The following is a 110681-nucleotide window of genomic DNA, read 5'->3' as shown; positions in this document are numbered from 1 at the left end:
GTTGTAGAGAGTTCTACTTAGTCTACTTGACAATGGCCAACTTAAATTTACCCTTGGTTGCGCTGAGTTTATAGGCTAGTTTGGAGTTTCATCAAACGACTCATATTTTTTTTTAAAGGAATATCTACATGGATGAAACTAGGGTCGCTCATAGAGTGACAGAACTGGTTAGACAATTAGTAGAGTGAAAACACGGTTAGTTTGACTTGGGAAATAAAAGTATACCGTTTCTCTGTTTTATTTCCGCAGCGTGTCGTGAACTTTGACCTAAGGTTGACAACAACACACCTAATAATAAATGTAAAACTGTCTGAGGCTTAGAAGACAGATATAAAGTAAAAAAATATATATATTTATTTCAATATCTGCTCCGTAAGTCGTCCCACCCCCATTGCCACAAGGACCTACTCAAAGATTGGAGTAGGGTGGGGTGGGGAGAGCCCAAGCTACCATGCGACTGTAATAAGCTACACATCATTCTGATTGTTAATGAACACCACATCTTTCCCGTTGATTTAAACACTTTCCGTTTTTTTAGATAGTTGAAACAAACCCCCATTATTTAGATGGTTAAAACAACCCACCTCATTATAATTTAGATTGTTGAAATAACCCCAACCCCCAGCGATGGTTGAAACAAACCCCCATCATTTAGATGGTTGAGACCCCCCCATCATTTAGATGGTTGATTCTTCCCCCCCCCCCCCCCTGATTTTGATGGTTGAAACAAACCCTCTATCGTGATGATCGGAACAAGCGCCCCTTCAGACTCCATACAAAAATATGAACACACAGTTTTGTTGGGTCCAAAAAAAAATTGTTACAAATATTCCCCTAAAGATGGCCTAAAAATGTGTTCACCGTTTGGTGCGAGATTTGACGGGATTCCTGGCTCTGAAATTAACCTGAAACCACCTTGAGCCCTGAAGGCCGTGGCCTAATTTCATTTGCCTGATGGGCATTAGGCTTATGGGCAGCATATTGGGGGGGGGGGGCATAGGGGATGGGGGTGGTGACGTTAGGATAAGTGTTCGGTAATGCTGTTTTTTCGGTCCACTAAATGTGATTGAAGAATAGTAGGTGAAGTAGAGTATAAATAACTATGTAAAAATGAATACCATAGAATTCCGTATGTCACCTACTGGTTTATGGAATAAATTAAAGTTACTTTCACTCATTCATTAAGATATTTATAATTAACAGGGATGACGACATTGCAGAGAGATTTAAAAAGTTAAACTAAGAAAAATTTAGGCGAAGGTCACCAAGATCACACTGATGCTCAATGTCGTTGTTCGTGTGGGGTGCAGAGGATTAAACCTTACGTCCCCACGCCACTTTCATTAAGCTCAGTCAATCCAAAACTCACATCATCACCACAGCCCGACGCATCACCACCACAACCGTGCGAATAATACTCTACAACATTGTGTTCACTATTTTACTCTATGAAGATTTAATTCTGCATACCTTAATTCAAGTTAAAAAAAATTCTGTGACCCTATTCTGTAAAAAAAGTGACAAACAATTTTTAAGGTAGGCTTTTTAACGATTAAAAAAAAGTGTGAGTACTTAAATCATTACTGTTAAGTCATACATAGTCACTAGACAGAGAACTAAGTAGTGTGGACGATCACAATTTTAAATTGTTTTCAATAAGAAAAATTTCTTTGCCTCAGATTTGTAATTTACAAGGCCAGTTTGACTTGTTCCATTCTTCCCTTTAGGCTTTGCTATTATAGTATTCAATGTTGGCTTATGAGGACTGATACATATTTATTCTATTAACACTGACATGTACATTCATTCATTGTCAGTGGTTTATTTATAGGCCTACACAACACGAAACGTCAAATTTCATTTTTTTAGTGACGTTTCTCTCATGCGATCTTGTTCGCTTAGTATTTGAGGTGTCTAAGACCCTCAACATCAACATTTTTTGGTTGACTACGTCACACAATGGCACAAGGCACGCAACTTCCGCTCTAGCAGACGAGCAAACAAGGCCGGCAAATCAAATAGCTCACGGGAGCTAACAACCAACAGACGGTGCTATCTGTTTGCTGTCTGCGCATGTCCACCGGTTTGCTGGTGTGTATGTGTGTGTCCTGGGGTAACAGGGCGATGGGATAAACGCATGTCAAGTCGAATTTCGCGACAATTTCGCGACATTTCTCCTTCATAAATATATACATGTGTTAAGGGGAGAGCATATCACTGATTCAAGAAAACACGGCGGATCAACGCATGTAAATATACAATGACCCAAATTGTTATCAATTTGGGGTCGGCGTGGTCGAGTCGGTAAAGCTCATGGTTGCTAAACCGAAAAGTCTCGAGTTCGAACCCTCGGGCAGATGATGCTCGTTAGCTGGGGACAGCCACTCTTCTAGGAGAGACAACTCCAAAATTAAACAACTGCTGCCTTGTAGTTTGTTCTTGGTTGGACAAAGGCTATGGAAGCAAATCCAAAAAGAAAAGCAGGCTGAAATCGGAGTCAATGGCCCCAATGGCGCATAACCAGTTGACACGTAACGCTTAATTGTGTTGGAGGCGTGGTCGAGTCGGCAAAAAGCTCATGGTTGATAAATTCGAACAAAGTCTCGAGTTCAAACCCACTGGCAGATAAATCTCGATCCCCTTCAATACTAATAATTAAGAACGAAGAAGAAGAAGAAGAGTTATCAATTTTAACCAATCAACGATAATAAAAACGATGATGGTAATATTAAGGATGATGAAGCAAAAAACGAAAATGATAATTCATATAGACCTATTGGTACAAAAAAATAAAAATGCCGCACTAATAATTCTAAAATATAAATAAAAAGTAATTTAAATACAAATAAAACTAATACTAGTAATAATAAGAACAATAGTAGCGACAATGACAATGACGATGGTTGTAATGATGATGGTATAACTATAGTGAAGAACTAAACATGAATTCTTATGTACTTCGATGTTAAAGAAAATTCTCCCCAGATGGTATAGTGGCGAGTAGCTAATATACAACATCGAAAGTTTAATTTTTTTAAAATTTTGCACAACTTTTTTATTAACTCTTTTTGTTGGCTGTTGTTTTTTTTTAAACTCGTTTTGACCCCTCAGGTTAACATTTAAGGTTTATCGTTAACTTTTGCTGTTAACTATCTTACTCAAACACTTAAACAGCTATAGATATAACTTACTAATCGAAATTCTCAACATCAAATAATTGATAAAAAAATGTGCAATAACTATCTAATTTACCAGCTAACTATAAAGAATAACCCTGTTTTTTTAAAATTATTTACAAAAAAAAAAAAAAAAAAAAAAAAAAAAACCATCAGGCCGCATTTATATATAGAGGAAAGGGAGGTAAATTGCATGAGTTGTTGATAAAACCATGCTTAACTCCCGTTAAATCTTGCAGTGGTAAAATTGAAAAATATACAGCCGATGGCGATATGGTCATCCTTTTTAGACTACACAAAACCCGTTTCTAGATTTCAATCTAAAAGTAATTTGATTGTTTAATTAATCTATCCTCTCAACAATCTCTAACGAAATTGGTCTTGGAGTTTCATCAAGTTCCCCATAAAATTAATTGTGAGTCGAGTGGTTAGTAAGGCCAAAAACACTGTTAGAATATTTTTTTTTCATCCTTTCTCATCCTGGTGGTTATGTACTGGGTGATGCGCAGAGCTTATTCCAGTTCTGGGGAGAGGCATACAGTAAACACCCACGGGGAAACTAGAGGATCTCGGGTGTGGATGGTCTAGCCAGACTCACACGTCGAACTAAAGTTGATATCTCTGAGAGCCAACAGCGTGTAGGTCTTAAGGTCAAAGACGAAAGTTGGTTTACTTTTGTCTTTTTTGTATGGATCAGTTCAGGGCTAGTCTTGTTGTCTGGATCAGTCCAGGGCTAGTCTTGTTGTATGGATCAGTCCAGGGCTAGTCTTGTTGTATGGATCAGTCCAGGGGTAGTCTATGGATCAGTCCAGGATTAGTCTTGTTGTATGGATCAGTCCAGGGGTAGTCTATGGATCAGCCCAGGGGTAGTATATGGATCAGTCCAGGGGTAGTCTATGGATCAGTCCAGGATTAGTCTTGTTGTATGGATCAGTCCAGGGGTAGTCTATGGATCAGTCCAGGATTAGTCTTGTTGTATGGATCAGTCCAGGGGTAGTCTATGGATCAGTCCAGGGCTAGTCTTGTTGTATGGATCAATTCAGGGGTAGTCTATGGATCAGTCCAGGATTAGTCTTGTTGTATGGATCAGTCCAGGGGTAGTCTATGGATCAGTCCAGGGCTAGTCTTGTTGTATGGATCAGTCCAGGGGTAGTCTATGGATCAGTCCAGGGCTAGTCTTGTTGTATGGATCAATTCAGGGGCAGTCTATGGATCAGTCCAGGATTAGGTGGTTATGTACTGGGTGATGCGCAGAGCTTATTCCAGTTCTGAAATTTCCAGTTGTTGTATGGATCAGTCCAGGGGTAGTCTATGGATCAGTCCATGTGTAGTCTATGGATCAGCCCAGGGGTAGTCTTGTTGTATGGATCAGTCCAGGGGTAGTCTATGGATCAGCCCAGGGGTAGTATATGGATCAGTCCAGGGGTAGTCTATGGATCAGTCCAGGATTAGTCTTGTTGTATGGATCAGTCCAGGGGTAGTCTATGGATCAGTCCATGTGTAGTCTATGGATCAGCCCAGGGGTAGTCTTGTTGTATGGATCAGTCCAGGGGTAGTCTATGGATCAGTCCAGGGGTAGTCTATGGATCAGTCCAGGATTAGTCTTGTTGTATGGATCAGTCCAGGGGTAGTCTATGGATCAGTCCAGGATTAGTCTTGTTGTACGGATCAGCCCAGGGGTAGTCTTGTATGGATCAATCCAGGGGTAGTATATGGATCAGTCAAGGGGTAGTCTTATATGGATCAATCCAGGGGTAGTCTTGTATAGATCAATCCAGGGGTAGTCTTGTTGTATGGATCAGTCCATGGGTAGTCTTGTTGTATGGATCAGTCCAGGGGTAGTCTATGGATCAGTCCAGGGGTAGTCTTGTATGGATCAATCCAGGGGTAGTATATGGATCAGTCAAGGGGTAGTCTTATATGGATCAATCCAGGGGTAGTCTTGTATGGATCAGTCCAGTGGTAGTCTTGTTGTATGGATCAGTCAAGGGGTAGTCTTGTTGTATGGATCAGTCCAGGGGTAGTCTTGTTGAATGGATCAGTCCAGGGGTAGTCTTGTTGCATGGATCAGTCCAAGGGTAGTCTTGATGTATGGATCAGTCCAAGGGTAGTCTTGATGTATGGATCAGTCCAGGGGTAGTCTATGGATCAGTCCAGGGGTAGTCTTGTTGTATGGATCAGTCCAGGGGTAGTATTGTTGTATGGATCAATCCAGGGGTAGTCTATGGATCAGTCCAGGGGTAGTCTTGTTGTATGGATCAATCCAGGGGTAGTCTATGGATCAGTCCAGGGGTAGTCTTGTTGTATGGATCAGCCCAGGTGTAGTCTATGGATCAGTCCAGGTGTAGTCTTGTTGTATGGATCAGTCCAGGGGTAGTCTTGTTGTATGGATCAGTCCAGGTGTAGTCTTGTTGTATGGATCAGCAACACGGAGAGTCAACGACCAGAAGAAAAAGGGTACAGACTTGTATGAACATTAGTCCATGACAGATCATGGGATTGAGATCATGGATTGAGATCATGGCAACACAAAGTACGTAACTGTAACACAGACACATGGTAAAGGACAACGCAGGATCCGCAACGTTTTCGACTAAACTCGCCTAGCTTGTATAAACATGCAAAGGGAAACAACTCAATTAATAATTTCGGTAAAATTGACCTAGCGTGGTTATATACCCTGGGGTTAAGAAACAATACAGAAGTGTGTAATCGCACTTTCTAGCTACCTCCCCCCCCCACAGCGAAAGCACCTCCTTTTCCCTATCAGGAGTGGTGTGTGTGTATGAATGTAGGGGAGGGGGGGGGGGTGGTTCACTTGGACAAAATCAGCAAAAGAGATTTAATTTAGGTATACCCCTTACAAAAGGAAGAGAGCTCATATAAATTTGGGTGAAAAAAAATGAAAGGGGAGGGGGGGGGGGGGCTCTAGATGTATCGTTATTCCAGGAGCCAGACAGCTAGATTGTACACACATATAGATCTAGAGAATCTAGGAACACTCACTGAAACGCTGTGGTGTTCAGTCACTTTGATATATTTACTAAAGGGATAATTGTGCTTTAAGCAATAAAATCAGTATGAAACACGGTACTTAAAACAATTAGTAAACATTGAGGCCTAAAATTATTTCCTTGTCCTACTTTACCTACTTATAATTGAAATGTTTCAAAGAACTGTAACATCAATAATCAAGGACAGGTAACACTGATCAAACATGGGTTATATAAGGGACGTAATTCAACTATAATCTTGTGCTTGAGGTTGGGAAGAGTATAAATACAAGAACCATGAAAGTGAACCAAATTATTCTTGGCGAAATGGTTTGAAGTTTGTCAAATAACAATTAGTATCCTCATGGAGAAATCTTTTGATTAGTTATACTAACTTACATGTTGACAATAAAATACTCCATGGATGAGTTGCATATAACTGTTTCCATTTTTTTTTTCACCTGTCCATTATTATGTCTTGTGTTGTTTTACATTGAATTATGTTAATGTTAATGCAGTGGTTCTAAATCTATTAGGTGGTACCAAACCCCACAAGTTTCATTTGCCCATTCACCGAACCCTTCTTATGTAGATCTATCGTCAGCACTGTCAAAATCTGATGGTGAATCATGAAGTGTGTGTCTTGACCTCTGACAAACCCTGAGACTGACTCATTAAACCACTGGGGTTCCATAGAACCCAGGTTAAGAAGCACTGGTTTAGTGTACTTGTTAAATAACAGCCAAAAACCAAAATGAAATTTCAAAATGTATTCTGATATTATTTACATAACAAATTGGTAATTTCTAACATGGTGAATGAACAGTGATACAAAAACTAACCATTCCATTTGATGAAGAAATAAAAGGATAAAAATTAAAAATTGAACATTGCCAAAACAGTTAAAATATTCTTAAAAAGCAATCTACAAAGATTAATTAATAATAAAAAAAAAACATTTTAATTGCAACATGAAATCACACATTTTACAATTTCTATTGATTCACAAATTTTAAGACTGATATGCACTCCATATCTTCACAATTTTTTGTAAGCATTAAGGAGATGGGGAGTTATAGTATTTTTTACTATAGTCTTCTGGAATGCAGTCAATAAAGATTATCACAAACAGTCACCTTAAACTGTTGTTGCATTGTAGAATAAAACATCTGGAATTTTATTTAATGTAAATTCTGTTTCAGGATCTGTCTCAAAATTATTTTAGCTGAACTACTGTGAAAAAAACTAAAAATTCTCAGTCAAACAATGACAGTTACACATACAAACTACGAGTTTGTCACAAACTACGAGTTTGTAAATTCTTGAACATTCTCTCAGGGCTGACAAAAACTTGAGAGAAAATGAACAACCAATTACCTTTACGTATTACATGGGATCAGGGTTCAAACTTAAAATACAAAATTAAAAGGAATGTACCTCAACTAAACTTTACATTTGTACTCACATTAATACTAGCACAATCTCCTATCATATTGGTAAGAAGTTGCAAATAAATCATTGACTATTAAACAGTTTAAACTAAAAGATCATGCACTTACTATAGGACAAGTATGGGGGAGAGGGTGATTTATTTTATGATATGTTGGGTATGGGTGGAGTTAAACACCACTTTTGATTCTTTTTTTCTTCTTCTTCAACAAATTCAGCTTTTGAAATGTTTCCAACATAAGCAGAATTTAAATGTGTGACTTAACCAAAATGGTGCATTTATTGTTCGTCCTTAGGTTTAAACAGATAACCTCAAAGTTTTGCATTAAAGTAGAATATAAAACTTTAACGTAACCTAAATGAGGTTTTTTTTTGGCAAGCATAAAAGTATTTTGTAAGATGTAATAAAAAATGTCTATGCTTATGTCATATAATGTGTGTATAATCTGTGGTAAAGTAACATTAACCAAAAAAATGTCAATTTTTTTTTAGAATACGGGGAGCAATTATCACTAAACATTCAGTACATGTATAAAAAAAGTTTACATTAACATTTCATCACTACATTGTGAATCATCTGGTTTTATAATGACAGGTACACAATATAATAATATTGCTAAGAAAATATTTTTCATCAATAAATAATTATCAAATATTTGTCCTATATTTAGCTTAAAAAAAATTAGCTCTCTTAGGAAGCTAAACCAATTACTGAAGCAAATAGAAAGTCTGGGGGGGGGGAAAAAATCAGATTATTCCTGTTAATAAAATTATATTTCACAGAAGTAAATATATTTTTTGGCAGTACAAAAGAGTAAAGTGTATACAATTAGTTTTGTAAATTTTTAACAACGATTTTAAAAAAGTATTAATAATTAGTTACAGCAAAAGTCAAACAATCCAATCACTTCTAAAACAAAAAGCAATTTTTCCAAGTTAACAAAAAGTACCAGAAAAGAATTGTTAAAATATTTTTAAAATTAAGAAATTTGTATGCTTGGAATGAATTGAAAACGTTATACATATACAACTATCCTGTTAACTTAAATTTCAAAATTTGCAGGTCACACTTCCAATATTAAAGTAGGAAGCATATACAAGAACATTTTATACATAGAAAAACAAAAATTAAGTAAAAAATGAAAATGCAGAGAATTCAGAATGAGCATCAAATTGCTACACATAAATTTTTAAATGTATCTGTAGATTTTATTTGTTACTTATCTTACGACATGATGACTAGGAAACCAAATTTGGCATGGGTTGAAATTTTACTCTAGAGCTCTCTATCTAAAACTCGATTAAGATGAATTATAGGTGGTTTGGACAAAAATTTGTGACAGATTTTCTAACAATGAAAATATTTATTTAAATTGAAGGTGATTAAAAAATTTCCTGGAGTTTTCATTTTACATCACTTTTTAAAAAATTATGAAAAGTGTTATTAGAAGATAATTCAAGTAAATCTTTAACTGAACAACAGACATACAACCTCTGAGACAGTAAAAAATTAGACAAGGCTAATGAAGGCTGGGGGACTGAATGAAACCAATGAATGAAACTAGTGGTGACAAATCTATCTTCTCTACATAAGAGACAAATTTCAAGGGAGAGAAACAAAAACATATCTAGAGATGCATCACAGAGAAAGTCAGAACAAAGTGAAGAACCAACAAAATCAGATAGAGGTTGCCAGGTGATGCACCTTTCAAGGCAAGGTAGTAAGTATGTGAGATAAGTAGAGCATTTAACATCTACTACTGGCAAAAAAATGGATTTAACAAACTCAATAATAGGATGAAGCTGTTGAAGTTGTTCAATACAAACTTAACTTTTTTAAATCATATTTAAAATGAGAAGATGAAATTTAAAAAAAAAATTGTATAAAAAAAACTTTGATTACTATTCTTTCATTATTCAAGAACAAGCTATTCCAGCCAAACTCAATCCATATGATAAAGTTTACAGAACTTGATTCTGGCTAGTTCACATGCGTTATTAGCAGTACAGACAGTAGAAGCAGAGTAAAACAATCACAATAGCCTTTTCATGGTATCAACAAAAAACAAAAATAGCTACCATATTCATTTTTGCCATTACAAAGAAAAACAACTATAAATATGTGCAACTATTAACTTTTTCAATTTACAATAAAAAAATATCTATTTACTCAACACTAATTAATTTTAAAAGAGATAAATAAGGGATCAAAATGGTCCATAAAAACATTTGTAAGGATTTCTTCACCGATGCAGTTAATTTATACCCGTTTCTATATTGGAAGCTGCAGGATCTATCTTAGCATTACACAAACCTTTTCATTGTATGTGTTGTGATATGTCAACTAGATAATTTAAGCACTACAAAGTTTTTTTTTACTGGGACTATTAGGACTCAACTAAAAAAAAAAAGTCTTTTTGATAACCAGAACAGATGGAAAACAAAATCACAAATTTTACAATTACATGAAGCAGCAGCATTCTTCAACAAAATGAACAGCTGTTGAGCAAATTAAAATCATTATGCACACATGCTGTAGTTGAAAGAAAATTTCAATTTTCTGCTTAAACTTCTCAGTATAATTTAAGATGTATCAAAATATTTTAAATAGCACTCTGTTGTAGTTCTAATCAACTTTCCTCGCTTGTGCACACATAAAATGCATTTATCTCACACACATAAAATCACAGTTGATATTATTACACATTAGAGCCAGCAGTTTGTATGAAACATTCTACATTTGAAGCTACAATTCAATCATCATTTACACATGTGTTGTATTACATGAGCTTTATAAAAAAATTCATCCATAAATGAATAGGGTGAAAAAGAATAGACTTTTTGACTATGCAGCAAGTTCATTTCAAGTTTATCATAAAAAGTGTAATCAAAATAAAAAACCTACGTAACTAAAAATTAACAAATAAACTGAATGAACAGAATGTTGCATGTAAAAATAGTCTAAAAAATATATGAATGTTGTAAGTTCAACAGTATTGCAATGTTGTTCTCCTGTAGCTATACACAAAATGTAAGGCTTAATTCAATCACTGTGTGATCACAACTATTTGGTTTGAATAAATTAAACATAATCAATACACGTAATGTCAGACAGCACAAACATAACACCACAAGAAGCACGAAACTGTAGTAGGCTCATTTCAATCATCCAAAATAAACCAATCACAATACAAGATTTAAAACTGCAATGTATCTGGCATATGAAAGTTCCTCTCACTGTGGCGTGATCGTCGCAGTTCGTTTTGGAAATATTCAATTGTTTTATTGAGACCCACCATAAGAGGAACCTATTAGGTAGGAAGAAAAAAATTTTGAGCTATTTCTTCATGAAAAGTTGTTACAAATTTCATTTTAAAATTAAGACTAATTAAACAGAAGTGGGAAGAAGTTTCCATTCATCAATTTTCTGAAAGTGTGTCAAGTAAGATCGAAACTATTTAGTGTACTTGTAAAATAACAGTCAAAACCATAATAGTAGTTCAAATGTATTCTGATATTATTTACATGTACTTATATCACTTTTCAACTCATTTAGCTTAAAAGTAATAGTTGTGCATAAGATTAAATTCTAGTAAACAAAGTAGGTAATTAAATTTGATTTCCAAAACCAAGTGCATTTTGTAGTTTAAGATTAGCTGGTATTTTAAAACTAAGAATCAACTTGTTGCCACATATAATTTTGTAACATACTTCATATATATTCAATGTACAAACAAGTTAAAATTCTTTTAACTTGTGACAATTTTAAAAGAACATATAAGGTCCACGTCTTTTACAAAATGTTGGCAGAAATAAATAATATATCTTTCCTGATAAGACAACTGCTTTTTGAATATTTGAAAACAGACTCTTCAATTGTGGAAATGAAAAAAAGTTTGAAACCAAGCAACCAGACTCACCTTAGGACGCCAGCCCAGGAATTTCATAGCTCTAGTTATATCAGGCTTCCTTCTTTGTGGATCATCTTCCATTGCTGTTTTCTTTATAACTTTACTATCACCACCTATGTGTACAAAAACCAAATCACCACAAAATAAAATACAAGCGAACTGGAGTTGGACTGTAATGGCAAAAACCTGGCCAGTTTATAATTTTTTTTTAGCGCAAGTTGGAATTTTTTTTTAACTAGCGCTTTAAAAAAAACAACAGGGGTGTCACTGACCTACTAAAGACTGGATAATTCTAGCAAACTCCATGATGGTGTGTTCCTCTGGGTTGCCTAGATTGATTGGCAGAGAATAGTTGGAATTCATCAGCGCCATCAGGCCGTCCACAAGGTCACTCACATACTGAAATGACCTGGTTTGTTCACCCTCGCCATAAACCTGAGCAGGAAATCAATACACATACTTAACAGTTGGAGGAAATGGTTACAAAGACTACAGGGGAGGATATAACTGCATACAATGACTACAATTATGGGAGGAAATAGTTACATATTGACTAAATATTTTCTAACCATTAAAGCTGAAAACAATAATCATAAGAAATTAAGTCACAGGATAATCAACATTCAAATTGTCATTGTTTTAAGCCCAGCCAAGTTAATACACCTTAGTTATCAAAGACTTTGTTTCTAATCTTGAGAAACTGAAACACTATTTTCTGTCAGTAATGAGAACATTGTACAGATTCTGAAAAATTTGGCCCTTAGCCTCTCATTTAGTTTCTTGTATATGGTCTCCACTAATCAAAATGAAAGAACAGCTTACTGTAATAGACTCATTCTGCAGAGCTTGCAGGATAAAGTTGCTGACAACACGGCCGTCATTCATATGCATCCTGGGACCAAACGTGTTGAAGATTCGGGCCACTCTCACCTCAATGTTTTCCTAAAGTTAAATCCAGTAAAGCTTCATTATTACAGCTTTAACAGTCTCAAAGTTAACAGTCAAAACTTTATTATTACAGCTGTAACATTCTCAAAGTTAACAGTCAAAACTACATTATTACAGCTGTAACATTCTCAAAGTTAACAGTCAAAACTTCATTATTACAGCTGTAACATTCTCAAAGTTAACAGTCAAAACTACATTATTACAGCTGTAACATTCTCAAAGTTAACAGTCAAAACTTCATTATTACAGCTGTAACAAAGTCTCAAAGTTAACAATCAAAACTTCATTATTACAGCTGTAACACACAGTCTCAAAGTTAACAGTCAAAACTTCATTATTACAGCTGTAACAGTGTCAAAGTTAACAGTCAAAACTTCATTATTACAGCTGTAACACACAGTCTCAAAGTTAACAGTCAAAACTTCATTATTACAGCTGTAACAGTGTCAAAGTTAACAGTCAAAACTTCATTATTACAGCTGTAACACAAAGTCTCAAAGTTAACAGCCAAACCTTCATTATTACAGCTGTAACACAAAGTCTCAAAGTTAACAGTCAAAACTTCATTATTACAGCTGTAACAAAGTCTCAAACTTAACAATGTCAAAACTACATTATTACAGCTGTAACACAAAGTCTCAAAGTTAACAGTCAAAACTTCATTATTACAGCTGTAACAGTGTCAAAGTTAACAGTCAAAACTTCATTATTACAGCTGTAACACACAGTCTCAAAGTTAACAGTCAAAACTTCATTATTACAGCTGTAACAGTGTCAAAGTTAACAGTCAAAACTTCATTATTACAGCTGTAACACAAAGTCTCAAAGTTAACAGCCAAACCTTCATTATTACAGCTGTAACACAAAGTCTCAAAGTTAACAGTCAAAACTTCATTATTACAGCTGTAACAAAGTCTCAAACTTAACAATGTCAAAACTACATTATTACAACTGTAACACAAAGTCTCAAAGTTAACAATGTTAAATCTAATGTTTTGCTAGCCAAACAATCCATGGTAGACAAAAATAGGCTGATTGTCTCCCCTTCTTCCACAGACTTGTGACCTGACCTTTAAGGTTATGTCATTAAAGTGACATGCCAGAACTACACTAGGTAAACAACATGGATAAAAAGCAATGCATTGTGCCAGGTTGATTGGTAGATTAGCTATCATTCAAATAAAACCAGATGCAAAGCACAAGTATAATCTAAAATGTGTTTATTATCAGTGTCACTGAAGTTATCTTTTTTATTTATTTACTTATGAAACCAGGATTAAGCATATTAGTAGAGTTCCCTTTGGAACCTGACAGTCCATGGGGCAAGGGAAGTAGAGTTCAACTGTTTCTGTGACCTTAGCATATAAGGGGATAGTCTGGTCAGCACTATGCCAGCCTTTACCTTTCCCTAACATGAGACAGGTACCCATCAAAGCTGGGTGGACTCAGGATTTTTCTATGGGCTTGAACCTGGATTTGAACTTGAGACTTTAGGATTATGCTCTACCATTCAACCACGCCGTCCCATATTAAGCATATTACTCTAAAAATGACATTTTATTTTCTGTGGGTAGCATAGATAAGAGTTCTTACAAACAACAACATTGTTCAACAACAATACAAATTCCATCTGTGATCAGATCTTCAAGCATAAGATTTGCAGACTGTTCCTCAAATATTCTACCTACCTGTTTCTCATACGCATAACACATTGTTTCAGCAACTCTCTTGCCTTCATCATAGCAAGCCCGAGGGCCTATGGGATTGACATGCCCCCAGTAGTCCTCATTCTGTGGGTGGAGCTCTGGATCTGTCAACACAATTTTCTTCATGTCAAACAACTCAAACAAATAACAAAAACTTGGGCTAGGGAAACTAAAATTTAGGATCTTAAAGAATAAACTATTTCTGATGATGAAACAAAAAATTTTAAAGCAGAAACTTATTCAAACATGGAAACAAAATTTAATGATCATAAAGGATAAGCAAATTCAGATGCTCAGGAACATAACTGTATGGTAACAAACTCCTTACCACCATACACTTCAGAAGTTGATGCAAGCAGAAGTCTAGCTCTCACCCTCTTTGCTAAACCTAGAGATAGAAATTTAAAAAATCCATAACTACTAACTGAAATAAATATACATGTAATAAACTGACAGTTTATTTAAATTTTGCATTGAGAAGTACTTTTCTACTGTGAAAAAGAATTAATTAAGAATTACCTAACATGTTGATGGTTCCCAATGTATTGGTTTTTAAGGTCTTGATAGGGTTGTACATATAGTTGGGGGGTGAGGCTGGTGATGCTAAATGGTAAATCTGGTCCACTGAAAAAAAACATTTATTTTTATATAAAAAATATTTTTAAATGCATAATATAATTTCAAGAATCAAGTTTTACAATCTTAAACTTCCCTTCCCTCAAGATTTTATTCTGGACCTCCCCCCCCCCCCCACCCTATAAAAGTTAGACATCATTTACTGACAGCATCAATCAGTAGTTGAATAAATCTGCAGCAATATACCTTCAATATAAAGTGGGTTCACAATGTCATGATGGAGAAGTTCAAAATTTTCATGACCAATCCAATGCTCGACATTTCTCTTGCGCCCAGTGAAGAAGTTGTCCACCACCGTGACCTCATGACCCTGCATCATCAGACGGTCAACTAGGTGGGAGCCAACAAAACCAGCCCCTCCAGTTATCTGGGATATTTTTTAAAAATATAGCATGAAAAACATGATAAAATATAATAAAACATGAAGTCAATTTTTAAATTATAACTCTTTGACAAAAGGCATTGAGTTGTGTGAGGGGTGGGGGTGTAGGTGCTGTTGAGGTAGAGTGTTCTGGTGAGAGGGGTTTGGGTTGACGGGATGGCATAAGTTAAGAGAAGAAGGTGTTTATGTTCAGGGCTAGTAAAGGGGGATGGGGTGGGGAGGGTAAATTTGTTCTTTTATTTTCTGCCTACTCATTTTTTAGATACTGCAAGTTGAATACCATAACATCTAATGATACATCAAGGCTGTTTCATCCACACACAGAAAAAAATAGCTTAAAGTCTGAGAAGTCATAAATGTTTATCAAGAAGATCTGTTAGATTCCACACAATGAAACTAAATTGCATTTCTGTAACGCGAATGGCAACCAGATTCATCCTGTTGGGGAACTCTGCCCTACTTCTCAGGTAACTAGGAAGCAAAGTTTTAACCCCTTCTCCCATTGGTCCACACATTTGTTAAGGTTGATAAGGGGGAGATGGGGAGATAATCGTTGATGCTCCTTGCTCTCAAAACTGACAGGTTTTTCTACTGCTTAAGGACTAATTGAAATATTTGTACAAAAAAATAGCACGGAAAAGCTTGAATAAATGTATAGCTAATTATGCACAGACTTACCAAAATTCTTTTCCTATCTTTGTATGTAAGAAATTTGACCTCTGGATAAGTTTTTTTTCTAAGATAAAAAAATAAAAAATTCAAACTAAAAAAAATGTTTTAAAAGACATGAAATGTGTATCAAACAATTCAGTAATAAGGTTATAGGGTGTTTTTTTTTTGGTTGAACAGCATTCATGCTGTTTAAGGAAGCTCAAAATGATACACTGAGGCAGTAACAATAGCTTACCCAAGCTCCAGAGATCGGATCTTGCCTTCTAACTCTTTAAGTTTCTCTGTCTCCTGCTCATTATTCAAGCTGCTGGATATGACAAATACAGGCAAATAAAAACTTTAACTGAATAGTAAACATTTTAGGAAAACAATATTTATATTTAAAAAGCAGCTATCACTAAACTGACTAGGGAAAAAAGATTTTTCCTCACAGACCAAACAAAAAAGTATTTTTTCACGATAAACAAAGCAATTAAAAAAGTATAATCAAAATAATGTATGCTTTAGAATGTTTACCGTCCAAACCTGGTATTTGCTGCTGATGGCAAGGCCTGGTACACACCTGTATGATCAAAACAATTGCAGACATAAATACCACAATAGCAAACTACATGTGTATAAGGTTAGGTTTGGTTGTCGCCCCTCCTGGGACATAGGCAGCTAACAAGAACTGTGTATAAGCTAACAAACAAATGTAGAAACTATACCTTTTTAATAAATTATTTGCAGCTCACTTCACTAAAGAAAATTGCAATATTATTTAACCAATTAAAATTTAAGAATCCTACAACTTAAAGTATCCTTAGCTCATCCTATATTAAATACATACATATTTTTCTAATGGGATGCATTTTATACTAGCATGTGTAAACTAAACTGAATACTTACCAATCAAAATTAAAATCACTACAGCACATACGCCTAGCATTCTTCTTTTTAGTATCATACGAATAGGTATGCGAAAGGGCATTCCTTTTTAGGTCGACATTACATCTAAGGAAGAGAAATTAAACACCAGTATATAAAAAGAAACAAAATACATCAGTGAAGAGCTGATTAATAATGACAAATCATACAAAACAAATTATAAACTATAATAAAGATACCCAAACAAAACTGTATTGACACATGTAGAGAGTAAGTAACAGCTTGTGCATTATTTTCAGACAATATTAATGATAGAGATCTGGAGCATAGAGAACACAATGGGACTATAAATAAGTAGAAGAAGCCAAGTATTTATTTTCTGATTTATTTTGGCTTAGCTTGGAGAATGCATGCCTTCTCTTTAAAGAAAGGTGCTACATTCATTAAAATTAGTTTTAAACAAGTATTATAGATCAACCTAAAAGTGAGAAATATTACTTCAAAATAAAAAGTAAAACAAATTTTTGACCCAAAGGAAATGAAAAAAGCATAGTTTTATAAAGCCACATTATTATTTTCTGCCTAACTGGTAGCTGTGACTTAGAGAATAAAGGGTATGTTCTTTAGGGGAAAGAGGTATGGTTTAATTTTCAAGTATATATTTCAAAAATAAACAATGAATAAGAACAATATCGGCATAATATGTAAAATAATTTAAAATGCAGTGCCCTCCATTTATAATATAATCAGCAAGCCAAAACTAGAATATTTTATCAGCAAGAAATAAAATCCTAGCAGTAGGGATAGTTGATTTTGGCATTAATATGTGTACTTAAGATCATGGCAGCTCTATAACTGGTATAATCCTTCATTGTATACAGATATATGTAGGTTAATCCCACAACAATCCTTTTTCAAAATAATATGCACCATTCAATTTTTAAAATCCCATATTACGTTCATTCTTTTTTTTTAATTTAAAAGAATTTTTTTTATAATATTGTATTTCTTTCAATTACAGTAAGATTAGAGTAATAAATGCTCCAACTTAACTGCTACCACAAATGTGAGAATGAACTGTATTCCGTCATAAGCTAAATTATTTGTATGAAACTCTAAGTGTTACCAAAGTCTGTACTGATATGCACTGCATTGATAATACTTTACCACCTGTCTAGCTACAAACAAGGTCTATGGAAAAATTCCTTAATGTGCTGCATGACTAGGCATATGACAAATTCCCAATATACCTCTCATTTAAAAAAAAAATCCACTTAATATAGTAATACAATACGTCTGAAGAGCATTCTGTGTTCTTTTATCTCATTTACCTGGATTTTTTTTTTAAATCTCCAATTGTAACACTACAAAAAAATATCTATGAATAAAGGTTTATTGAACGTGTACGTCAAATATTCTGAACACAGCCTAGCCCACATACAGAAAGACATGTGCCAAACCAAATGACATGCAAGAGGTCTGCACATCAAAGGCTGGGTGCTGTATAACTCTAATAACACAATGTCAACAAGTACACTACCTGATTTAATCAAGTGGAAAAGATTACTTGAACCAAAAAAATATCTGTAAATATTAACAAAAAATACCTGTAGAATAAGAATTTAGATCAGCTTGGAGGCTATATAGCCAGTAAAATTTGTTTCCAAATGTAGGGTTAAAGTAGTTTTTTTTGGCTTTAAATATGTCAAATCCTGACCACATAATACAGTTGAATAGACATTTTTTGTGTGTATATATCTGAATTTCAATCGGCTACATCAAACTTTTTAAACACAGCCCATACCAGATTTACATTCACTTATCTGCACTTGGGATTGTGATACAAATGTCTAAGAAGAAAACAAACACTTCTATCAGGTTTCATGAAGGCTGAATAAGAAAGAAGAATACAGGTGAGAGGTTGTGAACCTTTCCGATTGAAGACCATGGTACTGGTAGATAAAATAAGTAGCAACAATTTCCTGCCCTCAATGGAATGTTTCCACATCTAGAAACAGATGCAGGTGATAAATTGGATTGGTACACCTGCTAAAGTACAACTTCTTTATTGGTTGTATTTGCTTTCAAGTCTACATTTTTGCAGAAGAATGAAACATCTGAGAAACAAATAGATACAACTGTATTAGCTAAATATGTAAGGCTTAAGCATTCACATCACTTGTCATTCTTTAGGTATGTAAAAAAAATGAAAATAAAATTTAAAAAAATCACAGATTCTTATTATTGTAAGTAATGTTTAAATATTAAAACTTACTTAATTCAGCATTTAAAGATCCTAAAATAGTAGTAACAAAATACTTAAATAACCATACCATTAATACCAAAAAATAATGTAGGTATTAATGTATGTATTTTGTACTTTTTTTAAGTTCAGTACAACAATGGTGATAGTATATTTTAAGATCCCTTACTAAAATAGAATATATTTATTTATTCTTCTTCACTAAAATTTCAGGACCACATTAGTTGTATCATACTTCAACAGCTCTTACATGAATTGTAAACAAATAATTCATGTGCTTGAGAAAAAAAGACTTCTTTGTTACGGTAGTCGACCCTTGGACCTATTCACCAGATGGTTTAGCCAGTACTTTGTCACACCCTTGGACCTATTCACCAAATGGTTTAGCCAGTACTTTGTCACACCCTTGGACCTATTCACCAGATGGTTTAGCCTGTACTTTGTCACACCCTTGGACCTATTCACCAGATGGTTTAGCCTGTACTTTGTCACACCCTTGGACCTATTCACCAGATGGTTTAGCCAGTACTTTGTCACACCCTTGGACCTATTCACCAGATGGTTTAGCCTGTACTTTGTCACACCCTTGGGCCTATTCATCAGATGGTTTAGCCTGTACTTTGTCACACCCTTGGGCCTATTCACCAGATGGTTTAGCCAGTACTTTGTCACACCCTTGGACCTATTCACCAGATGGTTTAGCCAGTACTTTGTCACACCCTTGGACCTATTCACCAGATGGTTTAGCCTGTACTTTGTCACACCCTTGGGCCTATTCACCAGATGGTTTAGCCAGTACTTTGTCACACCCTTGGACCTATTCACCAGATGGTTTAGCCTGTACTTTGTCACACCCTTGGACCTATTCACCAGATGGTTTAGCCTGTACTTTGTCACACCCTTGGACCTATTCACCAGATGGTTTAGCCAGTACTTTGTCACACCCTTGGACCTATTCACCAGATGGTTTAGCCTGTACTTTGTCACACCCTTGGACCTATTCACCAGATGGTTTAGCCAGTACTTTGTCACACCCTTGGGCCTATTCACCAGATGGTTTAGCCAGTACTTTGTCACACCCTTGGACCTATTCACCAGATGGTTTAGCCTGTACTTTGTCACACCCTTGGCCCTATTCACCAGATGGTTTAGCCTGTACTTTGTCACACCCTTGGCCCTATTCACCAGATGGTTTAGCCTGTACTTTGTCACACCCTTGGCCCTATTCACCAGATGGTTTAGCCTGTACTTTGTCACACCCTTGGCCCTATTCATCAGATGGTTTAGCCTGTACTTTGTCACACCCCTGTACCTATTCAACAGATCTAACCTTTCCAGGGGAATACTTGCCCAATTCCACAGGGGAGCCAACATTAACAATATCAGTTACCTGCTTGCATATTTGAATAGTACAGCTCTCTAAGGCAAGTTTATTTAAGAGGTTTCTCTGTTTGCTCTATATAGTATGACAAATGAACAAGGCGGCATAGCATTTACACATTATTTTACCCTATAATAACTATCGTAAAGTAACTGAAAATAAAGCTTCGTTCTTACACCAATTAGTGTGTACAATGTAGAATAATCAATTAAGAAAAATAACTTCATGCTAATTTATTTTTCATTTAAATACACTATATAATAAATTGCAATCTTGTGTTAAAATGGGATTAGTAAGAAGTTTTGATAACTTTTCTTTACATGGTCTATGTAACAACTGGTTGATACCTATGGCTTTCATTTAACTAATTAGTGAAGGTTAGATTAAAGATTAAGATTTATATAAGATGACAATCACAACTGCTAATAGTTGCCTTAAAATAAAACAGTACTAATACATTTGTATTCTTTACATAAATTCACATAAATATGTACATAACTGCAGAAGTAAATTGTCATTCATTACTGATACTTTTAAAAGCAGTAGTTGTTCAATACTTACAAATATTGTAAAATCAGATTAGTACTAATTGAATTCTTAAAGTTAAGTTTATATTAGACGGTATCCAGGAATATACTTTTTTTGTGTTACGCTTACTAAAAACGTTGTGAACACAAACAAAAGGCACTGCAGGTCCCATGGGGTTACCTCCCGCTGCATGAGGAATTTTAAAGAATTTTAGTACCCAGCAAAGACGAAATATAATGTGTCTTTGTTAAGGAGATACAGAATGTTACACTTGAGTGTGTGCATGAATCCCCAGCTTAGCTGAAGCAACAAGGCAATGTTGGATTAACAATGGTCCTGAACGCGGATAGCACAAAAAGTCTACTCATCCGTGACCGACAAAAAAAGCTATTATAAACGTAGAAGATATGTGCTTAACATTAATGTGGCAATAAATTTAGGACAAAGGTCATACCGAATTCTTTAAAATTATGACAAAGAAAAAAAAATATAACACTCATCCAACATGAAAATGTAGATAGACCAATTACAGTTCTAATTTAGTCTCATGTAAAATTGAAGAAGGAATGTCTGCTTTTTTTTTAACTAGTTGGACATGGGGGAAAATAATAGCTAAATGTATTAGGTATTTTTTTCCTGTCTTTTTAAAGCAAACACTGAGAAATAATTCCATAGAAATGTTTGAATACAATATACTTTTTACAAATTCAAAACACAACAGAAATCACTTCAACAAATTTGGAAGATGAAACAAGTGTTAGTGTAGATGTCTGAATTCAAACACAAGAGAAAAAAGTGGAACTCAATTTCTCATAGCCTGACACTGTGTTGAGAACTAACCTGGTTTTTTTTTTAATCTAACAAACAAAATACTAGTTAAGCTTTGACAAACAACAATCTGTGTATTCTGGTAATTGGCTACACATAAAAAACATGCTCTAAATACTTGCTACACGACACCGACTCTCTATAAATAGACAAATACTAGATTATGATCTAGTCACAACAGCTGTTTTAATACACTATACTATAGCTTAAAACAGCTTTTAATGAAGGATGAAATGAAATATGTTTAAAAATGTCTTCTATAAAAAGATGAAGAAACTAATTAAAATAATAATTAATAAAAAGAACTAAAAAAGGAAAATTCAATAAATGTGATAAAATAGGCCTAAAAAAAGTTCAAAACAATAAAGGTAGACTATATGACTATGTTTTTACGCTCTACTGTAAAAGAATACAAGATATACCTTCTGTTAATTGGGTTCACTCATGCCTTAAATTAAATAACTTTTTAATACATTAAAAACAGTCTCAAGATTTATTTATTTTCATTTTTGAATACAATTTTTACAAAAGCCTTCATAAAATTTTAAACTACTCAACTTTAAGAAGTCTAAAAAAAATATAGATTAAAAAGCTGAAAATCAACAATGAGTGTATAAAGTTTCTATCAATGGCTACCAGCATGCTTTTTCTAGAATGAGGTATTATCTACATTTCTCATCAAAGTTTTAAACAGCAACAACAAGTCTTCCTAAACTTGTATGCCACTTTTTAATTTCAGTACAAAACACATACAATTACTGCCAGATATATTAAAAAGTAATACCAACTTCACACTAAAAGACCTCTTTACAGATAATTTTTTACTCACAATGTTGCAAAGAGAAAAAAAAAGAATGACCACTGAAATTTAAAATTGTTTTTGACTGAAATCAAAAACTCACATGCAAGATTTAAAGCTAAAACAATCTCGACAAATAAAAGAGGTTTTCTTGCTTCACTTCCTTGACTTTTCAAATTGAGACAACAGCTGTGGCCAGACATCTGTTGCATTTGATTTCATTTTATTTACTGAGTCAAAACAAGAGAATTGATTTTGAAAACAAGAGGAATATGTAACCTCTCACTAGCTACATGTGTTACTACTCTCAGCTGTCACTTGATAACTGCAGCTAAATTTTAGTCTCAATCCAGAATAATGGGGGTGGCATGGTCAGATAGGGAGAGTAAATGGTTGCTTACAAGTCCAGAGATCAGACCCCCTGCAGCTTAAGAAACATTATCCAAGAGATGGCCCATACATGTTGACATGTAATTTTTAATAATTGTGTTAATGATATCTGTTCCAAAATTAAAATTAAAACTAAAACGGAGAAGAAGAAATCCAGAAAACTAAATTTAAAATACCTCATAAAGTATTTCAGACTAATATGCTGTATCAATTTTAGTTAGAACGACATGGAAAATTAATTAGAAAACAAAATTCACATTTTACTAGAACCATTTTATGCCAAAAATACTTCCTACATTTGTAAAAACAAGAGTGAAACAACAGTGGTGTTCTCCTCTGTCCCATGGGATACCTCACTGCAGATACATAAATAGCCCTTTGAACTACTGCGTGGGCGACAGATGTAGGGGTTGATCTGATTGCCAATACAATCTTGATAATGGTGGACACATCAATATCATCTGCTACACAAAGGCTACATTAAAATAATCAAGGTTTTCTTTTTACTGCTAGTAGGCTATGCAGAGGATGTTTTTCTAGATTAATATTTGGAAAATATTTACAAGTTAAATAAACAACCAAGGTCATGATTTTAAACATCATATGAGGATTATAAGATTTTACAGAAAGCATATCGACTGGTCTAAAAATACAAAAAAGCTAAGAGATCATGTCATATTATATACATAGAACATAGATTGGGGGTTTATTTTTAGATACAGCAGCTGTCAACGTAAGTTCATAAATACTCTGTTTATCCAATAAGTTGTGGTATGTCTGGTTTAAGAGGATTGTATTTAGAAAATTATTAGTTTATTTCTTTCTGACGCTGTTATCTAGATTAGGAGCCAATTATGTATATTGCCAATAACAAAATACTCCGCCTGGTTTTAGAGGACTGTATTAAGAAAAAATATTTCCTTCTGATCCTGTTATCTAGATTAGGAGCTAATTATTATCTATGTGTACCCATATTGCCAATTACAACATGCTAAACTGCAGTTTATGACACAAATTAAGATCACTTATGTAAAATAAATAGATGAATCCCATGCAAATGTAATCAGTCCATCTGCCTGGTTTGAGAGGATTGTATTTAGCAAAAAATTAGTTTTATTCTTTTTGATCCTGTTATCCAAGTTAGGAGCTGATTATCATCCTGGTACATATTATAATTGCTAATAGGAACATGCTCAGCTTATGAAGCAGCAGTTTAGGTTGAATGAAAATGTAATCAGCCCATCTGTAAATATAGTTTTAATGTACATCTAATACTTTCTTCTTCTACACATTAACTGTTTTATCCAAAAAAAAGTAGACAAGTATTGTATTATGCTAGAAAAAAAAAGAAAGAAGAGATTTCAAAAATAAAATATTTGGGAACTACTAACCAATATACTGACTTGAAAAACGAATATCTGACATTGTAAAAGCAACCATTATAAAAATGTAAGTGGTTATAGACATACTTATGATACTATAGTATATAAGAATGACATGAATGATGTGAATAACTGAGAGAGAAGATCTGGTGCTTTAACCGGTGAACAAACTATAATTATTATATTATATCAAATACCTTTCTACTGCAGATCATTAGATAGCAGTGTTACCCCATAAAGAGAGACCTAGACTACTATTATGCAATTTATGACCCTCTTGATCCAGCAGATGAAGAGATCAAACAAGAATTAATCAAACTGCTCCCTCTTCTAAATCTCTCAACTGCAGTAAACCATTATATGATCTTTTTTTCCAAATAGACTTAACTAAGGAAACGTCACTTTGTAATGAACAACAAGACTTTTTTAAGTATTGATTACTATAGGCCTACATTTAAACACCATTTTTATATTATAGTATAGCTGTTGTTAAAGAAGTTTTATTTAAGAGAATTTTTTTTACACTGTGATTGCCAAAATGTACATATTTATAATATATTGATTTTGTCTACTAGCTTGCATTTCTATTATGTTATTCCCAATGCCTTAAGTGTATTCTTTCTTATCATTGAAATTCTACACATGGGGAATAAAACCACACCCACCATCGTCAAAACTTCTGCTCCTTTTTAGGGACATAAGTATTTTTAAATATATATATATCAGCATATTATATGTTATATCATTTATGAACTTCATTGTGCAGTACGTACAACAGGGAAAACAATCTCTCTCATCAAAATTTTGCACTTCCTAACCTTAAACATTAAACCACTGTGATCACCATAAAACTTCTAATCCCTTAGTAGACAACATAGATATACTGCTCTGACTTTTAGATCTCAGTCAAGCGAGAGACCTTATGTTAGAGACCTTATGTAATTTATGGCCTTCATGATACAGGAAGATTAAAGAGGAATCAGTATTACCGCTCTCTCCTCAACTTTTGTCACCTACCTAACATTAACATTATGTCATTCATGGCTTTAATAAGTAAAATGTAAACAGAGGCAGATTAGTCAGAATCTAGTAAACTACCACCCTATTTTACATCCAAGAATAAAAACTCAGAACAGCTGTTCTTCCTGCTACAAACTAGCCCTAGATCTACCTATATGAGTATATGGTAATTCATTGTTCATTATACTATAATGCACAAGACTGTGAACTATACTATTTAATGGCGTAAATTGGGTCCAGTAAGACCCCGACAGTTGTTAAATGTGGCCTATTGGTGTAGACTGGGCCAAGTGAGACCTGAGACTCAGTGACAGCTGGTATGAGATAGACCTATTGGCTATAAGTTTGGACAGTGTACATCACATGATTGAACTATTGAGGATCGTAAAAAAGTATAGTTTCAAAAGTATAAAAAGTCTACCCCAGCTTACGCTTGGGGCCTAGAATCTAGAGAGGAGTCTGATTTAGAATCTAGATGATGGTAGATCTTGTCTAGAATCAAAATCTCTACAGGTTCTGCTGTTGTTTGAGTAATGATTGAAATATGAATGTTTGCAGTTTGAGACCGAGTTCAGTTAGTTTACTAAGTTTGCAAACTATACTATAGGCCTATCAGCCCTATGTAGATTTGGAATCTAGACTAGATAGATTCTATATCAAATATAGATCTAGTTTAGTAACTAGTAGTTGGTAATCTATCGTTCTGGGTACGTAAAATCGCCAGCGGCTATAAATGTACGAAAACATTACCTCATTGTCAAGGCTTTAACAGAAGTATATTTACTATATTGTGATATGTTTGTGTCAAATATTATAGATAAATGAATAATAAGCCTAAATCAATGGCTAAATATATCAATATAGGCCAGAAATTAACTTTAAACAGCCGTGTCTGCGAGCAAGATTTGCTATATAAACAGCAGCCATTTGTAAAAGAGTGGCTTCCCCCTGAATCTCGCGCTATAAGTTTATAAAAATAAAATTTTAACAAGATGGCTGCTATAGTCTATAGTAAATGAGCATGGTTGCATCTGTTGGAAACATCGCTAGTCTTCATTTATTGAATTGAATTGATTAAAAACAGGTACATAAATGAAACAAGGAAACATTTTTGTATTTTAAAAAACATAAATCCTCCTCAAATTGTGAAATAATTATTAAAATTTAAGGAGTTACCTGTTTTTCACATTACAAGTCGCGGGCGATTTTACGTACCTAAAACGATAGATTACCATTAAGTCTTAAAGTTACGTTAGAACTTAGATCTAGAAAATGAGGTGTACAGTCTAACACTCTAACACAGTTAGTGAGTAGGCCTAACAGAAGAGTCTAACTTACTTCACATACAAAATACTTCAAAATAGAATTTTAGAACCTCTGAGTAGTCTGAGTACTGTGAGTAGAGTTAGATCTGACTAGTCTAAGGCCTAAGGACTAAGGTGGTTTAGATCTAGAGTCTAGATCTAGATATCTAGTAGATTAGTAGTTAGATCTAGTAGGCCTATATCTAGATCTAGATTTTAGATCTAGAAGAATCTAGATCTAGTAGATTTAAGTTAAGTAGATGATTCGTAGAACTTAGAAATCTAGAATCTCGAAGTTTAGAATTTAGGTCTTTAGGAGAGACATTGACTCAATCACTCAACTCAATGATTTAAAAGTTAATTATTAATGGATAGGGAATCTAAAAGTACAAAGTCAATATTATTTTTAAAAAAGTACCTAATTTAGATTACAGATGATTTCCTCCAATATCACTTCAGATCTAATAAACTGTGATCAGTCCAGTCTAAGTGATTAAATTCCAGTGCGACGTGTAAAACTGTTTTCACCTGTTCAACCCAGTCGATATAAACTAGGCGATAGATAACAAAACGATATTTCCCCTAAGGGTCATATCCGGCTATTGGTATGGTGTAGTGCAGCGATCAATACCCGCGTCTGGGGAACCGTTTTAGTTTCTTTTAGAAATAGATTCTATTTTATCTGACATTAAAGCTCAAATGAAACCTTCTAGAATCAAGATTGAAACCTAAATACAAATCTATGCCTAAATATAATAGGCCTACAACTAAAGTGTAGGCATATTTAATTATTTTATATCCAATCCAGTGACTCATAAGTAGCTATTATATTAATATATAATTATAATTCCCTCACTTCACCACTTTAATATAAGCAAATTATTGTATTTATATTTCACTTCTGCTTTGTAAATAAAAAACCATTTTTTTTCCTTCCTCTGTCAAGACGATCCCACTCTCCCCCCCCCCCCCCCCCCCCGTTATTTTATAAAAGATTAGCATTGCTAGGTGTTATGCACAACTTTTAGTACTAGTTTAGAGCCCCATGAGTTGGTAGTGTGCTGGTTGTAGTTAGCTCCCTGCTGTATTATTTAACGTTACCTTAAGGTCGAATGTAGGTATAAAATTGGTGTTAATTATTGTTAGTAGAGTATAAGCTAGGTAGGGTTTTGTTAGCTCACCTTAAGGGAGGTTACTGTGAAGTGTGTATAAGATGGGGACAATTAAGGACTAAAACATCATGTAGTCTGTTCTTCATTGAGAAAAATGGACTTTAACACCAGGGTAATCTTTTGTACACTTTTTATGACAGCATTGGTCAGAAGAATTTGAATCAGGTTTTGGCTCTTGAACACTCCACTTACTTTTGTATGATTAAATAGCAGGTCTATGTCAGTACAAGAGAAGCTTGAAAGCAATAGCTCTGTCAAAAACTCATCATAATGTATCAGACAAGTGCAATTCAATAAGAAATTTGTGATGGTGTGCAAACTTGGAAGGGAATAATTTCAAAGTGGAATAAGTTTTTATTTTGTATTTATAATTATAAAAACAGTATTTAAATAAACAATGCTTATTTGCATAAGATTTTAATTATGGCACACGATAATTATTAGTCATATGGATGAGTAAGTTTATGTCAAGTTCCTTTTTGAACCTGATGGTCCATTGGACGTGGGTGGACTAAGGTAAGTTTTAGGACTTGAACAAGGATTCAAACTTGAGAGTTCAGGTTAACATTCAATTACTCTACAAACATGCCCTTAGTTTTTCATTTCCTTCATTGCTAATTTCAATAGAACCTGTCTTACAAATCTAGTTGAGCATTTCATATGCCCCATAGAACCACCAGTTTTGATGTTACTTTAGTAGCAGACCTGCATATTACTTTGAACATTCATTTAATGTGTAATTAATAAATAGATACATTTTATAGTTCAAAATATTTTATAACAAAACACATTTAGAATCTTCATGTATATATTATATACTTTTAATAAAAATTGCCCAAAACATATAGACATACCCAAATTTTCTGTTTCCTCGATAAACAGTTCAAGTTGAAAGATATTTTAAGTTCCAAAAAACAACATTAAAAATTTATTTATCAAGAATTCATTAAGGCACCAGCTAAAGTTAAGAAACATACATTAAATAAGCAAGTTAGAATTGAAAGGTACAAGTTACATACAAATATGTACACAAATGAGTGAATGGGTGAGTAAACTTTACGCTGTGACATGTGGAAGTGACATTGTGGTGTGGTGGGAACAAGTTTTCAACACCCTCTTGACAGATGAGTATGTTCTGATGTGTGTACTGTTTTCACTGATGTTGATGTGATAACTGATGTGTGTACTGTTTTCACTGATGTTGATGTGATGACTGATGTGTGTACTGTTTTCACTGATGTTGACGTGATGACTGATGTGTGTACTGTGTTTACTGATGTTGATGTGATGACTGATGTTGATGTGATGACTGATGTTGATGTGATGACTGATGTGTGTACTGTTTTCACTGGTCACTGTGATGACTGATGTGTGTACTGTGTTCACTGGTCACTAATGTCGATGTGATGAACTTGCTGGATCTGTTCAACAAAAGCTGGTGAGATCTTCCAGGGGTTGATGGTCACTGACTTGGTGCTGTCATGGGTTTTGTAGATCCCAACTAGTCTGTCCGCCAACTCAAACATGTTATTTCTCAGTGAGATTATGATAAACTGGGCATTCTTTGTTCTCTCCTGGAATACAGGAATAGGCCCAATTTAAAAAAAAAAAAAACAATGATTTTAAAAAAGTAATCTGAACTGTTTTTTGTTACTTGGTAAAGTTACAACATTTTTCAATGTAACTGACCAAAATATTGACATTAAACTACAGCTTACATAAAGTATACAGATAAAAATCATACATTATTCTCTTTAAAAATGATTCTCTTGTAATGTAAAAATAAAAAAAAAAAACATGAGTCAATTACTCACCTTGATGTAGTTGGCAACAATCGAAACATTTTTGAAGTCCAAGGCCGCATCAATTTCATCCATAACATACAGGGGTGTTGGCTTGTAATGGTGGAGTGCAAAAACTAAAGCTAGGGATGACAGGGTCTTTTCACCACCTGACAAGTTTGATATGTTCTTCCATGATTTCTTTGGGGGTCGTACACTGTACAAAAAAGAAAAATGTTTATAAAAATTCAATTTATCTTAAATCAGTTAAAAAGTTTCCATGACCTTTTTCTAAGACAATACAAGTATGGTTATTGTAACATGATAGCATGTACATCTTAAAGTAATTAAAAACAAATCCCTCCCTAAACCATATCTGAACACAACACTTCCTAAATCATATCTGAACACAATTCTATCTAAATCTTATCTGAACACAACCCCTACCTAAATCATATCTGAACTCAATGCCTAACTAAACCATATTGAACTCAATGCCTAACTGAACCATATATGAACACAATGCCTACCTGAACACAATGCCTTCTGAGAAAGGATCCAGTGAATCAACCAGTTCCAGCTCAGCATCTCCTCCTAGAGTTATCATCTGATACATCTCTTTCAGCTTGTTAGTGATGACCTACAACAATTACACATCATGGAGTATTTTTTAATAGATGATTAACAAATAACATTTGAAACACAACAAAAGCTAAATTAAAAAATCACTTTTTCTTAGAAATGAGAATCAAAACATTGCTAGCAGATACTATAGATATAATAAAAGTAGCTGATCTATATGTTTATATAATATACTGAGAAATCCAACCATGTTTTAGCATTTACATAAGAATGTTTGTGCATCACAAGTCAACAGCACTAAAACAACAGAAAATAACACTCTAATCTAAGACTATTCTATACATGAACTTTGTCACCTATAGTTAACTCCCTCATTAAATAAATGTTCTCAACTACCTGGAAACCAGCCATAAACTCTTCTAATCTTTGTTTACGTAGGCTGTCATGGTAACGTCTTTGTTGATCCCGGAAATTTGTAATTTCATCCAATTCACCAACCCTTTGAAGGTATGTTTCTTCCTGTTATTTAAAAAAAAATACACCATATTGTTTTAAATAAGATCTCAGGTGTAAACCATATATTTAAATAATATACAATAATAAAAAAACGATTTACAGCATTTCAGCGCGTAAGTAATCAGCAAAAGGATGATAATTAGCAGTAAAAGAATAATTAATATGGCTACTGAAAGTGTCAGGAATTTTTAATCAAATATAGGAAGATAACATGTTATTTTATGTTATAACATGTGAATAGGAAATTAACACACATAATAAACTTTAAATAAAAACTATTACAAGAAAATAAATGATTTCTCACAGCAGAATTTGTGATGTGGTTAAGTTGATAATATACACCTGTTCAGTTAATTAATTAATTATTTATTCTTAGCTAATCCACACAAGACATAAAACATTAATGTTCATCCTGAGACTTGAATGCTGATGTCCATCTTTAGCTGTCATAATTTGTGGATGGATACCCCAGTAAAACAAAATCAATTTGAATGTGAAATATCTCATACAACAAATAACAAAATCAATTTGAATGTGAAATATCTCATACAACAAATCTATCACCTTTTTCCTGTACTCCGTAATGGCTGCCATGTTAGGTTTCATCTGTGAGAGTTTCTCCTCTTGCAGTGTGATGCCGTACTGAACTTCCTGTTTGTTGAGGGACTGCAGCTCTTCAGGCGCTAGCTCTGGTAAAACTAGCTCCATGTTCTCTTCCTCTCTCGTAATTGGTGTTAACTTTAAACTGCTCCTCTAAAAACAGTTTTTATTCAGAACATTTACAGGTGGTAAAGTCTTATTTTAATTGCTGAATATAAATTAACTTGAAATAGCATTTACCATTGTTTATTTCATTGATTAATATTTTCTTTTAGTTGTTACATATTTATGCTTGTTTATAAAAAAAAAGTGGCTTAAAAAATTGAATAAAGCAAAATATCTTTATGACAATTAATCTAAAAATGGAAATATCTAATAACCTCTTTTTTCCAATGTTTCAACTTATTCCGATTTTCTTTGAGTATCCCTTCGTATTTTTCAAGCTCATGCTGGACAGTGACCCCTTCCTTAGCCATGTCTGCTTCCACCTGCTCCATCTCTTCCACCTCTTCTTTCATGCCATGAAGCTTCTCTTCCCTGTCTTTTAGTTCAGCCTGAAAACAATTTATTTACAGAACTATCATAATACTATAAAAACCCTTGCAGTTACTATCAGTTGTATTCCCTGTCTTTTAGTTCAGCCTGAAAACAATTTATTTACAGAGCTATCATAATACTATAAAAACCCTTGCAGTTACTATCAGTTGTATTCCCTGTCTTTTACTTCAGCCTGAAAACAATTTATTTACAGAGCTATGATAATACTATAAAAACCCTTGCAGTCACTATTAGTTGTATCAAACAAGATATAAGACCAGACAGATAACATTAGGTCACCTGAGATTTATTGTACAACTCTAAAAGGGTTGTTGCTGCTCCTTCTGTATCTTTGAGTTTTTGGGTCAAGGTACCCAGCAGTTCTTTTGTTTCCTCAAGTTCATCATTTAAAGAAACCACTTTCTCTTCTGCTCTTTTCAAGTTTCTGTTGGGAAAATGTATTACGTTAAAAAAAATATTTTAAAATCTTACATTGGCAGATATAGTATAAGCTGAACTAGTTTCTTCTGATTTCTTTTTGCTCCTAATTTTGCATAGGACTAAGACTACACTAAACTCAATTACTTAAAAATGTTTAAGAAGTTATAAAAAAAGAAAAAGCAATTCAATAATCTGATTTAAAATATTTAAAAATGAGCTCACCTTTCAGATGTTTTCACACCTACAGTGTTCTTGGTGATCTGCCCTGTGACTTTATCTATGTCATTATTGATTGCTTTCAAGCGAGCTTCTACAGCGCTTAGTTTGGCTCCTCCGATGTCAAGAATTTGGTTATGCAATCTGAACGGATCAAAACATTGATACATTTTCAATACAATTAGTAAATTAATCATGAGCTTTATGACTTAACAAAAATCTAACAAATATGTAAGAAGATAAAAGAATGAAAATAGTCATGTAAACAAATATTTTACTAACTATTAACAAATGCCACTGCAGAAATTAAAATTGAAGTAGGCCTACTTACTCCTTGACTTGGTCTTCAAGCTTAGAAGCTGTTTGGGCAACCTTTTCATACTCTGTGAATATAACATACACTCATTTATTCAATGTATCAAATATATAGTTAATAGTACAAATTACAAGAAAACCTTTGATGCATATTTTGGTACTCTACAAGAAAACATTGCCAATTATATACAGACCAGACAAAAAGAATCTTTCAACAACTGTATACAGAGAGATACAAACCTTTCCTGCATTTGCTCACAACATCCTCCAGCTGTTTAAGTTTTGTTTGATCTGGGACAACTGATTGTTGCAAGGCTTCTTGTTCTTGGACTCGTTTCTTCAGATCAGTTATCTGCACTTTAAGGCCCTATAATATAATTTTATAAAAAACATTAGCAAACTAACAAAAACAATTATGGGTAAAAGCTTAAAATTTTTTGTAATAACCAAAATATCTAACAAAATAAGCCATTATTGATAAGTAATAAATGTTGAGTTATTTTCATAAAATGTAAAGTACAGAAGACAATTGAAGTAACTGTATTAATGCAAGATAAAAGAAATGAGTACTTGGATTGCGACGGAATGCTCCTTCAAGTTATGCTTCATAATGGTGAGATCTTTCTCATTCTGGGAAATGGTGTCTTCAAGGCTCTTCTTCTTTACTTTAAGTGCATCTTTTTCTTGGTTTAACTAAAATAGAGAAGACATCATGACAATTTTAACAATCTGTGATAGAATGAAAGTTTAAACACTAAACCCATATAAGAAATAGAAAACAGGCATTTATCTATGTTAGAAAAAGGGTATGACAAATGCTTGAACCCCAAATTTAAGCATTTTTTTCCTTACTTTTTCCAGTGAAGACTCCATGTTGGCAATTTCTTTAGGATCAACGTCAGTCACTATAGAGGATCCCATTTTACCTTTGCATACTGAAGTACCACCACCGCTCATGGCACCTACATTTTATACAAGGCATTAGAAATATCAAGAATGTATACATCAAATCATTTACATGTTTGACTTAAATTTTCTTTTACATAGTGATGATAAAGGATAAACAAACATAAAGTGCTTTTAAATGATTTAAAAAGAAAAATAGATAAATATTTCAAAAGCACCTGTCATTTCTATCAACTCTCCTTTGAGAGTCACAACCCTATATCTTGTTTTTCCATAGGCTATTCGAGTTGCTTGATCTATATCCTTTGCCACTAATGTGTTTCTCAATGCAAAATAGAAGCATGTTTTCACTGTCTCATCCTTAACTCGAATTAAGTCAAACAGTCGAGGTATATTTTCAGGTCTAAATGAAATCAAAAGAGATGAAAATTCAAATAATATTTTGTGTAAAGTTAAAAGGAATCCATAATAATAAAACTGTCAAAAAAAAAAAGAATACACGCACAGCTCATCTTTTTAACCATTACATATTTTGTTTGTTAATATTATTACTAATACAAAAAGTTCTTCTAAAAAAATGTGTCATACGTTGTAAGTTTTTTCTTGGTCTCCTCACGCCACACCTCCATTTTGTCCAGCAAAATGAACTTTCCTTGTCCAATGTTATTTTTCTTCAAGAATTCAATGCACGCTTTTCCTGTGTCAATTGTGTCCACTACAATATGGTCCAGACTGCCACAAGCTGTGGAAATAGCCACATCGTACTGGCCATCTATGGCACCTAGATCTCCCTTAAAGAAGGTAGGGGAATAGGTTATTAGAGATGAAATGTGACAAAAAATCAACAGGAGCTGTGGCTTTTTTAAGGTGTGTGAGAATGTATGAATTAATAAATCAAATTTTAACTTAAAAACATATTTAGCCAGTGCGTATTATTATTATTTAGTAGTTTCATAAATCTTGACAGATCAAATTACAAAATGAGCTACATCCAGGCACCAACTTACAAGGCGTCCATAAATTCCAGGCAAAACTCCTTTCTTCTTCTCCGCCATCAGAGAATCAAGTACCCTGTTTTGATTCTTGGAGGTGGCTAATGAGTTTTTCACTTCCTCCACTTTGTTCAGCAGGTTGCTTCTCTAAATATTTGATTACATATGATCACTATTATTATCAATATCCCAAAATCAAAGATTTTATTTTAATTAAGTAAATTAACAGCATAAATTCAATACAGTGCTATCTAGAAATGAAGAATCACTTTTACCTTTTCATCGCACTGAACTTCATCTTTGGTGACTTGCTGTAGTTCATCTTTTGCTTTCTTTACACTAGCTTCAAATTTTGGTATTTCTTCCTCAAGTAGCTTCATATCTCTGAATGAGAGACAAAAATATGTCATTATATTCCACTCTTTAAAGCTAACACATAAGATGCAGATTAACCTATACTAGAGACCATCCAACTAATTGCAGTAGTTCTTACTTCTTGTGTTTCTCCAAAGCAGCTTCAGCATCTGTCAAGTTTTTCTGCACAGTCTCCAACTTCTTAGTTTCAGCCCTCTGTCTACTTGTATTTATTTCCAGCTCTGTCTCAGCTACTTGAAGCTTTACATTGGGAAAAACAAACAACAAATCATCACCTGTGTTATTAGCAACATATTCTGAAGTACAAATGATTTTCAGACACAAGAACACCAACCTTTGATTTTTTATCATTCAATTCTTCTTGTTGTTCTAGAAGTAAGGCTTCTTTAGCAAGTTTCTCTTCTTGCAGTCCCTTTACAAAACATACAAATCTTATTATTTTTGTATCTTATATTTTAAAAATGCGCATATCGCCAATTTTTCTTAACAGAGTTTAAATATGTTTTTGTAGAAAGTGTCTATTTTTTTATTCAAGGGAAGTATGTAAGTTACCTTAGTTGCATCTTTCAGACTATCCATGACAGCCTTTTCATTTTCTTCCTCTTTCTCTTTAGCTTTCTCCAGATTTGCCAGTTTTTTCCGCATCTCAGCACAGGCTTGCTCAGCTTGTTCTGGTATAAGCTTAAACTCCGCAATCTAAAGCAATAACAACATATTATTATCTAAAGCAATAACAACATATTATTATCTAAAGCAATAACAACATATTATTATCTAAAGCAATAACAGCATATTATTATCTAAAGCAATAACAACATATTATTATCTAAAGCAATAACAACATATTATTATCTAAAGCAATAACAACATATTATTAGACAACTCTAAATTGAAACATGAGCAGATACTATTTTTCTTAATAATTATGGTACTATGTACTTTTAACAATAGCAGTGGATTTCTGCAAAGTGTATTGATGTACCGAACAGAAAGCTCATTTACTATGGAGATTGTCAGATTTATAACATGTTTGCCAACTATTAAGGTCAAGTCCAGTTTTAGTCAGATCAAGTCTAACTGTACTCCTTTGTTACAATATCCAATTAGTTTCTATAGGATCATTACTTGATAGAGTTACATTACTTGAAACTTACTTTAGCAGTCTCTAATTCCAGAGATTTCTCCAGTTTTTTCAACTTGGCTTTGTTCAGTTTTATATCTTCCTGGCACTTGGCATCCTGATTCTCCATGTCGGAGAACTTCTCTCTGCTCTCATCACAAGCTTTTAACAGCTTTTCGTACTCACTATTCACAAGAAAAGTAATACATGGGTGTGCTATAGTTACAATTTTAAACTGCCAATGTGTGAATTCATGAAAGCTATCTTGTAAGTTCACCCAGAGACATTCAACAATACATTAACAAATATGTTAAAAGCAATTAGTACTCTAAAATATAATTCATTAATATGATCTGGAGTTAAAATACCATTTATTAATATATATATATATATATATATATATATATATATATATATATATATATATATATATATATATATATATTCAGCTATTAAATTACAGGTCTAATTAATAACAACTTAGCAATTTAATGAGTATGGGGAGGAATTAGTTACTTACTTTTTCACTTTTTTGTATTCTTTCATCTTTACATTTTTATTTTCCTTGATTACTGATAGTTTTTCTTGGAATTTTTTTAGTGACTCATTAACTTTATCATACTCTGCTTGAGCTTTCGCTTCATTTTCAGAGCATTCCATTCTAGCAAGAAACAAAAAAAAACAGATTAATATTGATATTTAATGCAAAGCAACTATTATGGGGGAAAACGTTAACTGTATAATGCAAATACGTTTTTTGATTTACTAAGATTTATTTCTATAAGAAATAAAAAGGCATATAACAGTAACAAGCAAAGAATCCTTTAATGAAATATTTACTTACATATATTTCTGAAACAATTTGTTCTTCAGCTTCATCAGCTCATTGTCCATGTTTAAAAACTCAACAGCCTCATTCTTTGGCCCTTCTAGATTTTCCATCTCTTTCTCTACAGCTTTTACACGGTTTAGCTAAAAACAATATGATTAATTGAAATACGTAAATTATGTAACAATTTATTTAATATAACAGGATTTTTAAAAAAAAGTTTTTAAAATTATTTTAATTTATTCAATTTCACTATTTCTTGATATATTTCTAATCCAAAACATCAATATTAAAAAATTTCTATAAACAAACTGATCTTACTTTTTCAGATCGCAGGTCATTAAGCGTGTCAACACGCTTATTTAAAGTTTCTATTGGCTGTTTGAATCTGTTGGATCCAATAATATCCTCCAAAAATTCAAGCATGCCATCCTCGTGTTCAGTCAGAGCTTTTGGTTTCATCATGGCAATTTGTTCAACTTCGCCCTGAAAATGTTAATTGTTTTATATTTAATTAAGGTTCAAGAATTGGAGTCCTCCCTCTTCTGCTCTAATTATCAAGACCAATGTATGAAGCTCTATAATACATAACAAATAAAACAAATAAGAAAGTTCTACACTTTTTAATACATTATTAATAAAACATAGTAAAACATTAACCTGAAGGATAAGAAACCTGTTGTGATCCAAATCTATGCCACTTCCTCGAAGGACTTGGGCCACTTCTTTATATGCTGCCTTCTTACCATCCAGATAATAGCAGGAGCTGTTATCTCGGAAAGCAGTACGTGACACTACAATTTGGCTGTTTGGGACTACAGTATAATCATCATCTCCCAGCTAAAGAAACAAATGTGTATAAATCTGAAATGGTCTAATTTATATTCTCACAACGTAAAGTAATAGCTATTATTCTAGCTAAATTTGATTTTACAAAATTTAAAAAATAGTTTTAAAAATTATTTAATAATTATACAACTACAACAGATATGGCTAAATAAGAAACACTTACCCCAGTATCTATGATTTTTTGGAAATGAACAGCAACAGAGCAACTGTTGATATCTTGATGTTTCTCACTGTTGTGAATCAGAACACTGATCTTTTTGGATCTTATTTTGTTGGCACGGTAACCAAACACAAACAGCATTGAGTCAATCACATTTGATTTACCACTTCCATTTGGGCCAATAATTGAAGTAAAATTCTACAGAAAAACATTAATTGTTATTTTTATTGTGAAAGTCTCCTTAAACAATAAAAAAAAATCATCCAAAGATAAATAAGGACAAGACTTGAAACAAATGAAAATAACCATTATCTAATTGCTTGAAGTTGATATATGAACCTACCCTATTGAAAGGACCTAGAGTTTGAACCCCAGCATATGATTTGAAATTCTCATTTACTATTTGGGTGATCATTAAACGTGGCCCATTTGTTTCATATGTAGCTACAGACTGTACAGCCTCTGGTACCTCAATAGGCCCATAATCTGAAGGACAAAATTATTTTTACACCAATAAAGTACAATAACCATAAATGCCTATAGACCTAGTTAAGTTAGTATAGATGAGGTTCATAAGAATATTATTTAGGCCTAGTACTTAAGAAAAAACACAAATAATTTATTTTCATCATAAGATTTAAGAAAATTCAAACTGATTAATAAACTTCCTAGCAGATTAGGCCTAACTGAAAAGTTTAATTATAAGCTATAGACTAGGCCCTAAGTTATGAAATTACCTGCAGGGTTGAAAACCAGTGGTGCACTTATTGTAGGAGGATTATTTTCAGCTCCATTTTCAGCATCCACATCCATGTCCATCATGAAATTTTCCTATGTATGCTTAAATTTAAAATCTGCAACAGTCAATTCATTAAAAACTGAAAGAATGTGGTTCAAGGTAACTTAAGTAACCTTACGTATAAGTAGCTAAATCTTCCGAAAAACAAATAGAATTTATTAAGACTCAATTAATGGACACCAGCGAATTGACGAGATTCCTTCCATAATGTTGTTGACATGGAATAAAAACGTGCTTTTTAGATTTAGACCGTAAAAAAAAAATTAAAAAAAAAAACTTAAGCCCAAAATTAATTTAGAAATTTTATATTTTTAGAATAAATGCTATAAAAGTTGCAAATCCAGAGAACTTGAAAATAATTTGTTGAGTTTAAGGCTACATTTCTATTTATTTTCATCAAGCCTAAGTTATAACCAGATGTTTCACTTTCGTAAGACAAATATTGATTGGCTGTACAGTAACTTAGAGATCGATAACTATTTGTTTACAAAACTTTGCAGATCAAGTTTTTAAATAACAATGCAAATTTAAAACCCCATGACCTAGTTTTCTATTTTTAGCTTACAATGTGTACAATAAAATCTATGGCGGCCTATCCAATAGCAGGATGCCATTGTTTATGTCGCCATTACACGTGAAAACCAAATTGTTTTTGCTTTTTTTTTAATTTTTATTTAGTTACCGAAAATATTATAAACATCAAATACATCCAATCTTTAGTAAAGTCCGAAAAAAACCAGACAGGCAGGATTTTATAACCATATTAATTGTAACTACGCTGTGCATGATTTTTAAATGAATTTATACACCTCTCAAATACCTTTGAGACTTTTCTCGCTGGTGTCCATTATCAATATTATTCATTAGGCCTATTGAATGCCTACAAAATAAAATAGTAAGAAAAGGCCCTGCCCTAAAAAAAATAAGGCCGATTCTAGCAGCAAAAAGATATGCATGCGCAATGGAAACTAATGCCTTCATTTGCAGCTGTTTTCGATGGTACTGTGCATGCGTGTGTTTACAAACAGCCAAGCCTAACTCTATCGCAGCTATTAATTAAGGTCACTGAGCAGAATTATTGAGTTTCGTATTTTCTGCAGAAAAATCTTTTTCCAAGTAGATCTAGTCACTTTGAAAAAATAAATACTTTAACCTTAAACCTGTCCAGCCCCCCCCCCCTCTTTCCCTTAGAGAAAAAGTTTGAAAGAAATACAGTAGACTAAAAATTAAAATTAAATTAGGCCTACTCAGTAGCACTAGAACTAGATTCTAGTAGTAGATCTAGATCTAATCTAGATCTAAATCTAGTAGTAGAGTCAATATTGATTGAAATCTGGGTTTTCGATATATAAGTGACACTGAGGGAGGTGAATGCATGTGAAAGTGACTGACACCCAGTGACAGTGATAGAATCATAGATCTAGATTTTAGATCTAGAGTTTAGATCTAGTCTAGTTAGTAGTTAGATTCGAGTTCTAGATAATTAGATATCGACTACTGATAGATCTATAAATAAAATTAAAACCTAGATCTAGACTTTGATTCTAGAATCTAGGTCTAGGGTTCTTTACAATTTTTTGGAGTAGTTACTGTACTCAACTGTACTGTACTGGTGGTAAGCAGGGCAAGGCCAAGGGCCTGTGAAATATCTAGACTAGATCTAGATCTAGATCTAGATCTAGTCTAAATTCTAAATCTAGCATTATACAAATGCAACATCATAATGTTTATAATTTTAATGTAAAATCTAGATTAGACAGATTTCGATGCTAGAATCGATAATTAATATTAATTAAGATCTAGATCTACATTATTTATATCTAGTCTAGGTCTATAATTTGAAAAACAAACCTAAGGTCCGACAGTGTTTTCTCAAGCAGTTTGTATTATATCGAAAAGTGCGCTTTCAATTCGATACCGGGCGGTATCGAAAAGCGATTTATTTTGACATTTTATTATTGTATTTAAAATTAATCCGTTTTTAGAAATCGCTATATCTTTAAATTATAATATTTTGAATAGATAAAAGGTATCAGCACTGAAAGAGAATTATATTTTTATGTTAAAGGTTTTTTTTACTACTTAATTCAAATTACACGTATTCGTATTTAAAATATTTCAATTATTGTCATATACAAACAGGAAACTGAGCTTGTTCCGTATACTAGTTAAGGCTTTAGAGCGTTTCTAGGGAAGCTGATTCTTGAATGAATGAAACTCGTTCTGACGGTTCTTTTCTTGATCTAGATTCTATTCTAGATTTAGATCTAGTCCATTGGTTCTTAACATGGCTAGATCGAACCCCTAGTGTTCGATGAGTCAGTCTCAGGGGTTCGGCAGAGGCCAAGACATTAGAGGCGTAGCGACCGATTTCGGCGCCTGGGGCGAAATATCAATTTTGCGCCCCCCCCCCCCATATTTATATATTTATTTACGTTAGCGAAAATAGACCCCACCCTTCGACCACACACACACCATTAATCATTTTTTCCCGTATCACACAAGCTAAGTAGAAAGCCGTCCTTCGAACCAAGTAGCTATTTTCTTAAATTCGACTGTAATGCAGCTCGGAATAAGCTTATTTTATTTTTCTACCCAATTTGGCTCAACCTTAAGGTCGGCGCCCGGGCGGCCGACCCACCCGCCCTCCCCTAGCTACGCCTCTGCAAGACATAGATCTACACCAGACTCATCATACAATTCCCTCTCTTTTCACGATCTTTAGTCAGTGCCGACGATGAAGCTATTAAGAACGGTTCGGTGAATGCGCATGCATGAAATGGTGGAGGTCGATACCTCCAAATTTTTTTAGAACCACTGATCGAGTCTGAGAGCAAAATTCTGTTCCGTCCAAAAAACAAACCAATAATATCCACGTTTATATCAAAGTGGTTTATTTTAAGGATAATCTAATCTGCATGTAGTATGTAGATCTCTAACTATTATATGTTAAGTAGCCTATGTAATTAAATAGATCTATATGTACTAAGTATTTTGTATGTAGACTATTGTTGAGGTTTTAATTATGTTATATTTAAAAAAAGTTACAAACAAGGATTACAAAACAATTTTTTTTTATTATCTTCAAGCCATTTTTTGTCTGGTCTCAAGTATATATTTACCTCTACAAAGGAAATGTAAACAACCATAAAACAAATGATGAGGTTCCACAAAGCTCATGTATCACATACTGCAATACAACACACCTGTGCAGCACAGGATGTCAGGCAAACAGAAGAAAATTCACATTGTTAGTATTAAAACTATCTAAGTAAGCACCTTTTTTCAAAACTGCTAGTCAATAACAGAGGAGTTGGTAAACTTCTTTAACCATAAGAGCTGAGAGAACAACTCAAGCTTTGGAGTTGTAACTGAGACTTGGCAATTTAGAAATCTATCACTTTAAATTTGAGACTTGTTTCACAAGATAAAATTCTGAATTCTTTGAACATAAGAATCAATATGAAGAGAATTTCGTCCTTTTAATTTCCACTATTAGGAGTATAAAATATAAATTGGAGCTTTGCGTAATAACATTTAAATAACCGGTAAAGCAATTTCTTGTATATATTTTATATTCAAGAAACTGGGAACAATATTTTAATTTATTGTAAGTAGTAAAAAATAAAATGTATGACAGTTTTAAAACAATTAGTGTATAGAAAGATTCTCGTAAACAAGGTATCAAAAATCTTGTTTTTCTTTAAATTCTGGCTTGTTTACAAAGGCACTATTCATACCATTGTTTGTATAGCCATAGATGGTGAGCTCTATAGTCAAAGCTGATGGGCTGTACAGCCGTAGCTGGTTGTATTTAACCTGACAAACCTATTTGAAACACATTTTCTACCCTGATCAGAGGAGTTAAAAAAGTAATCAGGACAAGATATAAAAGAAAATACATTTACACTTAATGTGACCCATAAAAAAACAGTTCTAGGATTTTAAAATAATCTGTGTTACAAAATTCTTTTAAAAATGCAACCCCCTTCTTTCATTCCCCCCCCCCCCCCTCCAATTTAGCAAATTGTACTGATAAAAATGTGTGAGGATCAAAAATATTATAACACAATCTGAAAAGGATTACAATTTTTCAAAATCAAGCTACCAAAGCATTAATTCACATTTTTTGTTTTAAAAATAAACAATGAAAAAAATACTATACAAGGCTGGTTACCAAACATTTCAATATTATTATAACCTTTTATTCATAAAGTATAACTATTTATGCACTTATTCATGTATGCAATTAACTGGAATGTCCTCTTTGAATCAGAAAACATATACCATAGTACAACAAAAAACAAAATGGTGTATTAATATTTAAATCATCAATGTGACATTGTTTCACACAAACTAAATACTGGCAGTCCAATACACTACATGCTCTGTAATGTTTGCAGCTTTAAAAATCAGTCATTAAACTGATATTTTTTTCACATCAGTTTTGCTGAGGTTCAATAATGCTCTGATTTTGGCAGCCTGGTTAAATGGTTTTCTATTAAAATCTCATATACACTTCTCACTTGTTTAGTGAGGTAATATTATTGAATAAATATAATAATCAGAATAAAGAAATGATTCCTGTAAGATGAACATAAGGATCATGTGTAACACATTAAGATGTGTGGCTTAAAAATCGTCTGTCTTAAAAATCATTTTTAAATAATAAACAAATTAAAATGCTATATTTAAAGAATGAGTGACACTTCCCTTATATTGAACTTTTTACCCTTTAATGATAAATGGGAGTAACTCTTAAAAACTTCTGTTTGAAGTCGCATTTCCTTGTTTTTTAAGTTGGCGTTCAATACACATGGTGGGTGGATAGTTGGGTAGGCTACTGGCCAAGTATAGGGGTAAGATAAAGCTGGAGCCCATGGCGCCACACTGTGACCCACAGGGTTAAAAAGAGAACTATATGTCAATACATAAGAACAATGTATATGAGAACACATGTCAGAAGAAGTGTTTAATAGAAATCAAGAAATTTGGCTTTGATGAGTTATAGAAAAAAATGGGTTAATTTGTTGCACAAGTCTAGGCAGATGAATATTTAAAAAAAACTAATTTTAAAATGTAGTGTACAATGACATAATCAATGTAAACTTTATTTATTTAACTATCCATAAGACAATCATGTCTCTGTAACAAATGCTTAGTCATAATTTTACTAATATTAGTTTAATTGTAATATCAAATAACAAACATGCGGTAAAATAATTTTCCTTACATTAAAAATGTATGCTTTAGAAGACTAGTACAATTTTCATTTGAAAATTCTAGTTTTAATTTTAAAATTTTATAATCTAATGTGCTGACTAATAATCATACATGTATACTATCATCATCTTGTCTATCTGTTGCGCTACTACTTGACTTTATTAAAACTTGACGCTCTTCACCATCTTCATCCTCATCACTACCAGCATTGTCATCATTAGCACTGCTAATTCTCTCATCTGTTTGGGACGATGTTTTGACATCTGTGTCATCATTTGAACTTTCTCCTTTAATCAACAAAGAAGTTTCTTCAGTATCTTTTGAGGCAGTGCTGGATGCATCTTCTGGCTGATGTTTCAAGGTCACATCCATAACTTCATCATGGTCGTCAATCATCCGAAGACTGTCTTCAATGTCTGTGATGTCGTAAGGGATCTCGCTGGCCTCGTAGCTGTCGTTCAGGTTGGAGGTGATGTCGTGGGATGTATTATCAGGACCGTGGGTCTTTAATTTTTTATTGTTTAGCTGGATCCCATTCGACATTGGAGGAGGGTTCTCACTGCAGTGAAAGAAAATAAGACCTAAGTTTGAAACATTGGTATATTGATTTCTTGGGGCTTTTGAAAATGCTTTTTCATTTTAGATAACTTACAATAAGTAAAAAGAATAAAGTAATATAATTAACTATATATCAAAATAAAAAATGGGCCCATAAACATCTTAAATGGTGTCATTTTAAAATGTAAATAAAATGTATTGTGGTAAGATTTAAATTTTAAAACCATTTAGTTATTTATTTGTCTTCACATATCTGGTTTATTACAAATGTGGCATCCCATGATTTCAGTCTAAGGGAGACTACTAGGAAGAGAGCAAAATTACCTTTTCTTAGCTGCCTCCCTTGCCACCTCCAACAAATGATCAAACTCTGCTTTGCCAAGCTGCTGGACCATCTCATAGAAGAAGCCGTGGCCTTGAGACAACAGGGTGTAGGGCTGGTCAAACTCCACTATCCTACCATTATCTAAAACCTAAAATAGTTTTAAAAAATGAACAAAAATCAATTTCTGACAGATATTAAGACAGTGAATAGTTAACAACAAGGCAAGTGACACAACAAGTCATCAGGGCCAAAAGTAAATTGTTTGAGCACAGTGGCTTAGAGCATATCACACTTTTTAATAAGTTGTCAAGAGAGCCTTTAATGGCCTGCACAATTTAGAGTATAGGTAATTGTGTCATAAATATTAGTATTAGAGTTTAAAGGGTAACAATAAATACCAGGTTTCATAAATTTTTAAGTGTAACTATAAATATTAGGTGTCAAAAGTTTAACAATAAATACCAATTTAAAATTGTTTAAATTGTATCTATAAATATCAGTATCAGAATGTTTAAGTATAATTATTTTTAAAGTGTAAGAAAGTGATGAAAGGGAAAAAAATGAGAGCTGACCATGACTCTGTCAGAATCCATGATGGTGTGTAACCTGTGGGCTATGGTCAGCACAGTGCAGTCTTTAAACTTGGTGCGGATTGTCTGTTGTATCAGCTCATCAGTGCTGAAAATTAATGAAAATAATCATTATATTTTTACAGAAGGATCAGGATCCTCAGAATTTGTGAACATTTTAAAATGTTTTTAAGAGAAAGACGAGGAGCCATTTACTGCAAGAGCATAGAAATAATACAGATATTAGAATTTTTCCTTTCTGAAATTTAAAAAAAAATATAAGCTTACATTGGATCAACATTAGCAGTGGCTTCATCAATTAAAAGAATCCTATTATTCCCAAGAACTGCTCGAGCCAGACAAATTAGCTGGCGTTGGCCGACACTGAAATTAATTCCACCTTCAGAAACTTCTGCTCCAAGGCCATTAGGAAGATCCTTAATATGGTCCTTCAGTTTCACCTAGTCATAATTTAAAATAAATTGAAGTAAATTTCAATTTTATAATAAAAAGACAAAATTTTTACAGAAAAATAATAAAAATGAGGAGTTGCCTCCCTGTTTAACTCTCCCCATAAACTTGAGGACTTACCTCTTCTAAAGCCTTCCACAGTTGGTCATCTTGATGCTGCTGGAAGGGATTCAGATTTTTCCTCAAAGAACCAGTGAACAGAACAGGATCCTAGTAAGAACAAAATTACAAGGAGATTAAATGTATAAAAGAGATTAACGCAGCTACTAAATGATTAAACAAATCTGAAATAGGATGATGGTTGAATTTGAAGAAGGACAGAGATTGAGCTAATGAGCTGTGATTAAGGGGAACAGGGCATTACCCCCCTCCCCGGAGTAATAACCCCTGCCCAGTAGGACATTACCCCCTGGTCATAGCTTAAGGTTCAGCTAGGGTTAGAGCTAGGGTTTGAGTTTGGGCTAGGTCTAGGGTTAGTGTTAAGATCAGGGTTAGGCTTAAATCAATGTCTTGAGTTGGGTTTGTGCTTATTTTAGGATGAATTCTTAGGTTTTTCGTCTGTATTAAGGTTAGGATTAAGGTAATATTTTGTGGATGGGGGGGGGGGGGGGGAGTAATGTCCTGTAACCTTAATTGAGATGATTGTAAATGAGGTATGATTCCACATGAGATTTTAAAAAGTTTGACAGATTTTTACCATAGATATTATGATTGTACCTGAGAAATGACTTATACCGTACAGGGGGAATGTTTGTGATTGTACACAAGGGATGATTGAGATTGTGTTTATATCAAGAGAAAGATTGTGATTGTACCTGAGGGATGATTGAGATTGTGCTCCTGAGGTCGTGCAGGCCAATAGCCTGTATGTCAATGCCATCAATATACAGGCTGCCCTGTGGTTCAACCATGCGGAACAGGGTTGTAATCAAGGAACTTTTACCAGCACCTGTTCTACCCACTATTCCAATCTAGAGGGAAAAATAAATATTTCACCAAGTTCAAATATCATGTATCAAATTTAATAATCAATATCAAAACTGAATTAGTTTAGTTAAGTTACATTTTTTTCGAGTTTATCAAGGGAAATTTAAAAATCATATTTCCTTAAACTGTACACTCTTCAAGCAGGTTATGATTATTAAGTTTAAACTGTTTTTGACTGGGGACTTTAAAAATGTTTGATATTCTTTAGGAAAAATATATACAGGCTATGTACAGACAACTTAAGATAGTCATATAACAAAAAAAAAAGTTAAAAAAAATATTTGACAACAGATAAAGTTGGACAACAGGTAAAAATGATTTGAGAAAAGATAAAAATGGACAACAGTTAAAAATTATCTGACAACAGATAAAAATAGGTAAAAATGATTTGACAACAGATAAAGATGGACAACGGGTAAAAATGATTTGACAACAGATAAAAATGGACAACAGGTAATGTTTGCAATGACAAGAGCTACCTTTTCGCGCCCATGAATGGTGAATGTCAAATCTTTCAAGACCAGAGGACCACCAGGAGAGTACTGTAGGCTGACATTGTTGCTGGTGATGGTTCCGCTGGCTGGCCAGGAGGGCGGAGGTTTCTTGTCAGGTGCTGAATCAAGCTCTGCCTCTTGGGGCAGTCTGGAATATTCCAGCACTCGCTCCACTGAAATCATCTGAAAAAAGGTTAATAGTAATACTATAGCCTAAGAACTAAATCAACTCACAGGTGTTTTCATGATAAAAAATAATAAAACAGACTTGAGAACTATGTGTACAGTGAAGACGAGTTTTTGTTTCTAAAGACTCAGGACTAAGGTGCAGCAAAGTGTCCAGTCTACTCAGTGCAGTAGAGTGTCCGGTCTACTCACGACACCATGCCTTCCCCCCTCTCCCTCAGCTAAGTGTTACTGAGCAGATACTAAGCATATGACTAGAGTTTGAACACAAATCCATACGTAACCATATGTTGTACTGGATAAATTAATATATAAGCTAATTAAAACCTGAAGAAAACAAAAAACCAAACTGACTTGATTTTCCACTTCAGCACTTTGCCTGACTCCCCACTGAAACATGCCCATCAATGTCATTGTGTAAGTTATAGACAACCCAACCAAACCAGCGTTCATGGCTAAGTTGAGGAGAAAAAAACATTCATTAAAGAAAACAATTCTGTAACAAATAGCGAAATTGAAAAAAATATTCATTTTTTAAAAAAAAGTAGTGAGAAATTCAATTTGTTAATTAATGACATTAATGTACATAGTTTTAGAGAATGAAATTTTGTGAAATAGCTTACAGAAGGACTTCCTTTCCGCAGCCAATTAAAAAAATTATTACTATTTGTGCTCAAGGACTTACTTTCCGCAGCCAAAACTGAACAGATGGTAACAGCAGAAACAAACATGGCACACAACCAATCCAGACGCACAGCTAACCAGCGACTGGTTGCTAAAAATAGAAACCAGGCTTCCGAGTGCTTATCCTGGTAAGCATCAAACTCCTCCATAAATTTCTCCTCCATTTTCATGGACCTGATGGTGTGGAGCCCTTGAAGTGTGGCACTGAGGTAGGAGAACACAGGGCTGCGGGCTGGAATAGATACACGGCAAATGTTTATTCAGATACTCACTTTTTGGCTCATTAGCTTTCATGGCATAGAATTTTCTTATCAGGTGAAATAAATGTCTGTCAAACTTTTATTAAGTTGAATCAAAATTCTCTATAACATTTTGTATTTAGTTGAATAAAATACTGTAGGCTTATATTTTATTTGGTAGAAAGTTGGTAAGTTTTGGAAATCATAAACAAATCTGGCGACTATAGGCTTTTATTTTATTCAGTAGAAAGTTGGTATGTTTTGGTAATCATAAAAAATCTGGCCATTTTTAAAAATTCTGTTCCTCAGACTATGAAGTTGCCAGATTTTTAAGTTGATAAAGATAACATCTGAACATACTTGTGCCCTCTAATCGTTTTATACTTCTGGAAGTCTGCAGGTAATACTTCCTGACTATGACGAATAAAATGGCCAGGGGGACTGTGGGTATGAACACATAGGGGTTAACAATGCCAGCAACCAGCACAATTCCTAGAATCAGCAAGGCACACTGGGTAAAATAAAAATATTACTAATTAGTCATGAATCAATATATGTTAAAAAATTACAAAGTCAAAACATAAAAAAGCAATATATAGCGATTCATTAAAAGCAACAAAGAATGTTGATTACAATCTAGTAGAGTACTGCACAAATACAATTTGGTTGGAAACTTACTTGAATGAAGTCAAAAAAAGTCACAGGTAGAAGATCATCCATGTGACCTATATCTTTTGAAAACCTGTTCAAGATTCGACCTGACCAAATAATAATAAAATCACATAAAACACATTCAAATATCTTATTGTCAAAAAGAACACTTATATCTGAGAAATGTATTTTAATCACCATTCAGTAGTAATTCATAATGTTAAATTAATAATGAGTTTAGTATAAAAACATTAAGTAGATCTAGGATCAATACGTGGAATATTGACTGATTATATGGCCTAGTTAGGGTGCATTATTAATATAGAGACTTCTTCTAAAAGTTTCAGTGTAGGGGAGATAACAGATCGCGATTATAAAAGTAGTTATTAATAATATTGGCAAATACTTGTCAAATGAGCAAACTATTTTTGTTTACAATTCTTACCAACTGGATTGGTGTCAAAAAAAGAAATTGGTGATCGCAGAATTCTTGTAAACATCATGTTATGAAGCTTCTGAGATGCGTCCACAGCTATCTTGAAGAATAGCAGTGCTCTGGCGAGCCCAAACAAAAACACAGCCAGAATGATGCCAGTGAAGACGTAGATGTTGAAGTGGCTGTCCACGTAGGGGATGGTGATGTTGCTACTGATGCTGCTGTTGTTGATGTCTGTGATGTTGAATTCATCCATGAAGCGGCGCTGTTTTTCAATAGCAGCATATTTTGTTTCTTCTTGGTTTGACCTACGCAACATATAAACAACATCTTCAACAAGTTGTATGGAAATATTCTAGAATAAACTTTTTTTATGGGATACATCAATTTGATGTATAAGAGAAATATGTTAAATAATTAAATTAATAATAAAAATCTCACTATTAAATTAAAAACCTAATATAAGAAAAATTAAAAAGTGATTTTTAAAAAAAAAAATTTTAAAGGTAGAAATTGTTGAGGAATATATATTTACAATACTGAGTAGGCCTACTTTGTTGACATGAGATGTAAAGTCTAGTTTAATCAGCATAAAGTCATGCATAAATACAATGCTAGCAAATACCATGACACATTACATGTGTTCCAGAATATCATACAACCATCAGTAAACTTAAAATAAGCTCAACAACAGGGTTTAACAAGAAAAAATCTGAACTAGACAGTGATCAGAGGGTTTAAAGTGAGCATACCAATTAGATGTTCCCCCTGAGGGTTAAAAATGAGCTCAGCTAGACAACCACCAGTTGGTTAAACAAATTCATCATCAGAGGGTTAAACAAGAACACAGACAGTAAGCTGGAGGGGGGGGGGGGGTCGGGCTTAAACCAAAGAACTTATAGACAGTAAGCGGAGAGTTAAACCAAAGAATTTATTATATTTTTTAGGACAACCACCAGAGGGTTAAACCAAAGAATTCATAAGACAACTACCAGAGAGGTTAAACCAAAGAATTCATAAGACAACCACCAGAGAGGTTAAACAAAAGAACTTTTAGACAACCAGCATAGAGTTAATCAAGGAACTTATTAGACAGCCCCCAAAGGGTTAAAAAAAAAGCTGACCATCTAGAGAGCCACCAGTCACTGCCAATATAGAAGACCTGTGCTGCTATGTTGATGAGGACCAGGACTGTAAACTTGAAGATGCCAGCCCCAGCCTTGAAGTAATCCACATACACCCTGAGGCCAACAGTTCCAGATGCCCTCTCTTCTGTCTCTGGCAGCTGAACTGGTTCAGGCTGGAACAAAGTGACATTACTCTTCATGTGATCAAAACATGGAACTCTTCAGGTGGTGAAAACATGTAACTCTCAGGTTTTAAAAATCACAAAAATATTTATTATAGAGAACAAAAATATTTTTTTCCCCCCAATATAAAAGTTCTGATAATAATTTTAATCAAATGATTTCAGACTTAATACAAAGGTAGAAGTAGAGTTCATCTGTTTCTTTAGTTCATCAAAAGAAAGTGTACTGTGGTCAGCACTATGCACAGCTGTATTTTTTTACTTTCTCTGATTGGTTCAACAACCATCAAAGCTGTGTGAGCTCAGACTTGTGCCTCAAACTCCAGACTTTAAGGTAATCAACATGTGTTCTACCACTGAACCACACCATTCGCAAGGTGCCTGGACCAAACCATTGCCAAGATGCCTGAACCACACCATGCCCAAAATGCATGAAAGAAACATTTAAATGAGTTGAGCAGGCAAGATGTGTACTCACCTCGTATGCTTCCACAGTGCTGTGTAAAGACAGGTGTGACCCAAACTCAGAAATTTCTGACGCCACTGGCAGCGCCTCAATGACGGAGCCAGTCGTGGGGGAAGATGGTTCCTCATCTTCTGGTCTCTTCAAAAGTTCTGAGAAATCTACACCCGACCTTGACAACTCATCGTAAGAACCTTGGCTGTTGATTTTACCCTGAAAATAATATTCAAATTTGTTGTGAATTGATGTGATATTTATTCTTTTTTGTCATTCTGATTTACTTGGTTATACTTTGAAAATCTGTATGTGGCATAAATGCAAAAAACTCATTTGTATGCCAGTTTGCGATTTGATAACAAGTGTATACTTATTAATTCTACATTTTCTTTTATCATGATAGTAGTTGCAGCACATTTTAGTAAAATTAAACCAAATGCAAACAACAATAGGTCCATATATAAAAAAACTAAAAAAAAACAACAAACCTCTTTAAGAATATATATGGTATCAGCAACAGGCAAAAATTGCACTTGATGTGTAACAAGAATTTTTGGCTTTTTCTTTAAATAACCTATAATACACCTGCAAATAAAGAATATTCAACCGGTCTAGGTGGAGAAAATGACAAAAATTCTAATATCAAAGTCTGTAAAGAAATATTACTTCCAAATTAAAGTGAATTAAATTTCAAGCTGTACTTTTGTTCCTTACTTTTCAAAAATGTGTCTCCCAACAGCAGTATCCACAGCACTAAGTGGGTCATCCAGTAAATAAATATCCGCATCCATGTACAAGGCTCTGGCTAGTGATATTCGTGCCCTCTGACCCCCACTCAGACTTACTCCCCTGTCACCAATGAGAGTGGCGTCCCCTTGAGGCATTATTTCAAAATCCTGAGGAAAGAACAAAAAAAATTGTTCACCTTTTAAAATACAGTTTTTAAAAAGTTTAAATTTTTCTTTTTAGGTAATGCCAAGCACATGCTACATTTTTAACATAAACTACAGAAATTTTAAAATACTATAATGTAAAAAATAAATAGTTTGTATAGTAAGTAGGTACTTCTCTTTTCAGATTTAATATATGAACTTTAATTAGAGTTCATAAATTTCTTGACCACATCATATAAAAAGATGGTGTGGTCAGTACAATGCCCAGCCACCTTTACTATCCCTAAAATGAGTCCGGCACCCATCAGAGCTGGGTGGACTCAGGGAGACTCTACAAACAAGTGCCAGACAGAGATACAAACTTGAGACCTTCTGGTTAGTAGTCAAGTGCTTTACCACTCAACCACACCGTCCTTATTGTGCTTGTTCATAATTCGATTTCTTGAGCTGTTTAATTTATCGTAACCAATCTAGACTATCAAATGCTTGAATGTGAACCTAGTTTTTCCTTTTCTTTTCACCACTCAGCTTGCCTTGCCATCTTCAGTGTTACTTTCTGGTAAAATATATAAAAACCCAGATGAAGGAAGAAACTTACCCTTTTCAATGCTGAAACTTTAACAATACGGTCGTACTTGGCCTTGTCATAGACGCCACCAAAGACGATGTTCTGGCGGACACTGCCGGAGAAGATCCAGGGTTGCTGGGACACATAGGCCACCTTCCCTGAGACTTTGATGGTCCCTGACAGTGCTGGAAGCTCTCCCAGGATGGTCATAAGCAGGGAGGACTAAAAAAGATGATATAACAAAAAAAAATAATTTTTAACAAAGTTTTTTTATTCTTAGTATTCTTCATATAATGAAAGCTCTTAACATCCATTTTTTATGGTTCTTAAGAGGAAAGCTAAGATACAGATTTTTTTTTTAAATAGCCAGTATCATTTCATTAATTTAAAACATACTCTTTGCTACCACTTACTTTTCCAGATCCAACAGGGCCAATAACTGCAACAAGTTTTCTTGGCTCAACATCCAAAGTTACATTTTCAAGAGTTTTGTTTTCTGAATGATTACTCTACAAGTAAAAAAATAACATTAATAAAAACCATAACATTAATTAACACAGATTTTTTTTTTTCAAACATTAAAGCCAAATAACTAAATCATTTTTAATTGATAAAATAAAATGGAATTTAATTATTGTCATAAAACTAGTTTGTATGAGTTACCCCATCCCATCTGGCAGAAACATCTTTCAACTGTACGTAGCATTTCTCATCATCTTGTTTCAAGTCTGTTTGCTCCACATTAGAGGAATGCTCTAGTTCCTCAAGCAGCAAAAATTTCTGTTCACAAGATGAAAAATTAACATATTGGTAAAATTGAAAAAAAAATGTAACTCATTCTTAAAATTGAAAAACATTAACTGAAACAAACTTTAAAAAAAAAGTTTGATGATCACCGTAGCTAATTACTGCTAATTACTGTGTGTAAGCCAGTGGTTCTCAATGGGTACTTAATGGTGCTGTCATATAAGACAGAGGTTCTCAATGGGTACCTAAAGGAGCTGTCATGTAAGACAGTGGTTCTCAATGGGTACCTAGTGGTGCTGTCAAATAAGACAGATGTTCTCAATGGGTACCTAAAGGAGCTATCATGTACGACAGTGGTTATCAATGGGTACCTAAAGGAGCTGTCATGTAAGACAGTGGTTCTCAATGGGTACCTAGTGGTGCTGTCAAATAAGACAGATGTTCTCAATGGGTACCTAAAGGAGTTGTCATGTAAGACAGTGGTTCTCAATGGGTACCTAGTGGTGCTGTCAAATAAGACAGATGTTCTCAATGGGTACCTAGTGGTGCTGTCATATAAGACAGAGGTTCTCAATGGGTACCTAGTGGTGCTGTCAAATAAGACAGATGTTCTCAATGGGTACCTAATGGTGCTGTCATGTTAGACAGTGCTTCTCAATGGGTACCTAAAGTTGCTGTCATGTAAGACAGTGCTTCTCAATGGGTACCTAAGGGGCTGTCATGTAAGACAGTCATTCTCAATGGGTACCTAAGGAGCTGTCATATAAGACAGTGGGTAAACTAGCTGTCTTATTGTCATATAATACATTGGCATTTATTTTGAGCCACCTCCTTTCAAACCAGGTAAAGGATTTATTGGGTAAAAGACTAGAAGCTAACCCTATTTCAATCCATTTATTCTATAGAAGAAAAATCTCTTTTGGCTTGTGAGTCAAGAAAAGTGCTTAAAAATTGGCTGTGAGTAGCACTTAGCTCACACAAATTGTGTGATAACATTTAAAAGATCAAACAGAATGTAAATCAAAACTTGAAAACTAAATGATAACAATCTTAAAAAGAAAAATGTTATGTGAACACAATTTTTTAAAAACCTGTCTTTTATGAAAAGTTGAACTTATCATGAACTGACGCATCAAGACGATGACACTAAAATTTAAATCCCAGTAAACACAATTTTATAACTACACCAGCACACTAGGGGTGAGAACTACCAGATAATGCCAACAGGACAAACAGTCACATTTTGTAAACATATAATGTATAGATCTGAGTGATTGTGCAACCTGTTTAACATAGGTAGGAAAAATTCAACAGCTGAAACTTTAAAAAGGTATGAAGAGACAACAGCAGAGAAGTTTATATGTAACCCTAACACCTGTGTTATGTAGAAAAAGTTATGATTCAACTCTATAAACATTTGTTAGTATATTTATTTTAATTTTAAAAAATATTAATAAAGTAAAAAAGAAAGTCTGATGCTTAACGGTGCTACAGCAAAAGATAAAAGTATTCTATCCACAGAGATACATTATCTAGATACAAAACTACCACATCTACAGTGGAATAGAATTGTGACAGTATTAGAAAGAATTTAAAATTTAAAAAAAATTTTTTAATTGTGCACTGGAGGTGAGAGGAAGAAAATAAAGGAACTCAATCCTTAGGTCAGCACAGTGACCTTTCACCTCTTGAGGTCAGCACAGTAACCTTTCACCTCTTGTGGTCAGCACAGTAACCTTTCACCTCTTAGGTCAGCACAGTGACCTTTCACCTTCCCAATACGTCTCAAGTTGCTCTTAAGGTTAGGGTAGCTCAGTATTTTAACCTAAACCCACAAAACAATGTATACACGACAACTGCAGTAGATTTATAACTAGCTTAACCCAAATCACCTGAAACATTTAAGAGTTGCACAACTTGTCTAATGAAAAACAAGATCTATAAGAAAAAACTGAAACAGTTTAACAATTTCTTGATCTAGTGGTGTATATGTTCACTAAATAGAGGAAAGAAACAAACTTTACAGAAATAAATTCAGCCACAAATTGCAATGTATGAGAATAAATTGCAGCAAAGCTGAAGTATGTTACTACAATAATTGTTTGGGTAAGTAAGAAATAACCCAGACAATACCAAAAATACAGCTTATGACTGAATGAATTATTTGACTTAAGGGTAAGGAATAGAGTATCACACAACACCACGTAACACTAGGAGAACTTCTATCCCCTTATGACTGAATGAATTATTTGACTTAAGGGTAAGGAATAGACTACCACACCCAATAAGATGTAAACAGTCAGAACTTGTATAAGAAACATGTTCAAGGTTTAGTCTCCAACACAAAATACAACACTACCAAACATGTAGGCCCTACATTTACAACATATTCCTTGCTTCTACTGTTGCTGACCTTGCAGTACAAAGACAAAACAGAAGCCAAGCTAACAGTGGAATATAATATTTTGGTGCAAAACTATTTTACAACAGTAACATTTTCCCCTTTTAAGTATAACACTGTAACTATAACACAGGAGGTTTTAATAATTACATTAATTTATGCAAAAGGACTACAGTATCTTGAAGTGGATTTAAATCTACCAAATAAAGTGAGAAACAAACGACAATGTATCAGAAACTTGTTGAAATCGAAGGTGAACTGAAAGAAAATATGTAAACAGTTTTTGTTTTAATTCTAAGTTCATGATCAAACGTATATTTATATGCAATTGAGTTGTATTATGTTTTTAAGAAAACTGAGAGGGGGGGGGGGGTGTTTAAGTGGTACAGTGACGCAAGCCCAGAGGTTACCTGGATTCTGCGTTGAGCAGTAACAAACTCCCCGCAGGTCCTAACAGCCTCAAACACACACCCCACCAGGTTATAGGCCAGGAGAAAGAGGAGGGGGGTGGCCTGATACAGGACGGCGGGTCTGAGAGAGTGCCAGGTCCCTGTCAGGAGGATGCCAATTGCCAGGCTGTAATACAGCAGCCTGTGCATCACCACCCACACGGTGGCAGTGTAGGCCGTCAGCTGCTTCTGCCTCCAGACTAGACTTAATTCATTGCTGGAATGGGCAAATTTTTTTTTCTTCAATGGGTGAAAAATGTGAGGTCACCCCCACTAAGCAAGATCTCAGTGCTTCAAGCAGAATATTTCTGCAAATATACACGACTACACTTTTAAAGTCTAGAATTTTATTTTCACTGCAGCCTAATTTGGGATAAATCATTTCATTGTCTGCATAATCAAGATCATGATCATGCAATGTAGTACTATTGATGAGTGGAAAAACTACTTCCTATACTACAAAGATTAACTCAAAAAAGGCCCTGAAATCTCGTCCTCATGGGGTTAATGAAGCATCCAGACATGAGCATTATAAAAATACTACACAACAAATCATGAAACAAAACAAAAAGAAATAAGCAAGCCAAGATTCTACGCCCAGAATGTTTAGCAACTAAAAGTAAGGTGAAAGGGATTTCAAACAGAAAAAATAAATAGAACATCTACTGCATTGAAAAGCACAAGAGAGATTATACAAATGTTTGCAGGATTAGTAGTGCAAAGGTCAAGAAATGTGGATATATTGTATGATCAAATAAACAAGCTGCTAGAGCAAGACTGTTAGTCAAGTGAAGGATGGGCTGCACAGATAAACACATCCTGGAGATCTTTTTAATCATGGGCAAGAGCTTTTGTAAACAATGGTCAAGAGCCTTTGTCAACAATGGGCAAGAGCTTTTGTGAAACTTAATAGGGCAGCACGGATCAAAACAAACTGGTAATAAGTACAGAAACTGGTAATAAGTACAGAGTTCCCCAGTCATGGGACCTGATAAATACAGTTTGTTCTCTCAATGTTGGTACCTGATATATACATGTTTCTCATTGATGATACCAAATATATAGAGGTTGTTTCTCAATGATGGTACCAAATACATACAAGTTGTTTTCTCAATCATTTAATCATGGTACCAGATTGTTTTTTTTCAATTAAAAGTTGTGATAGCAGAAAAAAAAAAGATTATTTTAGTGAAATTAACAAACATCCAATTGGATAAAAATTCTTTACACATCCACATAAAAAACAAGACTTTCTCTATACTTCGTATATACGAGAAAGTAAAAAAATAAAAATAAAAGCAGAAAATATGAGTATCTACTTATGACAGAGAAGCAGAAGCACAAAATTTAAAATATGATTTTGTTTGATTTACAAGCTTAAAACATAGTGATTCAGAGCTTGTTCTTTGAAAAATGAAAATTAGGCCTAATGTAAATTTAAACATAGGAATAACAAATTCTGCTTTCATCTATTGTCTTAACTTTTGTATTAACAGTGTAGAATTTAGATGCTTGATTTGCTAAACCGAAATGTCTCGAGTTCGAACCCTCGGGCAGATGAGGCTCGTTAGCTGGGGACAGCCACTCTTCTAGGAGAGACAACTCCAAAATTAAACAACTGCTGCCTTGTAGATTGTTCTTGGTTGGACAAAGGCTATGGAAGCAAATCCAAAAAGAAAAGCAGGCTGAAATCGGAGTCAATGGCCTCAATGGGGCATAACCAGTTGACACGTAACGCTTAATTGTGTTGGAGGCGTGGTCGAGTCGGCAAAAAGCTCATGGTTGATAAATTCGAACAAAGTCTCGAGTTCAAACCCACTGGCAGATAAATCTCGATCCCCTTCAACACTAATAATTAAGAACGAAGAAGAAGAAGAAGAAAGATGCTTGGTATAGAATTTAGATTCTTGGTGTAGAATTTAGATGCTTGGTGTAGAATTTAGATGCTTGGTGTAGAATTTAGATGCTTTGTGTAGAATTTAGATGCTTGGTGTAGAACTTAGATGCTTGGTTTAGAATTTAGATGCTTGGTGTAGAATTTAGATGCTTGGTGTAGAAGTTAGATATTATAATCTAATTTACAAAAAAGAGGCGAAGCAGACAAATTTTTATAGACTTATCAATCACACCACCAATATAAGGAGCCCAATAACTATACCAAGAAAAGTATACTTAAATTAGTCAGCATTCAGTCATAAACAATTTCAGCTACCATTTGTTTGATATTTGAACTCAAGTCAATTTAAAAGTGATATAATCAAATTTACCTATTAATTTACTATTACACTAGACAGAATGAGGTTGAATAAATGTACCATAAATTATGAAAGATAGAAGCCTCTATAAATTTAACTTTAATCAAGACAAACTGAAGCCTCTATAAATTTACCATTACACAAGACAAACTGAAGCCTTTATAAATTTACCATTACAAACTGAAGTCTTTATAAATTTACCACTACAAACTGAAGTCTTTATAAATTTACCATTACACAAGACAAACTGAAGCCTTTATAAATTTACCATTACACAAGACAAAATGAAGTCTTTATAAATTTACCATTACACAAGACAAAATGAAGCCTCTATAAATTTACCATTACACAAGACAAACTGAAGCCTTTATAAATTTACCATTACAAACTGAAGTCTTTATAAATTTACCACTACAAACTGAAGTCTTTATAAATTTACCATTACACAAGACAAACTGAAGCCTTTATAAATTTACCATTACACAAGACAAAATGAAGTCTTTATAAATTTACCATTACACAAGACAAACTGAAGCCTTTATAAATTTACCATTACACAAGACAAACTGAAGCCTCTATAAATTTACCATTACACAAGACAAACTGAAGCCTCTATAAATTTACCATTACACAAGACAAACTGAAGCCTTTATAAATTTACCATTACAAAATAAAGCCTCTATAAATTTACCGTCACACAAGACAAAATGAAGCCTCTATAAATTGACCATTACACGAGACAAAATGAAGCCTCTATAAATCGACCATTACACAAGACAAACTGAAGCCTTTATAAATTTACCATTACACAAAACAAACTGAAGCCTCTATAAATTTACCATTAATAAAACAAACTGAAGCCTTTATAAATTTACCCCTACACAAGACAAAATGAAGCCTGAATGAGTTTACCATTAATCGACTCAGGACAACAGATGTCTCTAGTATGGCATAGGATGCCGAGACAAGATAGAAGGACCAGGTGTCAGCCAAGACTTTGGAGTAGATGAAAAGGAAGTAGAACTTGTCTACGCGCGGCTGCTGGGTGCCGAGGAAGTAGATGCTGGCCAGGACAAAGGTCTGCAGCTTGAACAGATCACTCCAGCGGTTGACTGCGTTGATGTTGTAGCCTCTTCTTACCAACTTCACCTCTCTTCTGTGTGTGGGTAAGTCTCGAGGAATTAATTTCCACGCATGGGCAGGTGGTTTAAAGGGGAGTAAGCAGTAAGGTTGAATTTTAAAGCATTCAGGAAAACATCACCCCTGATATATATAGTAAGAGGAAAAGGTTATTTTAAAAATAAATACAATTTATTTTTAATAACCTTGACCTTTACCACAAGATATGCATGTTGGTATATAATAAAGAGACTCTATTTAGAGAAGATATATTACATTTGAAGCCAGGTTTTATCAAATTTTACATAAAGTAGATTGGGGGTGAGGGGGGTTGTAAATAACATCAAATTTGGAATAAAGTGGATGTAGGAGGAACACAGCAGGGCTGTATATAACACTCAAAGCAAAATAATGAGCAAGGTATTTGTTTTGACAAGTAAGTGGGTGTTTTCACAATGCACCAACATCTATAGTAGTCAGGCATAAACATGTGACACCCATGGTGTACTGACACATCCACCGCTTAGATCAAATGTACTATAGAGCAAAAAACTACTCAAGTTCCTTTTTAATATCAGTAGATTGGTAGATGAGAAATAAAAATATCACTCCCAGTAGAACTAAAAATACTAAATATTTGGAACAGTTTGTTGTTTGGATAGTTCATGCCTGTTAGACAATCTCGCAAAGTAAAATTAGCTGGTGATATAGAAATGTAATGTACATCCTCCTCAAAAGCAATCTTTAAAAAATAAGCAATTTCTAATAGAGTATTGTATTAGTAATGACAAATATTCCAATATTTATCAGAATTCCCAGCCATTAAAGTAAAAATATTTTCCTTAATTGTGTGTTAAGTTGAATGATGAAAGGAATGACACCACTGAACACTGAAGAAGCTATTTAAACTTAGAAATTGACCATTAGGAAACTTTCACCATCAATATAACTCAATAAAACTTTCAACATCAATGGATTTCAATCTTGGTTTCAGCCTTCTTATCAGACAAAGCTCAAAGTTGCTTGAGTAAACAAGAAAAAGTATATTTTGTTATGTTCATTTTTTTTGTTAAGCTAGGTTGTTACTAGGAGGAAAAAGAAACTTTAATGGAGATTTCTGATTGCCCGCAGTGGTGATATGATGCACAGTGAGATATAAACACACCTAGACTAGACACAAGTCTAAGTCACCCACTGACTGTTACTAGGAGGAAAAAGAAACTTTAATAGAGATTTCTGATTGCCCGCAGTGGTGATACCCAGTGAGATATAAACACACCTAGACTAGACACAAGTCTAAGTCTCCCACTGACTAGCTAGACCAATGTTACCTGCATAAACGAAGTGTTAACAATGATCTCCCCCATGTTACCTGCATACGTGAAGTGTTAACAATGATCTCCCCAATGAACTGGAAGGCTGTTGGGATGCTGTTGCACCAAGTGGCCACCAGGGCCCTGATTGTGGCCAATAGAAAAAAAACTTCCGCTGCTCTGGGCCTGGCCACAGTGAAAAAGTAAGAGGCCATGAGGGTCAAGGTCACCAGCTTGGCAGAGTTGTTCCACTTGCTAAGAGCAGTGATGTAGGAACTCTTTTTTGTCCACACCAGCTGGTTTCTGGAAATTTGTGGGCCAAAGTTTTACAGAAATATTTTTTCCTAACTAGCTACAGGCATAAGGCGGCATTTGGGTGGATGAAGCCAGCAAAACTTGACAAAATGGTGAGAAAATTTCATTTGCTGCAAGCTTTTGGGTGGATGATGGAGGGACAGTAGCAGCAGCAAAACTTGACATAACAAGATAGTGACAAAATTCCATTTGCTGTAAGCTTTATGATGGAGGGACAGTAGAAGCAGCAAAACTTGACGTAAAAAGATGGTGACAAAATTTCATTTGCTGCAAGCCTTTATGTGGAAGATGGAGGGACAGTAGAAGCAGCAAAACTTGACGTAAAAAGATGGTGACAAAATTTCATTTGCTGCAAGCTTTTGGGTGGATGATGGGGGTAAAAGAGACAGGGCAGTAGAAGCCAGCATGAGCTATCAATTTAAAACAGAAATGGAAGCTAAGAGGTAAAGCTCACTGTTTCGAACAGTTGATGCAGCTATTAAGCTTTCTGCTTTTTTGAGAATATTAGACCAAATAATCAGGAAAATGTGTATTTTCTAGAATATTTGGAAATAGATTTAAGAAGATGTCAAGACAATATGTAAGCAAGAGGTCATTGCAATGTAAGCAAGAAGCCATTGCAATGTGAACAAGAGGCCAAGCTGCTGTGCATCAAGGACACATATAAATGATAACCAAGGTTGAAATCCAACCCTTTTGTTTTCATGCCTAGTTGCTTTTTGTAAGCATTTTTTCCCCCTCAAACATACTTTTGTAAGCATTGTTTTCCCTTAAACATACTTTTGTAAGCATTGTTTTCCCTTAAACATACTTTTGTAAGCATTTCTACACCCAGATAAGTAGTTCCTAGTTATTTAACTATTAGCAACATATTGTATTGTAACAGCCCACAACAGGCAAATTTTCACATCCTACACATGAATAACTTATTGTGAGCAATGCCTGATAAATCATTAGCAGCTTACAAAAATAATGAATAATTAAAACTAAAAATTGTTTCAATGAAATTCCCTGGTTGTTAGTTATTGAGGGAAGTTAGGTTTTAATTCCACGAGGTCATTACAATCTCCCCATTCTTACAATGATAGCTGTGTTTCCTACCTTCAAGTCTGCGGTTCTATGGAGCAAGACATTTTACCAGAATTGTGTGAAAAGAATTATGAACAAGTCCTCTCAGAAGTCAAATCAGTTCCCCTCAACCCACTTAGAGATCAGCTTACCTTTGCTGGACTGTTTCACATCTAATTATAATATACTGGTAAAGTAAAATACTTATGCTCTTTGAAAAAACACATTCAAAATATCTGGGGAGTTTGTTTTATAACGCACAATGAAAACAACATTTTAATGTTGAACACATTTTCAAAGCAATATATCAGGACTTTTCAACTATATAGACCCACACTCAGCAGAATCTTACCAGGGGTCAGCAGAAAATTATGAAAGCCAATATATGTTCTAACTAGGTACAATACTTACAAGGACATTCAAAAAAGTATAGAAGGGTAAAGACCAAATTTTACATTGGAATGTCTGCTCTAGATTAAAAAAATTTTTAATCAAAAACCAGTGTTGAAAAATGTGCCCCCACTCACACAATGAGCGGTTGATACTAGAAAACAAAAAGTTAATTATGTCAGAGACTTTTCTAATGATCTAAAAAACATTGAGTTTGTCTTTTACGGAGTTTCAAACCGGCTTCAAAATTAAATAGCTTTACCTTAACTCCTACTTCAGTATCAATAAGACTTCTCAGATTAAATTAAAAACAAAATAAAATAAAGCGACTTTAATTTTCCATCTTCCAAGCCAAATGCCTATAGCCGAAGAGCCAAAAGCGCCAGTTTGCAAATCCCTTTGCGGAGTCAATAAGAGAGAAAAGATTTACCTTGACCCTGCGAAGGGTAACAAAAGAGCCAGAGATATTCTTTATGGCCATGGAGATCATGCCGAACCAGACATGCTCAATGGCATTGCTGTAGTTCAGGAGCATGAACACCCCACGGGCCCTGGGCAAGGTGAAGGTCATCAAATAAATCCCCACAAATGCAAATCCAACAATTTTGTTACTGAAGACCCACAGAATGACAATAACCGCGTCAAGGAACAGCGAGCGCAACATCCAGTGCAATTCTGTCCTGGGAATAGAGAGTTGGACATTTTCTTCTGTGCTGATCAGCAGAAACACCCATCAAATTAGTAGCCTTAACCTTGACCTATATCCATCACCTGCTAGTTTTTATTACATGTGTAATTTTAGATACTCCCTGAAAATTAGCCCTTTCTCAGCAAAAATAAAAAAAAGAAACTTATTACCAGAAAACAAAAAAAAATAATTTAAAAAATCTGAGCACAGGAAAAAGTACTCATATTGTACTGTCATATTACCTGATTAGGCAATACAAGGGGAGTACATAGGCAAAGTTTGAATGTAATACAACAAGGATTCATGCTGATATTCCAAAGCAAGAAAAGTATCCTTAAGCATTTAGAAAGAATGCACAATGCCCTAATATTCCATTATAATACTTACTCACTGAAAATATGCTGAGGTGTTATATTATTTGGGAGGGGTGGAGAGTGAGATGTGTCCAAGAGAGGGGGATTTTAAAACTTCAGATGCTGTTCATGGACAACCCTCAAAAGATTTTAAAAATTGCTTTGCTGCACTGTTTTAACTCACTGGAAAAACTAATCTAAATATACCACTACATATCTGTGCATTAATTTATGTGTGCATGTTGTATTTTTTGTTTAAGAAAAAAACACTTTATCTTGATTGATATCTTGGTGACAAGCACAAAGTTAACACTTCTATCAATGAAATCTATCACCCATTAAAGAGTATCAAGGTTTCAAAACTGATTATTAACTACACACACACAATAATACAAATTTAAAATTTTAATTTTACTAGCAGCAGTTCTAGCAGTTAAAAATTAACCTATCAAAACATACTGCTATATCTAATTGGCTTAAGCAAATCTAGCATCAAATGATGGAGAGTAAATTTTAAACAAAAAAGCTTAAAAATGCACAGTGACTATCTGAACAATAATTAAAATCTACAACAAAATAGGAACTACAATAAAAACTATGTGGTGCTCAGATATGACTTACAACATACAACAAAATAGGAACTACATGAGAAATATGTGCTGAACTATATGACAACTAGGAACTACAATATAAAGTTAACCAGCTAAAAAAATATAGTTAAATATATTTTATTACGCCCAGGAAACAAAAACAAGTGAAAAAAGGGGGAAAAGTTTCACTGCCTTATTTGAATCAGAGGATTAAATAAAATAAAAAACTATAGAGATAGTTATAGTATACAAGGAAACCATTATAAGATGAAGATAATCAGTCAAATAATGTAATGTCCACTCTCTGGTTAGACATTTTTGCTGTATTAAAATTAGTTATTCTTAAATATTTTTTTCTTAGCAAAACTGCAAGCAGTACATATATATAGCTCCAAAGTTTAACAGACCATTGGGTGATTGGGTATTGGAAATGTATGCTCGATGCCTGGGGCGGTGGGATGAGAAGGGCCAGATGTTGACCATGTAGCAGGCCCCCCCTCCCTCTCTCTCTCCACCCAGCTGATGGACCCAAATGCAGGACATCACCTACACAACTTAGCAGTGTCGCAGGACTGTCAAAAGGGAACAAGAGTTGGTAATCATACTGCCTAAGGTGCGCCACTCTTGTTTGATTATGTTATTTTCTTTACTAGATGGGTTGCTCTCCCCAGCTAATGAGCCTCATCTGTTAGAGGGATTGAACTCGGGACTTTTGGATTAGCAACCATGAGCTAACCCGCCCAAACACTCTGACGCACAATTAATATTGAACAAAAAAGACACCAATGTATTATAAACACACAATCTGCATCTGGTTACATTTAAACATGCCTTGCTTTAGACAAAGTCGGCGACAAAGTCGGCGACAATGTTTTAGTATCTATGTGAAACCGTAAGTTAATTTATTCGCAATTAGAAAGACATCTTTTGGTATTTAGACTTAACTATGAGGTTGAAATCAGAAAGACATCTTTTGGTATCTAGACTAAACTATCAGGTTGGAATCAGAACAACATATTTTGTTATCTAGACTAAGAGTCAGAAAGACATCTTTTGGTATTTAGACTAAACCATTACATCACAGCCAGAAAGAGATCTTTTGGTATTTAGACTAAACCATTACATCACAGTCAGAAAGATATCTTTTGGTATTTAGACCAAACCATTAGGTTAAAGTCAGAAAGACATCCTTTGGTATCTAGATCTAGACTAAACCAGCAACCCATGTTTTAAGCATCTAGCCCATATCTTCCTCCCATCAGATGGTACCTGGACTCTCTGGGCCATGACTTGAACCTCCATGAACTGCTGTATGGTGCCCATCATCCTCTTGACTAGAAACTTGTTCACAGTGAAAAACATCAGCGCCATCACACCATAAGTCTTGGCCCTCAGAGGGCCATTGTTGGCCACAAGAGCCACTAGGGCCACCAACATAAACAAATTATGGCCACTGCGATCTAGCACAAAAATGACAACTAGCAGGATGTTGCGGATAGTGTGCTGCAATATTTCTAGCCTATGGGACAAAAATATGGGGCAATATAATGGAAAAACAATATACGAGTATACTAAGTAACTGAAGTAAACATTTTTAAAATGTTGAAAGAAAATAAAGGATCATTTTGTTAAACAATTCTTAATTTATTACAAGATAATCAAAATAGCATTTTTTTACAAGTTTCTTTTCAAAAGAAATTACGGGGTAGAGATCAGAGGAATCTAATTTTTTGACGTAAATGGTCAGATAACATAAGGTTTAAAATTATTTTAAAGAGTTAAGAGACCAGATAATCCAAAAAGAAATGATTTTAAAAAAGGAGAGGGGGGTGTTAAGGCAAAAGACATACACCAAATAGGTACAGAATTTTTTTGTACGAAGCTAACTTGTAAAAAAAAACCTCACATTGCAGCGGGTGATAGAAAGAAACTAAGCAGAGGTTATGGTACCTAGCCTAGTCAGCTCACAACTCAAGAACATCATTTTACAAATAACAAGACCATATCCTATAGTCACACCAGTAAACAATTAGAAACTAACTTGTGAAACTAATTGACTACCTATATAAAATCAAATCACACACAATCCAGTATGGACCAATGGAATCATATAAATAAGTTATATACTGTTTACGATAGAGATAAATATAGCAAAAATCTGGCCAGTTCTATATAAACTAAATCAACATACACAAGATAGTGGAGAAAGAAGAGATCAAAATTATATTATATACAGCAACTTTGGTTGTCATATTTTTGTTGTTATTATTGTAAATCTTTAAGAGACCTTTTTTTTTAATGTAGTTATTTAATGGCGTATTCTTTAATGTGGGTAATATTTATTGCTTTTTACATTTCTGTGTAAATTTATCATTGTGGTTTACATTTCTGTGTAAATGTCTTAGTGAGGCTTACATTTTTTGTAAATTAATCAGTAGGGCTTACATTTCTGTATGTGAATGAGTCTTGGATATTTAAATTTCTAACAATTTTAAACTCTTCACATTTCTGAATGCAAATTAGTCTTGGATATTTAAATTTTTTTGAATTGTAAACTCTTCACATTTCAGTGTGAAGTTGTCAGTGTAAATTTGTCCAAGCGAATAACCCCAGGGTTCAGGATGTACCTTTAACCGCTTGATAGTCCGAAGCACTTCAGCAACTTCTTTAGCCGTCCTGCTGATTCTGAACACCATGGCAACGCTCACATACTGGAGCAGGGGCAGTGCCAGGAAGAGACTGGTACTCCGCAGTGGCTGAGCCATGATGACCAGGACATACAGGTAAGGCACCAGCAGGAGCCGACGCCCGAGGAAGCTCAGGATAAATGTGAATGTGTCTATGCCGGACCTTCTCCTGACATACCTGCACTCTAACCTAGGACAGGTCAAATAGCTCCAGGTAGAAACATGCTTTAAACTAGATCTAAATAACATCCAGACCAGGTCAAATTTTAAGTAAAACATGGGCTTTGTTCATCTGCTATCTGTATATTTTAAAATGTATGTTTTGCACTGTTCAAGCAGTATTAAAAAATTTTAAATAAAAAATTGAATATGTACTATTTTTTTTTTCTAAAATTTAAGTGCATCAAGTCAACAATTTTTTTTTTTAATCATAAAAAGCAAATGAAATAAAAAATCACTAAAAAATATTTTAATTCTAGTTTAAGAGCCAATCAAAGTTTTTTAAAATAGATATAACCACAACCACTATGCCTCATTTTAAATAATTTTTTAAAGCTAAAGCACCATTTTCTTGCTTTTAACATTTTTGCACATTTTATATATTATATATTTTTATAAAAATCAGCTTTCTAAGGAGTTGAAAAGTTTAATTTAAAAATTTAATCTGCTCCATTGGCAAAGACATGTTTTCCCATGACAACGATAATGATAAAATTGGAATAACAAGCCAATGGGAAGAGCCCATTTGGGGTGAGGAATAATTGGTCATGGTGTTAAATGATTGGTCAACACACACATTATCTAATGGTAGAAAAATTATAAGGTAACAAGAACAGGGTTATTGTTCTACTGGTTGTTCATTCAATAAGAAAATATTGCTAAGATTAGTGTAAGAACAGGCAATACAGGGTGTGATAGAAATCAAAGTATGCCATCTCAGTTAAAGAGCTGATAGGGAATAAATGAATGAGCACTACATTGGTGTGACAGATTGGATTTTCCAAACTCAGGCAAAAAACTAAACAAATAAAAAGCGCTACATCTAATCTGGATAACAATGATTGGATTTTATAACCTCAGGCAAACAACTATAAGAAATGAATAAGCGCTACATCTAATCTGAATAACAATGCTTGGATTATTTTATTAACCTCAGGCAAACAACTATAAGAAATGAATAAGTGCAACATCTAATCTGTATGCTAATGATTGGATTGTCCAACTTCAGGCAAGCAACTAAATGATATACAAGTCCATATGTAGTTTATCATGCTAAAGATGAATATAAAAACCTTTGCATAACAAGCTTTTCAATGCATTCAAAAATAAGAGAATAAAAAACCCATTAGAGCTCATTATCTCTCAGACATTTTAGCAGCCAATGCTTTAATTAAACAGAAAAAGGGATATTAACTGGGTATTACAAAATAACAATCTAGTTTAACAGAGTATTACAATATGACAATCTAGTTTAACTGAGTATTACAATATGACAATCTAGTTTAACTGAGTATTACAATATGACAATCTAGTTAAACTAAGTATAACTGTATAACTATAAAATTAAAACTCTATGGCGATTTCAAGTTTAATAGTATTCAATTCAAACTATCAAGTTTAACAAAGTATTTTAATCAAATTATCAAGTTTAACAATTACTCCAATCAAACCATAAAACTTAACTAAGTATTCCAGTCAAACTATTCCAATAAAACTATCAAGTATAAAAAGTATTCCAATCAAACTATCAAGTTCAAAAATCTATTCAAAAGCAACAACCTAACACAACTCAAACAAACTGAACACAACTATGAAAGAGAGAACGTTACCTCCAACCTTTCAATACTTTTCAGGAGCTCGGCCACAAACTTTGAATTGTTGGCCATACGCAGGACCATGCCCATGTTAATCTGGGCATACATCGGCCAGGCCAAGAAAACATATTTGGCCGTCAGAGGCTGACAAGAGAGAACGGCCGCCGCCACCGACGCAAAAAGTAAAATTCTTCTACCAGAGTAGGACAAGAGAAATAAGTATGTGTCCACCCATCCCTTTTTCCGCTGTAACTCAATCTCTTCCCTGTTGTAAAACATATTTTAACAAATAATTAATGACGTCAACATTGTAACTCAATCTCTTCCCTGTTGTAAAACATATTTTAACAAATAATTAATGATGTCAACATTGGTGAGACAGGCTTCTAATTATATTTAATCACACATTATGTCTACTTAACTGAGAGTCAATTACAATTTTTTTTTTACATTTTTTGTTTTATAAAATAAAATTAATTTCATATTTATTGCTCTAAGTTTTTTTTATAAATAATCTATATTTTTTTAAAAATTGAGTAGAAATATGAAGCAAGCTAAATAAAATATACTTGTGATTTACTATTAAGATTCGAATTACTGAATAGGATTTTTTTTATATTAGTGTTGCAGTAACATCAACTATTTTTGAGGTGAAGGGGGTGGGTTTTGTCTTTAAAATCAGTGCACAGTTTTCCTCCTAATTACTTTTTTAATGCAATCAAGTATTCCCCTACAACCTGCTTCCCACACAGAGATGAAAGTATATGATTCCTCATGAGTTTTCTATTTAAGAACTAGTGCTTGCTGACTGATTATTGACACTCATAAAGCTTAACAGACTGAGAATATAAACTTTGAGAACAAGAGTATAGACTCTTAAAAGCTAATGATAGCTAATGAACTATTCGCAGTTTTGTAATGGATGAGGTCAGTTCAAACCCCTGGGAAGATGAGGCTCAATAGCTGGGGACAGCAACCCATCTAGGAGAGAAAACTGCCTTGTAGTTTGTTCTTGGATAAACAAAGGCTATGGAAGCAAATCCAACAAAAAAAGCAGGCTGAAATTGGAGACAATATCCTATATGGCGCATAACAGGTTGACATATAATACTTAGTTGTGTTGGATGAAATCATGTCCAACTTTACAATTAAGAACAAAGAAGAAGTGACGGCAAAGATGATGGGAAAACAACTAAAATGTCAAAATGACTATGATAATAAAAGGGGAGGTGGCTACTGAAGCTACTTGATGAGAGAACTTAAAATGGTTACTTAATAGTGAGAGGACACTTTCTAATGGTTACTTAATAACAAGATGGCTGCTTAATAATGGCTGATTGATCATAAGAGGGCCGCTTCTGAAAGCTACTTAATTAAATGACTGCTTAATAATGGCCGCTTGATCATGAGATGGCAGCTTCTGAAAGCTACTTAATTAAATGACTGCTTAATAATGGCCGCTTGATCATGAGATGGCAGCTTCTGATGGCTGCCATATGATGTGTACCTGCACTCTCTTTGATGTCACAAAAACATCCACAGCTGCTTTGATCATCTTAGATCCTCGGACAGCCAGGGCAAAGTTCACACAGTACATCATGGGTAGGAGGAGATAGAGGTCCACAGGCCGTACAGGCTTGGATAACTCCACGAAGAAGAACAGTACAGGATACACCCACAAATGTGGCCCAGTTTCATAAAACACAGTGACATTTGAGTAGCAGTAGTGCTGGTAGAGTAGGTGTAGGTATTCTAGTCTGGTGGGGCAATTAATGTGATGTTAACTGAGACATTGGAGTAGCAGTAGTGCTGGTAGAGTAGGTGTAGGTATTCTAGTCTGGTGGGGCAATTAATGTGATGTTAACTGAGACATTGGAGTAGCAGTAGAGTAGGTGTAGGTATTCTAGTCTGGTGGGGGATTAATGTGATGTTAACTGAGATATTTCAAGTAGCAGTAGTGCTGGTAGAGTAGGTGTAGGTATTCTAGTCTGGTGGGGCAATTAATGTGATGTTAACTGAGACATTTAAAGTAGCAGTAGTGCTGGTAGAGTAGGTGTAGGTATTCTAGTCTGGTGGGGCAATTAATGTGATGTTAACTAAAGTAGCAGTAGTGCTGGTAGAGTAGGTGTAGGTATTCTAGTCTGGTGGGCAATTAATGTGATGTTAACTGAGATATTTCAAGTAGCAGTAGTGCTGGTAGAGTAGGTGTAGGTATTCTAGTCTGGTGGGGCAATTAATGTGATGTTAACTGAGACATTTAAAGTAGCAGTAGTGCTGGTAGAGTAGGTGTAGGTATTCTAGTCTGGTGGGGCAATTAATGTGATGTTAACTGAGACATTTAAAGTAGCAGTAGTGCTGGTAGAGTAGGTGTAGGTATTCTAGTCTGGTGGGGGATCAATGTGATGTTAAATGTGACATTTGAGTAGCAGTCGTTAAAGTGCTCACATATAAAATGTGTCTTCATTAAATTTGACAATTTGTAAACTGCAATGGAAATAGTGCATACATTTACAAAATTGCAGCAGGGTTTATTTAAAAAGCGGAAGGAGTCTGTGCAAAGGAACAAATAATTTGTAGTAACGGAATGTAAAATGAAAAGGCATGCATTAAAAGTATGTATATATATATATATTGAAAGGCTCAGATATGTTTTTCAGATATGTTTTTACGGAGGAAACTTCTGGACAATATCCTGGAGCCCCTGACAAAAATTTTAACATCAACTTTACAAGTACGCAGTGATGTCATAGTAAAAATATACCAAAGAAAGCTTCTGAAAACTCCACTAGAAAATATAGTATTCAAATAATGAGCCAACTTATCATGCTCCTGTCTGTATTACAATACGCATGTGTTGAAACGATTTCTATGGCATAAATATTTCTGTCGATACTTGCGTGTCATGATCAATTTCAATAAATAATTGCATGGCTGTTAGAAAAACACACTTAAACAAAACAAAGTAATAGGAGTAACATTTAAGATAGATTCTAGTAAGATCATAAATAACATAGACATACACCAGTAACTCAAGGATTTTGGCCAAGTACAATAGGGACTAGCAAAATCAACATAGACAAGGATAGAGTGTTAAAACTTGTGAAGGGTTACAGAATGACTGAGAAACACCAGTCACGGTATTGTTCTTGTAGCAAAAAACTTTCAGCGTTATCAACAAGCATTAATCAAAACAAGAATATGATGTCTAGTATATTGTTTTTTTTGGTGATGAGTAATTTATATTCCATAAATAGTGTCACACTTTTAGAGCTTTTTACACTTTCTTACCCTCCCCCCCCCCCCCTCACCAGCCCCTCATTAAAGATATTTTCACATTTCTACTTTTTTCCATGCCCACCCTAAGTACTAAGTTTATTCAGTCAAAATTATGAACTTTTTAAATTTAATGAATAAAAAGTCTTATTGAGTTGTTTTATTGTTGGAACATTTTCAAGTAAACTGCCAGCATCTGTTACATTATGTCTTGTTAGCTATTGTTACGTCCCTTGAATTATATATATAATAGTTATGCCCCTTGAATGTTCAGTCTCTTTTCACTGTGATTGTGTGTAATGTGTTTTCAGTGACAGAATTGGTAGTGACACAACATCAAACTGCTTTTCCACCCTAAATCTTACCAAACAGCACAAAATGACCACTGTCAAGCCATACTAACTTCAACAAATGTTTGAGTCAAATATCCAACCATTACAGTTTTGAAAATAAAATTTCAAGCATGACACAAAAAACTGATTTGTATAAAGCAGTAAAAAGAGCTGAATGAACAGAATCAAAACAATAAGTTGAACCTTTTGACATTTATCACCAAACTACAGCTTAATAAATATGGAAAACAAGAATTCAACTCAACAATGGCCATTTGTAACTTTAAACACTACTAAGGCTTTATATTCGTTACTGATAGAGCCCAGGGTTGAAAGATGACAATTTTTTTGTAATTGTGTCATATATTTAAAAGGCAATCAACTCAATTTATAACTGAGGTGTTACACTCACAAACTGCTGTTTGCCAGGAATTTCATAATTTCTAGATAAAAAAACTATAACCAAAATGTAACATCCCATAATTTTCAATAAAAAAATCAAATGCTTGTGCATCAAGAAGAATAAAGATATATTATTAAAATATTGATTATAGAATAGAACTTCAACATGTTTTTTTAAATAAAAATTTTACCGTTAGTTTTTATTAAGGAGCAGTATTAAAAATACTGGATTAAGTTTTTTAACAGTGAAAAAAAATCTAATACTGAAAGACTACAAAAGTAAAGAAAATCTAACACTGAAAGACTATACAAAAAGAAAACAAATGACTTGGCAACACAAAGCTAACCTCCAAACGTTTGGCCACCACCTTCATTTCCGCTATGTACTGCACGGAAAAGGGTATGAAGATAGTGAGTGGAATCTTCATGGCCTGAAACAGGCCAAAGGTCACGAAGGCCAGTTCACTGGTTATGGGCCGGTCGGTCAGCAGCTTGAGGGTGGTGAACGTCACCATCATTGTCACGCTCATGGTCATGAAAAATGGTACAAAAAAGACCCCTTGTAAAAGGCGAGCTCGACGCAGGTGGACCACCTCCTGGCTGAAAATCAAAACAAAGACTAGGGCTTTCCTTGTGAGCTTGCCAAGACTAGATGAAATTTTACAGGGGAGTCTTATATAATGGGGGTGGAGTAGACAACAAATGTGTACGTACACCTGCAGGTCAAGTAAATGTCAACACAACAATAGAATAGCCTGAGATTCTAAAATAAAAGTAAACTAGAGGATGTAGTTTATTTAGAAATATTTTGAGCATGAAATTTTAGAATATTTTAGAACCCAGAGAGAAAAAAAGAAGCTCTACATCTATAAAAGCAAAAGTGTCCAGTTAACTTAGAAACAGATTTTGATATCTATTACTGTAGAAATATTAACTAAATGCTAATCCCTCAAATTTATAAAACATCTTTAAAAATAAGTTACTTTTAATTTAATACTTATATGGTGTAACAATTTATTTTTAAAAATATATTTTGGAGATCAGTTGAAAATATAGTGTTGCTGGATGTTATATAATTGAAGAAAATTAAAATTAGTGTATCATTATTGTTTTATTACCTTACAAAAAGTGAATATCTTATTACAAATAATATAAAAATAATATGGGATTTCTTTAATGCAGAAAATTCACCGTTGTGCATAAAATATAAATATTAAATGGAATAAGTTTAATAAAAAAATAAATACATGCAAAAAAAATATTTAAAACAATTATTTTAAAAGAACTTAAATTTTTAAATTGTGAAAATCAAATGAACTATTAGTGTAGTATATATCAACAGAGTTAATTATTACTTTGTATTACTATGCTCACAGTTAAAAAGTATGTAAGAAGCTGACTATAGCCACCATATTATGACTGGTATATAAAACCTCTAAGCTATGTTACTGCCCACATGTCACAAAAGCTCCATACAGCAACTGGGTGCAGCTCAGACCATAGGCTGAGACAACATATAGTGAACCATACAAAGTGCATCAGACTGTAAACAATGACAACACGTACACAACATGTATAGAAGATTACAAAGTCAAACCCACTCAAATGATATTATGTATAGTCCAGTTTAAGCCTCACTAGTATAAAAGATAAAACAATAGCAGTTAGAGAACTCCAAGTAGTGATTCATAACAACGCCCCTTGCCATATTTTTGTATTAAAGAAAAAAGCAAATAAGCTTAATCGCCAAAAGAAAGAAAATACTATGTGATCACAAGATATTAAACTATTTATTTGAACCCTGTTTTGAAAAAATTAATTACATTTGGTTTTTAAGTTGTTTTTATTTTTTTTTAATTAAAAAGTTGTAAAAAGATAAAGGTGAAATAATTTGTCAGACAAAAGAGCACTGTGCTAGTTAAGTTAACCTAACCTCATGAACCAACAAAGCACTGTGCTATTTAACCTAACCCATGAGCCAACAAAGCAATGTGCTAGTTAACCTAACCTCATGAGCCAACAAAGCACTGTGCTATTTAACCTAACCCATGAGCCAACAAAGCAATGTGCTAGTTAACCTAACCTCATGAGCCAACAAAGCACTGTGCTATTTAACCTAACCTCATTCTGCTCCATGTTGTGAAATGTGTTTTAACAGATTTAAAAAGAAATGGGAACGCAAAGATAAATTAACATCCACATATCATCAGCTGCAGAGTCTAGAATTTCTAAATCAAAACTTGCTTAAATTATCAACACTTTTTGAACAGGATGAGAACTACATGATGGCCCACCAACAAGACTTGAGAGATAAAAAAAAAAGTGAGAGGTTCAAGAACAGCCATGATACGTCTATCAACACGTGCCTAAATGAGATGTAGATACTAAAAATAACCTTTATGTAGATTGATAAGTGATTTGTATTCTTTTCAAAACTAAGCAGCATATATTGGTGAATTTCTTAGTCCAGTCAGGCATTGCAACCAATTTAGGCGCACCGGGTAAACTATAAGTTTTAACCCCTCTCCCATCCCCCTCGATATAATTTGTTGTTTTACTATAAACACAAAAGTTTAATATAGCAGTCTATTTTCTTGAGAGGAATACAGTTCAAAATGAGCTTTTTTTTTAAAAATCCCTAGGACAATGGGAGTTTGTTGATCTAGTCCAGGGGTCTCCAAACTACGGCTCGCGGGCCGGATGCGGCCCTCGAGGTCCTCTCATCCGGCCCGCGGAGATCTTTTTGTCCAAGGAAAAATCGTTTGTTGGTGAAGGCTGAGGAACTTTGCCCAGAAAAATCAAAGACATGCCTGGAAGAAACTGGCCCCCAAACTGAAATTTGATAGTTAATGCGGCCCTCGGACTGAAAAGTTTGGAGACCCCTGATCTAGTCTTTTAAAATCTAGATACATAAACCAATCTACTAAATCATCCAGACTATAGGAGTTTGCCCACTCTAGTAATAAATTAACCTGGGGTACAACTCAACAGATTCGTTTTACACTTGACTGGCTCAGCTAGCCGACCTGTAGCTAAGTTTCTAAGTACAGACTTGGTAATCTGGATGCGCACTGACCTTAAGGCGCTGGAAGACAACCTTCATCTCGGCAATGTGCTGGATGGCAAAAGGCACAAACAGGGTGGTGGACAACCTATTTGCCTGGAACAGGCCAATGGTGATGAATACTCTGTAGGGTGTCATGGAGCCTCCGACCAGGGCTAGGGTCGTAAATGTCGAGTACAAAACCACTTTTGCTGAGATAAAATAGGGGCCCAGGACAAACGCCTGAGTTCGACGAGCCGAGTGGATTTTCTTAATCTCTAGCCTGTGAAGTGGGAATATTATTCTAGTACAGAGTTCCGTTAACACTTTTACAGGCAGTTTTCATTTCATTCTCATGATTCATTTTGAGTGGATGCTCAAAGGTTTAAGAAAAACAACATCAAATACAGGGTTATTTTAAGGAAACAATACTTAAAGTCCATGCTATCAGTTGTTGGCTGTAATGTTAGTGAGTTAAAAAGGTGGAATTAAAAAAAAACTAATTCTAAAATTTTTAGCAAACAGTTTCTTTCCTTTCTCCTCAGCTAATGAATTACTGAAATTAAGATTCATTTTATAATATTTACGCTGGTATTTTTTTTTAATTCGTCGGCAAAGTGCTTTTTTTGCCCACACATGAAATTCATAGACCATTCTACCCAGACAAAAATGAGCAAAAAAAGATATTCCATTGACCCAAAAACCTAGCGAGCAAATAATAATTATACTGGAATAGATCACAGCAAATGGTATCCATGCCAAACTTATTTTTAACAGAAAAAAGAGAAACGTAGACCACAAGGGACCTATACTACAAATTTTAAAAATCTGATAATTAGCAACTAATAAGTGAAGACTAATAAGCATGGGTGCAAACATCCAGTACTTACTTAGTGGGCTTAGATAAGTAGAAACATTTATAAAAGCTATTTGTGTGTATACATAAATAGTTAGGCGAACTAAAGCTGTAGCAAGATAAACAAAAACTTTAAAAAAAAAAACTTGAATTTGTATGCATATATGTCCCAGTTTTCAGATACATTACAGTAACAGAATCTTAGCCTTCAACTGATACATTTGTCAAAGATAACATTTTCACAAAATAATTGTAATGGTACTTGCAACATTTGCAAATAGGCAGTGTCGATTCAATCTTGTCGCCAAATAAGAAGTTGGCTAAACCAACAAACTTCAAAGCAAAATAAAGAGAAAGATATGCCATAATTTTAAACTGCTAAACAAGTTACTATCAGCCATGATTTAAAACAGCTAAACAAACCATCATCAGCCATGATTTAAAACAGCTAAACAAATCATCATCAGCCATGATTTTTAACAGCTAAACAAGTCATCAGCCATGATTTAAAACAGCTAAACAAATCATCATCAGCCATGATTTTTAACAGCTAAACAAGTCATCAGCCATGATTTTAAACTGCTAAACAAGTTATCATCAGCCATGATTTAAAACAGCTAAACAAACCATCATCAGCCATGATTTAAAACAGCTAAACAAGTCATCAGCCATGATTTTAAACTGCTAAACAAATCATCACAAGGCCAGTAAAGCACAGCAAACAACTCAAGCTATACTTAAAGTTTCAGGGGCTCCAGTCAAAACACAACTGATATTGATTAACATACCAGTACTGATAGTTATAGACAGACAGGTACTGATAGTTATAGATAGACAGGCACTGATAGTTATAGACAGACAGGCACTGATGTTTATAGACAGACAGGTACTGATATTTATAAAACAGTGTCCTCCTTTCCATGTTACCAGTTTGACAGCCAACATTCTAAGAATTGTGACATCTTGTGTAATGATTGTTCCTTCAAAGCGAGAATTCCATTTTCTACAGATTAAGCCAGCCAATAATTTGAGTAAATATGTTGTTGTTCCATCCAGTAAAATATAATAAACAGTGACTTGAGTATTTAATACATCATCACAGGGTAATCAGGACAAAACAATTCCATCGAGTGAAGGACTGAGATGAAAATTATTTGTTGAGCAACTTCTGTTTTGCCATTGTAATTTTAATTTGTGTTAAGTGGAGGGAAGAAGTTGTAAATGATAAGAGAGTTTGTTAGGAAAAATTTGAGAGTACCTTATCACTCGGGATATAGCAGGGAACAGAGCCAGTGGTGAACGTTGGACACAGAAGAAAATCAATGATGAAGGTAAAGCCACAACCACCCTCAACCCTACTGCACTTTAATACTTCATTTCTATTCTCATCTTTATTTTTGTTCTAAAATTTTAAATAACTTATATTTTGCGTTTTTAGTTTTAATTCATCTTTAAAGTATTACTATAAAGGAATTAGCATTTTTTAAAGTTTCTGAAACAACTGAAGAAAATCTTCATGAATCTTATCATCATTAAAGTGAAATTTACAATTAAAAATAAACATAACCCCTAACTTCAGAATCAACTTGTCAGTTATACTACAAAGAATACAGATTCACTGAAAATGTTTTGTAACTTCTATTTTACCTACAATTATTTTCTTCTGATTGAAAGTGTTATTTAAAAGGATAAAAGGTTATTTAAGCAGGCACATGCAGTGTAACTAATTACAGAAAACAAGCTGAAGAAACATGCCTGCATACTGTAGTACTTTTTACTTATTGTATGTCTCAAATCATTATCAAAGCCAATCACCATTAAAAGTTTATGGAAATATTTTTGAAGCATAAATGTTCCTTTTTACTAATAAATGTTATTACTGGATAAATTGTTGTTTAAATTAATGTTTAATGGAAGAAGTTTAATATTCTATTGAAATTTAGTAGTACAGAATGCAAGGATAAACAATAATTCTAATTGTGCATCAAATATTGGTTAAATCAGTGTTGTTAGTAAAAATCTTAGCAACAAACAAAAAAATGCACAAAAAATATATACATAACATGCTATTTCTCTTTAATCAGCAACACTAAATATAAGCAATCAACATGTGTAATTTAGCTAGTATGGCAATAAAATTTATAGATGCAATTTTTAACAATAATTTTATCATCGTTAATCTTATCATTTAATTGTTATTTGTAATTGTAATCCTAATTAAAAATCTTAAAAATATAAAAGTAATATCAACATGTTTTTCTAAGTTTTAATTAGATTAAAATTAAGAATGTAGAATTTTTTATTTAAACATTTCAATAAATATTACAAAAGAATAAATGCATGCATGATAACCATATATTTTTAATTTATATTTTTAAAAATATAAAACAATTCTAAATATTTTGTCAAACTTCAAGCCAGTTAAGCTATAAAGTGATATAGACCTCTATTTTTATCTAATATAAGAAATGGCATTTTGAATTTCTTCAAAATTATTTCAGAAACATTTTAATACTATTTTTTTTTTAGATTAAAAAACAGATTTTTGCAATTTTTTTTAAAAACTATTTTAGAAAAAAATAAATGAATGCCTGCCTGCCACTGCAGACACCAGCATAAACTTTAATCAATTTGGAATTTTATGAGAAATAAAAAATTATACTTGTACTTTTTAAACAAACATAACTGACCTTTTAAACAGTAAAGATTTGAGTAAATAGGGAATGAAGCTTTAATTCTTTTAAACAATTTATTAGCGTAAATTTACTATCAAACTGCAATTACTTACTAACAATCTTTAAAATTACTTATAGTTTTAACTTAATATTTTTCAAGGAGATTTCACTTAAACTCCTTGAAGTCTGACAAAAGCAAAATCAAAGAACATATTCCACTGCTGCTTAAAATTAAAAACAAACTGATGCCAGAATGACAAATTTAAACTATCCAAGTAACCTCAAACCAGCAGCACTAATTTGGTGGCATGTTCAATAAAATAAAACCACCAGCCAAATAAGAGCAGCATGTACTGGTGTCTTGGTGTCCAGCAACTCTAGCCTTAGTTAAAGCAACAATGGAGTTTTTGATTTTATTTAGAATTGTAAACTTTATTCCTATCAGTAATACCTACCAATATTATCATGTAATAAACACTGCTAACTTATCATTTTAACAACTTATAGAAATCAATTAAAGCTTATTATTGCATAATTTGTTTGCATAGAATGATTTTTTTAAAATTCAGTATTATTAATATAATTTTCACAAGTTTAGCAAAAAATTAAACTTCAAAAAAACATTAAATGTAAAATATTTAAAATTCAACATCATTTTAACAGAAGTAGTTCAAGGATAAAAAGGAACAGATGAGGAAATGGAGAATGTTGTGACTTACCTGCGAATCTTCTCAACCAGCTCTCCGAAAGGTTTCTCCCAACAGTACATCTTGATGACCCTCATCCCTGAGATGATTTCGTTCATGACCTTGACCCTTTCGTCTGTGTGGATTGCAGTTTTGTGTCTGCACAATACAAAAAAAATTCTGGTTGAACAGCATACAACAATTGACTGATGCATTCAGATTGTGCCAAGTTTCTGTGACTAATGGTTTCTACGGTAGCTGCACCATCTTGAAGTGAACAACTGTATTACTGACGCAACTAGCTAGTTAACCAGGCAATGCAGAGTTGTGTCTAAATGACAACCATCATCTACCAGGTTACAGGTTCAAATACCAGTCATACCAAGGTGTTCTTTCAGGGTTCATTCAGCTGTGTTATGGGACGGCATGGTCAAGTAGCAGAGCGCACAACTGCTTACACACAAGTCACAAGTTCAAAAAATGCACTGGAGACCATGCAGTTCTCTTAGACACCTAACTCACATCAGGGGAAAATTAAGGTGGCTGGGCACAGTGCAGACCACACTATACCTTCAAATGCTGAGGCCAGAGAAACAGGTAAACTCTACTTCATCTACCCCATGGCCCACCAGGTTCAAAAGGGTGTGACCTACTTAGGTCGAGTCATTTTTATTTTGACATTGTATAATTCCTTATATGGAATGATGGTGTAACACCTGGGGTTTTTCCACTGACTTATTAAGGTGTTTGAGACATAGAAATTTTCCATTAAAATCTGATTGAATGATTCTGATCAGATGATTATCCCAACCAATGGCGACATGAGTTGAGGATAACCTCCCCTGTCACAGAAGTCTTTAATTGCACTGCACACTCGCAACACGAGGCAGTTTTTCTTGACCTGGCAGTCTACGAGGCCGTTTTATCTTGATCAGACAGCCGTCCATATTGTCCGGCTTTAGACTCTGACCATTTGAACGTGAGAGTACTTAAGACCTGTGTGTGCCTTGCTTTCTTCAGTTGATTTAGTCTTCTAGTTTAATATTACTTGTCGCTAAGTAAGTCTTGAAGCTACAACAGTGTTGTGTGGCCTGTAGCTGTTCTTTGGACAGTGTAGAAATCTGTGATAGTGTTTTTTTCCTACATCGTGTAAGTTGGGTTTTTGATATTTTATACATTAAATATTTTATCTAGTTTCAACCTTGTGTTTTGCCACTTCTGTGTTCGCTGATTAAAGGTTATATGTAGATTGGATGAGTGTTAATTACAATAGTATCACTAGCTTCCCTAGACATTAAATTCGAGCCCTAGTGGTCGTTGTGTTAAGGTTCATCCACTTAGGCCGTAAGGTATTTGCATATGACCCCGAAAAAAGAATCCGGGAACGTTCTCCTTCTATTTGGCTGATAGATAGGTTAACGTTACAAAGTGGGGGCCCGTCCGGGATTTAATCTGTCGTTCCAGTTGTTGTTTATATCAGTTGAATACTAAGGTTAGTTGGATTTAGTTGTTTTTATATCCAGTGTAGCGCCGTGGTCTTACAACGCGCGCTCAGGCTAGAGTATCTAGGTCAAATAAGCAGACGTGTCACGTCCTACATTTAGAGGTCAAGTACACGGCCCAACGCTGTGTATTAATTTAAAGGATCTAGGCTTGTTGTGATTTGAAAGTTAGTGTTATGGAGTCTTTTTTGGCTAATCCTACTGTTGAAGATGTAGAAAAGTTGAGTAGAAAAGTTTTGGTTAGTGTTGTTAAGGAATTGAAATTGGATTATTCTGTTACGCAGAAGTCAGAGGTGTTGAGAGATAAAGTTGTTGTTCATTTTATTAATGAAGGGGTATTTGATGAAAGTTTGTTGGCTGGTGTGTTACTCCGCGAGGAGAAAGTTGCTTTAGAGAAGGCATTAAAAGAACAGGAGTTAAAGGTTAAAATTGCTTTAGATAGGAGGAGGTTGGAATCAGAATTTGGTCAAGTTAGTGATGTCACTTCTCTGGTAGATCCAAAAAAGTTATCGGTAGGGCAAGTGATTGCCAAATTTGGGAAATTAGTTCCTAAATTTGATGAAACAGATTTGGTCGTTTTCTTTAACTCGTTTGAGAGTTTAGCGAAGACTTGTGAATGGCCCGAAACCTCCATTACTGCTTTATTGAGTTCTGTCCTTACTGGGAAAGCTGCAAAAACATACCAGGCACTCTCTCACGACGTTCAAAATACCTATAGTTTGGTCAAGACTGCCATTTTAAAGGCCTACGCACTGACGCCCGAGGCCTATCGGACAAAATTCCGAACACTCCGCAAGTTACCCACACAATCATATGTGGAATTTCTCTTCGAAAAGGAGAAAATATTCTCAAGGTGGCTACACTCTGAGGAAGTTTCTGAGTTTGAGAAACTCAGGTCACTTATCCTAAGGGAAGAATTCCTATCGTCCCTGCCTGAAGAGATACGACTACACATTCTGGATAACAAGATAACTGACATCCAGAAGGCTGCTGAGTCGGCTGACACATATATGTTGGTGCATAAGAAACCACCAGTGTCAGGAAACCGCCTCAACCCCGTGCTTCCCCTTTTTGGCAGCAATCATCCTGTTGGCCAACATTTGAAGGCATCACAGTCCAGAGAGAAACCAAGATCAACTCTCAATCGTCGAGCGGTATGCCAGTTCTGCAAAAGGCCTGGTCACCATGTCAAGGACTGTTACAAACGTCGTCAATATAACAGAGAGGTGGTGCGTACTTCCGCGCACTATGCTCTATCCCCTCAAGCAGCCAGTTCAACTATGAACTCTAGAATTGTAAAGGACTCTAACCCTAAGTGTCCGCAAGAAGGTAGTCAAGTCTCCACACATTATGTGCAGTCACATTTTGACTGTTCTCGCCACCATCCAGTTTCTTTCGAGTCTACCGATCTCGAGGGATCGAGAAAAGTTGACTTTTCATCTTTTATTGCCGAAGCCATCATTAGCAAACCAGGTGATCCGTTGTCTCAGAAGAATATCACCGTTCTAAGAGACACAGGAGCGTCACAATCACTCCTTTTGAAAAGTTCAATGGACATTTCACCAGAGACGAACACCGGAAGGATTTCCATTATCCAGGGAGTAGGGACGAAATCTACTGTCGTCCCTCTACACAAGTTCGCCCTGAAACATCATCTCGTCGAAGGTGAAATCATTTTAGGTGTGATAGATAGTATTCCAGTCCCAGGAGTACACCTACTTCTAGGGAATGACCTTGCGGGAAGCAAAGTATACCCCTGTACGGTTTCAGACCCTTTGTCAACAGTTCCAGATAATGATTATGAACTGTATCCTGCATGTGCGGTGACAAGAAGCCAGACCAAACAATTGGCTGACACAACGTCTGAACCACACCCGCCATCATCGTCAAGAAATTCGACTCCCAAATTGGAGTCTATGCTTCCAGAAAACACAAGTCTGGGCTTACCCCTGAGGATATCTCAGGAAGACATCATTAAAGCTCAAGAAGTCGACGCGGAACTCAAGGCAACGGTCGAAAAATCTCTATCATCTGACGATGGAGAATATTTCTCCGAGAATGGCCTCTTCTTTCGTCGCGCTATACCAGTGAATGCCTCACCAGCCGAACCATGGTTGAGTAAAAACCAGCTGTGGATCCCTCCACCTTATCGGCATGAAATACTTAAGCTGGCACATGACCATCCAATGTCAGCGCACCCAGGTGTCACTAAAACGACGGCGAAGATCAAAGAACTGTTCTTTTGGCCCAAAATGAGAAAAGATGTGTCGCGTTACTGTAGAAGTTGCACGAACTGTCAGTTGGCCGGAAAGCCAAACCAGACAATTCCTAAGGCCCCTTTGAGTCCGATTCCTGTATTAGAAGAACCTTTTTCTAAAATCGTCATGGACTGTGTAGGTCCCTTGCCTAAAACCAAGGCGGGCAACGAGTACCTACTTACCTTTATGTGTTCAAGTACCCGTTTTCCCGAGGCGATTCCCTTACGGAACATTAAGGCAAAGACTGTAGTCAGAGCCATGACCCGGTTCTTCACTACCTTTGGATTACCTAGAATCGTCCAAACAGATCAAGGCAGCAACTTCACCAGTCACCATTTTCAGGAAGCGCTAGCCAAGCTAGGCGTTACCCACATCACCAGCTCAGCCTACCACCCTCAGTCTCAAGGCGTACTTGAGAGGTTCCACCAAACCCTCAAAACCATGCTAAGGTCATTCGCTAACAGTAACACCCAATGGGATGAGTCTGTTCCTTGGATTATTTTCGCCGCGAGGGACTGTGTCCAGGACTCTTTAGGCTACTCGCCTTTTCAACTTGTGTTTGGACATTCTGTCCGTGGCCCCCTGAAGCTGATACACGAACGTTGGACAGGTACCAGTGATCATCCAGTGGAAAACTTCGACGATTTTCACGTTCGACTGAAAGCCGTGTGCGAAATGGCTCACAAGAACTTAAGAAAGGCCCAAGTGAGAATGAAAGGACTGTATGATAAGAGTTCTTGTAAACGAACATTCAATCCAGGCGACAAAGTTCTTGTGCTAGTACCTAATCTGAACAATGCGTTATCCTTGAGATATTGTGGACCCTTTACTGTGCATTCAAAATTAAGTGATTTGAACTATGTTGTCAATACGCCCGACAGAAGAAAGAAACAGACAGTGTATCATGTCAACTCACTGAAAAAGTATTATGATAATTGTAACAATTTTCAATCCACAGCTAAAATTACTTTACCTGTATGTTCAAATGTTTCTGATGATGTGATACATGATAAATTGAAACCCCCAAAATTGGTAAATTCTTCCTTTTTAGATAATTTGAATGTCCACCTTATGCATTTGTCCACAGAGGAAAGCCATAGGTTGTCTCAATTGTTTGAGACATTTCCCTCTATTTTTGGGGATGTCCCCAAAGAAGCGAAAGTACCACCTCATGATGTAGACGTTGGTGACGCAAAACCCATTAAACAACACCCCTATAGAGTTAATCCGGAAAAAGCTGCTTTGATAAAAGATGAAATTGATTATATGCTCAAGAATGATATCATTGAGCCCAGTTTCAGCAACTGGAGTTCCCCATGTCTCCTAGTACCGAAAGACGGTGGATCTTTCAGGTTTGTGACCGACTTTAGGAAGGTGAATGCGCTCACCAAAGCTGATTCCTATCCATTACCTCGGATAGAGGACGTTATTGATAAAGTTGGTCAGGCTAAAATAATTTCCAAAATTGATTTACTTTCAGGATACTGGCAAATCCCCTTATCTGACCGTGCAAAAGAAATATCTGCTTTTGTAACCCCTAATGGTTTTTATAGATACAAACGTATGCCCTTTGGTATGCGAAATGCTGGTCAAACTTTCCAGAGGGTCATTAACTCTGTCATTGCTGACATAGACCAATGTGAGGCCTACATAGATGATATAGTTGTATTTTCTAATACTTTTGAAGAACATATTGTTCAATTGACTAACCTTTTTAGAAAATTGTCTGAAGTTAATTTTACTGTAAACTTATATAAAAGTGATTTCTGTAAAGCTTCAATTACCTATTTGGGTTATCAAGTGGGAACGAACCAAGTTCGGCCCATTGAAGCTAAAGTAGATGCTATTGTAAAGTGCCACCACCCAAAAATTGTAAAGAGATCAAAAAGTTCCTTGGGATGGCTGGTTACTATAGGCGGTTCTGTCAAAACTTTTCAGCTATTGCTGAACCTCTTACTGCATTATTGAAAAAGGGTGTTGAATTTGAATGGTCCAATAAATGTCAAGAAGCTTTTTTAACCATTAAGTCATTTTTATCAAATGCTCCTGTTATGGCTGCACCAAATTTCAGCCAGCCCTTTAAACTTGCCATTGATGCTAGCAACTTAGCCATTGGCTCAGTCCTATTTCAAGAAGACAACATGGGAATTGACCATCCCATTGCCTTTTTTTCCAGGAAGTTAAATGAGAACCAAAAGAATTATTCTACTATTGAAAAAGAAGCTTTAGCTTTGGTTTTATCATTACAACATTTTGAAGTCTATGTCTCTTCTTCAACCAATCCAGTCAGAGTGTTTTCTGACCATGATCCCCTGAAATTTACCTCTAAGTTAGGACAGACAAATCAAAGAATATTGAGATGGTGCTTATATTTCCAAAATTTTAATCTGGAAATTTCACACATTAAGGGTAGTAATAATGTTGTGGCTGATTGTTTGTCAAGGATGTAAAATCTTGTTACACACATTGATCATGTGACATGCTTTGTGGTTCATTAGGACCATAAACAGGTTTTGTTTGAGTGTCACTCATATGAAAATGAGTGGTGTGAGTTTTGAATTTTTTTCAAAATCCCATCCTGTTGAATATTTTGTTTATTTTCAGGTGAACCTTAATTAAAGGTGGTTTTTGATTATATGTAATCTTTTATAATAAAATGTCTCATATGACTCAATTGATATTGTAGCTAGTCATTGAAATAAAGGTCTTACCCTGGCGGGTTTACCACTTTTAATATCCTCATGGAAATATTGTAATACCCTTTTTTGAGGGATTTTGATGTATAATTACTTTTTGAAGGGTTACTCCCCTTTCACCAATTGTAAAAGTTGGAGTTACTTCCCTTTTATGTTCAGGGATATTTTCATCTGGTATTATGATTTTGATTGCCTACATTTGTAAAACATTTTTGTTATTTCATTGCCAGATTGGTTCCTTATGTATTTTTTTGTGGAACCTATCTGTCACTTCCAAAAAGGGAGGGGATGTGACCTACTTAGGTCGAGTCATTTTTATTTTGACATTGTATAATTCCTTATATGGAATGATGGTGTAACACCTGGGGTTTTTCCACTGACTTATTAAGGTGTTTGAGACATAGAAATTTTCCATTAAAATCTGATTGAATGATTCTGATCAGATGATTATCCCAACCAATGGCGACATGAGTTGAGGATAACCTCCCCTGTCACAGAAGTCTTTAATTGCACTGCACACTCGCAACACGAGGCAGTTTTTCTTGACCTGGCAGTCTACGAGGCCGTTTTATCTTGATCAGACAGCCGTCCATATTGTCCGGCTTTAGACTCTGACCATTTGAACGTGAGAGTACTTAAGACCTGTGTGTGCCTTGCTTTCTTCAGTTGATTTAGTCTTCTAGTTTAATATTACTTGTCGCTAAGTAAGTCTTGAAGCTACAACAGTGTTGTGTGGCCTGTAGCTGTTCTTTGGACAGTGTAGAAATCTGTGATAGTGTTTTTTTCCTACATCGTGTAAGTTGGGTTTTTGATATTTTATACATTAAATATTTTATCTAGTTTCAACCTTGTGTTTTGCCACTTCTGTGTTCGCTGATTAAAGGTTATATGTAGATTGGATGAGTGTTAATTACAATAGTATCACTAGCTTCCCTAGACATTAAATTCGAGCCCTAGTGGTCGTTGTGTTAAGGTTCATCCACTTAGGCCGTAAGGTATTTGCATATGACCCCGAAAAAAGAATCCGGGAACGTTCTCCTTCTATTTGGCTGATAGATAGGTTAACGTTACAAGGGGTAACCTCCCCCAGCTGTAATAGGACACCCAGCACTGGTGTTGGTGGTTGAAGATGTCTGATTAGTCCATTTTTATGCATCATTTTTGCTAATAGTTTTAAATTTTAACTTATGAATAGCTAATTTCTATAAATTCAATTTATAAAAAATGAAATTTATTTCTTTGTTTTGAAAAATACATTGTGTTAGAACGATAAATATTAATAAATTAATGTTTTATATTTCTTTTTTCCACAGGTGCCCTCCCTTGATAAAAAAAAAATCAAACCTCAGTTTAGAGAAGAGCTTCCCCATGAAGCCTTGCACCGGGATAAGTAGGAGCAGGACAAAAAATCCTGCCAGGACAGAGGGCCCCAGCTCATGCCAGAGTATGACTAGAACAGCGATGGCCTGAAGGGGGCCGACCCACAGGAAGTGGAGAAACACAACAGCCTGATGGACAAGAGAGATGGCAGATCATTAAACACCTGTTCTCACACACAGGGCAACATATTATGCATTAAACAAACAAAAAATTAATTTGTAAAAAAAAATGTATCTGATATTGAGATTACTAAAACAAAAATTAGATTTTTTTAAAAACCAAGCTTACAATGCTAATTTTCATAAATCCACATCTTTTTTTTTTAAATTGTAAAAGTTAATTGAATCTGGTAGCGCATATATGTACTTGGATTCTTGGATTTTATTTAACCATAGCATTAATGTTATGTGAGTATTTCAAACACATGACACTATGTTGCTGGCCTAGAGAAGGTAAAGCAGATAGGACTTAATAAAAGGGAGCTCACTTGATCAAACCTATTGACATCGTTGGACATCAGGTTGACAATCTGGCCAGTGGTTGTCTCCCCCATTGCTTTGTTGCTGAGTTTTAGACACTGGAACAAATTGTTACAATAGCAGATCAAAGCATGTTTTAATCAAAGAAAAGTGTTACAAAATGGGATCATGTTACAAAATGAGATCGAAGTTATGTTTTAATCACAAAAAAATACATTTTTTAACAAATGACCAGAAACATGTGCAATGGAAAACGATTTTCAGGGTCCATAGCCAAATCCCAAAAGAAAATTCAAGGGTTTTTCAAGGTTTTCAAGGTGATTTTGGGGGGAATTTCAAGGTAAAAACTACCACTAACAGGCATTACAATGAGGGTGATGTATGTTTTTTGCACACACAATTTTTAACATAATGTTGGTGTGATTACAAAATTATCTAAGTCAGGAGATTGTCTGAGTCCAGCATAATCCCTTTTGCAATCAGTATCTTTGGTGTCAAATGACACTCCTCCAACTTCTATTTTCAGAAAAACCTCTTTCAACACTGGTTTGACCATGTGACAGAAGCAATAGATCTCTAACAATTTTCCAAATGTTCACATAAGAAATTTTGCTACCAAGCTGTTCTATGAAAAAAATGTCCAGCCTATCATGTTCTCTATTAGATTTAGATAGACAACTATTTAGAGTACATGTATCTATGAATGTTGAAAATTGAAACATAACTTGGTCACACTTGATAGTGAACAGGCTTTATTTTCCAACAATTGCAATAGAGGCAGGCTAAATTTCTCACTAATAACTAAAGTAAAGGAGGTTTTAACAAAAAATTTGATGAAAACTGTATTAATGGTGTCTTAATATCAGATTTGAACAAAAAATTTGAAGATCACTTATTTTATTTTTAAGAGACTGTAATAGAGAGTCAGCAACAAACCCAACTTCAATTGAATGACTTGTCAAGTGATAATCAGAATCAGTGACATTAAATGACAGTATGTCGCTAGTTGTTTTTAAGGTATCTAATTTACTTTCCTTCACAAATGCCTGAGAATTCCAAATGTCAAGTGATGTAGGTCATTATACATAAAAGTAAGCATTGGTTTGTCTGTCTGATAGTCCTTAAAAAAGGGCTCTAGTTGCCTACATTTAGAAACAAAAAAAAACTAGCTTTGCTTGTAGAAATTTATCCTGCTCAATGGCAGTTTTTACTATTTAAAATGGCTTATTTTTAGGTTGAGTATTCTCTCCTTTGCTAATGTTGTCCAAGTATTTTGAGCGACATTAGAGTTTTCTAGCCAGCAATGTATGCAAAAGTGAAGAGGAAATATAGAAGATCCAGTTGCTTGTGGAATCTCCCCTCCTAGCTGGAGTGGCTTCAAAAAATTAGTCCATGTTTTTAGCCTCCATAACTGCTTTAGCAGCTCCATGAACATTGTGTAATCCACAGATTCCAACATTAAGGAGCATTGAAACATTCTGCTTATCATGAAATTGACATAAGCAGGGCTGCCTACCCTAAAAAGATTTTTTTCAGTAACAAGAGAATAGATTTTCCGTAATAATTGGATACTGTCTGTAACTTTCAGTAGTTGGACACATTTTTTTTATACAACGTAAATAAGACCAATTTTATTTTATCCCATATTCTCAGCGTAATGATGGTAATGGGCTACGTGTCATAGCGTAGATAGATAAGAGACTAATAAGGACGGTGTAAACTTGACGGTAGATGATTCGGTTCGAGAGTATTTGTGGCACGAGTAAGGCGTGAGCGTGACGCAAAAATGTTACCGATGACGTAGGACGCAGGAGTGAAGACAGTTGGGGGTTAGCCATAGTTGGAAAAGGACCTGTTGTATATTTTTGTAGTATAATTCTAGCTCGTTTAGTATTACTAATACGATATCAACAACTTTGATCATAAAATAGAATTAACTTTATTATCAAATACTAATACTATTAGTATTTGATAATAAAGTTAATTCTATTTTATGATCAAAGTTGTTGATATCGTTAACTTAGTGTCGTCGGAAAATACGAGTGTTCCCGCCCTCAGTTGGAGTGTTAGTTATACTAGTCTTCACATAGATTCATATAGCAACGCATGCATTTCCCCCCATCACACTACGTTACCGTACTCGTACAACTTTTTATTTTAAAGAAATTGACTAATTTTTAAAAAAAAACGCCGCGAAATTCAGCGTGTAGGGCCACAAGGGAAAATCTCAAATAGGGATTGTTCTTGCTATGATAGGCCTACAGTCCTACACTGCCATCTAAACCAATGTGAACTCAGTGACCCCTCGACAGTGTCAGGATTTTTTCCCCGCTCACAACAAAACGTGAGAGGCCGATCGCAGGGGTGACGATGTTTAGAATTAGCATATTTCTTGAATTTTTTTTTTTTTAAATCTAGATTTTATCTAGGTAATATTTAGAACAGATGGTTTTTTTTTTTTTGAAAATACGACCCGTGATTGATCTAGTTTCGTAAAAACGCGTCTTCTCGCACATCTCAAAAAACAGAACACAATACCTCGATAAATAAAGTCTCGCTAATTAGTATTTAGCCACAATTTCGCAGCTTCGGTTCACCCTTTCGCGTTTTACCAACACCCAGATAATTTTAACATAAATATTATATAATAAATTTTATTATTTAAACCTGAGGCTTGTTTTCTTAAAGAAAAAAAAGTAGATCTAGATGTAGGTTTAATTTTAATCGAGATAATTTCCATGCGCAACCAGATTTTCAATTATTTAGATTCTAGGCCACCGATCTTTTTTTTTTTACGGACATCACCAATGATCACGAGGTACTACAGACCACTCGCGGGGTCAATAAAGTTCACAAAATAGCAAAAGACTGCCGACTTCCAAGATATTGGCGGGAAGGGATGGGGGAGGGGGGGGGGGGAGCGATTGTTACAGAAGATACTTGAAACCATAGAACTGGATACCACAAGAAAAAAAAATGACGCCAATTCGATTCTGATGTTTACTGTAGGCATGATTCCGTAATATGGGCGTAGGCGTCAAAATCGAAAAATTACGGACAAAACCGTACAAGTAGGCAACACTGAATCTAGTGACACGGTCTAAAACGGAGATACCCGAAAAAGATGCTAAATTTAGCCCTCCGCTATCGTTTACGTTAGGCCTACGATCTAGAATCTAGGAGCATATGCAAAACTGGTGAGGTTAAAGGTCCCGCCGCGCAGCACAGCGGAGGAGAGGGTAGGAAATAGTATTATAGTAGGCTTTACTAAGTTTACGCAGACTCATCAACGATAAAAAAAAAAGCCAGAAAAATACATTTTAGGTCCATCGGAATGGAATTAAAAAGAAATTCGATTTATGCACGGTTTTCAAGGTTTACCTATAAAATTCAAGGGTTTTTGCTCATTTTTGGGGAAATTCAAGGGTTTTTCAATGCCTTGAGATGTTTTTTGGAATTCAAGGGTTTTTCAAGGATTCAAGGTCCGCTACGGACCCTGGATTTTTTTAAAAATCCGTCATTTGAGGGTATAAGCAAAAAATGACCACATATACATTGCACCATAATAAAACACTTTCCATATAATATGACAAAATGAAAATGTATTCATTCTAATTCGTTTGTATTTGCGCATCTTCTGTTTGCTTAATTTTCAATAGAGTATTTTTCCAATTACACATTTTACTGCGATTCATTTTAATCACTAGAAATTGTTACAAAGATGAGTTAATCACTACGATAAAATTTGAAAATTATTTTAAAAATGTGTTTAACTAAATAAAAATTTATAAGGAATGTTGCTCATATACCAGATCAAGTTGGAAATTTTAATTTACTAAGATGAAGATAATATGCAAAATTGCAATTCATAATTTCATTACCAAGAAATAAATAAACAATTGAATGACTATAGATATAGACTAGGTTTTGAGTAGGGTCCAGGATTTAGATAGCGGCCCTACCAAAAAGACTGACAAACATCCTATAAAGGTTTCAACCAGTACAAAATCATACAACTACCAACCTTTTTATACATGAGGGAACAACAAGCTATTCTCATGCGCATGCCAATCCTTTGCACACAGAAGAAATAGGGGTGGTGTGTTATGGCTAGCACTATAGCACACATGGACACACCAAAGGCATACAGCCATGCCTCGGACTTTGTCACCGTGGAGTCTGGTGTGAAGTATCGGATGAGACCACCCAACAAGATGGGCTGGAAAACTTTGGTTGCCTCCTGTTCAAGGGAAGAAAATAGTATTATTGTTGCCATATCTTGAGTACATCTCTCTTACATACAGTTCTTGGATCATAAACTAGTTCCCCACCCCAGCAATTATAACCCCCCCCCCCCCACACACACACACACACATACATACACACATACACACTCACCCATTATGTACTCACCTCAAACAAAACCACAAACCCCACCAACATGTACTGAACACCAAATGTGTGCAACAATGCTCTAAGCAGACTTGGGTTTTTTCCATCTTTCTTTAACTGTTTATTCCACTCACTGAAATAGATATTTAACAAAAATACAGTTTTACAAAAATATAACATGACATTTCGTTTCAAACTGCTCAGTGCTGTTGTAAAGCTATGTAAGACATATTTTAAAATTGTTTTTTTTTACAAATATTAAATTATCTGGCAATCATTTTTTGTGTAAAAAAAAGAAGTTAGTTGAGTCTTAAGACAATTAACAGTGGGTTTGATGTTTCAAAATCATCTTCCCTTTCATAGAAGATAATCTTTATACAAGATGTGACAGCAACCCAATACGGGAGTACAATCATCATGATAAGGGACAGGTATTATCTTTATACTAGGAAAGATAGAAATGGAAGCAGTTTTTGAAAAAATTGAAAAAAGAGGATGGCGCAAGTCATAAGAATGGATTTAGATGATACCACAGGAATGGCGATAAACTGGATGCCTCAAGGAAAAAAGAAAACAGAAGGCTAAGGGAGACTTCAAAGCAGCTGGCAGAGGCAGGACTGTCTGTGTGGACTGCCAGAAAAATTACTGGAGACCAACAAAAGTGGAGGGAGCTTTCTGTGGCGGCCCCATGTGTCTTTGGAAAAGAAATGAAAAGATGATTGTTTGTATTTTTCTGATCACTGAAATGATAGTGTAGTCAGTACTATCTCCAGGCAAATAAAGTTCTCTGTGTTTCAGGTCAGGGAAGGTTCCCATCAGGGCTAAGTGGACTGATGGACATACTACTACATCAAGCACCATTGAACCAAACTTGTGACCTTATGTTTGGTAACAGTGGACTCACTCATACAACACCACTGACTGTAACCAGCCACCTGTGGGATATTTTACTTACGTCCCCATATGTCACCACACAAAGTTTACAAGCATCAGGTGCTAACAGATCAATAACCACCTGGTTAGTATGCTAATGTGATGCTGCTGTGTTAACCCATTTATTAGTCATTGTTATGGTCCAGTGAGCAGAGTGACTTGGCTCCACTATGGCATGGTGGTGAGTTATGACTTACAGACCAAGGGAACATGATGTCAAGTATACTTACTGACCAGGGGAACATGAGGTCAAGATGACTTACAGACCAAGGAACATGAGGTCAAGATGACTTACTGACCAAGGGGACATGAGGTCAAGATGACTTACAGACCAAGGAACATGAGGTCAAGATGACTTACTAACCAAGGGGACATGAAGTCAAGATGACTTACAGACCAAGGAACATGATGTCAAGATGACTTACTGACCAGGGGAACATGAGGTCAAGATGACTTACTGACCAAGGAACATGAGGCCAAGATGACTTACTGACCAAGGGAACATGAGGCCAAGATGACTTACTGACCAAGGGAACATGAGGTCAAGATGACTTACTGACCAAGGGAACATGAGGTCAAGATGACTTACTGACCAAGGAACATGAGGTCAAGATGACTTACTGACCAAGGAACATGAGGTCAAGATGACTTACTGACCAAGGAACATGAGGTCAAGATGACATACTGACAAAGGGAACATGAGGTCAAGATGACTTACTGACCAAGGAACATGAGGTCAAGATGACTTACTGACCAAGGAACATGAGGCCAAGATGACTTACTGACCAAGGGAACATGAGGTCAAGATGAATTACTGACCAAGGGAAAATGAGGTCAAGATGACTTACTGACCAAGGGAACATGAGGTCAAGATGACTTACTGACCAAGGGAACATGATGTCAAGATGACTTACTGACCAAGGAACATGATGTCAAGTTGACTTTCTGACCAGGGGAACATGAGGTCAAGATGACTTACTGACCAAGGGAACATGAGGTAAAGAAGACTTACAGACCAAGGAACATGAGGTCAAGATGACATACTGACAGTGACATGACTTATTGACGTGACCATGTGTTGGAGCAACACTGACATAATTAAACCAGTGTTTATATAAGCCCATAGTGGATGGAGATAAGGCACATGTGTATAGTGTAACTAATTGGTTTGTACACAATACATGTATAGACCAGACCATGGGTTTTACACAATACATGTACAGATCAGACATGGGTTGTACACAATACATGTACAGATCAGACATGGGTTGTACACAATACATGTATAGACCAGACCATGGGTTTTACACAATACATGTACAGATCAGACATGGGTTGTACACAATACATGTACAGATCAGACATGGGTTGTACACAATACATGTATAGACCAGACCATGGGTTTTACACAATACATGTATAGACCAGACCATGGGTTTTACACAATACATGTACATATCAGACCATGGGATGTACACAATACATGTACAGATCACACAAAGGGTGTACACAATACATGTATAGACCAGACATGGGTTGTACACAATACATGTACAGATCAGACACGTGTTGTACACAATACATGTATAGACCAGACCATGAGCTGTACACAATACATGTACAGATCAGACCATGGGCTGTACACAAAACATGTACAGATCAGATACGTGTTGTGCATAATACATGTACAGATCACACATAGGTTGTACACAATACATGTACAGATCAAACAAACATGAGACTGACAATGGGATAAAAAAAAACGTAAGGAGATGAACTCATTGAGGCTCCAGTATTTATGCTCTGGTGGTAATCATAGGGGAAAAATATTTAAATACTGATGGCTAAAGCTTAGCATTGCCATTGTGTTACAATGTGGAACACAATCAATGAATTATAAATAGAACTAAACAGCATGGTCGTGTATGTTGAAAGCAGCTAGTGTTGTGAGTTATGCCCACACGTCAGCGCTAACCAACTTGTGGGACACGGGCTTACAATTAAATATGACATATAATTAAATATGATAGTAATTAAGGCAAGGAAAAAACGTAATCGTTGGCTTTCATGAACTCTATGCACCCACCCCACCCCAACTCCAATTCAACAGGAACTCTATTCACTCTATCTTCCCGCCCCATTTTAAATCTCATTTGCCATCGTCATAACATTAACATCGTTTGAATTGTAAACCAATTACACGTGTGACGTCAAACCGTCGTCTGCCAAGCACCAACAGGTGTACATAGACAAAAAAAAACCTGTTTTAAAAACCAGGTCTCCCCCACCCCACCCATCAACTCCACACACAGCCGAGGTAGGACGTTATGCAACAAGGCAACACATAACATTTCCAATGGCAAGAGATTCAAGCGTCTGGTTATTGAACCACGGCAAGCGTTAAGGTATTTTTTTACACAGCGGGTCGTTGTGGCTGCTTTAGTTTTTAAAACCAGAATAGTCAGAATCAACCCACAGTCGGAACAATCAACCCCAGGTCGGAACCACAGCGAGGGTTGAAGGAATTACACAGCGGGTCGTTGTGGCTGTTTTAGCTTTTAAAACTTTAAAACCAGAATAGCCAGAATCTACCCCAGGTGGGAACCACAGCGAGGGTTGAAGGAATTACACAGCGGGTCGTTGTGGCTGTTTTAGCTTTTAAAACTTTAAAACCAGAATAGCCAGAATCTACCCCAGGTGGGAACCACAGCGAGGGTTGAAGGAATTACACAGCGGGTCGTTGTGGCTGTTTTAGCTTTTAAAACTTTAAAACCAGAATAGCCAGAATCTACCCCAGGTGGGAACCACAGCGAGGGTTGAAGGAATTACACAGCGGGTCGTTGTGGCTGTTTTAGCTTTTAAAACTTTAAAACCAGAATAGCCAGAATCTACCCCAGGTGGGAACCACAGCGAGGGTTGAAGGAATTACACAGCGGGTCGTTGTGGCTGTTTTAGTTTTTAAAACTTTAAAACCAGAATAGCCAGAATCTACCCCACAGGTCGGAACAATCAACCCCAGGTCTAAACCACAGCGAGGGTTGAAGGAATTACACAGCGGGTCGTTGTGGCTGCTTAAGCTTTTAAAACCAGAATAGCCAGAATCTACCCCAGGTCTTTGCTTGATTACTTCAAAAAAGAACCTGGTCCACATTCCACCTGTATAACATGCTATGAGACAAGGATCCTCAATTCTCATACAGCGGTGTAAGGACGTGTACTTGGCTTCAACTATTATAGACTACGTTGTATTTCATTCTCTTATTAAAAAAAAAAAAGAGTGATTTTTTTAACCATGAGATGAAACCCGTGCCTTTCATGTAGCTCGACCCCGTGAACCGAGCCCATCATGTCCCCACCCCTCCTGCTCCACACACTAACTTCAGATAGATGACCGCACAACGTACAGCCTACATTTTCCTTTATGTTCTTTCCAAAGTGTAACAATTGCTTACACATGTAACAATACCTTACACGTGTAACAATAGCTTACACGTGTAACAATAGCTAACATGTATCTACAACCTCACCTACCACTACATAGACAATCTACAGCTACCCACACCATCAATGACAGCAGTATAACGCTGTCACGTCTAGCAGAGTCAAAGTTCGATCCAACTAGTAGCTAAACCACGACAGTTATCTCCCTGTCTTCTTCGTGCCATGGCAGTAAACCAACGTAGGGCCTAGCATGACACACATACATTGTTCTAGTTGGAATAAGATACTGCTTTAAATCAACTATTTGACACACATACATTGTTCTAGTTGGAATAAGATACTGCTATAAAGCAACTATTTGACACACATACATTGTTCTAGTTGGAATAAGATACTGCTTTAAATCAACTATTTGACACACATACATTGTTCTAGTTGGAATAAGATACTGCTATAAAGCAACTATTTGACACACATACATTGTTCTAGTTGGAATAAGATACTCCTTTAAATCAACTATTTCATTATCAAGTAGCGCCGTAGTTGAACATAGGTCGTATTTTTATAGTGTAAGTAAATAATAGCGCATTAAAAAAATCAGGCCGATGACCTACTGTTCTACAAAGATAACCTACATCAAATGTCGAGAATTAAAACGGTGTTCATTTTTAACGGTACAACAGTTGAGCTGTTTCTCAGAAAATTATAATGTGATAAGTAAAGACCATAATTTCTTTTTAAAACCAGTGTCCAAGACAATAGCGGCATAGTATTGAAAGAGAAAAAATAAAGAGATAGAGAGGAGCAACACTAGAAATTGTTCTAAATGAGAGAGAGGTACCACTGACTTGGAATATGCATAACATTAGATAGATCACTCAAGAGATGATATTCCCCGCACCACATCAAGCCTGAGACCTCAACTTTATTTTGTGGACATTTTTTTCTCGACCTTCGTTTATAGAAAAGACGGTGATGATTTGTTGATGGCTACCGTCATTGATTCACACACACACACACACGCAGCTTTCGATGAGTGAGTTGTCAGGGAAGACACTGACAAAATAACGGCTCAAAGCTAGCAGTAGCAGACGTCATGGACCGGTCCGGTTCTTGTCTAACGGGTCAATGATTTGAAGGACCGATCCGGTTCTTTTAGTCTAACGGGTCAATGCTTTGGAGGACCGGTCCGGTTTTATATGTTTTACACCAGTGTCCGACAATGCCACAATAATAGAATCTTCTTGTTGTTGCGACTGAGTTTTATTTATTACAAAACAAGACCAGAGGCGATGTTCAGTACGTTGGTTGGTCTCGTCTTCACACACTACACCTAAGCCATATTCCCGAACTGCTACCAACCCCATTACAATCGTTCATTCCCGCTACTAATCTAGCAATCGACCTTGGGATAACAATACATAAACACCCAAAGGTCAACTCGACTCACACTCTCTTTTTAACCTATTCTAACCTAACCTCTCAATGGCCGGTAACAGATAACTAAATACACATGTATCACAGCTAACCCTAACCCAAGTCCTACCATAGCCCTAACCCTAATTTCTTATCATAAAACTAAACCTGATATTAAATGCTACTATCAACCTACTACACCTATTTTCGGAAGAGTCTATTGTCGGACATGGTTAAAACCAAAACTTCATTTTGTCTTGCCTCAACCTACCATGTCATCGTGATCTACCTCCTAGCACAACAGTACTCCATCTTTTACAAAACAAGATTAGACACGTGAGCCACTGACCACAGCAGTGTTTGATGGGGCTGTTATGTTTACCCCCCCCCCCCCCCCATGTATAACCTAGCTATCAGTGACCTTTGAACGTGGACCAGGATGTTGGAAAAGTTTACGTCCTCACCCCCTCCCCACCCCACAGACAACACCAAAGACGCAGTAGACTAACGTACAGTGCGTCATTTTCAATTGGTGCAGAAATCGATTAAGTAATATAAAAATACGAGCTATTTATCTATTTAAAATATAGTGTGTGTATTTTTCTTTATTCAGGTCACAGATCTTTACAGTAGTTGCACAATAAAATCTAAACTGTGTTATTTGTTAAGTCTGTGGTCTAGGGTGGTCTAGTGGTCAGCCAGTATCTGGATTGAGGGGGAGGGAACACATTCCTTTATCCCGACACAACTTAGCGGATGCAGTCGGTCCGCTGAAGGGTCTGTTCTAAACAGCTGTTTGCATATCCAAATAGATACGGCTCCAGTGGCGATTGTGTGAGTTTAAAAATGTGTACAACCAGTCATTTCCCTGAACGTTCTCCAAACTTTGGGTGACAAACGTGCACCAGAATGTGCTGACGCTGATTCGCTTTGCCGCAGAATTGTGTGGTAGAGGTGATTGTTAATGAATACAGCAATCACACACGCATTCCGGCACTTAATGGGAAAAATAAACATGCACAGTAAGACCGTGATGGGATGACTAATTAGAGAAATGTCAACAGCCAATTAGGTTACGGGTTTGGACTTGTTGTTTACTCGGGAAAGATAAATGTGTGTGTGTCGGTTATTAGAGGAACCTGAGTTTGGTTAACTGAAGTGGCCAATATGAAGTAGCCACCTTGGCCTTTTGTAAAGTGGTGGTCTTAGTACATCTATTGTTGTCTTTGTTAGTGTGATTGGGGCAGATTGAGGCGGGGTGATAAGGACAATAAGAAAAAACTCAATTGGCCAGCGACGGTAATTCTTGAATTAGCGTTTTATAGTGAAATTTGCATAGGACGAGTACCGCCCCTTTGACTACATAGATCTAGGTTATAGTAATGACATGGACTACTAGTTGCAAGAAGCCCCCCCCCCCCCCAGCCAGTAGCCTTATCTCTTTACCCGGCCCTGGCCATGACGAGGCAGTTTGCTGGTGTGTTAATGACCACATTCTCGAAATATCCGCGCTGATTTGAACACAATGCCTACATCATCAAGGGGGTATCTGGTCCATAACAAGGTCAGATTTAAGTGGTCACGGTACAACTCCAGGCCGGGTTAATGACCGGGGTCACCTTACTTGATTTGACCTACACTCAACGCCACCGATTATTTTTATAACATTAATTTAAATTATCATGTCAGTCAGTCAAACGTTCACATTTTCCCGACCAAAGACTACACTAGTTTACATAAACGTATGACATAGCAGATATAGACCCTATTTAACAAATCACACTAGATTTCAACTTCAGCTAGAAAATTTCCAACATTAGTCAAAATGCGTTTTAAAATTTGCGTTGTGTAAAACTATGCTAGGTAGGAGCAATGTTTTTAGAAAACCCGTTCGGAAAAATCTACCGGATTATTTTACGTGAACCTCCAAGTGTTTTTAAGGTTGTGGGCGGGTTGTTCCCAGGTTGGAGGCGGGTTGGCTCAGGACTCTATACACACAATGAACTACACTGAAGTGCGTGTACTTGCGCTGACTTTACCAACGAGGAAATGAAATAGCCGAAACATTAATTCTATCCTGGAACGTGACCTCTGACCTGTAAGCACGGCAAACATCACCCGCTTGTTTACCGCGCGAGTCGTCTCAAGGTGACGTGTTTCCCAATGTTCCCGGAAATCTCAACGGGAAAACAAATTCCAACCGAAATACGGAATTAATCGAGGGGGAGGGGGTGTAGTGAGAGGGCAAGTTTTAAGCAAGGACACCAAAGAAATGACCGTTACGGTCTATTTAGCACATCACATATCAAGTTGAGGCTCTATGTTAGGACAGCTGACGTAATAGAATGTCCACCTTCTAACCAAGAGATGAATGGCTAGCACGCTAAAGCCTATATTTCATGATCAACTACGTAATAGTGATTTATACAAAGGATTTTTTTTTAACCACAGGCAATAGCTCTTCATCTTACAAAAATTAGTTTACATCATCAACAACGATAAAGTAAGAAATTAAAATTTTAAAATACTTAATAATTGATCTACACATGTAATCGGGGTGTAATATACAGGTTTTTCAAGCATGTCTTCGGGGGGGGGGGCTGAAAGTCTCAAATGCTCCCCCCCCCCCCCCGGGAGAAAAAATGCTTTCAATTAACACTGATAAGATTTAAGAAGAGAGACACACACTCGAACCTTGTGTAACACGTGATCAACCAAATGATAAGACTAAACGGGTCATCAGGCAGGCACTTGACTGAACCCGTGACAGCTAAATTTAGATCACCTGCCTCATGGCACCAAACCACGGTGCTTTTAACTGAGTGGTAGCCTATAAAGTGTTCCTATCATGACAATGTACAGCCCGAGGAGTCCCTACACCCCAATAACAGCAGCAGATTTAACCTTCTAATTGACACCCCAATAATAGCAGCAGATTTAATCTTCTAATTGTGTTGATTAAAACCACAGCCCACGGAGTCCCTACACCCCAAAAACAGCAGCAGATTTAACCTTCTAATTGTGTTGATTAAAACCACAGCCCACGGAGTCCCTACACCCCAATAACAGCAGCAGATTTAATCTTCTAATTGTGTTGATTAAAACCACAGCCCACGGAGTCACTACACCCCAATAACAGCAGCAGATTTAATCTTCTAATTGTGTTGATTAAAACCACAGCCCACGGAGTCCCTACACCCCAATAACAGCAGCAGATTTAACCTTCTAATTGTGTTGATTAAAACCAAGGCCACACGTTTCCGTGGCAACAACAGACCCACGTCACAACAGCCACCAGGTCCTGACACCACCACATAACAGATGAGACAACATGTCCTTACCTGGTTAAGACACAGTAGGTCATGCCCTGTTTAGCACTGGCTGCTCCCTACAACTGCCCCCCGCCCCATCCATCTTATGTTTTTTAAAAGCATGATCAGACCAATATATCAATTTGACATTCCATAGCACCCCCCCCCCTCCATCCATCTTATGTTTTTTAAAAGCATGATCAGACCAATATATCAATTTGACATTTCATAGCACCCCCCCCCTCCATCCATCTTATGTTTTTTAAAAGCATGATCGACCAATATATCAATTTGACATTCCATAGCACCCCCCCCCCTCCATCCATCTTATGTTTTTTAAAAGCATGATCAGACCAATATATCAATTTGACATTCCATAGCACCCCCCCCCCCTCCATCCATCTTATGTTTGTTAAAAGCATGATCAGACCAATATATCAATTTGACATTCCATAGCACCCCCCCCCCTCCATCCATCTTATGTTTTTTAAAAGCAGGATCAGACCAATATATCAATTTGACATTCCATAGCACCCCCCTCCTCCATCCATCTTATGTTTGTTAAAAGCATGATCAGACCAATATATCAATTTGACATTCCATAGCACCCCCCCCCCCCTCCATCCATCTTATGTTTGTTAAAAGCATGATCAGACCAATATATCAATTTGACATTCCATAGCACCCCCCCCCCCTCCATCCATCTTATGTTTTTTAAAAGCATGATCAGACCAACATATCAATTTGACATTCCATAGCACCCCCCCCCCCCTCCATCCATCTTATGTTTGTTAAAAGCATGATCAGACCAATATATCAATTTGACATTCCATAGCCCCCCCCCCTCCATCAATCTTATGTTTGTTAAAAGCATGATCAAACCAACAAATCACATTGACATTCCACAGCCCAGGGTGGAGGCAACAGACAGGCAGTTAATTATTTAGAAATTAAGTCACCATCTAATTAAGGTCAAATGGTTTCCCGACCATAAATCGTACCACAGTCATCTGGCACAGTGAAGTTAATAAAAATAATAAAAATTAATTAAAAAAACTATCATACCAATGTAGAACTGAGGGACATGTGAAGTAGAGTTAATATTTTTTTAACATTTTAATATTAAAACAATGTCCCTAAACATGGATGGTATATGGATGTGTGGTGTTTTTTTTATGTGATGGTATCAAGGGTAAGTGAAGAAGAGGTATTTCCTAAAGATCAAAGCGGTCCATGGACAGATAAAGTAGTGTGGTCAGCACTATGTCCAGCCACCTTTTGCTTCTTTAATGGTGGTCCTTGGGCAGATAAAGTAGAGTGGTCAGCACTATGCCCAGCTAGCTTTACTTTCTCTAATGGGCAGTCCATGGGACAGATAAAGTAGAATGGTCAGCACTATGCCCACACACCTTTACTTTTCTCTAATGGGAAGTCCATGGGACAGATAAAGTAGAATGGTCAGCACTATGCCCACACACCTTTACTTTCTCTAATGGGCAGTCCATGGGGCAACTAAAGTAGTGTAGTCAGCATTATGCCCAGCCACCTTTACTTTCTCTATGGACCCATCCATGGGGCAGATAAAGTAATGTGGTCAGCACTATGCCCAGCCACCTTTACTTTCTCTATGGACCCATCCATGGGGCAGATAAAGTAATGTGGGCAGCACTATGCCCAGCCACCTTTACTTTCTCCAACATGAGCCAGTAATTATTTGAATGTGTAGAGCGTGAGTGAGGCAGACAGTCATGTCAATGTAACCAGAAGAACAAAGACGTTAAGCTACTCTCTACTTACACTTCTAGCTTGTTGCCCAAATAATCTGACGAATCAGAGGGACATACATTGTACAGGTCTGCTTCCTCTAGAGGGCGTCTGTATCCTTTCTTAAACAGGGAGTTAACCCACCTGAGAAGAGGTTCAGATACAGAAATTAAAATGATACAGGAAGCTGCCATTAAAATAATGATACACAAAGCTTTCATACAATAATGATTTACAAAGCTTTTATACAATAATGATACACACACCTTTCTGTAATACTGATTCACAGCTTTCTCAAAATAATGGTTCTTATAGCTTTCACAAAATGATACATGCAAGTTTATAAATATATTAATTCATGCATCATTGATATTGATACCCACAGCCTTCATTTTGCATTTAAAAAACAAGAGTGTTGATTAAAAAATTATAACAATAAAATACATAAGGAAAAAAATTTCAAGACTTACCAGAACGACACCTTGGAGAAAAAATTTGCGGTGAGCGTTGGATTAGGATTAACATGACGCAACGATTCATCCATGCTACTAACATTCGTAGGAGATTATCTGATGTCCTTATTTAGAGTTACGCAGGCTTATGTTATCCTGACTTAATGTGAAATTCTTATGCTCAATCCTATCATATCTCTGATTCCCTTTAATTGCACACTTGAGTTGTTGACACTCTGGAGCTTCTTAAAGGCTGATAAAAAAAATGAAGAGCCTCTTCACCTAAAAAACAAAATGGTGTTATTAAAAAAATTTTACAAAGAACAACAGACTATTTTTATAAATAAATAAATTTAAATTTTATAATAGATGTAGATCTATAAGAAAGATTGCTGATAATTAATTAATAATCAGTTAACTAATTATTGTCAATCGCTGCTAATTGCGCTGCAGATTTTTGTATGTGGTACTGCCCTATGCAGCCAAAAAATTTTAAGTTAATGTAAAAATGGTGATGTGATACAACTTTAATGACTTTATTCATGTCTTTTTTTAGAGCTATCTTTACAATAAGTGGAAAAGCACATTTAAAGTTTAGTTACTTTTGCAGTTAAAAAATATTGAAATATAGACTAATTAATTAATTACAGAATATAATAAACATAATATTAAAACTCAATTAAATGAGACTTTAAGGCTACACCACCAGTAAACGTTTCAACAGAAATGTTAAAAAAAGCTTTGTATGTCTCAGTTTATATACGGGTTTTCCAACTGTTGGTAATTCTCCATGTGAAAGTGAGGTAAAAACAAATGACATTTTAAAATAGGGAATATCCTTAAAGCTATTTTTAGATTTCCAGGATTATTTTGTTTACTGTGGGAGAAAAGAGTAAGGGTATACTTGAAAACATCACAAGACCAGAAGGAAAAAAAATAAGTCAGGTTAAGGAGGGTTCAATCCAGGATATAAATAGTATTCAGTGTTACAGAATCAAAGTTACAGTTTATGACTTGTGTGTGATTAGGACAGCAGGGTCAATAGTCAGCTCCTGGTGCTAATAAGTTGGTATAAATCTTATTATAAATTGTTTATACTCAAATCAGAGACATAAAACTGAAATAATTAAAAGTAAAATACCCCTACAGTTACAGCTGCAAATATGGTTTTGTTGATTTAGTGAGGTTTTAAAAAACAATGACATCAATTTTTTTTAAATTATTACTTTGCGTTAAGAATTTCTAATCGTTTAAGACAAATCTTTAACTATTTATTTTTTCATGTTTAGATTTCCACTAGGGAATATAGACATTTAACACACAAGTAACAAATGTTCTGGGAACAGGTTATATTTTAAAAGCATAACTAGTTACTCTGAAATTTTCAACAGCTAGCACCTGTGTAAAGAGCTTCTTCTTCTTCTTCTTCTTCGTTCTTAATTTTTGATTATGGTGGAGGAATTAGACAACAAGTCCAACTTCATGGACAAACCGGACTGTGGTTTCCAGTTTGTCAGGTGTCCCATATAATTTTTCCCTGAGTGGGGTGGGCTGGGGCCAGTGTCTGCCTCTTGCCTGGCCATACAGAGTACAATCCTGGAGTACGTGCTCCGTGTTTTCCGGGGCCTTGCCACAAGGGCACATTTCGCTTCTAATTTTAGTAACAAAAACTCACATGACCCAATTGTAATAGTTATTTGATTTCAATAAACCATCTAGTGTTTTTGTATTTAAACACTTGTTTGACAATTCTATATTAAATCCCTTTTAAATAACTTGGTACTGTCAATTATCAGTGTGCTAGTTGCCATACTCAACTGTACTGCATTATAACATCTTGTTAAAAATTTAAGTCACTTGTACATAGGATATAAGTTATGGCATGATTACATCTAGGTCACCCAGAATCTTGCTCACCTGAAACTTTTTAATACTACTACTGAATAGTTAAAGAGTGTATTTAGTATAAAACGCTCTGAGAAGACTCACAGAAAGAGAAATTCAAACAGCTTTGATGGAAGGTCTTTGACAGTTAAAGTTAAATAGATCGGAATAATTAAAATTTACAAGCAGTTGTTTGAAATAAATTTTAAAATAGCAATGGTAATAGTCTAGGGGTAGTATAGAGTGATGCTTTTTTTTCCATTGTATTTATTAATTCAGCAAACTCCAGCTATCTAAAAAATATTAATAAAAAACTACACTATAATTTATTTTTATTGCAAAGTATATAAGGTTATAAAATTGCAACATCTGTCTAAAAAAAAAGCGATTCAAGCTACTTTTTAAAAAATCCATATTTTGTCGTATAAACAATTATAGGATAGGTTTTGTGGCATATGGAGTTGTTGTGAAACTTTACACAATTGGATAGTGGTTGGTCAAAATGGGAGTATGATATTACTCCCCTTCCATCAATTACCCCTGATCATGTCTTCAAGACCAATTACTCTACCTTCCAGACCTTACTCCAAACCAAATATTGCTCAAGGACATTAGCCCCTGACAATTACCTATTTATTAGGGTAACAGTAATGGTTTGGTATTGGCACTAATGGTAATGGTAAAGGATTTAATAAAAATTAGGATAAGCATTTGACTTTGATTAGGAGTAGAGTTAGGGAGATCGATATGGGGAAAGATAGGGATTAGTATTGGTTTTGTATTCAGTAGTGGGGTATTTACGCTGAGTGGTAATTGACAGGAGGTAATTGATTGAGCTGGGGGCTAATGAAATAATTATTTATGAAAATCTTAAGACTGTAAGTTAGGTTTTAATATTATTTGTGATCCTGTACATAGTATTTAACATTTAATGGGTACTGGTGGCTTTTATTTTTATACTAGGTTAGGGTTGGGAAGGTCAGTAACAATAGTAACAAGCAGTTATCTCTATAATGTTTCTACTCTGATGCTTATATGTTTATATTTGTGTGACATACCATGTTATCAAGGAATGGCAGGTGATGTGTAACCCAAGTCAAATTTCAGAATCAAGAAATACAAATATTGTGTTTCGTTTAGTTGGAATAATGAAGCTGTAGGTAGTCAGCCTTTAAGTAAGCTTTCAAAAATTCTATTATCAAAATGGATTAAAGCAACAGACAAGTTTAATGAGCGCCAGCAGCTGAGCAGTATAAGATAGTTATTTTACTTTCCCAAAATTGTAGATCTGTAATTTTGAAACAAACTGAACCTAGTAACATCGCCTTGAACTCCTCATAAGTCAACAAATTCTAAAAAATCATTTTAGATTAGTGACAATAATCGCAACTAATTGGATCATCGAAAATAGGTGTGTTAGGTTTTTAAGCGTTTGGTAGAGCTAGGGTTGGATTTAGGGATAGGGTTAGCAAGCTATTTGTGTATTTAGGTAACGACGCACATCTAACAGTAACCTAATACTGGCTAATAATAGGGCCCTACCAGTTTTTAAGAACATTGTATTATCAGACTGGTATTATATTAAAAACCACCCATAATTTTTTGTGGCCTACAAAGTCTTGCACTTGGGTGCAGGGATTTAGGAGAGTTGCAGTTGGAGGAATCTGTTAAAAATTATGGAAATTTTCAAGCTCTTTTGAGAATTTTGATTTTGAGATACAGAGCCATGGGCATGGGCAGACAGAGAGTAACCACACTTATTAATAAACATCATCTAGAAAACTCAGTAAAGAGACCCACATTTTAAAAAGAAGTTAATCAAGCAACTGACTGTGTGCAACAAATTAATAATTATTCAATAGTTAAGTAGGCCCTAAGTAGAGTTAAGATTATTTTGCAAAAATTATTTCTGTCAAATCATTTTCTTAGTGAGTGTTTCTAATTTCTCAGACAATATTCAATAAACAATTCAATGATTTAGGCCTACATTTTACTCTAACTCTGGTTTCTTTTATTTTAATTGTTATAACTAGCTTTAGCTAGTTTATCTAGATCTAGTTTCAAGTAGATTTAGGCCTTTTTTCGTGTAACTTTACTTTAAATTTAGAAAAATCTAAATCTTATGCACCGACAAGTGCCGTAAAGTAAAACTTTTACGTAATCAAACCTGGGGGGAACGATGAAAAAATGCCAGTGTTCTTCTATGTGGTAAAATAAAATACTCACATATAACTAGAGTCTAGAACTAGATCTAAGTCTATCACATGACAAATCACTTCGGTTGTTTGTTTCATAACACTTAGAAATCTAAATCTAAATTAGGCCTATATTCTACAGACTAATTATAAATTAACTTTATCAGCTGTTCTGACTGGTTTCACCATCTTTAGGTGAATGTACTCAGATTAAAAATGAAAACGATCAAGATCTAGGCTACGTATTTTTGCGAAACAAACGTGTATTTAAACATTGATAAATTCAGTCGGACTAAATGCCAAAAAACCAAACAAATGCCGAATAGAAACCAAAAGATCACAATGCCTTTGCGAAATAGCAATACTATAAGTACTAGGATAGTTATTTTTCTAAAACAGTAAGGGGCGTATACAGATGTTCAGAAAGTGTTAGCGGTGAGCCCAGTACAGAGTTTCTTTCAGAAATTCTCTCCAGTGGTGGTCGGGGCGGCTCTTGAAACTTAAAAAAAAAGGGGGGGGGGGGGAAGTTACATTTGCAGGATGGGGGAGGGGGGCAGACACTAGTTAAAGTATAGGCCTATGTTATTTATTGTATGAATCATATTTTCTCTATTTCCTCCGGGAGACAGGGGCGTTGAACCCTCGAAGAGATGCCTAAAAGAAACTATGGTGCAGAATAAGGTCCAGGGACTGAAGGAATTACACACTACCTGGCCGCTTATATATACATACACATAAGTACATATATCATATGTGTTGGACGGACATATATATGTATATATATGTATATATATATATATATAATATATATATATATATATATATATATATATATATATATATATATATATATATATATATATATATATATGAGCGTTGAGCGTGTAAAAAAAGCTAACTATTCGTCCGCGTAAAGCAAGTATAGTTGCATAAACTGTTGACAAATCTTAATCTGGCAAGTAACCAAACAATTGTGACCAACAGTTTATCGCAGTAGGCTAGTTGATCAAGCGAATGGTTTTTTTTTAAATTGTTATCTCCCCTTTTCATTATTTGACTTTAGTAATTTTTTAATTAATTAATTAATTTTATTGATTAGTCAAATGTCGAATTAGATTTTTAAAAATGAGATATTCCTGCATCGTCACCGGAGACGGATGTATCTGAAAAGTCTAAACGAAATATATGTATTAGAATTGGGTAAAACTGAGATATAAGATTTGACAGAAATCCACCAATTAAAAAAAACGAACAAAAACAAAAGACATTGTTAACAAAATAAAGGCTTACAAAAAGAACACTATCCTTAAATTGTATAGGAATATTTGAGCGCTTTGTGGACCGACTCAGTACGACAGTTTTGTTGTTTTGAAATTGTTAGGGACATCTGAGTCATTTGGTGGAACTCATAAACTTGATACATAGTATCGATATTCTAAGATGGGTCCTGTATCTCACTGGGCAGAACTTTTCATTCTGATATGCTTCTTTGTTTAAAAAGATCTAGTTTATTTTCTTATCGCTTGTTGTCGAATGTAATAATTTTAAAATTGTTATATTTGTTTTCCACAGACTGTGAATATATTTACTTTACATAAATTAACATATTAAAATGTGGAAAGAAACGCAAGAAACAAAAAGATTTAAAAAAAAAAAAAAAAAATTAAAGGATTAAAGGGAAATAATTAGTTTTAAAAACACCAGTTGTAAAAGCTTGGTTATTTCTCTTTGATCATAGCTTTTTTAAATTTTTTTTTTTTTAATTTATTTTTTAAAGTTTTTTTTTTTTTTTAATTTGAGGTTTGGCAGTGGCAGACAAGTTTGTATATCTGTTGTAATAAGTGATACAAGTCAGTCAGTTGATATTCGAAAAAGTCAGCACTTGGGCAGTGGCAAGCATGGAACCGTCGGTACGGGGCTGGCTACAGCACGGCTGTGGGGCTGGGCCTGGTACTCAAGCGTCTCTCAGCTGTGCGTATACTTTTTACTGCACTTATTCTCACTGTTCTCTGTGGAGTGTTTTAGTCCTGTTTATGTTAAAGTTGTGTTTCTTTACAATACAATATTTTTATGAGATTGGAACATGAAATAATATAATTATAAATATTTGTGTATGGAAGTTGTTACGTTCTGGGTTCGTTTCAAATCATCAACAACACTTCGTGTATAACTTCACTACTTTTATTCGTCTCACTGCATTCAAGCGTACCATAACAGCCCTCGTCCTAACCGCTACTAACCCGC

At 35.1% G+C, this 110681-nt stretch overlaps 3 protein-coding genes and 1 long non-coding RNA gene across 17 annotated transcripts; 1 reads left to right on the top strand and 3 right to left on the bottom strand.

The window, feature by feature from the left end:
* Nucleotides 1-6933: 6933 nt before the first annotated feature.
* On the bottom strand, nucleotides 6934-27182 carry LOC131941577 (UDP-glucuronic acid decarboxylase 1). Of its 5 annotated transcripts, none has more exons than XM_059300888.1 (13): nucleotides 27054-27182; nucleotides 16762-16866; nucleotides 16390-16435; nucleotides 16109-16180; nucleotides 15880-15937; nucleotides 15006-15186; nucleotides 14703-14807; nucleotides 14512-14571; nucleotides 14166-14287; nucleotides 12352-12471; nucleotides 11802-11964; nucleotides 11539-11642; nucleotides 6934-10926 (listed from the first exon to the last, which is right to left on the bottom strand). In XM_059300888.1, the coding sequence occupies exons 2-13, from the start codon at nucleotides 16841-16843 to the stop codon at nucleotides 10816-10818; spliced, it is 1224 nt and encodes a 407-aa protein (XP_059156871.1). In that variant the 5' UTR covers nucleotides 16844-16866; nucleotides 27054-27182; the 3' UTR covers nucleotides 6934-10815. The 5 variants fall into 5 exon arrangements, with proteins under 5 accessions (XP_059156871.1, XP_059156874.1, XP_059156875.1 ...); XM_059300891.1 differs by having other exon boundaries at nucleotides 16109-16177; XM_059300892.1 differs by having other exon boundaries at nucleotides 16399-16435.
* Nucleotides 23388-37431, top strand: LOC131941578 (uncharacterized). 2 transcript variants are annotated; one of them, XR_009386655.1, is made up of 3 exons: nucleotides 23388-23662; nucleotides 30609-30677; nucleotides 37347-37431. It is a non-coding gene; the product is annotated as an uncharacterized LOC131941578 (long non-coding RNA). The 2 variants fall into 2 exon arrangements; XR_009386656.1 differs by lacking the exon at nucleotides 37347-37431 and adding an exon at nucleotides 33657-33773.
* On the bottom strand, nucleotides 28193-40726 carry LOC131941576 (structural maintenance of chromosomes protein 4). The gene is made up of 28 exons (XM_059300887.1): nucleotides 40677-40726; nucleotides 38764-38880; nucleotides 38370-38512; nucleotides 38030-38224; nucleotides 37678-37857; nucleotides 37339-37503; nucleotides 37033-37160; nucleotides 36709-36849; nucleotides 36223-36373; nucleotides 35621-35764; nucleotides 35403-35480; nucleotides 35187-35308; nucleotides 34969-35077; nucleotides 34709-34840; nucleotides 34290-34492; nucleotides 33920-34104; nucleotides 33648-33757; nucleotides 33366-33488; nucleotides 33036-33162; nucleotides 32812-32863; nucleotides 32487-32624; nucleotides 32124-32268; nucleotides 31667-31840; nucleotides 31251-31439; nucleotides 30567-30689; nucleotides 30119-30228; nucleotides 29622-29805; nucleotides 28193-29381 (listed from the first exon to the last, which is right to left on the bottom strand). The coding sequence occupies exons 2-28, from the start codon at nucleotides 38846-38848 to the stop codon at nucleotides 29190-29192; spliced, it is 3828 nt and encodes a 1275-aa protein (XP_059156870.1). The 5' UTR covers nucleotides 38849-38880; nucleotides 40677-40726; the 3' UTR covers nucleotides 28193-29189.
* Nucleotides 40727-41882: 1156 nt separating this feature from the next.
* LOC131941571 (ATP-binding cassette sub-family C member 4) lies at nucleotides 41883-108692 on the bottom strand. Of its 9 annotated transcripts, none has more exons than XM_059300873.1 (28): nucleotides 108410-108692; nucleotides 104377-104640; nucleotides 103940-104050; nucleotides 93063-93174; nucleotides 92674-92889; nucleotides 88658-88747; nucleotides 88135-88298; nucleotides 80368-80493; nucleotides 56437-56692; nucleotides 53542-53658; nucleotides 53292-53387; nucleotides 52909-53100; nucleotides 52132-52313; nucleotides 51906-52002; nucleotides 51436-51633; nucleotides 50773-50948; nucleotides 49658-49956; nucleotides 49240-49319; nucleotides 48922-49072; nucleotides 48324-48554; nucleotides 47993-48093; nucleotides 47438-47635; nucleotides 46787-46942; nucleotides 46092-46181; nucleotides 45789-45961; nucleotides 45504-45609; nucleotides 44931-45079; nucleotides 41883-44607 (listed from the first exon to the last, which is right to left on the bottom strand). In XM_059300873.1, the coding sequence occupies exons 2-28, from the start codon at nucleotides 104448-104450 to the stop codon at nucleotides 44154-44156; spliced, it is 4395 nt and encodes a 1464-aa protein (XP_059156856.1). In that variant the 5' UTR covers nucleotides 104451-104640; nucleotides 108410-108692; the 3' UTR covers nucleotides 41883-44153. The 9 variants fall into 9 exon arrangements, with proteins under 9 accessions (XP_059156856.1, XP_059156858.1, XP_059156857.1 ...); XM_059300875.1 differs by lacking the exon at nucleotides 56437-56692 and adding an exon at nucleotides 76151-76400 and having other exon boundaries at nucleotides 108469-108692; XM_059300874.1 differs by lacking the exon at nucleotides 56437-56692 and adding an exon at nucleotides 73422-73674 and having other exon boundaries at nucleotides 108469-108692.
* Between the last annotated feature and the right edge of the window lie 1989 nt (nucleotides 108693-110681).

Source organism: Physella acuta, unplaced genomic scaffold (assembly GCF_028476545.2).
Source record: "Physella acuta isolate Inbredline_101_S28 unplaced genomic scaffold, ASM2847654v3 ptg000366l, whole genome shotgun sequence".
Classification (NCBI taxonomy): domain Eukaryota; kingdom Metazoa; phylum Mollusca; class Gastropoda; family Physidae; genus Physella; species Physella acuta.
This window is presented reverse-complemented; position numbering and strand designations above follow the sequence as displayed.

Bases quoted from the DNA above. Each gene is read 5' to 3' on its own strand.
- LOC131941576 (XM_059300887.1), bottom strand. From the start codon at position 38,848: ATGATGGACATGGATGTGGATGCTGAAAATGGAGCTGAAAATAATCCT. The intron at 35,309-35,402 runs GTTGGTGTTCTT...CCCAATGTAAAG, and splicing joins TGAATGATAAAAAATCAAAG to CTTCAAGTAGCTGAGACAGA. The intron at 34,493-34,708 runs GTAAGTTGGTGC...ACCTTCTTTAAG, and splicing joins CTGGAATTTATGGACGCCTT to GGAGATCTAGGTGCCATAGA.
- LOC131941577 (XM_059300888.1), bottom strand. From the start codon at position 16,843: ATGCCCTTTCGCATACCTATTCGTATGATACTAAAAAGAAGAATGCTA. The intron at 16,181-16,389 runs GTAAACATTCTA...TGTCATATCCAG, and splicing joins GCAAATACCAGGTTTGGACG to CAGCTTGAATAATGAGCAGG. The intron at 14,572-14,702 runs GTAATTCTTAAT...TTCTATCTCTAG, and splicing joins GGGAACCATCAACATGTTAG to GTTTAGCAAAGAGGGTGAGA.
- LOC131941571 (XM_059300873.1), bottom strand. From the start codon at position 104,450: ATGGATGAATCGTTGCGTCATGTTAATCCTAATCCAACGCTCACCGCA. The intron at 47,636-47,992 runs GTCAGTTTGGTT...ACCTTTTTTCAG, and splicing joins GTGCTGAAGTGGAAAATCAA to ATGATTTCAGTGGAGCGAGT. The intron at 45,962-46,091 runs GTAAGTCCTCAA...AATTATGACTAG, and splicing joins TGTGGAAGGCTTTAGAAGAG to GTGAAACTGAAGGACCATAT.